This window comes from Ursus maritimus, unplaced genomic scaffold, assembly GCF_017311325.1.
Source record: "Ursus maritimus isolate PB19 unplaced genomic scaffold, ASM1731132v1 scaffold_23, whole genome shotgun sequence".
In the NCBI taxonomy this organism is placed as follows: Eukaryota; Metazoa; Chordata; class Mammalia; order Carnivora; family Ursidae; genus Ursus; species Ursus maritimus.
This window is the reverse complement of record NW_024424786.1, coordinates 21,143,655-21,271,195: the sequence shown is the minus strand read 5'-3', so window position 1 is coordinate 21,271,195 and position 127,541 is coordinate 21,143,655. Positions and strand designations below refer to the sequence as shown.

At 47.5% G+C, this 127,541-nt stretch overlaps 1 protein-coding gene across 3 annotated transcripts; it reads left to right on the top strand.

Moving 5' to 3' along the window:
* The first annotated feature begins 45,437 nt into the window (after window positions 1-45,437).
* On the top strand, window positions 45,438-116,833 carry PAMR1 (peptidase domain containing associated with muscle regeneration 1). 3 transcript variants are annotated; one of them, XM_008686799.2, is made up of 11 exons: window positions 45,438-45,643; window positions 64,375-64,551; window positions 70,056-70,184; window positions 81,764-81,878; window positions 86,373-86,590; window positions 88,981-89,088; window positions 107,319-107,531; window positions 109,287-109,353; window positions 112,778-113,010; window positions 114,212-114,504; window positions 115,742-116,833. In XM_008686799.2, exons 1-11 carry the CDS (start codon window positions 45,571-45,573, stop codon window positions 116,276-116,278), a joined length of 2,163 nt encoding a protein of 720 aa, XP_008685021.1. In that variant the 5' UTR covers window positions 45,438-45,570; the 3' UTR covers window positions 116,279-116,833. The 3 variants fall into 3 exon arrangements, with proteins under 3 accessions (XP_008685021.1, XP_008685023.1, XP_008685022.1); XM_008686800.2 differs by lacking the exon at window positions 45,438-45,643 and adding an exon at window positions 57,772-57,854; XM_008686801.2 differs by lacking the exon at window positions 70,056-70,184.
* The last annotated feature ends 10,708 nt before the right edge of the window (window positions 116,834-127,541 follow it).

Genomic DNA, 127,541 nt, shown 5'->3' with positions numbered 1-127,541 from the left:
ATATCTGCTGTTCAGATCCCAACGGAGCCCGAGATAGAAATGAAGCTGAGTTGTAGGAAGAGTTCTCCTTCACAGGCATTTCTGGACTGACATTTTGTTATGACTGCCACTGTTTTTTAGATGGGAAACCAGACTTTGAGACAGCAAGGCACTTGCCCAAGGTAACATGGCTAAGTGGCTTGGCTGGGACTCAAACACCAGAATCCCAGTTTCTGAACCTGGTGTTGTTAGGTCTCCCAGAAGACTCAGCTCAAGGCCGGAGGGAGTCAGCACCCTGCATGACCAGGGTGGACTTAGAAATGGAACAGTATCTGGTGGCCTGTGCTCTTTTCTAAGACAATGGCATTCTGTATCTTGAAGAGGAAAATGGTGAAATCCTACAGTGAATTCTGTTATGTATGTTTCTGTTGATTTTCCCAAAGACCATGAGAAAAGCCTGTTGGTCATGCCTTGGTTTTTTTAGATGCTGGTGTTGCAAATTACAAGCTTTGAAACCTTGGGAAAGTGATTTAAACTTTTACCTGATTTTTTTTTTTTGTCCTGTAAAATGGGGATCCCGATATTTGTCTCCCTGTTCCTTCAACGTATGTCGTGCGTAGGGACTTCCTTCCAAAGACTATGTATGGGAAGAGGTAAAAAGAGGAATTTTACAGTGGAGAAAACCACCTCAGCCAGGTAATCAAGGCCAACCTCATCAGTGATAAATCAAGTTGATAAAGGAACTCTTGCTGCGTTGTGCTGGGAAGGCACTTGACCTCTCTGGTTTCCTCCCCCAAACTCAGCCCCAGTCTAATCATGATAAAACCACCAGAAAAATCTCAATTTTGATCTACAGAATACATAACTAGTTTTCCTTCAAACTATCATAGGCATCAAAAACAAGGAAAGTCTGAGAAACTTTCACAGTCAAGAGGAGCCTAAGGATATAGGACTCAAAGTGATATGTTATCCTGGATAGGATCTGAGACCACCACCACCAACAAAAAAGGGTACTAGGGAAAACTAAGGAAATCTGGATCAATACCTTAGTACGGACTTCAGTTAATAATAATATATCAATATGAGGCCATTAGCTGTAACCAGTATACCATACTGTGGGGGTATGTGAGCGCTCTCTACACCATCTTTGCAATTCTTTGTGAATCTAAAGCTATTCTAAAGTCCGAAGTTTATATAGAAAAGGAAAAAAGAAAGGCTATTGATATGTAAGTGAGAAAATCATATTGGAGATCACCAGGAAGTATCCCTGAATATGGTTTATTTGGTTTAAAGAAAACTAGAATTCTCAAACTCAGTTTTGTATTATGGTAAAATACACATAACATAAAATTGACCATCTTAACCATTTCCAAGTGTACAGCTCAAAAGTATTAAATGCATTCATAATGTTGTTCCAGCATCACCATCCTCCATGTCCAGAATTCTTTTCGTCTGGTAAAACTGAAACTCTGTACCCACTAAACGTAACTCCCATTCCCTCCTCCCACAGGCCCTGGCAACCACCGTTCTACTTTCTGTCTCTGATTTGACTACCCAAAGTACATCATATTAAGTATTTGTCTTTTTGTGTCTGGCTTATTTCACTTACTATCATGTCCTCAAAGTTCATCCGCGTTGCAGCATATGTTAGAATTTTCTTCCTTTTGCAGGCTGAATAATTCTCCAGTGTATGTATTTATCACATTTAGCCTTTGCATTCATCTGGACATTTGGGGTTGCTTCCATGTGATAGCTATAGTGCATAGTGTTGCTATGAACAGGGGTGTACAAACAACTCTTTGAGGTTCTGCTTTCAGTTCTTTTGAGGTAAATACCCAGAAGTAGAATTGCTGTACCATGTAGTAAATATATTTTTAATTTTTTGAGGAACCACCATAATATTTTCTACACCATTTCCATTCCCACCAGCAGTGCACGAGGGTTCCAATTACTCCACACCCTCACCAACACTTGCTGTTTTCTGGGTCTTTTCCCTCCTTAATTGTAGCAGTCCTAATGGTGATGTCTCATTGTGGTTTGTTTTTCTTTTCCTTAATGTTGAGTGATGTTGGGCATCTTTTCATACATTGGTTGGCCATCTGTACATCTTCCTCAGAGAAATGTCCATTCAAGCCCTTTGCCCATTTTTGATTCGGGTTATTTGTGTTTTCGTTGTCGAGTTTTAGGAGTTGTCCATATATTGTGTATTTGCAAATATTTTCTTCCCTTCTGTTGGTTGCTTTTGTACTCTGTTGAGTGTCTTTTTATGCACAAATTAAAAAATATAAATTTTTAGTCTGCTTTTTATAGTCACCAGGCACCTGCAATTGTGAACCATGCCAGTGATAAAATACTCCTCACAGGAAGACTTTGAAGCACTCAGATTCCTGTGCTCCCCCTCCAGCCCACTAAATTGGGATTCCCCAAGGGGTGGCTCAGGCCTCTGAATGTCTAGGGAGCTACCCAGATACTATGGACTGAATTAGGCTCTCCCTACATTCATGTGTTGAAGCCATAACCCCCAGTGTGATGGGATCTGGAGATGGGGCCTTTGGGCGACTTTTAGGTTTAGATGAGGTCATGAGGGTAAAGACCTCATGATGGGATTTGTGCCCTTCTCAGAAGGGATACCGGAGAGCTTGCCACCTATAAGTCCAGAGAAGACATCTCCGAATGAAACGTACCTGGCCAGCACCTCAATCTGGGACTTCCCAGTCTCCAGAATTGTGAGAGACAAGTGTGCGTTGTTTAAGCCCTCCAGTCAGTGGCATTTTGTTATGGCAGCTTGAGGTGATGAAGAGGCCAGAGAGTCTGAAGTTCATCTAGGTTTGAGAACTCTTGATCTCAGCCAGGAACAACCATTAATTAGAGTTCTTCTGCCATCTTGGTTGGGAAGGACTTTTCCTTGTTGGAAACACATGCTCTATCTAATTGATCAGTGGTGTTTACCAAGGATGGAAGAGTGAAAGGGAGAGGTGAGGGCACAGGGATGGGGGGGCGGCAGTTATTTCCACAAGTGCCAGTATTTGCCATCCCTATATTTCTTTACAGGTTTTTTGTTTTTGTTTTTTTTGTTTTTGTTTTTTTTGTTTTTGTTTTTTTAGAGAGAGGGTGAGTGGGTGGGAGGGGCAGGAGGGGGAGAGAGACTGTTTAAAAAATTTTTTTTTATTTTTAAAGATTTTATTTATTTGTCAGAGAGAGAGCACAAGCAGGGGGAGAGGCAGGCAGAGGGAGAAGGAGGCTCCTCACTGAGCAAGGAGCCCAATGTGGGGCTCGATCCCAGGACCCTGGGATCATGGAGAGAGAGACTCTTAAGCAGGCTCCACACACAGCACAGAGCCCTACATGGGGTTGATCTTATGACCCCGAGATCTTGACGAGCTGAAATCAAGAACGGGACGCTCAACTGACTGAGCCCCAGGCACCTCTATTTCTTTACAGTATTAACAGCTCTGTCCTTATTTCCTCGAGTCCCTTTTACCTTCTTGGCATTGTAGTATTGATAACAACATTAGCAAATCCTCAGAGAACTTTACACTCTTCCCCTTGACTCACTCACACTCCTTGGATTTCAAAACCAGATGCTGAGGAGCCAAGAGTCACTGTCTACATTTACCCATTGGGCTTTCCCTTTTGACTTCTCTTGTTTTTTTCCATTTCTATTCCGAATTCTCAAGCGAGCTTGGGAGTGATTCGTTAGTCATATGTTCTAACTTTAAAACAAAAGAATCTTTGGCATTAGAAATACAAGATAACTAAAATGTAATATTATTGCATTCCTTATCTTTGTCAGCCATCCAGCTGTTATATTTGAGCACCTTCTAGGGGTCAGTCCCTGTACTGCTGGGCCTTTGAGCAACAAAGATAAATAGAAGATAAAATCTCTGCCCTTGGGAAGCTCCAAGTCAAACACGAGGGCTGGATTTCATATCAGATCATTATAATGTGTTAAGTGTTATAGTGGGAGGTGCTAAGGGAGCACAGAGGAGAGCCCATTGCTATCTGGAGGGGATGATTGAGGGTTTTTTGGAATGCTCATCATGCTCCTTTCCTCTGTGGATTCATTAATTCATTAAACAAACATGGAGCCCCTCCTATGTGCCAAACTCTGATCCAGGCATTTGGGATACATCAGTGAACAAGATAAAATTCCTGCTCTGGTAGAGCTTGTGTTGTAACAGGGGGACCAAATAGACTAAGGCCTCATCTAGGGACCAGCACATCAGATCTATGAGCTGATGACATGGTGTGAGAGACTGTGGTTTGGACTTGTGGCTGGGGTCAGTTGCTCTTCCTTCCCTCCCACCGTCTTCAGGGGAGGCAAAGGTGGCCTCATCTTGCCCAGTCTCAGGACTGATTTTAAGAAGGGAGGCCCTGGGCCCTGACTCAGATGTGCTTACCTCAGGGAAGGAGGAAGGGTCAGGTTAGCATGAAAGAGAGAGGCTTTTATAATCTCGATATTCAGGTGAGCTACCTCTTCACGCTAGAAGAGTATAGGAATTGGTGGTGGTGCTGGTGATGGGGCAAGGGAAGGAGAGAAGGACAGAAGTGGCTTTCAGGAACCTAGAGGAAGGCGAGGAGAGGAGAAGGGAGCCTCCCTTACTTTAGATCTGGAAAAAGTGCAGAGATAAGGAATTCGATGATGAGGAATTGCTCACCAGGCAGAGAAGGAGAGAGGGGGTTTTAGTTCAAGGAGTAGCAGATGTTGAAGCATAGGCTCTGCCAATGAAGCCCCTGTAATTTTTTTTAACCCCCATTATCTAGATGAGGAAACTGCATTGAACCCCTCTTGTGTTTGTATCCTCTGGGCCCACCATTGATTCCAGTCATTGCTGGACTGACCTGACATAGGTGTAACCTACTTGACCACACCTTGTCCAGACGATACCTCACTTCTCTTGCTTTCTGCTGTTGGGGAGGAAGAACTTTCCCACTGCCCTCCTAGGTTCTTGGGGGGGGGTGCTGTGAATTAAACTGATAAAGACAGATTAACAGAAGAAAAGGTGTTATTTGCATGTGGAAGTTAACAAAAGAAGTAGCTAGCTCATTAAATGGTTAAAGTTAGAGAATTACATACCTAACTTAGTAGGGGAAAGGGAAGGGGGGAGAAGAGGTCTTCAATGGGAAGAATAAATAGATTTCTTTAGAAAAGACAAATAGGTTTTTAGGAGAATGAGTGGGAGATAAGAAAGTGTGATAACGTTTGTTTATGCAGGTGTAAGTGGTCTTTCTGTTTTCTTTATGGCCATGACACTACCCTGAGAGGGAACTCACGGCAGCCTCATTTCCCAGAAGTTGCTGCATTTAGTTAGATAAGGGAAATCCTGACAAGGTTTCTTTCTGCCTCTTTTGATTCTCAATTGCTTTCGGCTTAAAATAATCCTCATGCCAAAATAGTCTCTTTTAAGGTGGCATTCGGATCCCCTTCACTGCCTCAGGACCTCTCTGACACAGCTGCTTGGGAAGTCTGCAGGAACCCATCTGACACTCATGCATGCAGGATCTGTGAGAGGATGGTGGAGGGATGGACAGTGGAGCCCATTGAGAACTCTCCCCTCTTTTGTCCCTTGAGCTTTCAACATGGCCCCCAGAAGGTCCCTGTACTATGGGACCCAATTGGCCACAGTGGTGGCTAATTCTAGAATACCCCTAGTGATGGCTTTCCCTCTTTTCCTGCTGTACTTCTTCCAGTTTCCAATCCTTTTCCTTGGTCATTACCCAGAATACCTGCATGCTTGCATAAAAGCCCTTGCCCATGCTTTCCTATGTGGCAGAACCCGAACTGAGACAGAAATTGCAGTTCAAAACTGGGTATGGATGGTGCCAAGATACCACAGATAATAGATGGTAGAATAGGAATCCGAATCTGGGCTTCACTCAAAAACAGGTCCCTTCTTCTTCCCGCTATGGTACCTTTCTTCTTTGCATGTTTTTAGTTGTTTAACTACACTCATATTCACTGTTTTGAGTCTTCTAGGCCAATAGCTAAAATAAACTAATAGTGGAAGAGAATAAGACATTTTGTAAAGTTTGCAAATATGAAAGTTACATCTGGTTTCTCTGGAATTTTGAGAGTCATTGCCATCAACAGTTAAATTTGGAAAGTTTGTCAAAATACTGGCTTTGGAATGGTTTCCTTAAAATTATTTGATTTGGGATCCATTTCATGTGGTTTTCATAACATATAAGTGGTTTTTTAAGACAGGGAAAGGCTGTTTGGTTTCAAACTTGTTTTTTAAAACCAGTCCACTTAGGCAAAATATTTTTGTAACATTTTTATACTATCTAAAAATTAAAGCGTTTTTAATCCAAACAACTTAAAACTCTTTAGAAACCTATTTATCTGAGTGCTAAGATTTCTGGGTAAGTTTCACACTATTTAACTTCAAAACATTTAGTCAAAATAGCTTGGATCTGGGGCAGATTTCAAAGCTGGATACTTTCAAATGGCTCATCTAGATAACATGCAACGATATATGGACCATTTTATTGTCTCAAAACATTGGTTTCCCATCATATAAATAAAGCCTAAGCAATAGCTTCACATTATTGCAAAATCAGCTACATATTTGAAAAATTAAAACATCTGTGCAATGTGCAAATGGATTGAAATGTTTTCTTTATCAATAATACGGAAACTATTTTGCAAAACTTTTAACGCAGCCTCCTCTTTCCCTCCCATAGGACTGCCACTCCATGGGTTGTACATCACTGGAGAGAGCCAGGACCATGTGGCCTTGCCTTTTGTTTACTCTTTCACTGGTGTTGTCACTTGTAATTTTCTAGAGCAATGCTTTGAGGCACATATGATTATTATCCCTTTCTCAAAAAGAGCACCCAGGGTCAAAAATGTTTTTCATCTTCTCTAAAGTCATAAAGTTCCTCAAGTACAGGTTTCAGACCTCCTCTGTTTGGCTGTGTTTCTCAGACTCTTAGCCATGCTACTTCCTGTCTCGTGCCCATTTTTCATCACTTGGACTCACTGAACCTCTTGCTCTGGTCTGTGTGCTTCCCCTCTTTCTAGTCTGTTTCAGTAGATCTCAACCAAAGAATTGCCATGTACCTGCATTAAGTGGCCGGATACATTCCAAGTAATTTGCCATCAATCACAAATGTGGTTATGAGCTAATACTGATTTAGGTGGAGACATGAGAGTGGGTTCAGGACTGTCTGTAAAGTAACGTCATTCTTGCACATTCCTCCTCATCTATGATTCTTGAGCAGGGACAAGAGGGAAAAGATGCAGTTAGAGCACAAGACATTCCAGAATCCAGATGAAAATAGCACCTTTAACCATCCTTCAGGATGAGAAAGGCCCTGGGCCAGGAATTGAACATTCTCTTCACATGTGGTTACTGTAAGCTCAGGCTGGAGCCAAGGGGAAGGTCACTTAGGGGCATATTGCTACCAGAGGGACAGGATTTGAAAGAGTGGAAGTTGGAAGTAGTGGGGACAGGAAGTGACATTCTGCATAGTAACAGAAAGGACTCATAAATAGAGAATTGTAGGGAAAAAGAAAATATTTCTCCTTCTACTTATAGGATGACTGTACCGCCTCTGAAGTTGATGTTTGTCTTTGGAAAGCTTAGTGGGTGTGTTTGATTTCAGTGGTTCAGAGTTGGACAATAAGGAGAAATATGAAATATGTCTCTATTCTGGAATATTTTGTGGGCCCTAATTAAAATAATTTGTCATGGGCAGATATATCCTTACTGCTGGTTAGGGCTCATCTACCAGAATTAAATCATTTTGCCTCTGAGTTGGTATAAACCTGTTAAGTGAAGAATCAAGACGATTGTGCAAATAATGTAGTCCTTGTGAAAATTAATAATAGGAGACCTCACTCAATGGAGTCAGGAGGCCAGCAGGGGGGTTGCTCATGCCCTCCCACTCCTCACTAACTACCAGGCCCACCAGGAAGATAGGGACCTTGCCCTGGGTACTCCTTTACCACCCAACCGCAGCACTTCCTCCCAGGAGGAAAGTTTCTCCTCCTCCGCTGGCAACAGCCCAGCCAATGAGAGACAGTCACTGCGCAGCCAATGAAAAGCCACAATACTTCCAACTTCCAGTTTACTCCAGTGGATTTTTTGTTTACAACAACCACCCTCCCGCGCTCCCCCTTTCCTCTATAAAGAAGTTTCTGTGCTTTGTTCTGCAGACTTGCCCATGCTTTTCCCATAACTTGTTTGTCTTGGACTGCACTTTTCTGTTATCCTGAATGAACCCGTTGTTTGCTGGTAAAATAACTGGCAGTTTTATTTTTAAGGTTAACATTTTCAAATACAGTTTTCTCTGAAAAAGTCTTCAAATTAAGGCAAAGGATATATTTTTTAACATGAATTTTCTCCAAACTGCTTTTGGGCTATGTTAATAAAGCCATTGTCTGTGGGAGGAAATGCCACAGTGAGGGGCCGGTGAGTGGAGGGGATGGGGGGGTGAGTGGGGATTCTTGTGTAGTGGGGAAAAAGTATAATCTAACAAATAAAATCGCCTGGCTGCCTTTCTGTTTTCTAGGGGGGGCTCTTAGTCCCTGTTTTTAATTTCACTTAATTTAAATTCCCCTTTAGAAGTGGGTAACATTTTTGAAAGAATTCACCTAGATGAGTCTTGTTGGACTCTTCGGATTGAGAAGGTAAGACTCTCCCCTCCACCCCTCTTCCTGGCTGAATTTGGATGGGCAAGTGTGAATTGCTCTGGAGATCAAGACATAAGAATTAGGGTTTGGGAAGCTGAAGCAGAGTGACGAAGGTCTCCAGAGAGAGAAGGATCCCCAAAGACGAAGGAGACAGGCGCACACCCTAAAGGAATTTGCCACAAGAGAGAACGATTGATAGGTTTTAGGTGAGAAATGCCAAATATTTGTTTTTGACAATGTGTGATTGTGTAGGAAATAGAGAGAACAAAGTCAAACAATATAAAAGGACCTATGATAAATCTAAAACGTTGATTCAGGAGCCAGACTGCCTTTGTGTAAATCTCAGCTCTGACTCTTCCTGGCTGCAAGATCCTGCGAGTTCCCTAACACCCCCAAACTTCCATTTCCCTAACTACAGACCCCGGATGATGACCCACTCCCAGGGTTGTTGAGGGGAAGAACTGATTTTCAGCCAACCACGGTCTGTGTCAAGGGTCAAGGACAGTGTTTGGCCTCTAAAAAGCAAATTATAAGCACCACATGTATGTTATCATTATTAAATATTTCAGAGGTACTTCCGTTAACCCCACTTTGGCCACCCATGCTCTCCCATTTCTGTGACCCCTTTTGTGGCAAAACTCATTGGAATATTGTTTATCTTCTCTGCCTCTGAGGCTTTTCCTCACATTTCCTCCTGAACCACTGTTTCTCACGCTTGCTTTTTTCATTATTGTCCTCCCCTTCAATGAGTCTTTCTGGACGTTTTTTAAACCGCCTCCTGTCACCCATGACTTGTTATTACCACAGTCGTCCTGTGTAGTTGTTTATGTACTGTGTTTTTATCTGTGCTCTGGACATGACAAGAACAAGGCTTTTTCCATCTCCCAAGAATCGATTTTCCCTCCCTGGGGAATGATATCACCCCACTGACAATGCATGTCTTAAATCTACCCCAGTCCTTCTTTTGTCTCCGCTACACAACAATTCTTGTTCAAGGTCAGATCACTGACCTCCATGTTGCAGACTCCATGGTCAGTTCTCAGTTCCCATCTTAATAGACCCATCCCTGGCATCTGTGCTGCTGATCCCTCCCTCCTCCTTGATACACTTTCTTCAGTGGGATGCTGGAGCCTACCATTCTTGTGGTTTGTCTCCTGTTCCCTGCTTGTTGCTTCTCAGTTCCTTGTGATTCCTCTCTTCTTGTCTTCTTCTTGATATGGATGGCGGGCCCAAGGGCTCAGTCCTTGATATTCTCCTGTGTACTCACTTCCTTGGTGATAACGTCTGATATTCTGGCTTTAAGTTAATCTCCGTACTGATGACTCCCCACTTTATGTCCCAATCAAAAGTCTCTCGCAGACTTCAGGCTGTTTAATAGCTGGTTACTTGTTTTTTCCACTTTGGTATTTAATGACCCTCCTCCGTTAACATGTTCAAGATTTAACATTTGGATACTTCCTCCAAACTGCTTTATCCAAGGTCTTTCCCCTTCTTTATTTTTCTCACACGCCCTAATCCATTAGGAAATTCTGATACCAAAATAAATCCAGAATGCTCCTTAGTGTTTACCTAAATGAATTTTAAAAATCTTGTGTTCACACACAAATGAGCACATGAATGCTTATAGCTGTTTTATTCATAATGGCGAAACTTGGAAGCAACCAAGATGTCCTTCGGTAGGTGAATGGATAAATAAACTGTGGTCCATCCAGACAGTGGAACATTATTCAGCACTAAAAATAAATGAGCTATCAAACCATGAAAAGACATGGAGGGAACATAATGAATATTACTAAGTGAGAGAAACCAATCTGGAAAGGCTACATACTGTATGATTCCAATTATACAACATTCTGGAAATTCAAAACTATAGAGACAGTGAAAAGATCACTGATGCCAGGGGTTAGGGGAGAGGGAGGGATGAGTAGGCAGAGCACAGAGGGTTTTTAGGGCAGTGAAACTGTGATGTGCGACCCTATAATGGTGGATATGTGTTGTTATGTATTTGTCAAAATGTACGCCATGAAATGCGCAAGACCAAGAATGAACCCTAATGTAGACTACGGGCTTCGAGTGATACTGTTGGGTAAGTGCAGGTTCATCAGTTCTAACCAACGTACCCGTGGGGTACAGGATGTCGACAGAGAAGTCGGTTGTACGTGTGTGGGGGCAGAGGGTTGATGGGCACGCTCTGTTTCCACTCAGTTTTGCTGTGAACCTAAAACTACTCTAAAAAATAAAATATGTCTAAAAAAAAAAAAATCCAGAATCTACTACCAGCTTGCTGGGAGCCAGCATCTCCCTCTTTCCTCAATGGCCATAATCGCCTTCTAACTGGGTTCCATGCTATGACTTGTCTCCCTTTAGTCTGTGCCCATCCCAGGCCCCCCATCCTACTCAGAGAAAACCCAAAGTCCTGATCATGGCCTTTTAGGCCCTTCTTTCTTTCTTTCTTTCTTTCTTTTTTTTTTAAGATTTTATTTATTTATTTGACAGAGATAGAGATAGCCAGCGAGAGAGGGAACACAAGCAGGGGGAGTGGGAGAGGAAGAAGCAGGCTCATAGCGGAGGAGCCTGATGTGGGGCTCGATCCCACAACGCCGGGATCACGCCCTGAGCCGGAGGCAGACGCTTAACCGCTGTGCCACCCAGGTGCCCCTAGGCCCTTCTTTCTGACCGCTGACCTCTTTCTCCCCCTTGTTCACTCTGCTGCAGCTGCACTGGCCCCTTGTTATTTCTCTAACACACCAGGCGTGCTCCTGCCTCATGACCTTTGCAGTGGCTGTTCCCTGTCCCCAGCATGCTCTTGCTTGGATCCTCATGACTCTCTCACCTCCTGCAAGCCTTTGCTCAAATGCTACCTTCTCACTGAGGCCTTCTTGTCAGCTGGTTTAAAGCTGTAGCTCTCCTGCCCTACACTCTGAGCTCCCCTACTTGCTCTATTTGCTCTGTTTTTCATTGTTCATCATTTTTTTTAGTGGGGGGGGGGGAAGAGGGAGAGGAAGAGAGAGAATCCCAAGCAGGCTCCACGCCCAGTGTGGAGTCCAATGTGGGACCTGATCCCATGACCCTGAGATCATGACCCGAGCTGAAATCAAGAGTCAGACATTTAACTGACTGAGCCACCCAGATGCCCCAACACATCTTTTTTATTATACTAAATAATTGAGGTTTGTGTGTGTGTGTGTGTGTGTGTGTGTGTGTGTGTGTGTTTTCTTTGTCTTCCTTGACCAAATAAAAAATCCATAAGGACGGTGATTTCTGTCTTTTTGTTCACTGATGTATCTCACGTACCTAGAACAATGCTTCGCGCATATTAGTTGCTTAATCAGAATTTGTGGGATGAGCGGGAGTCTCCTTACCACCCCTGACTCCAGGTCCTCTGTGTAACGTACCTTCCCAGGGGTGTTCCGTGAACATAGCCTATGAGATTAAAATAACCCAGTTCTTATATTTTTCTCTGCTGTAATTCTGTTGCTCACAACCTTCAGTAAAAGTCTTCTACGCACAACATTAGCACTACTTGGAGGGGCTGACAGAATGGGGTGTTCAGTGTGTGGTAAGTGGGACAGAGAGGAGACAAGAATCAAAAGAGATGAGTCATAGATTGGAGATAAATAATTCAACAAAAACAAAATCAGGGTAAGGTGGTCAGTAGACACACACAGCCCCAAAGAATCCTTGGTGTAGTACGCATGCTGGCTGCCTGTTTATTTACTATTCTTTTTTTTTTTTTTTAAAGATTTTATTTATTTATTCGACAGAGATAGAGACAGCCAGCGAGAGAGGGAACACAAGCAGGGGGAGCGGGAGAGGAAGAAGCAGGCTCATAGCAGAAGAGCCTGATGTGGGGCTCGATCCCAGATCACTGGGATCACGCCCTGAGCCGAAGGCAGACGCTTAACCGCTGTGCCACCCAGGCGCCCCTATTTACTATTCTTTTTGAACGATAAATGAGAGAGCCACTGTCCACGAGGTTGGGAGGCTTGGTGATATTCACACAGCAGAGTTCTTCGATGAGGATTGAAGGATTGTCCTGATTCTGTGTGTCCCGGTGCCCATGTCAGTCTCACGAGGGGCAGACTCTCAAAGAACTGGTCTGCAGTTTCTGGTTTCTTCTTTCTGTGGCTTTTATGAGATGGGGGTCTGTTCTGCTGGCTGGGACCAAAGGAGTGGATGGGGGACGATGGGAGATTGTGAGATTGGCTTAAGTTCCTCAGGATCCCGTCCTGTTGGTCTAAAGGCAGGCTCCGCTCTCCCCCCATCACGGATGCAGTGGTCGAAAACCCTGGGACGCAGACTCCCGAGCAGGGCTGGCCTCCTTGGTGGATTTTGCAGCAGCATGAGTCCGTTTCCTTCTGGCCCCAATGCTTGGGATTGCAGGTCTGGAACATGTATTAGTGGTGTCACGTCTGGGGAGCACAAGGCGGTGACATGGAAACACTGCCTGCTATGGCAACAGCTGGAATAATAAACAACCCCCCCCCCCCCGCCGGGAAAATCATGGAGCCAGGCCTTGTGGCAACATCAGGAAGGGAAATAAGTAATACCCAAGTTAGAGCTCGTGTTTGGCCTGATTTTTAACTCCCGGGTCGGAGAGATTCACTGAGTGCCTTATTGGGCAAATGGAGGCAATTATATGTCATTCAAAACCTCGTACGCCTTTCTAGAAACTGTTTTGAACAAAAGTGACTCAGAATGTTGGAATTGGAAAGTCAAAATCTCCCCTCCTCCGTGTCATCCATCCTCTTCTGGGGTAACTGCTACTCTGTGTTGCTAATGGGTGGGGGTTTGGGGTGGCGTCGTTATTGAGTGGGTGAGGCTTGGTGGGCTGCAATCAGTGGGATCCCCCCCCCATTTCTTACTTCAAGTGTATTCTAATGTGATCCCTTCTCAATCCCTTGAAGACATCTCAGATGGCCTCTTAGCTTTCAGACTGCTGGCAGGTGTTAAAAAGTCCAGCCCAGTAGAAAGGAAAACTTGAATCTCATCTCATTCGGTTTCTGTCCCCACCACCCCCACCATGACACCCGACCCCATGTTGTGCTGACCTGTTGGGGAAGGAGGGGTGGCAGTGATATGATCTGTTCTTTCAAAGTTCTTACTCCCTGCTGTGCTCCTTGGCTTTGGGCTCCCCCAGTGTGGGGAAGAGGGCATTAGAGAGGCACCATATGATTTGATTGGCACTGTTGTAATCTTTTTGGCAGATGTCCAAATGCTGGCTCTTCAGAGACTCTGTGACCCTCACTGCACAGGGAATCCAATCTCCTTTGTACCATTTGATGAGTTTATTGCTCCCCAGATTTGGGTCCTACCTCTGGGGTACACCCTGGGGTCTACTTGCTTCCTAGCCCCTTTCTCTTTCATAGAGTTCTTTTGGCCCAGTGCTGCCCCGAGACTTGGGTAAAAAGGGCACCATCCTGGCACCCCACCCTTTTGGGGACACCCCCTCCGATTGCTGTTCTTTCTCTGTAGCTCTTCAGCTGGGTGGGAAATCAGCAGATCCATGAGGATGTTCCTACCTGGAGCTCAGGCAGTTCTTCTAGTCCTCTTTTGGGTGATGGGACCCTGAAATTCCCTGCCTGCATGGCCTCAGACCTGCTTCCAAGGCCTTTGCGAGTTTCCTTTCCAGGTTCACCTGGGCTTTACTGCAGGCATGTACATCTCAAGGCCCGAGGAATGGCCAAGAGGAATGGCCATTCCTTTTGCTGGGAATGTGGATGGCACTCGTGTGCGTGTGCTGGAGTGGGAACGTGGTGGCAGGAAATAAGGGAGTGAACTCCAAGGATCATGAGAGTCCTCTCTTTAAATCCAGCTCCCCAGGTCATCATGGAATTCCAGTTATCAAGATAGGATGATAGAGCATGTTTTATTTAGCTCGATTCATACTTTAAAAAGATTCAGACATAAGGTATGTGGGCCTCCATTTGTTCTCTTGGTGTGGGCCCTGGTAATATTAGGGGTGGCTGTGACTCAGCCCGTAGGAAAATTCATGCCTCCATGACATGCTTGGAGATACAGGGGGTTTTGCTGCTGCCCTCTCACAACTCCCCAACATCACAGGTAGCTCTGGCCAGCCTCCCACCTTCGTACTTCTACATTTCAGATTCTTCCAGAACTCTTTGGATCTCTACTTATGTAGTGGCATCTGGTGGTGGGCTTGTGAGTTGATCCCTAGACACACTAGCTGGAGGCTGAGGGGTAACCTTTCCTCCCAGCAGACAAACCAAGATTGCATGAGTAGTTCTCTTGGGGAGCATCTCCCTCTGTCTGAAGGGGAAAGGAGGAGAAACAGAACTGTTCTCTACTCCTGTGAATTCCCTCCAAGAGATTTTTTCTCTGGCATCTCAGCCTCTTCCTATATGACCTGGAGGCGGGTGAGTGGGACTGAAAACAGAGGACCTCTTTGGCTACCTCATGGTAAGACCTGCATGGATGTGTCTAGAACTTCTTCGAACATGTGGGGACTTTTCCACTAGTTGTTTTCAGCTTTGGGCCTTAGTGGAATTCAAAGGCAATTGGAAAGTTCCATCTGGTAATCTGTTACACATACACATCTCCTCATTTATAGTCTTAAACTGGGCTTTTTCATTTGGATGACAGTTTACACATTTCTTGAATAGCTGCATGACATTTTGTATGCTACGTGGGGCCCTCCATAATTTGTGTAACCATTCTTCTACAGATAGTTATTTAGGTGGGTTTTTGATACCATAAGTGATGTTGAAATGAATAATCCTTTGACATATATCCTTGTGTCCTTAGGTAAGTATTCCTAGAAGTGTGATTGCTGGTCCAGAAGACCCACACACTTTACATTTTAATAGGAGTCCCATTCTGTATTTTAATAGGTGGAGACAATTTGTAGTCGTACTGAAAATATCTGGGAGTGCCCTTTTCTCCAAACCCTTGCCTGCACTGAATATTGCCAGACTCATCTAATTGGTGAAAGATTATATCTCATTGTTACCTTAATTTGCATTTCTCAGATCACTAATGAGGTTCGACATCTTCTCATACATTTTCTAGTCATTTGTAATTCTGTGAATTATGTTTATATCCTTTGATAATTTCTTTTTTATATTTAGATGAGTATAAAATATGTTGCAAATATCTTTCCCTGGCTGTTATTCTCAAGATGGTTTATCATAAATAGATTCTTGAGACTAAAGAATTATTCTGTCTCGAATTGACTTAGGTTGGTGTCTGTGGAAAATAGAGTAATGAATTAGTCAAAGGAGTCTAGCTGCTGTAATAGATTATCCCCAAGTTTCTGTAGCTTAATTCAGCAAAAGGTTATTTTTCACTTTTGCACAGTCCAACATGGGTGTCTCTGGTCTGTTCTTTTCCAAGGTGACTCATGGACCCAGGATCCTTCCATCTTGTGGCTCTGCTCTCCTCTGGCTTCTTGGAGTCTTCCATTCAGCAGGCAGATGAGGAAGGAGAGAGCAGAGTGTATCACAGGATGTTTTATGCACCAGGCTTGGAAGGGACTCATGAGTCCCTCGGCCAGAGCGTAATCATATGGCAAGGGACACTGGAAATGAGGTCTAGCTGTGAGCCTGCTGGAGTCTCTGCTCTAGTAGGTGGAGCAGACTGACATCTCTGCAAATATATGTCTTCAAATGTCATTGTGTTGTTGAAGGAAGTCTAGTGGCTCTTGGATAGAATGCATAGGATGATCTCCGCCAAAGGATTTTCAAAACACAGAGGGCTGTCTGAATGCCAAGAATCAGGATTCCTTTGGTTTGAAGTCTTGAATGTCTCTTCCTTGTAGAACAATATTTAAAGTCTTCTTCAAAGAGACAAGGGCTTCTTCTGAATTCTTTTTACAAGAGGAAAAGATAATCTCTCAATTCTAAAACATTTCTGGAGGTTTTCCTGCCATCCTCAGGCTCAGAGGATTTGAGTGTGGTGACTGGGTGGAGGGGCTGGGCTCAGGCAGCCCCTGTGAGGGTTGGAGCTAGGAGCAATGCAGGTTGGGGGGTGGCTGGTTGACAGCCCACGGGCCAAGGTAGAGCTGAGGCAGAGTTCAAAGAAACAAGTGTCAGAGTTGGGGAATCACTGGGGGAGGTTGGGGGGGTGACCTTCTGGTCAGGAGTGACCTTAATAACAGGCAGATTAGAGCAGAGGGAGGAGAAAGACAAGGACAGACAGGAGCTTGGACTTCTGACCCATGTCCAAAATGGGAGGGAGAGGGCGAAAGCCAAGGCTGGTGATGGAATTGCTCCCCGAAAGTGACATGTGAATTTCGAGACAAATAGAATGCTTTGTTATCTTCCTCAGGCTTGACCCTGTGGTAGCACTTTCACACCTTGGCCATTGCTATGCTCTCAAAGCCCATGTCTCTTTGTCATTAGGAAGTTGTGCTTTACCATCTGGTTGGTCAGCCACCTACAGGAGTTGTCCTGGGGCTGCTGTGTGGTGCTGGGGCCCTGAAAGGATTTGGCTAGCTGGAGAAGTGGTGGATAGATGTTCATAACTAGAATGATGGTGAGGTGAAACAGTCTCTATTTCCCCACTCGTGAAATCAAAGGACTGGTCTGAATGACCTTTGACATCAGCCAACATTCATATTGCATTAGATGGGATGTTGAGGCCAGCGAGAGTTATGACCTGCTCTTTTGGGAGGGGTAATCAGTCCCAGGACGAAGCAAAGGAAGAGAGCATCTTCTCCCCAAATTCCTCAGGCTCCCATGATGTCCCTGACCTTGGGCAGGTTACTTTCTCTCCCTGGGACTCTTCCCATCTGAAAAATGGGGTGGAGTCTGTGGGGATGATTTGCTCTTCCTGCTCTGACTTTCTGTGACAATTACAATATGTGAAAATCTGAGTTTGCATTAAAAGAGGGGTTCTGTTGCAGTGCAGTCAGGGTGGCACTGAGTTCAGGGATAATCAAGTACCCTTTATGCTGCCGTATATTGCTCACAGACCTTAATGTCTTCCTTGTCATTCCCATGGGAAGATAAGGATGTCCAACGGTGGGGGGTGGCTTCCCTGCCTGGAACCCCTCCATACCCCAGTCCTAGCACATCTCTGATCTCTCTCTGGTGGCCTCTCCCTGTTTGCATCACCCTTTCAAATAAATCCGTGCTGATCCCTTAGCATTAAAATTCAGCTTTGCTCTCTATCACAGAGTCCCCCGTTCTTTCTGAAACCACACACCGAAGCTCATGGATAAGTCCTAGCCGGTCAGGCACAGGCTCAGAGTCCCGGGTGTCCCATGGGAAGAAATACTGGATGGTTACTGCCACAGCAAAGCACTTCATTTTGCTGTTTGACCAAAGTTTGGAGGGTGGCAGATGATGGTCAAATGACCGTTAGCTCCGAGGGGCTGAGAATTCCGTGAGAAGGTCATGTGAGTAGTGGCGTTCCCGGTGGCTGGGGTTTGGTAGAGGTCCTGGGCCATCTTGGAGAATTCATTTGCCACATATTTTACTAAGATGGGAGGAGTTAGGCAATCAAATATACATTGTTAGCGGCCAGTGGGGTCTTGGAGCTGGACACGGGCTGGAAGAGGTCGTGGCTGATGTTCTGGTCCAGTCTTGGACTGTTTTTCCTTCAAGTTCTCCCAGTGTTTGCAGATCTAGGATATTCTTATCATTACAAAAAAAAAAAAAAAAAAAGGTTGCACTGTTCAGGGCCTTATATGGCAGGTGGGGGCAGTCAGGATGATGGAACGGAACCCAGAGCCTATTCTTCCTCATGCCAGCAGCCCCTCCTAATTCAGCAGTCGGGAATGGATGGGAGTTATTGAGACAAGGGTTGTGTTGGCTAACGAGCTTCTTCAGAATGGCTAGCACAGTGCCCAGCGGATACCACTGTCCACGCTGATCAGGCCTGTATCGCCGGTTTTAGGAGCGCACATCTGGGAGAGAAAAATCAATCTGCCAACCCAGAGAGACGGTTGTGGGAGAGAAGCTTCTGTGCCACAGAGAGAATTTTCTAGCAGAGCTTTCTCATTCATGGAAACCACCGTGGGCAGGGCCATGTTTTAGTCACTGTTGCTTCCAGGGCATGTTGGGTGGCCGCATCTGGAATGCACAGGTGAACCCAGGGCTTCCCCCAACATCCAGGGCCCGAATGTCTTCTCTGATGAGTGAACGCCTACAGTGACTGCCCCACAGGTTGGCACATACTATCCTATGCTACTGTGTTCTAAATCCCATCCTGTTTCTTACTTTTTTCATTTAACGTGGTTTTTGAGACCTAGCCCCATTCCTACCTGTAAACTATGATTTTTTTGACCGCTATATGGTATTTCAATATATATTTATACCAAATTCTCTATAGAGGGTTATGTGGGTTGCCTCCAACAACGAACTCCCAGTTCCTAGCCACCGCCTTGTTCAGAATACATCCTTGTACTTCTTTTCTTCTGAAATGCAGTCTGTTTTGTTTTGTGTTTACTCAGATAGTCTCAAGCATTAATTCATTGCTTTCTTTTTTTTTTTTTAAGATTATTTATTTATTTATTTGACAGAGATAGAGACAGCCAGCGAGAGAGGGAACACAAGCAGGGGGAGTGGGAGAGGAAGAAGCAGGCTCATAGTGGAGGAGCCTGACGTGGGGCTCGATCCCAGAACGCTGGGATCACGCTTAACCACTGTGCCACTCAGGCGCCCCTAATTCATTGCTTTCTTAACTAGTATGTAAGTTCCCCTTGATCAGATAATCATGGTATCCACCATTTAGAGTGGTTGTGGGTATAGATGAAAACAGGTGTATGACGTGCTTAGCACATATCTGGCAAGCAGAAAATTCTCAATAGATGGTACAAGCCCTCCAGAGCCTAGAACACATTAGGACTTTAATAAATACCAATTACAATAATGAATGTTTAATTACCTCTGGTGATCTGGGGGTCTCCTTCCTCATAAAACTAGGTCTCAGAACATTGAAACATGAGTTATTCAGGAGATAGTCATTACGGTAGTCCCCATTAATCCTCCCAAAGTATTCCCCTTTTACAGACGATAAAACTGAAACTGGGAGAGGTTATGCATCTTGCTTATGGTCACTCAGCATCATTAGCCACGGAATTGGGGCTCAAACCCTGGCCAAGCTCCAAAGCTCTTATTTTTAGCTACTCTGCTATATTGCCACCCCTGGGAAAGTGTGCTTAGAATATTACTATTTTAGTAACGATGGCTTTTATTTTCTCCCTGTGTGCATAGCCAAGAATTTAAGATTCAGGTCGTGTTTACTGAGACTTAAGTGTGCCAGGCCCTGCCACGACCATTTTTAGGGTCCATTCATGTAAATTCCTCAAAGATGCTCCCTCTGGGCAGACACAGCTGTGGGCCCATGGCGTGGCCAGTAGAAGCTGGGCTGGATTCTGGCCCCTGGATCATCTGGCCATGACATTGAACCTGCCTCCCCATGCCAGTCGTATGGGGCAAGTGCAGTTCCACAGGACAGACGGAGAGAGCGAGCTTCGCAGTTGTGACGTTTCCAAGGCCGCATGGTCTCAAGGTACAGATCCCATGTTCAAATCGGAGTCCTTTGCCTTCAGATCCAGAGACTGATTACATATAGAGCAGAGCGATCCAGGAGGGTCGCACTGTAGGAGGGGGAAAGACGCGCAGGAATCACTGGGCAGAACCTGCCAGGTTTGACCACTGGCGCTCAGAAGACCCTCGTGCTTTGCTGTGGCTGCATCTCCATGAGTGATGGGTGTGGTCCCCGGCAGAAGCCCGGAGGAGACAAGGCTCCGGGGNGGGGGGGGGGGGGGGGGGGGGGGGCGAAGCCCTCAGGTGCAGGATCGCCAGCCAGCTGGGGGCTGTGGAATGTGAGGGCCTGGAGGAGGACGTTAAGGGCTCCTGGAACAGGCCTTAAGCTTCAGTGCACGCTGCTTCTTCTGCACAGCAGAGCAGGAAATGTACCTGCCTTCCCACAGTGGCCCATGCTTAGCCAAGGCTGGAGAGAGCCTTCCAGTGGCCGAGTGGAGCGGGGTAGGCTGTTGGGGAGCGGGGTCAAGAGGCTGGCCCGTGAGGGAACCGGAGGTCTCCTCATCTCCCTTGTCCTTCTGTGATTTTTCGAGTCCTTTGAAGACCGCGTTTATGATCTCTCTGAAGCTACTTCCATGTCCCCAAGTCAAATCAGGACCTCTAATTTTAGAATGTTCTACAAAATCATTACCTCAAGGAGATAGCTGCACTCCCACATTCACAGGAGCGTTATTCACAGTAGCCGAGGTTTGGAAACAACCCGAGTGTCCTCTGACAGATGAATGGGTAAAGAAGAGGTGAGATATATAATGGAATATTTATTAGGCAACCTCAGAAAGGAAGGAAATTCTGTCATTTGCGACAACGTGGGTGAACCTGGAAGGCATTATCCTAAGTGAAATAAGCCAGACGGAAAGACGAATAATACATGGTATCATTTCTATATGGAATCTAAAAAACAAAATTGCCGAACCCATAGAAAGGGGCCAGGGGTGGGAGGAGGAGGGAGGAGTTGGTAGAAGGGGACAAACTTTCAGTTACAAGATGAATAAGGTCTGAGGGTCTGACGTGTAACATGGTGACCGTAGTTAATAACGCTGTGTTATATAATTGAAAAATGCTAAGAGAGTAGAACTTAAGTGTTCTCGCTCTCACACAAAGGTAAGATGCGACATGATAGGTGTGTGAATTAACTCTGCGGGAGTCCTTTCACAATGTATATGTCTATCAAATCATCGTGTCGTACACTTCAAATATCTCACAATTTTGTTTGTCAGTTATGCCTCAGTAAAGCTGGGGGTGGGGGACAAAGATTGTTCTAAAGGACAAAAGGAATTTTCTGCCAGTGAAGGAGATGTATATTTGGGGGATAGTGGTGGCATTCTCAAGTTATTCTTTGTCGGTGTTCTTTCCCCCCAATGCTGTGGACATTTTTCCCTGCGTCAGGCGCTGGAAATACCATAGTAATATTTCCTGCTTTGATGGAGTTTACATCCAAAGGGAGGCAGATTAATAAGCAAGCATTTATAATCCAGTATAAGAGCTAAAAGAGGCACAGTAGTGGGAGAATCAGAGAGGGCTTCCTGGAGGAAGCGATATCTCACCTGTACCCTGCAGGATGAGTAAAAAGCAGAATGGGAAGAGGGTTTCAGGGAGAAGATACAGTCTGTGCAAAGGCCCAGACCAAGTCAGAGCCAGCGAGTTTGAAAGGAAAGGTTGGGAAACAAAAGATCCCTCCGGTTTTTTTTGTTTCTTGTTTTTGTTTTGTTTTTAGCCACATTCCTGCATTTGCACTTCTTCTGGGGCAGTAGGGGGTCTGCAAGGAATTTAAACAAGGATTAATCTGCTCTGAAGTTGAGAAAGACCACGTTAGCCCCCTGAGAAGGGAATGGGGGTGGAGCAGAGGCTTCATGCCAGGAGGGCCGGTAGGAGGCTGTCCAGATGTGGGATTACTTAAGGAAACCTAGACATATAAGTCTCACTGCCCATGAAGAGAGAAGCCTTCTGCCCCGGGGTGTTACCTCTGGAATCTCTGAGGCCTGGGAGGCTGGGAGAGACCACGGTTCTCCTGGTGCTCCTGGCTCCCAGACAAATGCCCTGTTCCAAAGCTTCTCCCATCCCCTTCCCTTCCAGGAACCAGCGCTACCCACCCCCTGCAGCTGATCCCTCCTCCTCGCATCCCCATGGCCTCCAGACCCGTCATGCATATTTCTTCCTATGCCCTTTTGTTTCCCTTCTGACTCTCCTCTGATCTTGTCTTGACCTCCTGGGGCCCACATTGAGATAAATCTGTTGGCTTCTTGGCAGGGGAGCCCAGTCCCTTTCCAGCGCTGGCCTGACACTTTCCCTTAGCTCAGCACAGCCAAGGCAGCCACTCCTCTCTGGCCTGGGACCGGGCATCGAAGGAGCTCCGGTTGCTGGAAGATCTTGCTGTGGACTTTGAAGAAAGGAAGAGGACCTAATTCGGGTCTCCTCCCTGAGCAGTGGCATGTCCTGTCTCAGTGGTTCTCAACCATGGCCGCAAGATTGAATCACCTTCTGGGGACTTTTTAAAGAGACGCCTGGTTTCCTACCTCTGAGATTCTGATTGTATTGTCACGGGAAGAATCCAGACATCTGTAGTTTTAAAACTGCCCAGGCGGATATCAGAGAAGACAGCTCTCTTAGCAAAACGTCTCAGAGATACCAGGCAGAATGTCAGCTCTGAAAGCTTTTTTGCTGGGCTTACCTTGGACAAATCATAGCCTCTCTGAGCCTTAGCAGTTTCCTCCTTGTAGGGGGAATAGAACCTACCCTGAAGATTGTATGAATCTGCCCAAGTCAAGCACTTAACGATGCTTGGCACAGAGTTAGTGCCCACCTATGAGCACTGACTGGTTATTTTTCTTATCATTATGCCTTCCAGTTCTTTCTTCGTGCTCATCCGCTTCAGTGTGTGTTCGGTGATCCAATGTCTAACACTCGTTAGGAGAAAGGTTCAGGGTTAAACTTCTTGCAAAATGACTCAATAGAAAAGTTTATCTCCAGGGCCCCCACCCCCATTTCCTCTCCCTGTGCCTTCAGATTTTGGACGGGCTTTGAGGCCAATGGAGGTCCAAGTACCAAGTAGGAAGTACTTCAGCACCGAAGGACCAAGCATGCGACCCCAAGGAAGATGGAGAAAGAATTCTTCTAGAAGCTTTTCCTTTAATACGAGGTTTCAATGCCATTATAAAATAAGGGTTTCCATAGCTTTCCTACCAAAGTATGTTCCATTGGTCTCTAGATGATTACGTACCTTCTGGTGGCCTGTGTGATCTTTTCCTGTGGGTGGACATTCAGTCCCTTCCCACTTCCATCTTCCTTTGGGTGTGATCAAGGCAGCTCATGCCATCTAGCATGGTTGGGGGGAGGAGGGAGCCCTCCCGGGCAAGGTAGCTCTGCAAAGAACTCTGTCCCCTTACTCCAGTATCACGGATGTGTTTTGCTGGGCACAGCAGAAACGTCAGTGGTGGAGAGAAAGGTCGGTAAAACTCATCACCCCTCCAGGAAAAAGAACTCACAACACACTTTTCCTAATGAGGAGAGCGATATGTCGCGCTCAAAATATTTGAGCCTCGAGGGTAGGCAGTGGTTTTCTGGAACAGCTGAAACTGAGCTCCAGAGACTGGCTCAGAGAGCCGAGTGACAGCTGACGGGAGAAGCCCACGCGTCCCAGCAGTCGTGATAGAACTCTAACCCAGAGCATATCGGGTTGCCTTTCCATAGAGACCGGGCTCTCCATGAAGACAGAAAACAAACAGTGCTTTCCAATATGAGTCCTAAATGGATTAAGCTGAAGAGTCTAACAGCAGCTCAGTTTCTGAAAGTGAAGCTATTTCAAGAAGCAGTATATTATCCCAAAGAATTTTTAACTGCTGACACCGCACCTGGATGTCCTATGCATCGAATCACTAGAATTCAGCAAATAGGAGTTGTCCCAGGGAGTGTCTGTGTCTCCTGTTTTACCCTAAATGCCTCACAGGGGCAGGCCTTCCAGACTGCAGGCATGGATTTAATGGTGTGGCCTGGAGAACGGAATGACCAGCTCACCACATAAAGAAGCTTTAATGCAAAATTAGAAACTATCATAGCTTGGTATTAATCATTAGCAATTATAAAAAAATTATTATGCCTTCAACATTAATTTTTATTGTCTCCATTAAACTTTATTTAACAATGGTTAATTATTTCTGCTGAGCCAACCTGGCAATACAGTTAGTGAAATAAAACAAGTCAAGTGCACAGTGTCAGACATTTAAATATGGAGACAGGAGGGGCGCCTGGCTGGCTGAGGCGGGAGGGCGTGCAGCTCTTGATCTCAGGGTCGTGGGTTCCAGCCCCATGTTAGGTGTCATTACTAGAAATAATAATAAAATAAACCTTGAAAAAATGAATGAATACATACATACATAGACAAGAAATGATGGTTTTCACTTTATCATGGGAAAATTATTATTTTTCCAAAAGATTAAAAGAAGCATTTTGGAAAAAAAACTTTCAAAAAAGGAATAGGGGCACGTGGGTGACACAGTTAAGCGTCTGACTCTTGGTTTCGGCTCAGGTTGTCATCTCAGGGTCCTGGGATCGAGCCCCGCGCTGGACTCCTCGCTCAGCATGGAGTCTGCTTGAGATTCTCTCTCTCTCTCTGTCTCTCTGTCTGCCCTTCCTGCTCATGCTCTCTCTCTCTCTAAAAAAATAAAATCTTTGAAAACAACAAAAAAAAACTCAAAAAGGAATAAAAACGGAACTAACCTAATAGCTAGTCTGTCAGGAATACAGTGTCCGTGAGTTCAGATCTGGATAAGTGCGGATATCATCATTTTGATTGGTTTTGCCACGTCTTGCTTGAGTGATCATTAGCAGCAATTACCACAACTGTTATTACAAATATTAATATTAGTAGTAATAGTGGTCACAGTGGGAGTCAGCCTCATTTGTTTCTGCTTGCCCAGGATCCCAGCCTCACACTTTTGATACTATCTGGATTTTTCCTTTGGATAATTACCCCTCCCCACTGGAGTTGGTCTTGGATGGGACGTGAACATGTGAACCCTCCTTTGGAGGGTGACTCTAAGGTGATAAGGCTGACTCACCCTGACAGCAACACTTTGAAGGTACCGTCATTCGTCCCTAGCACTTCCCTGGGGGCTCCCCTGACACCTGCTTCCCGCTTCCTTCCGAAGCTTGATCATTCTATCTGTCCTTCGTTCCATCCGCTATCTACGAGCTACCCATTATGTGTTCTGTTCTTTTTCCCCGGAGGTGATTTGCTTTGCTTAGTGATCAAAGAACTCTGCACACCACGCGGGAAGTAATATTAGTAAAAGTAGCTCTGATTGTCACTGTGATCATTTTCAGTCCTGGTAGCACTGACCCCCATTTACTTACTAAGTACGTGTTGTGGGCACTACTCTAGGTAGTATTTCGTTATGCCCTCATGACAACCCTAGGAGGGAGCAGATATACACCATTGTCACCCCCTTTCGCACACAAAGAACCTGGTTTGAAGAGATCCTAGGAGGTTGCCCCTAGCAAGCCAACGATGCTAGTAAATGTGGCCTCTCCAGCTCTGGCACTGACACCCTTGATCACTAGACTGCTTTGCTCTGAAAGGACTCGGACAGAAGTGCCCGGCAACGTGCTAATCGCCTTATTGATATCAATCATCTCTTGAATTTTCACAGAAATAATCCTGATGTGTCTGCGTGAGTTTTGAATGCAGTTCTACAGGCGAAGAAACAGGGGCTCGGGTGGGTTACGTGCTTTGGTCAGGGTCCTTCAGCTACTCCCATTCCAGAGCAAAACCACTGAGCGAGAAAGGTCTGAGCCCATCTGGGAGAAGGATGAAGAAAAGGGCCAGGTCTGCCCAGACCTAACCTCACTCCCTATTAGCAGAACAAAAGAACCTTTAAAAGACCCGGAGAACCAGGCTGCCTTTGCAGGAGTCCCAGCAGGCTTCATCGGAAAGGGAAAACTTCCTTGTACTGAGATAACTTTGAAACCCTCGTTTCTAGGCCAGTTTTTTTTTTCTTTCTTTTTCTTCTTCTTTTTTTTTTTTGTGTGTGTGTTTGTTTCCTTGCTTCTTTGAGAATTCCAGGCCCGATTAGATCATGCTCTGGACTCAAGTCAGCCAAGGGCCATGGTTTCAATCACTGTGATCCTGATGACCTTACAAGAACATCTTAAAAGGATAAACGTATTTGTTTTACACTGAGATAATGGAAAATAAAGCAACCCCTGCCCTCTCCAGGAGCCCTTGCTTGCCAAGTTGGTTTTCATAACATGCTTTTACCGTTGATTTATCTCCTCTGAAAAATGAGACTTAAAAACTAAAACATAAAGAAGCCTTTGGTAGGGCTTGTGCCAAAAACAATGGTGAGAGCCAGGAGCGTCTTCATAGAGCCTGTTACCGGAATTGGCAGGTTGATGTGCTTCTAGACATGGGAACAAAGCCCCCAAATTCCGTGGAGTCTGGGGAAACTTTCAGCGGCTGTATTTCCAGGGGAGGAATGACGTGGGGAGCGGCTGTGTGGCTGCTGGTTGCCTTCTACCTCCGACACCAAATCTCACGGGCGTTCTCGGCCCTCCACCCCCAGACTCCTAGGGCAGGTGGGGTTGGAAACTTGACGCTGGTACCCAGGAGGTAGGTAGGGTCATTTTGAGAGGATTGTCTGGCTGGGATGATTTTCGAGGCGATGAGGATGGGGGTGGTCTGGGGAGTAATCCAGGTGATGGCAAAGGGACGAACGATTTCTGACTTGCCTTTTATAGAAGCTATTTCCAGGTCCAGACTTCTCACGACTTTCAGAAGCATGAAAGGATGGGATTGCTATTGACTTCATGTCTCTGTGCCTCACTTTCTTTTCTGTAAAATGGGGGTAATCAGCACCCCACCCAGGCTAGATAGGAGGATTACATGAGATAACAATGCATGCATAGGGTGAGTGCCCAATGGATGGTAGGTTCTTACGGTTGCCCCCTCCCACCTGCTTCTGAGCTGAGTCACTCTGCGTTCTCACTACGGCCACTGGTGTGCCTTTACTCAGGGGCTGTGGCCTACTTTGATCACCTCCGCACCTCCTCCTGTGCTAATACTTTATTGGTCAAGGCCACTGCCCCCATTTTATAGGTGGAGAAAGAAACTTATGCCCAGAGAGGTTGAGTGACTTGTTCAAAGTCACGCAATTAGTCGATCTAACCCTATTGCTATGCTTATGTATTAGTTATCTGTTGCTGCGTAACAAATGACCCCAAAACATAGCCTCTTACGGCAATGAGCGTGTTGCTTGTGCATGACACATTTTCTGAGGATTAGGGATCTGAGAGGAGCTGAGGTGTATGGTTGTGGCTCAGGGGCTCCCATGAGGTTACAGTTGTGGTGTAGACCAGGCCTGCCGTCCACCAAAGGCTTGGATGGCCTGGGGAATCTGCCTGCCCCTCACCTATGTGACTGTTGGCCAGAGGCCTCTGAGTTCCTTGGCCTGTGAGGTTCCCCACGGGGTGGCTCATGACTTTCCCCAGAACAGGGGATCCAAGAGAGAATGCAGACAGCAGTGTCTTTTATAACCTGATCTCAGAAGTGAAATAGCATCCCTCCTCCTGTGTGCTGTTGGTCACATAAAGCCAAGGCAGGTGCACGGTAAGAAGGGACTACGTTGTACATGCACGTGACTGCCAGGGGCCGGTGGTCCGTGGGCACCATGTTGAAACCTGGCCACCGCCTCCCACTGGCTATGATCTACAATGAGGACAGAAGTCCCAAGGACGTGGTCCACTGAGAGCTGTGTACCTCCCTGGCCTCACTGGCTCTTGCTCCCTGGGATCCAGTTCCCACTGGCCTCACTCCTCACACATCCCATGTCCCTGCCCAGCCTGCCCTGGAAAGTGTTGCCCTTTCCACCTAGAACCCCGCTATGACACTCTGTCTCAGCGGTCCTCTCCCTCCTTTACAGCTCAGCTCAGCCAGCCTGCCTCCAGGAAGCCCTCCCAGATACCCCAGACTAGGTCTGATCTTCTGGTCCCGTGCACTGTATTGGTAGTAATCAAGTCATACATCGAGTCATTCATTAATTGATACCTACTGGGGCAGATGCTCTGCCGGGCCCTCCGTGGGTGGCCAGCAGGGACCAGAGACCACAAAGTCAGGCCGACATTCCAGGTTTCTTCACTCAGAATCCTGGGCCCATAGTCTTCAGAACCACTTTTTAATCCCTCTTCTAGCAGGAGAAAAAGAGCCGTTTTGTACCTTGTCTTCATACAAGGCTCTTTTCATTAGTTCTAAAAATAGGATCATGCTGATTTTCGAGGCTTCCAGGCCCCCTACGTGAACCACAAGAAAGCCCTTTCTTTACAGGATGCTATTTTATTCCCTCACCAATTTGATTCTTATTTGTCAGCAAGTACAGAGTTTTAGAAGTCACCTGTGCTTTTCTTTGTCACAGGTTTTCTTCAGAGATCAAGTCCTGCTTCTAGAATACATTCGGGGGAGAGTTGAAGAGAATTCTCTGTTTTTAGCCAGTCTTGTGGTTTGGCCTACTGGACGAGCCACTTGGAGCAGAGCTTTTAGTCCCTTCCTCTCTAACTCAGAACATGCACGCTCACACACACACTAACTCAACACACACTGTTATACTCACGCATGCTCCCTTACACACATGCTTACACATACTTTCAGTGACCACTCAAACTCACAAACTCACTCTCACCCAGACATGCTCATACACACTCACGGACTCACGCATAGCCACATGCACACCCATACATATACACCTACACACTCACTTTTACTCACACACACTCACACAACCAGTTGCATACACTGTCACTGACCACTCACTCGCAGACTCATGGTGGCCACACACTCTCACCCATACTCACATATACACACCCATACCCACATACACACCTACATATATTCACTCATTATGCTCACACACTCACGCTCACACACACTCTCACACTCATACTGCTACCCATACACTCATTTACTCTCACACTCATACACATGTAGGCACACCTACCCACACACTTTTACTCACACCCATACACTTTCACTCATACACACTCACACACTCATATACACACTCACACATATACACCCATACACTGCCTTTTACTCACACATACACACTCACATTCTTACACACTCACTCTCACCCACACCCTTACACTTATGCACATTCACACTGCTTTGATTTATTTGCTAGGATGGTATAAATGGAAATCACAGAATCAGAGATATATGAGTACACGTGCGTTTGGGGGGGCAATGGGAATGTCTCAGCCGAGCCTAACACGGATTTCAAACCCGTCTATAGATGTGCTGGGGAGACTACGAGGAGGTGATCTGCAGAAAGGCGCTTCCACCCCTCACTGGAGGAAAAGGAGATGAGTGGGAGGACGCCATGCAGTCAGAGACAGACCGTGTCTGGGTCCTGTAGAAAGGAAGTGTCTAAGGAAAAGAATGAGGAACTGTTTGTACAATAGATTCTGTGACCCTCAGGGGAGCCAGCAGGGCCTTTTTGGAGGTCTGGCTGACCCCATGTAACGCTGAGTGGGGGAGGGACCCATCACCTCCCTTCAGGGAGGTCCGGAACATGTGGGCACTTGGCGGGCTGGCAGCTGTGGGCATAGTGGCAGATTGCCACCTTGTGTGGACATTGGCATTGAACTAGTATCCACAGCAGCTCAGAGGCCACCTCGTGTGCTCTCGGGGGGCTTTTGATGCAGGCAGCATAGGTAAGTGGTGGGGGGAGGAAGGAAGAACCCAGCGTCTGTGACTGGATGCATTGTGTGTTTGCGCTTACGCTCGGTGTGGGAACCCCTGGGAGACACGTCCAGGGGCACGGGGGACACGAGGCTGTGATCTCATGGGCCGATGTCCTTCCTCTAGGGTCCTGCGGAGCAAAGAGCCAGGGATGGGGGGAAATGGCTGTAATAGGTGATCTGTTTCTAGCCCCAGAGCAGAGAGACTTGAGAAACTCAGATTTGGGGGCACCTGGGTGGCTCAGTCATTAAGCGTCTGCCTTTGGCTCAGGGTGTGATCCCAGCATTCTGGGATCGAGCCCCACATCAGGTTCCTCCGCTGGGAGCCTGCTTCTTCCTCTCCCACTCCCCCTGCTTGTGTTTCCTTTCTCGCTGGCTGTCTCTCTCTCTGTGTCAAATAAATAAATTTAAAAATCTTAAAAAAAAAAAAAGAAACTCAGATTTGTGTAGAATAAGCCCCCAAAGCTAGAGGCTAAAAGAGATGTAGAGGTCATCGAGTCCCACCCCTCACTAACCAATGAGGAAGCGGAGCCCCAGAGCCCGAGGGTGGATAGCTGCGATGGAGGTCTGGGTTCAAGCCTCACTGTCTCTTGCTGCCTGAGGGAGTGTGGGGAGCTTCTGTTTATCGCTGTTACTTCCTCAAAACCACTGACACTGGGAGGGGTGGGCTGATGCCAGGAGGCAAGCAGGCCTCTAGACTGAGTGGCTCCGTGTCATGTGACTGGACGGACAGAAGAAAGCCAGCACGCCCGAGACGTCTCCCCTGATGCCATGCACTGGACTCAGGAAGGCCTTCCCTCAAGGTCACTCCTGTGGTCTCAAGGCTTGTGCTGACTTAGAGGAAGTGGGCACTGGGAGGCAGCACGAGAGAGGGGTCAGAGAAGGGAGTAAAAGGTCTGCAGTAGCAGCGGAGATGGCAGGCCTGGGGGAGGCCAGGGAGGGGACGTCCATGGAGAAAGGTGAGCAGATGCTGAAACGGCAATGGGGTGGAAGTGGAGGACTGTGACAACAATGGGCCATGTCCCGTGCCCCTCCAGACAGGAGTCCCTGAGTCTCAAAGGGCCTGCTGTACATCAGCCACATGCTGAAAAATCCCCTTTGCCTAGATCAGTGACCTCCCAGTCCAGCCTCACGCTTAGGTTCCCGAGTCTTGCTCTGCTGCACATAAAGTGGGAGAGGGAACGTGAGGAGAGGGGACAAAAAAAGGGAAGAAAGGGAGAAGAGAGATGGAGAGGAAGGGGAGGAGGAGCACACAGGAAGGGAAGATGTACAGGGAGACACACAGAGAAAGGGCAGGCATGAGCCATAAATTGCTTCCAGGGTGTAAGGAACCACAGACACCAACTTTCAAGACCTTTGGAGGCCACTGTTTAACAGTATCCAGCCGCCTGGCTGCAGGTGGGCCTCTCACCTGACTCCCATTACCGCTCCTGGCCTCTGGAAACCGGCATGATTTATGGGTCCCTCTGGGCTTGTGGCCAGACAGCCGCCCCTCACCCATCACGTCCTGGCTGACCCCAAGTTGCCCTTCTTGTTGCACGTGGCCCAGCAGGTGGATTTGAATTTCTAATGACTGCAGACACCTGTGTTTCCCTGAGGCGCCTGCCCTAGTGATGGAGACCAGACCCGGGCTATACCCAGGAGGAAGAACACAGTGGAGGAAATAGGAAAGACAGACCTGTTGGAGGCATGAAATATCACGGAAAGAGTGGACCCTGTTCGATTTCATTAACTGTTTACATTTCCCTGGTGGCATTCCACTGGTCACCTGCCCAGACACACAACTGGAAACACAAACCTTAAATGAGATCAGATTTTCCAATGAAATATGATAAGAAAAAAAAAAGAGGGGGCCTGGAGCCAAATCACAGGTAATGGGCTCAGTCCACCAGGGGAACATTCTAGAGGAGCTCAGTGTCCATGTAGCCCTGGTCCAGCCTGACTTATGGCTATCCTGAGGCTCCGGGAGGCCCACTGTGAAGGAGAAGGGGTAAAGCAGGTTTGCAGAGCCCCCGGGAGGCATGTGTGGTCTTGGATTTATGGTGAGCCCCTGCCAGGTCCCTCCTAGCCTCTAACTCCCTTGGAGAGTAGCACACTTCCCGATTATAATTCTGCCCATGCTAGGTATGGGTGGCTGATGACAAGAACCGGTTAATGTGAACTGGCTGAGTCATTTTTGTCTACTTGGTTATTTAATGCCTTTTCCATGGTGGCTGCTTTCTTGTCCACCATGATCACATTTTCTGGTCCTACTTGGTGCCTGCTCCCATATGCCCATCCACAGGCCTCTGTTCCATACCTGCTGGGATCCAGTCATTCAGTCCTTTGATTTCAGGCTCCTCATTAGCCAGCCAAGCCATTTGCCACTGTCCGCGAGTCTGTATACGTTCTCACTTCCAGCCACTTCTTCGTCACTCAAAGCTCCTTCTATTGGAAACATTTTCCCTCAGTCCCATTGTTCAAGTCCACACCATGGTGGCTGTGACATACCCCCCGTTTATTTTCAGCTTGTACTCACATTCCAAGATGTCCCATCTGTAAAACAAGCTTGGACATTGGGAACCCCCCTTAACCATCTGACCATAAGGCAACCATGAGGGTGGCACAGCAGTCTGGAATCCCTGGTCGTGAAACTCGATTGTGCCCTCTGGCCCTGCTTAGGATCCATTCTGGATGTACTGGGCCTGTGTAACTTTATGATGTGGACGGTCCGACAGAACTCAGCTTATGATGGGGAGTTCCATACTCCTGGTCCCCAGAGTCACATATCTCCTATCCACCAGGGCTCAGTAACACTCTTGGATCTGTGCCTCAAAACGTAAATTCTATAGATGAAATGGCCTCGGTCCAGAACCCTGGGGGCCTATGTTGTGATTCTCCCACGGGGGCTTGATGTGAGATCCCTACTGCATTTTTTCCCACCGGCGATACCTCCAACACCAGATGGTCTGGCTGATCACATGCTCCAAGTGACAGAGCTACTTCTATCATGGCCTTCAGATCCCCTTCTTGCTCCAGGCCCCATGCAAAGCTGGCTACCTTTCAGATTTCCTGGCAGATGGACTGGTGGAGTATTGCTGGATGTGGAATGCGCTGCCTCCAGGACCCAACCCAAAGAAGCCTGGTGAACACTGTACCTCGTTCTGGGTGGTAGGGGATGAAAATTGCAGCAATTTGCCTTTTGCTTTGAGCAGTGTCTTTCGGCATGCCCCTGATCTCTGGACCCCTGAAATTTTTGCCCTGTGCTATACCCCTGCGTCTTCATAGGGCTTCTCCCTCACCACCGGAAGTGAGTTCCTTTATCAAGGCCTCCATTGTGCTAGCCATCTCGGACTCTCTCTGCTCTGTCATTAATGTAATGGATCAGCGTGATAGTTCTGCGGGATGTCCAGATGATCCAGACTTCTGACCATGTTGTGACAGCAGGAAATTAGCATAAACCCAGGACAGTACTGTAAATGTGTATTATTGTCCATTTTGCACAAATGTAAATTGTGCCTGATTCTCTTCTCTGATCGAGACAGAAAAGAACTCATTGGCTGCATACCATTTACCCAAGTCTGTGTTCATTGGCTCTAGTAAAGACATCTTGACTAACAAGACAACCATTGCTGGAATTACTTCTTGGCCGAGTATGTGGTCATCTGTAGTCATTCTACAGTGTCCACCTTCACTTCTGCAGGGACCTGACTGGCAAATTAAATTGAGATAGGGAGATATGAGAAAGAGTGCCACTATTGTAATCATTAAGATCTTTAAGGCTGGCACTAATCTCCGACATCCCTCTTCCCCCCACCCCCAGAATGTGATACTGTTTTTGATTCACCATGTTGGGGAGAAGGCAGTTTCAGAGGCTTTTACTTGGCTTGTCTATTACGATGGGCCAGTGATCCCATGTAGTTGTTTAATAGCTGAGTATGTCAATCCCAATTATATATTTGGAGACCAGGAAAATGATCACTGGCTGGGTCCATGGGCCTACTGGACCCACTGCAAGCTGGCTTTTGGCCAGAATTCACTCTATTAACTTGCTTCCATGTGCCCCAGACAGGTGGCAATGATGACATTTCAGGTTTCTAGGTATTGATGTCATCTCAGACTCTGTCCAGTAATCCTCAAAATGTATGGATATTTCCCTTTCCTCAGTCCACAGTCAGCTGAGTAAATGGTTGTATGGCTTTTTAGGGAAAGATCAAGGCGATCATTATAGTATCTACTTGCCATGGTGCTGCTGATGTACTTCCCTTTCTTCTTCTTTTTTTTTTTAAAGATTAATTATTCATTTATTTGAGAGAGAGAGAGAGAGGGAGGGGCAGAGGGAGAAGGAGAAGCAGGCTCCCCACTGAGCAGGGAGCCCAATGTGGGGTTCAATCCCAGGACCCTGGGGGATCATGACCTGAGCTGAAGGCAGATGCTTAACCGACTGAGCCACCCAGGCGCCCCTGATGTGCTTCCTTTTAGGGAACCATCCATCCCTGTAGGGGGTTCTGGGCATGAAAACTGGCTTAGGTCCAGGATTTGAGCAAGGTTCATGACTTCCTGTTGGGGCGACCATCCTCAACTTCCTGCTCATCCATTTTTTTTAAAAAGATTTATTTATTTATTAGAGGGGGGAGAGGGAAAGAGAGACTCTCAAGCAGACTCCCCACTGAGCGTGGAGCGAGATGCAGGGCTCCATCCCACACCCCTGAGATCATGACCTGAGCCAAAATCAAGAGTCAGATGCTTAACCAACTGAGCCACCCAGGAGCCCCTCCATTTCTGCTTTTTTGATTGTGTATATCAAGTAGCAGCCTTGTCTGCCTGTCTATTCTGTCCCCAGGGATACCATGTTCTACATCTCCACAACTTCTTGTGGGCCAAGCCCCCTTGGCTGCCCCTTCAGTTTTGTTAGTTGTGATGGTATTTTGGGGGCTCCCTCCTTTCTGGCGATTCAACACCATCACCTGGACTCTCTTGCTTTGGGGCCTCATCATTCTCACTGCTATTAGTAAGCCAGGTTCTGTGACTATTTCCTCGTGTCAACCCTAGATTATAGAGGAGAGCCACCACTGCATGTCTAGTGCCACCAGTACCTGTCCCATCAGCCCATTCCTAGCGGTCTTGGTGAACAGTGTGTTCCCTTAGTCCCTCCATTGAACAAAATCTCTAATGGGTCTTTTCTCTTCATCTAATATATCCGATCCAACATGCCTCATACCCTGAGCAGTTTAATTCCACTATCTTCCCGTGGCATCTCAGGCATTACTACTTGGGTCAGCATGGGCTCATTTTTTCTCCAGGTTTCTAAGAGTTACCTAGCAGCAGGTTTGCCCATAGCCAGGGGTTCTTGCCAGCGCATTAAATCCCATGGTCCTGAAGAGTACCCTCAAGTAAATGAATTTTGGCATATCTTTTCCTATGTTTTCTACTTCTCCATCAAGCACCCTCAAAATCCAGTCCCGCGTGTACTCCCCTGACTCCTGTGGCTACATGCTAAACTAATTCTTGCAGCTCCACTGGGATTTGCCTTTTTCTTTCTTTATCAGACCCATCACTTTCTAAACTGGAATTTAAACCTAGTTATTGATCTGGCAGTCAGGACAGGTCTGGGGGCAAAGTCTTGAGGAAGACACATGTTCTCTTGCAGTGGGGAGGCCTATGTTGTATCTTCTCGCAGGAGGGAGTTCTAGCTGTTATTTGGGACAGGTGGGCCATCTCTGTAGGCCTGGAGGATTCAGAGGAGTCAATGGAACCTCAGTCTTTGGGAGCGTCCATCCAGATGACTCAGTCTCATGTTTAGAAGTTCATGTTTTTCCAGCCAGGGCTCCGATTTTAGCACAGTAGATCAGCTTTGACTAAGCATTCAGCTGTCTTTGAAGCTTGATGACTATAAATATCAGAACGTGAGTCTGCCCTTCAGCTGTGTCCACTCTCCTGCAGGAGCTACCGAAGGGGACCACTATCTTTCATATATAGTTTTTAAGTCTGTTAATTGTCCTTCGTTTCTCCTTATCCCTCTGCAGGGCATCCATTCAGCTCAGTAACCAGCTATTCCCATTGTCCTTAAATGTGTTACTCCCCCATAATGTTCAAAGGCCTGAATCATCATCCCAGCCAAGGCATTCTCCTCCACCAGGGGGTTCTTTTAAGTAACCGCCTGTGAATTTTTAGCACTTGGACTGCCACCTATGCCAGGAATTGTCTGTGCCCCAAATACCATCTGGAGTGGGGTCTTCCTTGCCGGCTATGTGGTGAGTGATCCAGAACCCACACCCTACCTTACCGCCTCTTCTTTTTGATCATTCCTGGTACCAGTTGTGTTGGTTGGTTCTCTAAGAAGCAGAAACCAGGCAGAATTAGAAGAGCAAGACAAATTATTGGTGGTAAGGCCTGTGAAAAATAAGAGGGCGGGGAGCACAGAGTAGGCAGGGAGAGCCTTAGCCCGCTCTGCAGGTCTGACACTGAAAGGCAAGGGGAAACGAAGATGGAGTAGGATACAGCTTACTCGGGTAGGACCTGGATGAGAGCCCCAGTCTGACACTGCTCTCGGGACTTTTTGGCCAGCCCAGTAGGGAGCAATAGTACAAATTTTACCTACAGAGAAATCCTGCATTGGGTAGAAATGGCTAGATCCCATACCTTCATGGACTGAAGGCTGCCTGGGAATAGCATGGCTTCAATTCAAATGTAAGAATCGGGTCATTTTGGGGTAGGCTGCAGAGGGACTATACATATCCCCAAATTAAACAAGAATCAATGTGTATATTTTCCTCAGACCTATAGCCTTTCACTAAATTCTCGAAGGAATTTTGATGCCTGGAAGGTAATATGACATCATGAATCCAGGTTCACTTGATCATACCAACATTTCCCCCTCGCCCCTTTCCTGCCCTGTCTTGTTTAAAGAGTTGGTTCTGTCCGTGTGTACCAGCTACCCTGGCTTTCCTTGTGTTCCTCGAGCGCACTAAGCTCACTCCCACTCAGGGCCTTTGCACTGGCTGTTGCCTCCACCGGACCTGCCCTTTCCTCAGATGCTCCCACGGCACTGTACTTTGGGATCAGTTGAAATGTCACCTTCTCAGGGAGGCTTGCTCTGATTCCACAAAGTTCCTTCCGCCGTCACTGTACCATACTTCTCCATTTCATTTCTAGCATGGCCCTCTGGCCCTCTGATCTTTCCTTCTCTGTTGGTTATGTCTTTGCCTAGGTGTATGGAAGTCCTATGGAAACGGGATCGTTCTGTCTTGCTTACCAAGCTATCCTTGTTGCCTAGAATGTGCCCGACACATAGGAGACACTCACCATGTTTTCCTAGATTAAAGAATAAATGTTTGTTTTCTCTGTCCATCAGAAAATATTTTCCCGGTTCCCCCCATACATCTATCTCCCTGTCGCTCCTTTTTCATAGCGCTATAAGATAGAGATACACGTATCAACAATTCAAACATATGAAAAAACTTTCAGAAAATAACGGATACCTATGGATTCTCCCCAAAGATAAACCGATGTTACCATTTGGCTTCAATTGCTTCAGATTTGTCTTTGCTTCCTTTATTTTTCAGCTAAAATCACACACTCCATATTTTGTGATGCCGTTCATTTTCAGCTATTTTGAAGGTGGAGTATGTCATTTCTTTGTATGTTCTAATGGTTTACTGATACGCATTTGTATTCCTAAACAATACATGCTATTTTTATGTGTTCTGGGATTTTATATAAATGCTTGCATGCCGTACTCACCGTCTCGTAATTCAGCCCTGGGTATTAAACATTGTTGTTGAGTCACAGAATTAAATAACACTGAAGCCACCGCACCCGTGGGACGTACGGCTAGACAAGGTCATGAAATGCCTTCGTGCTTAAACTGCGTGTGTTGGGTTTGCTGTTCTGTGCAGCCGAGAGCCTCTGTGATGGTCTCATTCTCTGGACATCTCTCGCTGAAGCTCGGGCTGGCTAGAAGTTTCCTTTTGGCTGCAGGTGTACCGGGATACAGGTGGATTGCCTAATTCAGAAACCTCCTGTATTCGTAATTGACGCCTGTGCAACAAATTGAGCAGCGTAAGACTACACGATTGATTATCTCACCCAGTGCCTGAGGCTCACGAGGCTGGGAGCTGCTCTGCTGGATGCTTCTGGCGTGGAGGGCCCTGCTGAGGTTGCCATCGGGTTGCCGGCTGGGGCTCCGGCCACCAGGAGGGCTGCAGAGTCGGCTTCCAAGCTCATTCACACCACTGTTGCCAGGAAGTTGGGGTTCCTTTCCGTGTGAGACTCTCCGGAGGGCTGCTCACCCAGCATGGCAGCTGGTTTCTCCTAGAGCAAGTGGTCTGAGAGCGAGAATGAGGGGAGCCCCTGCTGCACATCCCCATGCATACCCCCCACACCCACAGGGTCATCAGCTGCAAGTCATCTCTGATGCTCTCCCGCCATTATGCTCCCGTACCTCACAACCATGGGTCCCATCCGGTTAACTTCCGCGGTGCCTCTCCCGTCTCCCACTGGTGCAGGATGTGGGCAGAGAGCCGAGTCTGACGTACAAATCTGATCCAGTCACTGGTCCTCAAACTAGTTCCCATTTCCAGGAGAATAAAGTTCATGGTTTTCAAGGCCGGGCTGCATCTCTAGCCTCTGTGTTACATGGTCCTCTTCAGCCCTTGGCCTCTCCTTTTCCTACCCTCTATTTTGCTTGAGGTCTGAAGCTCAGTGTCATGTCCTCAGGGAATCTTTTCTGACCCTCAGACAAGATCCCCCTCTGCCCCTGCCAGTTACATGCTTCTAGAATGCTCCGTCTTCACACATGTTGCTCTTCACATTTGCTCAGTGTCTCATTGCTTTCTGGTCTATAAATCCACAAGGTGAGGGACCACACAGGTTTTATTCAGAGTCATTATCCAAGGACCCAAAATGAGGATGGGGACATAGCAGATATGCAATCAATTGAACTGAATAAGTGAGCAAATGATTTTTATCTGGTATTTGTGCTTTCTCCTTGGCTTCCTTCCGTGGAAGAAGTCAAGTTCCTTTACATACAAATCCTATTTATCCCAGTGAACAATGTAGCAAGATTGAACCAGACATTCAATGCAAGGGACCCCCGCCCCCGCCCGCCCCCAGGGGTTTTTCTTGGTCCCCTGACAAAGACTCTCTCCTTAACCAAACTTGAGTCAGGTTTCTCTAAGCCTTTTTTTTTTTTTTTTAAACTAGACCCCGTCTTGGGCCTTATCCTCAAGAGTAAGAATCCCAGTTTCTTGTGAATCTCCCATCATCAATATCTGATCAGCCTGGCCTGCTTTCAGCAAGAATCCTGTCAAATCGTTTTGCCAGAATCCTCCCCTTCCCCCTGAGTTTCCTCTTGGTAATTCTCCATCCACTGATCCCTACCCTGTTCCTTGGCTATAAATCCAAACTTTTCCTTGTTGTATTCAGAGTTGAGCCCGGTCTCTCCCCGAGTGCAAGACTTCACTGCAGTGGTCTCTTGAGTAAAGTCTTCCTCACCGTCTTTAACAAGTGTCAGGATGAATTTTCCTTTAACACCTGCAGAGGGGCCATTCAGGACAAGCCTCTCAACTTGTCTTCAAGCAAGAGCATACTCTGTCCCTAGACCTCCACCTAGCAGCATAAATATACAAGGCAATCTCTTTTTCAGATGTGAATTTGTTTCAAATTAATTTAGGGACATAACCTGACTACATCACGAGACCTGAGGAAAATGGAAGCTGTTTAATTTCAGTTGAACATCTGAAGGGAGGATTTTTTGAAAACTCTTAAGATTAGATGTCCATACATAGTTACAATAGTCCACAGTGATTGAGCTACCGTTATGAACGCCAGCCTCATTCTACTCTTCTCACCAAAATGATAAGGGAACTATTACCTCCTTTTTCACAGATGAGAGAAAACTGCAGCTCCGAGGGGCTGGAGAACTTGCCCAAGTTCCCCTAGCCGGTGGTAGTAGAGTCTTGATCCATCCAGGGGTCTGGCGACTACACTGCCTTTTTATGCTGCGGTACCCTGCCCTGGGGCCTTCCCTTGGAGTTATTCTACTTTTGTTCCCTTCCCCACTCAAAATGACTCAACTTTACATAATTCTTAAGCCAGCCATTGGAGTGTGGTCAGAATTTTTTTTTTAAACATTTATTTATTTAGTTAGTTAGTTATTTTTAGAGATAGAGCGTGAGTGGGGGGAAGGGGCAGAGGGAGAGATTCCTGAAGCAGACTCCCCTCTGAGTGCAGAGCCAGATGCAGGGGGCTCGATCCCAGGACCCTGGAGATCATGACCTGAGCCGAAACCAAGAGTCGGCCGCTTAACCGACTGAGCCACCTGGCGCCCCCATGGTCAGAATTTGTGCCAGTGTTCTTTATAAAGCTTTGCCGTCCAGGTGCATAGGAGACAACAGTTTTTTAAAAATTGGTTTATAAATACACACGTGGGAGTCAAGAACAGGTTTCCCCAAGTGATTCAGGAGCACTTTGTGAAGGAGGGAAGCTCCCTGGCTTTCAGCAGTGTGCATGCAGAATGACAGAGAGCAGGAAGAATGTGGCCAGAGAAGGAGCCTCAGATGCCCCTATGCCCTAGCCCGGCTCCCCCTCCCATCCCAAATCAGAGTGGAGCCGGGCCAGACCTGGAGACAGAACATTATTGCTCCTGGTGTAGGTGAACAGCCGGGCTTCATTAGGCCTGGAGACTTCCGTGGTGGGCAAGTTCTAGCAGGTTCTCGGTGCAAGGGCCCTTTGTCTTTCCCACAGACCTCCCCCTCTCCGTCTCTGGCCCTGGTTGACTTGAACTTTGTGTTTTGTGCAGCTGATGAAAACCAAACTTAATTACCCGTTAGGCTGAGATGTTTCGCTCAGGTCCGCAGACCATTCAGCCTAGCGGTCTTTCCTCTGCCTTCCCAGCTGTGGTTACTGCGCGGCCGCTGATCTGAAGTTAGAGCTTGGAGACTGGGGAGCTGTTGGCATTCACCAGACAGCCTTCGCTGCCATTTCTTCCTGTGCATTCGCAGGCAACCAGCCTCCCCGGTGGCACAGGAAAAGGGACAGGTTTTGCTAGAGTGCCTCATCCTTTCAAGAATTCGTGTGTATTGTGACTGGTAATTAAATGGATGGCTTGACTCCATCTACGACAGGCAATTGTTGATTTCCGAGTGCTGATTATAAGTAGATAATTCTTAATTCCAGGTATCATTCCCTACTTCCTAGCATGGCACTTGGCCTTTTCGCCCACGCCTTTCTGGTGATTTATTTCTGCCAGAAGTGGGTGTCCAAGATAAGGGCAGGAGGGGGAGCTAACGGTAATAAAAACAGCTAACATTTACTGAGAGCTTGGTGTATTTTAGGCACTATTCTGCACGCTTGACTCCAACCCTCTGGGAGCAGGCTGCATTATTCTTTCCACTTAACAGATGAGAAAACTGAGACCATCATGGATGAGACAACCTGCCCAGGTGTACGTGGGTAGTGAGTGCTGGAGCTCCAGTCACCAGGAGGCACTGTCATCCAAAGCAAGTACATTTAAGGCAGAAATGGGGGGGGGGTCAGGGGAAGGCCGGTCCTTCAGATATCCACTGTGCAGTTTGTAGCCGAGACACAACAGTTGTGCATACGAAACCGCTTTCCCTAAATCCAACAAATATTTCATCAACTTTGCAATGTCAACTTATGAATATCAGTGATTCTAAAATAAGTTGGGAGTTTGCAGATCCTCTTGAGATTTTGAAGAAGGCTATGGCTCCAAAAAAATGCATATGCAGAATTTCGCATATAATTTGGGGAGGTCTGAAGGCCCTCCGAAAACTCTCCCAAGAGACCCCATGGGATCTAGGTTAAGAACCCCTGATTTAGAACAACACTGAACTCTATTGATACGAAAAGTTGAGTTGACCATAATCGGAAGAGAGGAAACTAAATTTGTATAGAAAAATCGAAATTTGAGTAGGGCTGTATGGCCTTAGGCAAACTACAGACTTTCCTGTATCCTGGTCATGGCTTCCCCCTCCCTCTGTGAACCTGGGTTTATTGTGAAGTTCAACAAGGTAATATTGGATAAAGGCTTTGAGTTCCCCAGAGAAATATGTCTTGCTTCTTTTTGAGAATTCCTTTCCAGACTCTGTAGCCCTAGGAAATTCACAATCCCAAATTAGACAACAAATTAGCAGGGAACAATTACTGCTGTGGGAATTCCAGAAAGAGGAGTGAGGGCCTGATTCCAGGTTCCTAAGCCTGGAGGAGCAAAGACCTGGCACTAGCGACTTCTTTAGGCTCATCACCCAGCGTCCCGCCCTGCTGGGGTCCAGTTTCTATAGGGGCGAGGCTGCTGGGTGATCTGTGTTGATAAGTGGTTGAATGTGGGGGGGGGGCGGGGAGGAGAAGGAAGTGGTAATGTCAGCTGATGGTAGAAACAGACTCCTGAGAGTCTCTAATACCTGTAGTATTTGGAAATTAAGTCACCTCCTCCCCAGTCCCATCACCAAAGAACCAGGGCTGATTGACCAGCAACAAAGTGAGCCTCCCGTCTTCTCGCCTCTGCCCTCCACCCCTTAGATAGGCTGCCCTTTCGTATTTCCCTGCCTTTTAGAGGCAATTCTTGGAGCTTATTTTAATCAAATTTCACCTGGATAGGGAAGTTGAGGGTGAGGAGGAAGGCCCATAGCATAGGATTTCCTTGGTGTCAGACTCAGGCCCATAATACAGATAATACTTAATATTTATTGAGCATTTAGTATGAGCTAGGCAATGTGCTAAGGGCCCTATTATGTACATAGTCTCCTTAAATTCTCCTGTCTCAAAGTTTGATGATTATTCCCATTTTACAGATGAGAAAACTGAGATTCAGAGAGTTACTTAGCTTGGTTTAGGTCATTGTATTGGAAAAAACAAAACAAAACAAACCCAGGCCCCTGCCCTTCCTTCTCCTGGGTGTATCCCATACTCTCATGCTTCTGCTACACTCACTTTGGACACTTCTGATACCAGGTTATGTGTGGGTTTTTCCCCCCCATCAAGCAAGTCTTTAATACCAGCTGGTGTCCTACAATTGTACTCAATTCTGACAGTACCTGGGGAGAGCCTCACATCCCACAAGTCAAGGGCTCAGTCCCATGAGACTGTCCCCCCACTTCAGACACCAAGTGCAATCATTAGGTCCCCAAGTTACCCAAACTCCTATCCCACTTGGCTACAGTAGGAGGGCCCCGTGACTTCCTCCCCCTTGGATTCAGTGACTTGCTTGAGGGGCTCACAGAGCTCAGGGAATCTCTTACATTTACCAGTTACTAAAGGATATGATGAAGGATATGAATGAACAGCCCAATGAAGAGATACCTAGGGGAGGTCTGAGAGAGTCCCAAGCTTCTGCCCCCGTGGAGTTGGGGCGCATCAGCCCACTGGTACATGGATGTGTTCCCCAACCTGGAAGCTCTCCAAACCTTATACTATTGGGATTTTTATGGAAGTTTCCTCATTGCAGGCATGACTCACCATTAATTCCATTTTCAGTCCTTCTCCCTTCTCAAGAAAAGGAAGGGGTGGGGCTGAAAATTCCAAGCTTCTAATGGCTTGGATTTCTAATGAGCAGCGCCTTCCAGGAGCCCACCCAGAGTCACCTCATTAGGACAAAAGACACTCACTCGGATCACCCAGGAAATACAAGGGTGTCAGGAGCTCTGGGCCAGGACCTGGAGGCAGAGACCAGCATGTATTCTGTATGATCTCACAGTCGTAGAGTCGGAAAGTGGTGAGTCAAGGTGTTGAACACGGGTCTCTGACTGCCGAGGTCTTGCTCACAGTCGCTTGGCTGCGGTGGGCCGCAGAGGCATGGCTGGGATTTAAGAGTTTCTCTCTGAGAGGTGCACCTGGACCAGGCCCCTGCCTATGCAGTCTGCCCTGAGCCCTGGCGGTTCTGCCTTTCCCTAAGTTTCTGCCCTCATTTTCCCCTTCCACTCCATTGCTTACTGTTGACTCCAGGCCTCCATCATAGGTCTCAGGTGTGCTCTTGGTGGCACCCTTGGCCTCCTCCATCCCTCGGTCTGGATGCCAGCGTGACTTTTCTTCCTAGAACTTGGCTTTGGGCCCAGCACCCCCTGCTCCTAAACAACCAGAGCCCCTCATGTGCTACAGAATAAAATCCGAACGCGCCAACCACTTGCTTCCTCTTCTCCTGCTCTCTGCCACATCCAAACTACACATACTGTCTACCCTCTTGTGTTGGGTTTTGTTCTGATACTGACATTTTCATCAAAACTGTTTAAAATGCATTTCAATGGTGTACATTGCCATGGTTCCTTTGGGGACAAGAATCAATATAAAATTGTAATCTACACAGGTCAATATTCATCATTTCCCAGTGGCACTGGCCACATTCAGTCCTTCCTCCTAGAAAGGCCTCCTCACACCCCTCCTGGATTGAGATGCTGCCTCTCTCTCAGGCTCCAGGTGCGGCTTCCCCAGGTTAGGTAAACCTCCCACTGCCCTGGGCCTGAATATCAGCCACTTCTCCCAACTTTTGTTCTCCATCGGACAGTACAAGCTGGGACCAAGCATGGCCTGAAGCCCCAGCACTTCCCTGAGTTAGACCCAGGTGTGAATTCTGCTCTGCCACTTCCTGCTGAGAGACCTTGAGCAAGTCACTTCATCTCGGAGTCTGTTTCTGCATTCACACTATGTGGGTAGTACCATCTGTTGTACGTGTACCTGTGGTTAAATGCCATATTCACAACATCCTAAGGGGTGGTAGAGACTGGTGGCTAGGATGATAGCCCTTGAAGCTGGGTTCAAACCCCGGCTCTACTACTTACTCACATTGTGACCTTGGATGAACTATTGAATGCTCAGTGACTCAGCTTCCCTATCATAAAATGGAGATGATAGGTTTATTATGAGGAATAAATGAGTTGATATACGTAAGATACTTAGATGCCTGGCACGGAGAAATTGATTTAAAAAAATGGGCTATTATCTCGTAAAGCATTCTTTCTCCTTATTCAAGATTCCATTCGCTATCCCTGTGCCTAGACTGCCACGGTCACAACAGAGGCGGTGTCTTGCATTTTATCCCTGAGCCCAATACCCTGCCTGGCATGTGCGCGGGATCTGTTTATGCTGCTGAACACACCCTGAGGGGCATCATGGGAAGATGCCTATAGATGCAAAGGATAGGGTTTCCAACTTGTGATCACCTGGCAGAGATGCTGAGGGGGAAGGGGAACTTGGGGATAGAAGTGGAAGGGGAGGAGGGTTGGCTCCCTTCCCCTCTCCGCTCTCCCAAGCCGTGCTCTTAATCAGACTCAGAGTGTGTCATCCCGCCATCCCGTCAGGAGTCAGGACTCCTCTGCGGGGGTGGGGTGGGGGTAGGTTTCAGGCCTCACCTGAGCCGTGCTACAGCCCCGCCTACCTCTGCCCCCATCCAGGGTGCTGCCCGCTCCGCGCCTCCCACCGGGCCGGCCTCCAGCCCCGCCGCGTCCCTTCCAGCCAAAGCCCGGGGCCTCCCCGCGTGGCCACACCTCCCTCCCTCCCTCCCTCTCTCCCGGGCCCCGCAAGGGTTAAGGCAGCGGAGAGGAAAGGGTTGGGCTGACGTCGCTCAGGCTGAAGGTGGTTCCCCTCGGATGAGGATGGGAGAGCCTGGCGAGCTGAAACCCGAGCTCCCGCTCAGCTGGGGCTTGGGGAGGTCGCTGTAAGAGCCGCCTGCCCCGGCCTCCCGCGGTCCCTCGGCAGCCGTCGCTGAGCGGGCACCGGCGCGGGACAATGGAGCTGGGCTGCTGGACGCAGTTGGGGCTCACTTTTCTGCAGCTCCTCCTCATCTCATCCCTGCCTAGAGGTACCGTGAGTAGCGTTTAGGGTCCCCCCCGCCCGGGGCATTTCCCTCCTGGGTATGGTGGGGAGCATGCCCGCCCGGGGAGCCCCAGGGGATGGTGCTGGGAGAGAGGGGGTTGGGGGGGCGGCCAGCGCTGTTTCTCGTCTAATCTTGGGGGCTTGGCTGGTGGTGCCGGAGTGTCTGTCTTCCCTGAGAATGTGACACTGTTTTACCATCCCAACTTGTGGGACCGCACTGCCTCAGGAAGGGGTACCAGCTCCAGTTTACTTTGCCGGTTTTCATCTTTGTAAAGCGCCGACCTACCTCCGGGAATCTATCCAGTCAGACTCACCCACTCTTGACTGGCAAAAGGGAGACGTTTCCCCTGGAAAGAGCCCCCCTCGGAGGTGAAGCGGGAAGGAGAGAAACCAATCAAGAGCAAGACTTGCAGCAAGGGTGTCCCTCCCGCGAATGTTGCTTGTCACACCCTTCAGCACAGAGCCCCAGCTGGGGAGATTGACTGGCTCAGCACAGATGCACTTCCTCCCTGATAAGAATGGGAAAGAAGAGAAAGCGAGGTGAAAAGTGCAAGCCCTTTCTGGGGACACACAGCGTTTGTTTAGAAAGAGCTCCGGCTTGTGTGTTTTTCACTATCATTTTCTGAGCCGCAAACCCCATGTTAAATGGGCTCCCCGGGGCAAGTGAGGCTGAAATGCGACCCAGAGCTCTTGGGGGCCTCTGGGCCCGGTGAGGGGGTGGCAGGCTCGCTGGCAGCCAAGGAAGCAGGGACTTCTTAAAGCATCTGTCCTTAGGCGGCTCCAGTGGGGCAAGGTGTCAGGAGGTAGGTGGGACCTCATGAGGAAAGGACAGGCTGACATGTGCAGATGGGACAAAACAGGGCAGCTTTGGTCGGAGCAGGGAGTGTGTGATGGCCACTCGCCTTCTGTGCTTGTTACCTGTCACCTTGCAGGTTACTTGTCACCTGTGTTCTAGAGAGGTGCGTGCTTTGTGGCCGCAAGTAGCTGGTGAGTGTCCCAGAATGAAGCAGGGCAAGTGGGGTGGTGATGGCATAAATCAGTAGCCTCCTGTATGGATGGGGGACTTGACCTTAGGCACAGCCCTTCATGATGAACAAAAAGCCAAGATACACGCGCAGGGGGCTGGGTGGGAAACAACACCACCATTTTGGTCAATACGTGCCATCTACCTGTAGCCTGGTGGTCCCAGGTGAAGTCTCTCTCTCAAGCTGGAGTGTTTCATTTGAGTTTTGCCTGAATGGCATCTGGAGCAGCCCAAAGACAAATAACGAAGGAAGAAGGACCCCCCCGCAAGGGGCCTGATAATCCATAAACACAGATGCTCACCTGGGGGTAGTCAAGGACTTCGCATTAGGATTCCTCCCTGCTCCATCTCTGCCTTCTGGAGCCGAACCTCCGGGGCATGGTGGCCTAGCCCCACTCCAGGGGACGCGGGTGCCGGTTACTTCCCAGAGCACCAGGGCTCCGAGGACTAGCTTCCTCCTGGCTGCCTCACTGCTCCCCTGCTTCCTTTTTTTTTTTTTTTTTTTTGGAACGTGGCAGGTGAGATAGCTCAAACCCATACAAGTTAGAGAACGAAGCTCTCAAGTGCCCCTTTCTTCTTGCCCAGGATCTGGAGAAAACCATTTACTCCTGACCTGAGAAGCTCTTTTACCTTTTGCTATGCAAAAGCTTCAGGAAGGGTGCTTGGTTTCTTGGCAGTCAAGCTGCTGACCGAACCGGGGAGCAACTTCCAGCAACTTCACGTGTCGAGTGAGGATATTTTGGTTGTGGAAAGGTCACTTGCAGAGGGGGAGATGGAAGAATAGAAGGGAGATGGAGGAATAGAGTGGAGAAGGAAAATATTTCTTCAAGTAACGAGTGAGTCCACTCCCGGCTGGAATGCCGAGTCTGGCTGGGTCTAGAGAAGCCCGAAAGCAGATTTCGTCTCATGACTTTTGTACAAAGAGGGTTTGCCGAAACGTAAACATGCACTGGGGGGGCATGGGAGGTGGTTGCTCATCAGCACGGGACTCATGCTGGAGGATGAGAATGCAAACATTAGGCCAAGTGATAACCCAACATAAACAGCATGTGGGGGAGAAACCCGACTCCACTGACTTCACCAAATAGCAGGAGCTCTGCCAGCAGGATCCTGCCCGAGAGGAAAAACTCACTTAAAATATGTGGCTCTGGGGAATGAAACCTTAATATGGATAATTTTGCAAGTGTTGCTTCCAACAGACATGACTTTGAGGGGAACAAACATAAAGGCAACTGCGGGAAGATAATGTGAAGCCCAGATACTCAGTGGGCAGGCACAACCAGCTGAGAAAGGGAATGTGGAAAGAAAGCGAGGGGGAAGGAGAGGAGTGGCAAGAAAAAATTCAATGTTGGTTGATAATGGGATGTGTTAGCAAATTCCAAGGAGAGAGCTATGAAAATTGGGCCATCTCGGCTAGGGTGCATTTTTGTGGGGACCATGAAGACAGTGTTCCCCTGATCTATACTCTGAGAGCTCTGACTTCTGTACCAGAGATGGTGGGATCATGGGTTTTTGGAGCTGGGAGTGATTCTGGAGATCGTTTAGTTTGAGTACATTAATTTCAGAGGACAATGAGATGGAACATCTCTGAACATGGGTGATGTGCCCAGTCTGTGCGCCGAATGCTGTACTCGGACATGCATGAATTCTCAGCCCACGCCGATAAGGTAGGACTATTATTATCCTCATTTTTACAACTGAGGTTTAGAGAGGTTCTGTGACCTGTTCAAGGATACACAGGCATGGTTTCTCAAAAAATTAAACATTTGACCTAGCAATTCCACTTCTGGGTATATACACAAAAGAAGTGAAAGCAGGAACTTGAGCAGATATTGTGTATACCAATGTCCTTTGCAGCGTTATTCCCAGTAGCCAAAAAGTGGAAACAACCCAAAATGTCCATCAGTGGATAAACAAAATGTGGTGTATACATGTAACGGAATCTTAATCAGCCTTAAAAAGGAATAAAGTTCAGGCTACAATAGGGATGAACTTTGAAGACATTATGCTAAGTGAAAGAAACCAGACACAAAGGACAAATAAATACCGTATGATTTTACTTATATAAGGTACGCAGAGCAGTCAGATTCATCGAGAAAGTAGAACAGTGGCCAGCAGGGGCTAGGGGGAGGCGGGATGGGGGAGTGAGGGCTCGGTGGGTGTAGAGTTTCACTATGAGATGATGACAAAGGTCTGGAGATGAATACTGGGGTTGGTTGCAAGAGCTACTGAATGGAACACTTAGAAGTGATTAAAATGGTAAATTTTACATTACTTATATTTTGCTGCAATAATGGTTTAAAAAGAGAGAGAGAGAGAGAGAGAGAGAATACACAGGCAGATGAGCCTGGGGGAGCCCAGACTGTCTAATTGCTGAGCCCAGGCTCACCTGGAACCCGGCTGACTTCAACTCACGCATCAAACGGGCAGATCGATCTTGCTGATGCACGTGTCCGCATGGCACAACTTCACGACATGTGTGGTGGGGGACAGTTCTTGCTAGCTCCAGTTTCGGTGGCACCGTTGCTCTGTCTGGGGTGGCTGTGGCAAAGAGGGAGACTGTAGAGCTGAAGGTCTGGCAGCCTTTGGGTCAAAGTGCCTGCAAAAGTATGTAGTAGGACACAGTGCTTAAAATGTCTTGAACCTGAGGGCTTTGAGGTAGGCTGGCCCTCTCTGTGGCCAGACACCCCACCTTTCCAACCCCCACTTGTGTCACCAGCCACTCCCTACTGGCATTTGAGATTTTGACTGCCATTCTTGAGAGGGCTGGAGCAGAAAAGGCAAGTGAAAGCCAGAAGGTGGGGGACTGAGTGCTGGATGGGGAGAAAGGCGACAGAGGATTGAGTAGCTTGACAGGACTTTTAAAAGAAGGAACGTAAATATATTTAAACATGTGGGTTTTGTAGAACACATGGAACCCTCTGTGACCACCCACTCTTTCCATAAAATGTCTTATTCCCGTAAGAGTCCTCGAGCATGAGCTTTTGGTGGAAACAGGATGAGGCTGGGTATTGTGTCTGGATCAGTAAGCTGGGGAAAAAGCACCTTTGGGCATGGGAGTGTCTCCGAAATATTCCGAAGTCTTAGGGAGGGCTTTGGAATACCACTGGCGTGGACTGAAGGTTTGATTTAAAACTCACCTACATCTGGGTTACACTGGCTAGACAGAAATGGCCTAGAGAATGGTGTCTGGGGGATCTAATGACTGGTCTTAAGTCAGAAATTATTTCCACCTGCCCCGCTAGGGGCGGCCAATCCCCACGCAAGAGAAACTTCTCTACCTGCCTCTCCTGAGACCAGCTCTAGAAGCTGCGATCAATTTGGGGTATATGCAGGTTGGGGGAGGTACCACTGCAGTGATAAATGAGGGAAATTTGTACCCCCCTTCCCCCACATGGAGGAGGACCTGTCACCCTCACTCAGGGATATGTGAGAGTCACAAGAACCCAGGTCCCTCCCTCCCTCTTTTTTTTTTTTTTATTTAAAGGGGAGGGAAATGCAGTGTTTACGTTTTCCAGTTCCTGAATTCCGGGAGAGAGGACCCCGAGGCCAGCTGGAGCTTTGAAAGCTACCAGATCAGTGGCAGAAAGTCCATTGGATTCCAAGCCTGGTCTGCGTTGAAGGAATGCTGTTTGTCAGCCATCATAAGATCTGGGCTGAAGCATTAGGTTTATGGTGGAGAGAAAGAAGTGAAAATGTAGGAAAAAGCAAACGTGCCACTTATAAACAAAACCACTCAAGGAAAGCAGAGAATTAGAGTTAGCTGGAGATACTCTACTCTCTTAATCAAAGGCACATCTACTACTCCCCACTCAGCCCCACTCCTCTCATTTTTTCTTGGGTACAATTATATGTGAGTTGAAGCAGAGTGGGTAGGGGTTGTACCTCAAATTCTTCATCCTTGATGGTGGAAGCACCAAACGGCCTCCCATCTTATCATAGATAAGGGATCTAACTGTAAGTTTGGCCACCCGAATAATTTATGGAGTTTGTGGTAAATAGCAGGCACTGTCCTAGATGCTTTACGTTTGATTTATTTAATCACACATGGTGGAACTTGGTAGAGAGTGCTTACCCAGGTCACAAGGCTGGATATCTGTATCTTGAACCCAGACAGTCTGACTCCATAACGTACACCCTGAAACACTCGTAACCCTGCTACGCTAAGCACTGAGTCCAACTCTGGTGGATCTGCTGGCCTTATTTTGGCTGAATCCTAACGGAGCATGGTGTTACTAGGGAAATCTGGTTATCCCTCCGACGCTCTAAATGTCCTAAAGGAAACTGTGGCACTGAGCAGACCAAAACTCTAACCAGTTTTTGGGATAGCTGTCCCCAGGATCATGTGTCTTACTCTGATTCAGCGTAGGAAGTGAGAATTTCTCTGTCTCATGGTCAACTTTTATAATTAGACTCATGTGTCTGCAAAGCGACAGAATTAAGTATGAGCCATGTTTCACGTCCAGCCCTGACACTTTGTAGCTTAGCTCCTTTATGGATTTATTCTGTCAAGATCATCAATGTGTAAACTCTTAGGCTGTGGAATGGGAGAAGCAGGCCTGGAATGAATAAAGGAAAGCATTTTTTCCCTTCTTTTTTGGCATAATGCAGTTGATGGCTATAGCAGGGGATGGAGACACGATCCCCTTCCAGTTAAATTAAGATGGGTTTTAACCAATTCATTTCAACTTTGAATGAGGACCTACTGTCTACCTGAAACTAATGTCAAGCAGGTAATAGAAGTGCCCCCGTCGGGTGGGCAGCGAATGAGGGCACCTATTTCTGTCACTCTCCCGCCTCTGGAGTTGGGCAAACGCCCTTCTTCCTGCAGGGCGGGCGTCTTTAGCACCGTCCTCTCTGTGGTCCGGGCTGTTTCAGAGGGCAAAGTTAGTGGTTTGGCAGCTAGTATCTGTGTGAGTAGAAGTCTGGTCAGTTGGTTTGGTGATTGGAAAACCGGGGCTGCTGCCAGAACAGAGTGAGGACCACATTCAGGCAACGTTAGCTCATGGGGAGACACAGCAATTGTCCTCATAAGCTGAATTCACGCTTGGTTAAAAAAAAAAAGAAATTCCAGCCCGTTTAATGGAAAACCACAAAATGGAGGGGATGTTGGCCCAGTTTGCTTCAAATCAAATGAATCATTTGAAGAATCTGGAGAACTCAAGTGTCTGTGTTTTTCAGAGTCCCCCCTCTCCTTCATAGGATCCGTTTGCGGGTGATCACTGAATCCCCCTTCTGTGGGGATCTTACCTCAGGATCCATAGTGAAGGTGGAGCGCACCAGAGACGTCCCCGGATGAGTTGCCTGAGCTTGGCTTCTAGCTGGTCACATCTACTCCCCTGGTTCCCCACACGCCCCTGGCCCACCTGGATGGGAGCAGAAGGGGGGGCTTGGCTGTCAGTAAGGAAGCTTTGTTGCAGGGCTTCTTGGTCTGGCTTCCTGCCTCCCAGTGGGTGGCTGACTGCCTGCCTCTCAAGGTGCTCAGCCTCCCTTCTGGGCGAGCCCAGCTCCCCTGGACCAGCCCACCGGTGGAACAGAACAAGCGAGCATCCCAAGTCGTCGTGGAAGCGAGCTACAAACTGCAAGAAACCAAAATATTCACCAGGAATGGACCAAATGGATTCCTCATACCGCAAAATCGAGAGACTCCCACAGTGTCCCAGCAAGAAATGTTTCTTTCTTTTTTTTTTTTAAAGATTTTATTTATTTATTCGACAGAGTTAGAGACAGCCAGAGAGAGAGGGAACACAAGCAGGGGGAGTGGGAGAGGAAGAAGCAGGCTCCTAGTGGAGGAGCCTGATGTGGGGCTCGATCCCATAATGCCGGGATCACGCCCTGAGCGTGAAGGCAGACGCTTAACCACTGTGCCACCCAGGCGCCCCAGCAAGAGACGTTTCTAACATCCCTCTCGGTCAGCACTCACCTTTCCCTGGGAAGCGCACGTGCTTCCCGTGCAATGCTCAGGTATTTACTCAGCAGACATGCTCGTGCACTGACCAGGTGCCAGGTGCGTTCCTCGTGCTTGCCCTGGTCGGTAAGACAGAGCCCTTTCCCTTGAGGCACTGGCAGTCCGTAGAAAGGGCTGATGGTCCAGTCTGGCGTTTTCCGAAGTGGGTTTCATGGCATTCTAATGCTGGAAGATCTTCAGCAAAAATAAACAGCCAAAACCCAGGGCGTTAGGACGAACAGAGTCTGGGGGGTGTGGAGACTGGCTATGCACAGAGCATTTACAGACGTTGCAAAGCCCTGTAATAAAGAAAGCTGTGATTAGCATTTTATAAGGTTAAGCACAGAACCTCTTTTCACATCATACCTTCTACAATCCCGGAGCATTAGGGCTCCCTGGAATATAGTTTGGAAAACTCTGCTCTCTTGCCCCTAATGAATGCAACATTGAAGACCGCCTCACCATTAAGGAGGATTGGAAAGTCCGTGAAACACCGGCTTCTCTTCAGACTTCTGCTGAGGGCCTGGCAGGAAGTCTGACGCCCTAGCCCCTTACCGCTCCCCGAGAGGGCAAAAGAGCCGTGGAGATGGCCCCATTCGTGTTGAGAAACGTCCTCGCCAGCACTGACCTGCATGGTTCGTTGAGAAAACTCATTTCTCGTCTTCAGGTTGCCGACAGTAACGCGGCGGGTCTGGGATCAGTGGGCAAACAGCATCCGATGAATGTGCACCCACGGTGGTGTGGCAGGACCGGGGAGCCGTAGGGCTGCGGCCCAACTTCCTGGCTAGATGCTATCTTTGGCGACAGTCACATGGTCTCTCCTTCCCAAATGAGGGGGCTGTCTGAGCATCCTTCTAATCCCCAGGGGCACCGAGTCCCGGGACCCTTCATCACCAACTCCCGTCTCTTCTCCGCCCCACCTGCCCCACCGCACACCCAGAGGCTTGTCCCCAAGTCCCCCGTTATTTGCCCTGGTGTTTGCCGGCTCCGGTATAACCCAGTCACCGGGACCCTGATTTGCACACCCTGAAGTGATCGGGGCTCTTTATGCTGGGGCCCTACCCCACAGAGACAGCACGTGACTTTGAGCTTTGAGCTGCTCCTCAACCCATTGTTTGCTGTTTCTGGGAACTTCTTTGTTCCTGCCTTTGCTAAATATTGTTCTCGTTGTCATGCAACGCAGCTTCTCCCTTGGCGGTAGCCTTGCCTGCCTCCTGTCTCTGCCCTGACTTGTTTCAGACTGGGTAACTGCAGTGGCAACGGGTGGGGAATAAAACCAGTTGTTCCTTCAAGGGGTATCCTGCCGAAGTGGACTCGAGTCACCCATGACCTCAGCGAAGATGCAGCCCTCACTCGCCTTAACTGTGGGCTTCATCTTTGGTATGGATGTGTCGGTGTTTGAATACACACGTACGCAGAGGAGTAGAGACGTGGATGTGAAGATGTGTATATGTGGGGTGTACGCTATTGTGGTTTAAATATGGGCCAGGGTTTGACTCTGTCGTTTATGGCTGCTTTTCTTGGGCAAGTTCCTGAACTTCTTTCATGTGGCCTTCCCACCTTCCAACCTGTAGACTGAGGATAATAGTGTCTTTTGGGTTTATTGCAGGGGTTAAATGACAATCGGCTTAAAATGCTTAGTGAAGCGTCTTGCAAAATGGAGTGTTCTGGAAATTAGAGTTGTCTCCTTCTCTGCCTTCTCCTGTTCTTCCCACTAGCACATGTTTGGAAACGAAAAGAAATCCTAGGTGTTCTGTCTGTAGTAAGATGGGAGTGACAAGGTCCTCTTGAGGTCCTCTTTGCCTCAGGCCACAGTCCTATGCTGTTCATCCGTGGCTCTGTCAGAAAAAACTTCCCGAATGAGTCAACATTTGCTTCCTTCCCTTGGCTTTATCATGCATCCACTGTACAGCCTTAGGGGAAATGTCTTCTCCCTGCGGTGCCTTAGTTTCTCCATGCTTGAAACAGGGCGAGCGGTAGTTTCTTGCAGGGGCTGAGAGGTCGAGAGGTCGGGGGTTTTTCAGGGTAGGTGATTCTGGGTCAGTGGCCTTGCATCCCTAACAGAAGATGTTGTCCTGAGCCCCTGTCGTGATTCAGGGGTGCAGCCAGGCGGGAATTGGCTCCAGCCTGCAGAGCTGGGGGAGGTAACTCTAATGAGGGCGAGCCTGCCCAAGCTGCTGTCAGCTTAGCGTTTAGCGAGCCGGACATACCATCATAGACGCATCATCCTCGCTCAGCATCCGTCCACACTCGACCTGTGCAGTTGGCCAGCTGGCTTTGGTAGAAGGAAAATGTGCCTTCTGCCTGGCATCAGTGACCATGGATATGAAGTCAGTAACACTAACTCTAGAAGCTATTGGCAAGGAGGTAGATGGGGCCGACCAAGACTCCTGTGTGGCCTTGACATGCTCTGATTCAGAAGGAAGGCTTTGGAAGTGTGGAAGACTGGGGGCTGGTGGCGGGGGGGAGGGGGCAGATAGTTTGTAGAATTCTCGGATCCAGGGAAATCCACTTTGGATTTTTAGGGGATGGCTTGAGTTTTATTGTTTTTAACTTAGCCATTCTAAATGCTTCGGCTGATGTCATATTTGCTGAATTCTATTGCCAAGTACTTTTAGACGCATTATTAAATTTTTTTCGTAGTGGCCAATTCTGCTAAAAAAATAAGATCCAGTCAGCTCATATTCCAACGATGGAAATAACCCAGAAGCAGCTGTCCTTCAAGGATTTCCAGCACCACAGTTGTTGAGGGTCATGGCAACTGGGGGCGCTGCCAGATGCCAGAGTTTAGGTTTTGTTCCCTTTGTCTCTGGATGTAGAATTTCTATTTCTAGAAGAGAAGCAGCAGGAGGTAAACTATGTCCTATTTAAATAGGTGTCTGAAGAGGGGGTATTAGAGATCTAGAAGCAAGGGGAGGAGCTCAGAATGCCATGATTTCAATATGAGCATACTGCCTGAAAACGCCATGTGTGTGTGGGCCTCAGGAGAAGACAGCATCCCTCAGCCCCTTCACTCCCTTAGCCACCTGTGCCTCAGCCCAAGACGGGATGGCTTCATGTCCTGCAGAGAAGAACGGTAACGTCTGGATAAATCTGCAAAGCCCTTTCTGCTCATTGCCTTTTTCAGTCATGATGATGTCAACAACCCCATCGACCTACATCCACCCCCTTGAGGCTTCGGGCTAAGGCGTCTTGTCCACGATTGCCCAGCGGTGCACAAGAGGGACAGACTCAGGATTAACATCTGGGTGGTCTGATTCCCAAACGGGTCCATCTCATCAGTGCTGCATTCCCAAGGCTGCCAAGTCAGAGGTGTGAACTCTCTAGAATCAAGGTAGCGTGTTGGGAGGAATGAGATTCTGGAAGAGGTGGGTTCTGATCTTTCTTCTTTCACCTGAAAACCGCGCCACCTGGGGCAGTGTGTTTACTCTGTCTATTCCTCAGTTTCCTCATCTGTTAAATGAAGACAATCGGACTGACTTTGAAGGCTGGCTGTGAGGATTCAGTGAGCGGGTATGGGCCCAGGGCCGGGAAGCATTCCCTGGGGTGCCGGGGCCCAGGGTGCCTAGGAGGATGAACAGAGAGCCACAGTGGAGAGCAGCGTGCTTAATAAAGGGTGAGCAGGGAAATCAAGTGGCAAACTGATTTTTGCCTCCTTGTCCCTCTGCATTGTACGCATGCCTAAAATCCAGATTTCTATGTACTCCGTTAAAAGTTTGATCACTCCTGGTACCCAAAGGGGGTGATGAAAACCTTGACTCCACAGCTGTCATTATCTCATTAACGAGAGGGGCTGTGGGAGGGGCAGCCCCAGGTCACCGAGGTGGGGAATCCAGCCAGGCTGGGACTGAGGGTCTCTGGCCGACAGCGTGGTCCTCAAAGGCTCAGGAGGAGACACGGAGTCAGCAAGCATTCCCTGTCCCCTGACTCACAGTCCTGCCTGCCTGGGGTTTGCTTGTCATCGATCCTGATCCTGTGAGCAGGTGGCCTGACCCTGGGGCAGTCAGGAAAGTGGTGGGCTGCAGAGCCGTCCTCAGCCTGGGGAGTAATCTCACCAGAGGAGGCGGGCTGGGCGTGAGGGGCCCAAGCTGTCTAATCGGATCTCCCGCCGAGGCAAACGTCTTTTTTCCTCCCTCTGATCTCAGAAGGTTTATAGAACGCAGCAAGGTAAAGACTCGGTAGAAATGTTGATTACCCGCGGTTAGCTGGGAGGACTTGGAGGTTTTGGTGGACAGAAAGGAGGGTTCAAATATCAAGGAGGAGCGGGCATAGCACCAAAGTGCCTTTCTTTGCCACCTTCTGGGGTGGTTTTAGCCTGGGCCTTTAATCTGACAACTGATGTTTCAATCATGTGAGGAACAGGTCCACCCTTGTTTTCCTGAAGAATCTTCTGAGGTTTCTCAGATGGACCTTAACGGCCGTCAGGGTCAACAGATTTCCTTAAAATCTGGTGTTGAGCACCTGGCGCTTGGAGGCTACGTTTCGGAGGACACAGTTGGCGCCCCCTGCCATTCTGTGGGATTCCCTGTTCTCCACCTTGTCAGCAGGAGAGAGAGGCTCGGTGCTGGAGAGCCTCCAGGCAGAGACTATCAGGCCACTGAGGGACCCTGCAACATGATGACGGCGACGACGATGACGTCAGCCGGCTTGCTTTGCCCCATTCATTTATTCAGTCTCCACTCTGTGAAAGCCGAGCTGGCACCAGCTCGTCAGCGTGGCCGTCATTGTCTCGGCATTCCCATTGTTACAGCAGGACCGGGAGGTGGAGTGCATTCCGTTTTCCAAAATGAGTTCTGGAAGAAGCAAAGCTGGACCAAGATTACTGGGCTCTCCACCGTGCATGGGAGACACTGGGATGGCCGCTGAGAGGGGCCCTTGGGCCAAGCTCGGGCTACCGACGTCCTTTGCGACTCTCTTGCTTTCATTTGCCCTGATTTAAAAAAGAGGGGAGGGGGCACCTGCACACACGGGAAAATGATGCAGCAATTTGAAACCACTTTTGAAGACTACTCAGTGTTAAGAGAAGACGTCCATGATCTGAGAAAAAAAAAGTTTCTAACACAGACCATTATATGTTCCCAGTTTGGAGAAGAAGCCTGTGTCCACATGCGTCAGTATCTACGTGTGGACATATGTAGAAGACAGCATCCCTCAGCCCCTTCACTCCCTTAGCCACCCGTGCCTCCGCCCAAGACGGGGTGGCTTCGTGTCCTGCAGAGAAGAACGGTAATTCTTAGCATTAGTCCCGAATATTTTTTATTCCTTTATGATTTTATTTTTGAAGCTTTCATAAGAAATCTTTTATGTTAAAATGTGTCATGTTTCATTAAAGAAAAAAAAAATATTTTATCCAATGGAAGAGCTCGGGATGAGTCAATGTGCACGTGCTCGGAACTCTCTGAGCTCGATTTTGTCCTGGGGCTCTGTTCATCCCAGGGCCCTGCCCTGTGAGCTCTTTGCACTTTCTTTGTGCTTCTTTCCCGGGAAGCACTGACAGGACAAAACGCCTCCGTAACTTTTATAGGCTTTGTTCCTAAATGTGGAAGGCAAAGTAAAATGTGCTCACCTCCAGTAGCTGGTCACACTGGGGGTTGTCCTGGCCTGTTTCCCCCTGAGCAGCACGTTCGTTTCCCCGAGGCCCCCAATCCTACTGGCCTCCCTTCTTCCCAGAATTAACTCCCTAGGAAAGCTTTGACGTTTCTCTCTACTTCTTCTCCTACTTAGTGCTTTTCCTCATTTTCCCCGCTTGTAAAGTGAAGAAGTAGGGCTACATCCTTTTAACTTAAAAGAAAATATATTACCGATCTCCCTGGGTCCTGCTGAAGATTCAGTTGCATGAACAATATAAAAGCACTTTAGTTACACGAATGCTCACGTGCTTTAGTGTACACACATTACAACGTTCAGCAACTTCTGCTCTCGGGGCTTCTCTCAATGCTAGTTTCTGGAACTGGCCTTGGGCGCCATATTGAAATTCCCTGAAATCTGTACAGGTAAAGCCAAATGACCAATACGCCCTTTCTGCAAAGATAATTCTAATAAATGGAGGGAAAAAAAAGTCTAGGAGATCGCTTTTGTCTGCTTACTGCATTTTTAAATCTCGGCAGCTGGTCAACTTTAAATATTTCTTACAGAACATTTCACTTATCTATTTATTTCTTACACATATATTTTGGGAGCACTTTCTTGTCTCTGTTAAGGCTGGGGAGAAAGAAGGTTGATGGACTTGCCAGACCAGAGGCTCGAGTACAAAACCATTAAAACCATTGCCTCTGGGGCGCCTGGGTGGTTCAGTCGGTGAAGCCTCTGCCTTGGGCTCAGGTCATGATCCCAGGGACCTGGGATTGAGTCCCACATTTGGCTCCCTGCTCAGCGGAGAGCCTGCTTCTCCCTCGCCCTCTGCCCCTCATCCCTGCTCGTTCTCTCTCTCTCTCAAATAAAAAATAAATGAAATCTTTAAAAAAAACAAAAAACAAAAACAAAAAACCATTGCCTCCTCTGGCACTTCTACAGATGTCTACCTGTGATTTGATTTAACCCCCTGACCCCGTGAGTCCTGTAGATTTGGTGCCAATGTCTGTTCATGACGATCCATTTGTTCTCAGAATCCTACATTTTCCTTACCACGGTTGGCGATTGTGTGTTTGCATGGTCCGTTTGCCCAAAGCCGCCTCCTCTGTGAAACCGTGACTTCCATGAGGCTGGGACGGTGTCTGTTTTTCCTCTCCATCATAGCTCAGCACCCAGCCGCCTACGGGGGCACAGGGCACACTGGTAGATCCTTGTGCAATGAGAGAATGGATTCGTCAGTTCACCCATACTCTCGGCACTGTGCTCAGTGGGGAAACTCAGTGATTAAATGACCGGCTGTGGGTCAAGGGTCAACCTTTTTTTTTTTTTTTGAGAAGACACAAGTCCCCAGTGGGTGCTGTAATAAATTACCACAGACTTACTAGAAACTTAAAACAGCACATATTTATTTCTTATAGTGCTGGAGGTCAGAAGTTTGACGTGTTTTGAGTCTTTTGAGCCTAAAATCAAGGTGTTGGCAGGCCTGCGTTCCTCCCGGAGGCCCCAGGAGGGAATGTGTTTCCTTGTCCCGTCCGTCTGTCTTCTAGACACTGTCTGCGTTCCTTGGCTCATGGTCCCTCCTCCGTCTTCAGAGCGCATCAATCCTGTCTCTGCTTCTGCTGTTACTTCTCCTTTTCTGACTCTGACCGTCCTGCCTGCCTCTTACAAGAGTCCTTGCGATGACATAGGGCCCACCTGGACGGTCCAGCATACTCTTCCCATCTCAACATCCTGAAATTGGCTACATCTGCAAACTCCCTTTTGCCATGTCCGGCAACATTTTCACAGTTTGGGGGGTTAGGATGTGGGCGTCTTTGGGAGGGCCGTTATTCTGTATGCCACACACAGAGTCCTTGAAAAGGAGCCAGCTGGCCGAACTGACAGACAGAATGGGCTTCCGGGGATCATTCCCTTTGGCTAAGATGATACAATGCCCTGGACCTTACCTATAAAGTTAATGTAATGGGCTTGGGAGGGCAGAGGGGAGCTTGCTCATCGAAGTTAAAAGAAATGCCAATGAAAGCATTTTAAGGAATTAATTCCTGGGTAAAAAGGAGGCCCAGAATATTCCACGGCTGTGCCAGAGGTGAGCAAGCCTGCTGCTTAGGGGGAAATAGGCTTCGCTCTCTGTTGGAGTAGAGCAGACCTTACTTGGCCTTCTACATTTAAGTATAAAGTCTTATAAAAGTTGTGAATTACATTTATCCTGTCATTGCCCTCCCGGGAGTTATTAGTGTTTCTAAATTCTTAGAAAACCTAGAAGGATGTAGTGCTTGCCCTAAGGTGAACAGAGGGAGGGGATAAGACATGAACCATACCCCACAGGCATATTTGCTGGACAAGCTGGGGGCTGGAGACAAGGGATTTGGACCCAAGGCAGGCAACCTGGACCGACCATTCCAGGCACCTCTTTACAGATGGAAAGTGTGCCAGCTCTGATATTAGGAAATTATGGGGTGAAGCCAGCTCGCCTGGCTTGTCGTTCCAAGCCAGACCTACTGAGTGGAAATATTTGACTATTGAAGAGAGGGTAGGGTAGCTGTAACGTTAAGGCGGGTTCATTCACACACATTCACATCAAGCACCTTGTGTGTGCCAGACCCTTCCCTACAGCCATGAACTTGTCAGATGTGGTTCCGATGAGCTTATGGTCCTGGAAGGGACACAGACAATAAGCAAGTAAGTGAATACGTGGAAAGTGAGTATAAGTTGTGGTAGGGGCTGTGCAAGGAAGCGACTGGGTTGCTGTGGTAGAAATTACCATGGAGGGGTGGGCCGAGGTATGTACTTCGGTGAGAAAGTCAGCGAGGACCTCTCCGAGCAGGTGTCAATTATAATAAGCCCTCACGGTTGAAACAGAGGCAGTGCGAAAAGCAAATGTGAAGGCCTTGAGGTGGGCAAGAGCTTGGTGGTTTTGAGAAACTTGTAGAAGGTGGGAGACAGTAGCCAAGGAAAGGGTTGGAGGGATAAGGAGTGAGCGGTTCTCAGCGGAGCCACAATGGAGCATTTGGACTTTGTTCCAAATACAGTGTGAAACAACACCAACATTTTAAGTAAGAAACTGATGTGCTATACATTTAAGAAATAAGATCCTTGAAAAATGTGGGTGTTCTGTGCTCTTTTCCTTTTTAAGCTACTAGTTATTGAATGCTTATTACACACTGGGCACTGTGTTAAGCTCTTCTATACACAGATTTAGTCCTTAAAGCCGGCCCCTGAGTTGGAGAAAATGGACTCATTTTACTGGATGATAAACAGAGGCTGAGTGGGGAAAGTAACTGGGCCAAGGTCTTAGCCTCAGTAAGTAGCAGGAGTGGCATTCCAAACCCAAGTCTGTCTGACCTCAATGCCTGAGCCTCTAAGAGGCATTTTGTTTTCTCTTGCTTTTCTTTATGTTAAAAAAATTGTGGCAAAATATATGTAATGTGAAATTTGCTGTATGAACCATTTTAAGTATACAGCTCAGTGGCATTAATTATATTCCCAGTATTGTGTTTCCAAAACTTTTTCAAGACAACCTTTGTCCTGTTGTGACTGGCTCCTTTCACTTAGCGTAGGACGTGGCGTATTTTCACCGTTCATCTGTACTGTAGCAAGTAGCAGCGTCTCATTCCTTTTCATGGCTGAGTAATATCCCACACTCTTAACATTGTATCATAGGCCACGTTTTGTTTATTCACTTATCTTTTGATGGACACTTGGGCTCTTTCCACCTTTTGGCTGTTAGGAATAATGCTGCTGTGGACACTGGCATACACGTATCCGTTTGAGTCCCTGTTTTTGATTTTTGGCATATATACACAGGAGTAGAATTGCTGGGACATATATTTCTATGTTTATCTTCCTCTCTTTGTAAAGATTTATGTATTTTAGAGAGTGAGAGCATGCAGGCATGTGTGAGTTGGGGAGGGACAAGGGGTGAGGGAGAGAGAGAATCCTCAAGCAGACTCGCCACTCCCTGAGCGCGCTGCCCAATGCGGGGCTTGATCTCATGACCCTGAGATCATGACCTGAGTCGAAACCAAGAGTCAGATGGATGCTCAGCTGAATGAGCCCCCCGGGCGCCCCTATGTTTCCTTTTGAAGGAACCACAGCACTGGTTTCCACAGCACCTATCCCCATTTCCATTCCCACCAGCCATGCAGGAGGGTTCCATGTGCTCTACATCTTTGCCAACTCTTGTTATTTCCCTTTCTTATAGCCATCCAAGTCCTGTGAGGTCTTCATGGCTTTGATGTGCATTTCCCCAGTGGCTTGTGACATCAACGATCTTCTTATGAGCTTATCGGCCATTTGTTTATCTTCTTTGGAGAAATACCCATTCGTGCTACTTGCCTACTTAAAAACTTGGGTTGTTTGTCTATTTGTGGTTGAATTGTAAGAGCTCTCTATGTATTTTTGATATTCAGCCCATATCAAATATTTAATTTGCAAACTTTTCTCCCATTTTGTAGACTTTTCACTTCCTTGACAATGTCCTTTGCTGCACAACATTTTTAAGTTGTGATAAAGTCCAGCTTACCTGTTTTTCGTGTGTTGTTCATGTGGAAGTGTCATTTCTAAGGATTGATTGCCAAATACGATGGAGATTTCCTTTGTGTTTGCTCCTGCTCTTTCTCACTTTTAACCAGGACGTTCTTGTGTACATTTTAGACGTCATTCGTGTCAGCCAGCTGACATCAGAAACATGGGAAACTCAGCTAAGTCTGTCCTGGTGTCTGTCCTGGAGAGACCCACAGAGTAGTGGGGGAGACAAAACTTCACTTAGTGACACTGTCATGGTAATCTCTCCCAATCATTCCCAAATACCAGTGTGAGGATCTTTACTGGTCTGCCAAAGTTTGTGGGAAGAGAAATAAGAGCATTTTTCATAAATCTAGATTTATTCCATTTAAGGAACTCTCCCTTATTATGCAAGTGGTTCCTTTCTATGATGCTAGAATGTTCTTATGAACTGAGTCTGAACAGGAGATGGTGATAGTTTCTCTAGATGGTTCTCCTTGGCAGAGTAAGGATGATCAACTCAGTGTCAGATTTCCAAATTTAGGGGAGGAAAATGGAAAGCTAAACTGTGAAATTCGAGAGGTTAGAAGCCACCGCAGATGCTAGCGTGGGTTTATGTGGGCCTGCAAAGCATGCTGGGGGATCCCTGCCCAGGGTTTTAAGGGAAGGCTCCACAGAGGAGCCAGATTCACTTTCTCCCTCAAATATCTGACCTATTTCTTCTTCAATCATCGTCTTTGTGCAAAACTTTTAGACATGGAGAGTGGGGAGGAAAGAAGAGCAAATCAAAGCTCAGTCTGTTTCTTGGACTGGGTTCCTCTGGGCAGCCGCCGACTGATTCCTCTTATAGAATTTACCAGATGGTTTTTCTTTTTCATTTACTTAAGGTATGTTTTAAAAAAGAAAGAAAGACAGAAGTCCTACCCAGAAAGGAATACTTTTTTTTTTTTTTCTCATGGGAAAGAACACTCAGTTGTATTTGGGGACTGAATGAAGTTCTGCCAATGAGTTCACCGTGGTAAAGCACTGAAATTCTCCCAAACATACTAATTAAGATAGTTTTTGTCTTTTCTGTTGGTTTTAGCTTTGAAGATACGATAAAAATGGCATGCTGCGAAATTGAGGAGCCAAGTTTGGAGGAAATGACGTGGTCTCTATTTGGCAATTGGCCTTGAACTTGAACGGCCTAGTCTAGAGAGTGTTCTCCAAACTTGTTTGATGGCCCAAGTGCCTGGGCTGTGCTGTACAGCTGTTCGGTTGAATGGTTCCTCCTGGAGTTGTGCAGTGCACAACGTATATAGCTGTAAGCAGTAGCCTGATATACCCCAGCAAAAATAGAAATGAGCACAGACACTCAAGAACTGTTTGCTCGGCTATAAATTATTTATGTGCATATCCACTTAGATTATACATTGATAAAACATGAGTTCTTTTCCTTTTTTTTTTTAAATTTAAGAAATAAAAGTGAATACTGTTTTTAACAGAATTTCACCTGAGCCCCAGTGGATGGTCTTGAACACCCTTCAGGTTAGGCCACCGTACATGGCCTTCTCTATCATTCGGGCAGGGCGATGCGTTTGTGGGGCAAGGTTGCTTTGTGGCTATAGAGTATTTATGGGTCTCACCCCTTCCTACTGGAACCCCTGTGCTCAGCTGCTGGTTCCCATTTCAGAGTACACGGTCATCAACGAAGCCTGCCCCGGAGCCGAGTGGAATATCATGTGTCGGGAGTGCTGCGAGTACGATCAGATCGAGTGCGTCTGCCCCGGAAAGAAGGAAGTGGTGGGTTACACCATCCCTTGCTGCAGGAACGAGGAGAATGAGTGTGACTCCTGCCTCATTCACCCAGGTGAGTGTGGAACGGGGGCCTCAGGCTGCCTGCATGTTGTCTGAGGTCGTGAATGGGAAGAGGCTGCACACTTCACTTTGGGCGGGCAGATACCAGAGGCTAAGATGCCATGATATTGAAAGTGGCCTAATCCTGTCTGTTCTAACTTCAGGCAAAGGAAATGGAAGAATTAGGACACTTTTCATTGTTAACATGATAAACCTACGAATTCATCCACTCATTCATTCCTTTAACAAAAGACTCAGCAGCAACTATGGACCATATCAGATACGGGGAATACGATGATTTTTAAACAAGACACATTCTCTGCATTCCCCAAGCTTGCAGCCTGGCAGGGGAGATGGAGAAGTAAGCAGGCAACTGCAGTACAGTGTGGTGAGTGCTGTGAGAGAGAAGCATGAGGCACCATGGGAGCGTGAATGGGGGCAGGGGAGACTTCCTGGAGGAGGCGATATGTGTGCCGAAGAGGGAAGCAGCAAACTGAACAGGGTGGAGGGCATCTGGTAGAGAGATCAAGCCATAGAGGAGAGCATGTGCTAAGGCCCTGTGGTGAGAGAAAGCATGGGGTTTTGGGTATTGCAAGTTCCTTGGTCTGGCCGAAGGTGTGTGTGAGTGTGTGAGTGTGTGTGCGTGTGTGTGTGTGTGTGAAAGAGAGAGAGAGAGAGAGAGAGAGATGAGAAACATGGAGAGTGATAGAGAGACAAAGGGAAAAGATTATAAGAGAACAATCTGAGGATCTGAGGGAGAGAACAGGGCCAGACCCTGAAAGGCTTTGCAAGCTGTGCTCTGACTTTAGGCTGTATCCTGAAGCTCTTTTAGCAACATCAGAGATCTTTGAGTAAAGACATGAAAGTTGATTTTCTCTGTGGCTGCAGTATGGAGAGAGGATTGGAGGAAGGGCAGGACAGGAGGCAGGGGAGGAATAACGGGGACCTTTAATGAATGTAGAAGCCTTGTGGCTGGTGAGAGGTGGAGGGATTTCAGAGATATGCAAGAGAGTGGACTTGACGACAATTTGAGATGGGCTGCGTGGGGAGGGGAAGGGAAGAGCGGAACTCAAGCGTGATGCTCGGCTCCGAGCTGGACATTTAGGAGGTGGTCCCAGTAATAGGAGAGCATATGAGGGTGAGGTGGGACCTTCCCAGGCCACAGTGTGCATTCCTGCGCCCTCTGTCCCCACCATCCCGGGGACAGTGATTGTCCTTTTTCACTGAAGTGCGTATCTGCCTGGAGGCCTGTGTGGACACTGAGCCGCAGACTGAAGATGTTTCCAGCGTGATTAGCAAGTCATTGAACAATTTCTAGGTGCTTTCCCACCTGCTGCCTGGTACATCTGACTTTTCCCAGAGGAGTCTAACCTTTCCCTTTTAGGCCGGGTCAAAAGGAGGACATAGAGAGTTTCCTACACGCTTTCCTTAGGCTGAAGACTGAAAGGATGTCAAAAGTGTATTTGGGGGAATTTCTCTCATTTCTGACTTTCCCCTTCTTTTACAAGCACACAGAATGACGCAGGTAACTGCCAGGAACTTTCTTTTGTGGGAAGCTGTAGAAGTGGAGAGCAAATGGACTCAAGTAAACAAATGATACTTTTAAACCATCTTCCTTCTTAGAAGAGAGTAATGCTGGGGCGCCTGGGTGGCACAGCGGTTAAGCGTCTGCCTTCGGCTCAGGGCGTGATCCCGGCGTTGTGGGATCGAGCCCCACATCAGGCTCCTCTGCTAGGAGCCTGCTTCTTCCTCTCCCACTCCCCCTGCTTGTGTTCCCTCTCTCGCTGGCTGTCTCTATCTCTGTCGAATAAATAAATAAAATCTTTAAAAAAAAAAAAAGAGAAGAGAGCAATGCTGAATTTTAAAATTGGAGTGACCTCAGTATAGCCTTTGTACATTTGATTTAGAAAAGAAACCCACTGCCCCAGTTCCCTGATGGTGACTGTGTTTCATAGGGAAATAGTGGAGTAAGGCTTCCAGATTTTCTAAGGTCATTTTGAGAGCTCAACCAGGATTTCCCGACTAAGGGTCCTTGGCAGTTGTATTGAAGTCTTTGAACGATTTTCAATATTTTCATAAGCCTAGCGGTCAGCATTGGGGTGGGGGTGGGGCTTTAGTTGCATGATAGCGTAGGTAAGAGAACTCCAAACGTGGTGTTTGTGCCTCTTACTGGGCATTTGACAGCTGACAGTCAACACCTGCCTTTACTACACCCAACAGCTTCCTGTGACGTCATACAGGAGACACCCAATATCACCCCTTGAACGGTGCTGGGAATGATCTTCGGATCTAAGAGGTGAAGAGCTGGTTACTTGGAAGGGGAAGGCTACCTAAAGGCTTTTTTTCTTTTTCTAATTTTTTAAAATAGTGAGTTGATACCCTAGCAGTCCCTATCGGTGATCAGAAGTGTGTGTGTGTGTGTGTGTATAATTATGAATTTAGGTACTTTTATTTATGTGGTTTAATCCATTGCAATCATGACTCATTTTCACGCATGCATCCCCCCACCTCAGGACACTGGGGACCCCTCTGTGTCCCATGTTTTTCGGACAAGACCACTCTAGTGTTTGAAAAGATGATTTCAGGCTCTTCTTGTGTATTTTCTGCCCCAGATCTGAAATCGGCCATTTCTCCAAGGAATTCTGGCCAAGGCCACACTCAGGGCTCCTCACGGGTTCCTTGTTACTGGACTGCCACTGTTTTACTAGGGCTATTATTCATTTATTTAAAGTGGATGGGGAGAGGAAATAGGTATTTTTTTTAAAAAAGAAAAAAATGAGTCTATGCTGATACTCAAGTTCAAATGTAGTGTTCCAAGGTTGTTTAATTAACTTCGTTGAGTTCGTATTTGTATGTCTTTTCTGTCGTGGTGGACAGCCCGTTTCCTAGGGATATTCACCTGATCACTTATTGTTCTGACTTACAGCAATAATATCATTGTACAAACAGCAGCGGCACTGATTTCGTTTACAACAGCACCATTAACACTGACAAGACCACTCACGGTTATGGTTTTTATTGACCTCAGAATGTATCCCACTCAATATGTATAGTCAAAATTCTGTGTTTTAAAGCGAACTGATATTGTCCTCTTGTCTGTGGTGTTCTACCACCTACTTGACATATAGACAGGTTTATTGTTTCCATCTGTTTTCTATATTTGACAATATCAGCAAATATATGTTTGCATGTGCATATATATATCTTCCCCCTTCTTGCAGAAAAGATAGCCTACAATGAGCACTGCTAACTACCTTGCTTTTTTCTCTTCACAATATCTGCTGGAAATCCTTCACTGACAGTATAAAAGCCATTTTTTTTTCATTTATTTTTACAGTTGCGTAGAACTGCTTTGTGTGGATGGCTATAGTTTATGAGTCTTTGGGTTGTTTCCAGCCTGTTGCTATTATAAATAACACTACAGTGAATAGCCTTAGGTATACATCATTTCATATTTTTGCAGTGTTCTTTGGGGTAGGTGCCTGGGAGAGGGATTGCCGAGTCAAAGAGAGGTGCGTATGTCATGTTGGCAAACCTTTGCGTTGTCCCCCTTGCACTTGGCATTCGCAGCGGCCGCATATGAGGGCGCTGTCTTCCCAAAGCCTTGCAACACAAATCGTTGCGGATTTTTTGCCAAACTTAAGGGTGAGAAGTGGGATCTCGGCATGGCTTTAGAATTTCTATGACTTCTCTCATCATGGTAGACAGCCAATCGTCTTTTCCGGTGGTGGTGGTTGCAGGCAGACCAACATCCAGAGGCGCGGTGGTGGGGATGTCAGTAGCGACGTCAGTGGTGTCCAGCAGGACTGGGGCCCTCTCTGGACCAAGTTTGCTGTGTTCATGTGGTTCTAGGCTGTGGAGCTCTGAACTCAGTCCTCTGGCTCTTGTGGCAAGGCTGTGAGCTCCTGAGTGTCCTTTTGTGATAGCCTTGTTCACCTTCATCACCTGGCTGGTTTTTGTGGGTTGGGACCTAAAGGCCTTAAAGTTACCGTGCTGAGAGAGAGAGGTGGCAGGGTCACTGGGGGCACACTGTTTGCCTCCTCCGTAGCACAGACTGGATAGGGAACCGAAGAGGGGAAAGTGGCACGTGAGTGAAGCTGGCCTTGGAAAGAACAGCGACTCCACTGGGACCCAGTTGTGGGCCACACGACCTACTGGAATTTGGTGAATCATATTAGCAGCTCTTCTCTGGTGGGAGGGAGCACTGGGGTAGGGAAGCCACGTCAGGGTGGTGTGCACGGAGAGGACTACGGGCCTCTGTCCTCCAGAAACCACACAGATATACGCTTGAGCTCTACACTATGGGCCAAGGAAAACCTAATTTCAGCCAAAATCAAACAAGTGTGCTATCAGCTCAAGGAAACCCCGGTTATCTCAAACAGTCGAGAAGCCCGGATTAGCAGTTCATCCATCCGTTCATTTGTCCATTTATTCATTCACTCAAACAGTATTTATTGAACACTCGCTATGTTGCAGATATTATATTAAGTGCCAGGGATATATCGTTGAACAAGATGAAGTTCCTGGCTTCAGTCTGTTACAGGAAAACAGATAATAGGCAGTTAAGATTGAGCATGACATATGCAATGGTAGGGATAAGCCAAGGAGAGGTATGGGAATGCAAAATAAGAATCAGAGTTCATATTTGGGGCATACATACTATGTGCTAGGCCCTTTATACATGTCAATTTAATTTTTAAAACAATCTTAAGAGGCAGCTACAATTTTTAACCCTTGTTTTATAGATGATGACGTTGGGGGCACAGAGACCTTAAGCAATTTGCTCAAGGAAACACAGCTGGACAATGGCAGAGCCAGAATGTAGCTCTCCATTTTGATAAGTGGGATTGGATTATCTGTTTCATCACTGTCCACCACCCCTCAAGAGACCATGTTATAAAAATGACCCTTCCCTGGGGACAGCTGAACCCTCTCCAGTGTGGCCTGCTGGTGGGGGCAGCCAGGGACCTTCCGGGGTGAGCCCATTATTAGGCATTAAGGTTGTTTCCAATGGCATATTTTGGGTATAGAAGTATAGGACATGGAAGAATATTTAATGGCACAGGAACATACTCTATTTTGACCTGAAAAAGTAAGTTACAAAAACAGAATGCACAGTATATAGCGGAAGCCTTATTTTTTAAAAAATTGTTTTTCTATATACACAGAGAGAGTGTGTTACCAGTAGTTGTTCCCAGGTGATGGACCTTTAGGTGTTTATGATTTCATTCTCTTTGCTCGTCTGAATTTTCTCAACATTCCACGATAAGCATGTGGAGAGTCAGACACTGACTCGGAAGACGGTTCAGACCACCCTCCTCGACTCCTTGCTGCGAATTCTGGTGACGCTGGCCTTTTCCTGGGAATGAGCATCTCCCCCCAAGGGCTCTGGCACCTTTCCCGGTGCAGAGACCCTCGGTGGAGGTGAGGCCCTGAGAAAGCCCGGTTGCTCTCGCGAGCTGCCCGTCACAACCTTCCGTGCATCATCTAACACCCTTGTGCTGGGACGCGTTTCAGGTTGTACCATCTTTGAAAACTGCAAGAGCTGCCGAAACGGCTCGTGGGGGGGCACGCTGGACGACTTCTACGTGAAGGGGATCTACTGCGCCGAGTGCCGCGCGGGCTGGTACGGAGGAGACTGCATGCGTGAGTAGACCCCGAGACGGCTCCCCCCTCGGGGGCGTGCTGCTTGCAAAGCCCAGCTTGCCGCAGACTGAGGTTTAGCTGGTTGGAATCTGAGTTCTGGAAAGCTTTGGCCAGAGGGCTTTCTAGGTAAGACTAAAAAAACAAAGACGTGTTTCCATCTGCTGGGTGTGGATTGTGGACATCTGTTTGGAATTGGCGACAGGAGGTTTATGTCTGCTCTTAAATCTTCTCCTTTCTCCTAAAGGCAGCCAAGCCATCCTGCACACAGCATGCCTCGTGTCCCTTCCAGAAGCAGTTGTGTGTCAGCAGTGGTCAGCAAGCCGTGAATAAGGCTTCAAATATGCGCAGTCCTGGAGTGTGTTTTAAATATGAACTTCTATTGGTAAATTTCTGGACTCCTGAGTTCAGTTCCTGGAACCCACATCAAATTGTCAGCATGCCACTTATCCCAAGAAAGGGATTCTTTCTGGGTTCTCCTTCGTCTCTAAGAATTACTTAATCTTTATTAGGGTTCCCCTCTGAGTTTCAGTAATCCTTTGAAAATGGAGTGGAAATCTAACCTCTCAGTTTCAAACTCGCCTGTGCAGTGCCCCGACGGTGAATATCCCTCTGAGAGTCTGGATCTGGAGCAATGTACACACTGTTACTTTGTTAAGCCTGTGTTACATGCTCCCTATTTGTTTTTTGTTTTGTTTTGTTTTGTTTTTTTTTTTAAAGATTTTATTTATTTATTCGACAGAGATAGAGACAGCCAGCGAGAGAGGGAACACAAGCAGCAAGCAGGGGGAGTGGGAGAGGAAGAAGCAGGCTCATAGCGGAAGAGCCTGATGTGGGGCTCGATCCCGGATCGCCAGGATCACGCCCTGAGCCGAAGGCAGACGCTTAACCGCTGTGCCACCCAGGCGCCCCTACATGCTCCCTATTTGAATCAGAAGCAGCCAGGGGTGCCTGGGTGGCACAGCGGTTAAGTGTCTGCCTTCGGCTCAGGGCATGATCCCGGTGATCTGGGATTGAGCCCCACATCAGGCTCTTCTGCTATGAGCCTGCTTCTTCCTCTCCCACTCCCCCTGCTTGTGTTCCCTCTCTCGCTGGCTGTCTCTATCTCTGTCGAATAAATAAATAAAATCTTTTAAAAAAATGAATCAGAAGCAGCCAAGGATAAGCAGGGAGTCTAATCAGTCTTCCTCTTATGAATGATGTTCCCAGTTCATAGAGATGGAGGATAGAGAGCTATTGGTATTCTTCTGAGCCAACCTGTAGCAAAATGCCATGAGTTTCGAGAGTCTCGGGCCACGGACGAGCTGTGTGGTCTGCAGCCGGGGGACCCGAGCTCTACCTGGAGGAGAAGGGGTGTGCTGGTATTTTCGGATGAACCTGGGAGTTACATTATCCAGAATACAGATAATTTTTGAAAGTGCTGGTCTTGGTTGCAGATCTAAAACGCCAATGTCCTTTTTGGCGGGTTCTGGGAAACTTAATTTAGTAGTTGTTAGACGATCTTGTAGGTAGGTTAGCTGTGGGATTTAGCCCTGGTCTTCCTTTGGCTGCTGTTCTCGGAAGACGGTGTAGCATAATGAGCAAGAGTACAAAGCTCTGGAATGATGGAGGCCTGGGTTTAATAATTTTGCCAGTCACTAGCACTGTGGCCTTGGCCAAGTCATTTCACCTTGCTAAGCTTAGTTTCCTTGTCTTTACAGTGGGAGTAATGCTACCTCGTAGGGTTGTCTCAAGAAGTCGGTGAGATAATGCCTGTGAAGCTCTTAATGCCTGGTCTGGCACTAATGCAATAAATATGTCATTAGTGTTCTATACGCTCCTTAACTGCCAAGCTGGGGGTGGTCCAGAAGTAAAACTACTTTCAATGAAAGTTTAAGAAAGACATGATTAGAGGTATAAGGCACAGTTTTAGATTTCACATTGACCTTTGCGGTATAGGAGACAACTTTAGGGTTTTCTCCCCTTTGGATGTGGGAGGACGCTCTTTTTTCTGTGTGAGCAAATGAAGGAGTGGTGTGTGATGGGATGGAGCCATCTCATCGGCTCACCCTTTTTTTTTAAATTTAATAATATTTTTTATTATATTATGTAAGTCACCATACAGTACATCCCAAGTTTTTGATATAAAGTTCCATGATTCATCACTTGCGTGTAACACCCAGTGCACCATGCAGTACGGGCCCTCCTTAATACCCATCACTCACCCTTGACCTTAGAGGCAGGGAAAGTCACTGAAGAGTTTAGATGTTATTCTAAGTGCCCTGGGAAGCCAAGGAAGAGCCGTGAACCAGGCTATGGCTGAGTGCTCTGAGAACATAGATAAGAGGACAGCTAATCTCGGGGAGTCAGGGACAGGAGAGGTTGCAGAAGGGGCTGATGGTGCAGCTCTGTCTTTGCTCATCTGTGGGTAAAACAGGAAGATGCCGAAGTCTGTGTGATTCCAGAGCCCTTGTTCTTATCCACAGTACCATCCTCCCTCCACTGGCGGGGCCCCCTCCCACAGCTCTGTTTTCCCTGAGAAGTGGGAAGCGAAATCTCTGCTGAGAGCAGAGGGGACGTACGACTGCTGCTTGAGAATACCACAGGCTCGGGACAGCCCCAGGAGGACCAAGGAGGGGCGTCAGCCCGTGGTAAATGAAAGCTTGTCCAGGCAAGACTAAGGACCCAGTGGAAGCTGGGTTTCCTGTAGAGACGATCTGTCTGGCCAGTTGGGCAATGCTCTCCTGCAGCGTGGGAGCAGAGGTGAATAAGACCAGTCATTTGGTGGAGCCCGGAGTTGGCTGAGACATGGTTGTCTCAACTGGGGAGGACATGACGCCAGAAAGGGCCTGGAGAAAGGGTAGGACTAGCGGTGTCAGTGGGATGGAAAAGCAGGCACAGTGGTAATGCAGTAGTCCAGCACGGAGGCAGGAGGGCTCTTGTGGTCAGAGAACAGAATTTCCAAATGGCAGCCTTCAGGAGTGGCGGTGATAATGTGTTCATCTACATTAGCCATTTTTCTCCTGTGTAACAAACCATCGCAAAAGGACAGATGTTTATTTTCCTTTATCTGGGGTCTGTGGGTTGGCTGGGGTTCAACTGATTTCAGCTGGGTCGGCCTGGGGTGCCCTCCAGCTTCAAGGCCCAGCCCAAAGGAGCAGCAGCTCCTTGGGACATATTCTCCTCGGGGTGGGTTGCAAAGACACCAGAGGCCAAGCCAAACACACAGGCACGTTTAAGGCCTCTGCTCACGTCATATCCACGAACTTTCCCAAAAGAAGTCACAGGACCAAGCCCCAGAGCAGTCAAGCAGGGAAGTAGACACTGTCCCAAGGAGGAGTATAGATATTTCCTAAACAGTACTCCGATTGCTCTGTATGAATAAATGAGTTTGTTTAGGGGGCAGGGCAGAGAGGAGGAAGGATATTCGCCTATAGGAGAGGGCTAAAGCAAGAAGTAACGAGACAGAGGATAGCAGTAGCCCAGAGAAATCTTGTACATGTGCCTTTCTCAGTAACACCCATCGGTTGAGTCTTGGGTTTTGGCTTTTGTGTAAAAGTTGGCTGTATATGGAGTCTGACTGGTTGGAGAGTGATGGTGTCCGTGTGTAGGATCAAGGCTTTCTTGAGGAGAGCAGAACTGGCTCAGGAAAAATGGTCATCGTCCCTAGGAAAGAGAGCAGAGAGCATTATCCTGTATCCTACCCATCCAGTCGCAACATATTTCTTGAATGGATGCTCCCAGATGCTGAGTGTACGTGATGGGCAAGACGGACGTGGTCCCTGCGATTCTGGAGCTTGCAATTTAGAGAGGAGAGACCAAAAAAAAAAAAAAATTGGAATGCGGTCAGTGCTATGAAACAAACAGAATAATGGTCAGATTCCTCTCTCGTTCTGCATTGGTTCGGTTATGCTTGTTCAATTTCATTAGGCTTGTTCTGAAAGCCTCTTCGCACACACTGTGTGTTATGTGATCCCAGCCATAAGCATTTATGGAGCATTTCTTATGGGTTGGTCACCAGGGAGAGCACTGAGCCCTCGCTGAGTTTACAGTCCATCTATGGAAACAGGGCTTGACCATACGAAGATACCAACATGATAGTATTAGGTTCTTATCACCTACATCTCATCTTGGCATTAAATAAACGTGAGGGGAATTCAGAGGAGGAAGTAATTCTTTTCACCCTTTGTTGAATGCCTGCCTGGGGCTGGGCACTGTGCTGCCTGCCTCTGTTAAGAGGGGGCTGAGCTCTTGGTGGCCTGTTCCTGGCTGGGGCAGTGCAAGCATTTACCCAGTAGATGGCACCCAAGCGATCCTTTCAGGCTGCTTAATCCGGAAGGAGGGCTTCCTGCCGAGTAGAGCCCTGGCATTCTTTTCTTGAGTGCCATATAGACCCTGGGAAGGAGAAGTGACAGGCAAATACCAAAGACGATCAGACTATTTTATATTTAATTGTAGAGCATTCGGTACTGAGCAGACGTTATAGCACCTATATTTGCCCACTGTCCTTCACAATCTTTGCAATAATTAGTATTAGCCTAACTCACAACAGTCTTAGAACCCATTGTGTGATTGATTCATTTATAACCATTGACAGGTTATATTAACCAAGATAAGAGGAGAAGGGCCTGAGGTCACTGAGCCCAGGAGAGGACTTTATTCACGTCCTCTTGCCCAGGAAAGATTGGTTTAGTAAGCTCAGACTATCCAGGCTACAGAAAGGAGCCGATTCTTTCTTCGTTCCCCCAACTTTTTATTTTGAAAAATTTTGTATTTACAAAGAGTTGAAGGAACAGTACATTCATATGCCCTTCACCTGGGTCCACCAATAATCATTTTCTCACATCTGACTTTCTCTTTTACGGTACTATGAACTCATGAATTTAAATTTTTGTCCCACAGTTTGTAATGTTATCATCATTTTTCTTTTTGATGCTCAAATGGTCCCAGAATCGGCCAGCGAAGACCCTTCCAGCAAGCTCTACGGCACCATTCTTTAGGCAATTGCTTGCTCTCCCTCTTCTCCCTCCACTCCCCAGATGTTTCAACTTCACCTTGACTGTTTATGTCCAGGTCCTAGGACCAGCCATTTCTCTACGAATCCTGGTTCCTTTTGTGCAGAATGCTGTTTAAGAACTGGGATCTGGATACTGGCTATGAGAGGCGCTGATACTTAAAGTCAAAATCAAGGCTTCCTCCCAAAGCTTCGTAAATGGAAAGTTAACATCTTACGTGGAACCAGTCCACTGAGCTTCAGAGTGGAGCTTATTCAACGTGGCCCTCAGGCTGAGTGTTTTAGCCACCAAATGAGCTGAGCAACGAGAGGGCCTAAGAGCCAGCAGGGGTACCGCACTTCTAGTGTGCGTTACAGGGACCCAGACTTCCAGGCTGTGGAGAATCTAGGGGATGGAAGGTTAGCAAGTCAACTCAGATGAGAGAGGATTTATGGGGAGAGATTATAGACCCTTAATACATTTTATCTTCTTAGCCATATTTTGGATAGAGCAGAGGGGCTGGCCGTGAGCCATGCCTAAAAATGTGGGGCTAGAATATCAGAGAGGATGATTTGTGTAGGCTGGTCCTTGAGCCATAATGCGGGAATGATCAAGAGCAAATTTTAAAGCGAGAGAGAGCAAGCAAGCGGAAGGCCCACAAAGCTGTGTGTTACTGATACATGGAACTGTCTTCCTAGGGAATCACAGCGTCATCTGGGAGGGGTCACTGAAAACCGGCTCATCGTGTCCTGGACTTAGGTGTCCTGACACTTCCAGGAAAGAACCAAGGCCCATTTGGATCCAAATTAGGGAGTGTGTCATGTGGTGGTTAACCGCTGGGTTTGGAACCAGTAGGATCTGGATTTGAATCTCTTACTCCCTCTGTGACTTTGGGCAAAATGACTCAATCTTTGCAAATCTCACTTTCCTCATTTACAAAACGGGATCATAATGGTGGCCCTCTGTGGATTTTTGTGAGGGTTAAATGAAGTACTGTCTGTAAATCCCTTAATAGGGAGCCTGGTTCATAGTAAATGCTCAATGAATGGTGGCTGCTATTCTTATGACTACTAACCCAGAACCATGAAGTGAGCTCTGCTTTTTCTCTTTCTTGTTTGAGAAGAGTATCAACGTAGGACCAGAGAGGAAAAACAATAAAGTAGAATTCTGTAGGGACAAGACAATATATATTGGACATGGGGAGGTAATCTTCCCAGTACAAGATTGTATGGTCAATAAAATTTTACGTTTCATATAAAATTATATGAGAATTATACACACACTATATATGCATACTATATATATATTATGTATGTATAAAATACTTTATATAGCTGAAGCTGTGCGGGGAATTCATGTCTGAACCTTTGCAGAAGATTTTATGCTGTCAAAGAACTCACCGATCCTTGCTCAATTTCTGGCTAAGGTGTAGGAGAACATGAAAAAGACCTTCCTTGCTGCTCAAACAGCAAGAAATCACTTGATAAACCAAAGAAAATTCAGTTTAGATAAGGTCTCTGCTCTCACGTCATGGGGGAGGCAAACAATTACATAAACCATCATTGTAAAGTATCCAATTAATTGGGATTATAGGCCATATCACAGGGTGAGCCATGGAGTTATTCCTGGACATCTGACTGTTCCGGGTTAAGACCTGCGCCCCCGATAAAAGCTATCCCTTAGCACTTGTTGTGAACTGGGCATTGTTCTAAGTGTCTTCACATACAAAGTCATCGATCCTCATCAGACGCATTTTATAGGTGAGGACGATTTGGCACAGAAGAGTTCAGTAACTTCCCTGCTGTCATGCAGCTTGTAAGTAGCAGAGAGAAGATGCCCCTTCAGAAGCCAGGCCCCAGAACCCCATCTCTCATCCCCTGTCCTAAATCATTGCTCCATGTGAGAGGCGTTTGAGGTCCTCACTCTGAGTCCCTGTCTGGGGGCTTGGCAAGTCATGGTAGGATGAACCAAGTCATGTGGACGGTGTGAGGTCCCTTCCAGCTCCCAGCCTGGGTCGTGGGTCATCCCCGTGTCCTCATCCAGGCCTTTGTTCTGCCATCCGTGTGCGGGCTCCTGCGTCTGATGGGTTTAGGGATGTAGCCAGTGCTGTAGGGAGGCTCCCAGGAGCCCTGGAGCAGTGGGTCAGAACCTGGGATGTCCCCCGTGAGTCTTGTGCCAACATAGTGTCTCAGATCCAGACAAGACTCAAGAGAAGTGACCTCATTAGTTGCCATTTATTGAGCGTTTTATGTATCCGGTACTGTGCTAATTGCTTTACATAAATATCTATCTCATTTACTCCTTACAACAAATAAGAAAACACCAACGTGGTGGAAAGTACTAGTATTATTCTCCTTTCCAATGAGGAAGGCTGGGTCTAGAGAATCTGAAGAGCTTGTCTGAGATCACACAGCTCAGGAAAAGGCTGAGCGACTGTGAGGACCCAGCCTGGCTTCACAAGTTGCCCCTTAATCATCGGGAGTCCTGCCTCCAAGTCATCTCTGAAGGAGGAAAGGAAATCCAAATGTCTCTCTGTTTCTGAATGCTTGCTTTCTTTAGTCCTCCCCCCACCACCCCAAGAGGAAAGATTAACAAAACAAAACAAAACCCCAACCAGGGCTCCAAAGTGTGTTGTGTCTGTCTCTTGCTCCTCCCTCCCCACCCCCCATGCTGGAGATAGCGAGACTTTTGTCTGAATGCTAGGGTGTTCATTTTTGTTGGGAACCTTCCAGCTCTTTTGCCAGTTTAGAAATTAATAGAGATTTCCCTTCGGCTCTGCAGAAGCAGGGTCTGTCTAGCTGTCTTTCCTATGTTGGCTTGTAGCAACAGAGCAGGGTCAGGGGGTGGTGGGGTTGGAGATGAGTCCAGGATTTGAACACCCAGGGGAGAGTCTGGCTTCACTGGCAAACCCCCCTACACACATACACAGGCGCCCCACTTCCCCCGCTGCAAGACACTGTCAGGGAATCTGAGCACGTTTCTGGGCGCGTTGCCTGCTCCGGTCTTTCAGACTCAGGACCACCTGCTTGGTTGGCCACCAGTACTTCCTTGGCGGGGACACTCGGCTGTGTTCACTGTTCTGCCCTAGACAGAGAGGTGCACTTAGTCTGCCCTGCATCCAGAGATGCATCTTGCCGAGAAGAGGCAAGAGTGGAAAGGGAGCTGAAGGAGCCCCTTGATGCGGGAAGGGAGTAGGGCTCCTTCCTCCTCTTCCCGGTGCCTAGATACCCTTCCCCCAAGCACATTTCTGAGAAGTGGCCTCTTTGTGTGTGGTTAGTTGGAACTTGTCCACCATCTTGGGGCCAATTGCTCCCATCCCCCCTGGAATGAGAAGGAGAACATCGTGAAGAACTGAGCTGTGGCACGTGCTTTGGAATCCTGGCTACTTCTGGAGGACAGCTCTGGGCCTGCAGGAACAAGTGGTCTAGCATCTCACATGGCCAGGGGCCAGCACCTGGATGGGAATGGTGCCCCTAACCGCTCCAGAGGCCACATGAGATCCTGGGTCTGGCTAAAGCTTGAATGGCTCTGCCAAGGACACCTGACAGGGATGGGCACCAGTACCCCCACCCCCACCCCTGGACACGAGGAGAGGTCCAGTTTCCCTGCTGTCAGAGACCAGTTTCCATTTGCAGGGAAACGGACTGGCAGCATTTGCGGCTGGTTCTAACTCGGCGTCCCTGCCGGAGGTTTGCAGTGGGAGCTGGGATTTAACACCTTGCAGGCTGGGAAGCTGCCAGTTCCCCAAGGGTGGAGGCTGTGCAGGAAGATTTCTTTTTTTGTCTCTCACACCCAAAGATCACTTCCGTAGCCAGCAGATGGGCGGATGGGGGCGATGGTGTGTGAGGTGTGCGGGAAGAAGGAACGTGCGCTTCAGAAAATGGGACCAGGAGGGGGGTAGGGGGGAGGGATTCCATGTATCTTTCCGGTGGAGTGCAAGAATCCTGCTGCTTAAAATGGTACAGGACAGGGCTGGGTCAGGAAGCCCCCAAGACGGTTGAACGTACCAGCCAAGACCCAGCATTGGTACTAGACAGATCCAAGTTCAAATCCCTGCTCTGTCACCAGCGAGCAAGGGTGAACATTTACTGATGTCTCTGCTAAGGACTTTCCACCCGTAATCTGATTCAAGCCTCACGAAATATAGGAAGTAGGTGTCCGCTTTATTCCATTTGACTCAGGTTTCCTGCTGTTCCTAGAGAGGAAGTAGCTTGCCCAAAGCCGCACAGCTGGTGCAGATGAAGCTGTGTCTCAAACCAAGGGCAGCGGGGCTCTGAAGTCTCCATTCTTAACCGGTGCTTTACAGTTAAAACAGTCACTTACAGTCTTTGGACCTCCCGGCCGTCTGGCCTCGAGGAAGTCACTAACTTCCTACATCCTTAGTGTCCCATCTCTGCGAAACGGGGAGATGAACGTTGTTGTCCTAGGTTTCTCGTGAGCATTCAATGAGAGGAGGTTTGTAAATCTTTGAGCCAGTGCCTGGCCTGTGATGATTTCGTCGTTCACTCATTCAGTAGCTATTTCTGGAGCACCTACTATGTGCCAGGTTCCATTCTAGGTGTACAAGCTAGAAAAGGTCCCAGCTCCTCTAAAGAGAGCATGCAAATAAGCTAGACAATTTCAATTAGTGGTATGTGTTATGGAGGAAAGAAAAATAGAGTAAGGACAGTCACTATAGAGACGTGAAGTTCCCCTGTAGCTGGGTGGCCAAGGGAGGCCTCTTTGAAGAAGGGGCAGTCGAACTTAATTCCCAAAGAAAGGAGATGTGGAAGAAGAGAAACCTTCCAGGGTAAGGGAACAGCAAGGGCACGGCCCAGAGGTGGGAACAGAAAGAAGACTGGTGTGGCTGGGGCCGTGTGAGGAGGGAGATGAGTGGGAGTGGAGACTGGGCAGAGGTTGGGTCTGTGCCCTCAATGAGGCAGGGCCATGAATGTCACAGAAAGGTGTTTGCATAGCGGGAAGCCTTTGTAGGGTTGAATCAAGAGACTAATGTGATCTGATTGATTTATTTAAGAGGTGGCTTTGGCTGCTGTGTGGAGAATCAAATATGGGGGAAATGGATGACAGAGAAAGATGGCAGAGACCAGGCAAGACGACAACCCCAGTGGCAAGTGGTGGATGGTGCTTCCCATTGGCGGACCAGGACGGCAGCAGTAAAAATCCGAATGAAGACAGGACTTGGGCAGCCCACCCAGCAGTGGTTTCCACAAAAGTAACAAGCCTCAGACCTCACAGCTTGTCAAAAGCAGAGTTTGCGCTCTTTTCCTAACATCGTAGAAAGATCACCACCATCATCCTGCTATGAAGCAGTAGCCACGGATATTAGTATTTTTCTTTTAAACGTGGAGGATTTAGACTTTTGGGGGGTTATTGGTTGTAACTGCATATCTAAACCTCATGAGGTCAGACTGGATTTCTGTACAGGGCAGGGTTAGGTAAACTTTTTCTGTGAAGGAGCAGATAGTAAATATTTTCATGGGTCAGAACCGTTCAACTCTGCCACGATAACTGGCGAGCAACCACGGACAAGGCATTAAAAATGGGCGTGGCTCTGCTGCAATAAAACTTCATGTACAGAACCAGGCAATGAGCCACGTTCAGCCCCTGGATTATAGTTTGACCGTGCTGGTAGGAGATATCCTTTATTTATATGACCCAGATAAGTTTTTTTCTATAAAACCAATTCAAGACGTGTCCTCCAAACCCTTTTGTAAAACTAGGGTGCCTCTTAGACACCTGCGCTTATCTTAGCACTAAGAAATATGCTGTAAGTTAGTGATGACTCAGTCCAGTAGTTTTCTTGAGGATTCTTTGGCGGTAACTTGGGGGAACTAAGGGGATAGTGAGGGTAGAGGGCTTTGGACCCCGGTACCTCAAAAAGGAGAACTTCTTGGATGCGTGTTTTTTTAATTAGTGGCTTTCAAAAGGATTTGTTTGGAAAAAAGGGTAAGGAGCTAGAAGAAAAAAAAAAATCCAGGAAACCAGTAATCCAGTCCAAATGGTTGGAGATCACATCCCCCTTCTGGTGTCATGCGTTACGGACACATTTATTACACAATTACGTATAGAACAAATTGACACATACATTTTCTAACTGGATGGAAAGGGGTCAGGAAAGAGCTGCTTTGGGGTCATTTGTGGGGTAGAGGATGTTTAGGGGACACAGACCAAGGGTCTTATGCAGTTTGAAGCTTCAGACAAAGACCACAGTATCTACTTTCAAAGCCTTTAGGGTGGAGTCAGCAGGTTGGCGTATGGCCATCTTGGAGGGGCAGGACGCCACAGTGGCTTGGACTTTACATGCAGACACAGGTTTGAATCTCTGCTCTGTTGACACTTAGTGCTAGACAAGCTGTTTCTTTAACTCTCTTATTATACATTTTCCCAGCTGGAAAACTGGAATGATATTACTTCCCTTTTCAAGCTGTTGGGTGGATTAAGTGAATTAACCTATGCAAATTGCCTAGCACATTGCCAGGTGCTTGAGAAAGTAATTTCCTTCTCCACTCTGTTCTCAGGGGTATGGGGTGAGCTCAAAGGCTCTCTGAGACCTTCTACCATCTCTTTCCTGTTGACTCCAATTTCCATGTCCCAATCTTCTCTTCCCAGGATGTGGCCAGGTTCTGCGAGCCTCAAAGGGTCAGATTTTGTTGGAGAGCTACCCCCTAAATTCTCACTGCGAATGGACCATTCATGCCAAACCTGGGTTCATCATCCAGCTAAGGTAAGGGGCTGGAGTCAGAATTAGGGAGTTTGGGGTTATCAGGAAACACAGTAAGAGGACTGAGGGCCCTGGATCCTAATGACCACAGGCTAACCATGAGCACTTTATTCTTAAAAGCAGGAAGTACGGGACGCCTGGGTGGCACCATTGGTTAAAGTGTCTGACTCTTGGTTTCGCCTCAGGTCTGATCTCAGGGTTGTGAGATGGAGCCCCACGTTGAGCTCCCTGCTCACTCAGTGCAGAGAGTCTGCTTGAATTTCTCTCTGTGCCCCTCCCCTGCTTGTGCTCACGCACTCGCACGTGCGTGCTCTCTCTCTCTCAAATAAATGGATATATCTTTTAAAAAAATGCAGGAAATGTACACTGGAGCCTTTCTTCTTTTTTTTTTCCTTCCTTCCTTCCTTCCTTCCTTCCTTCCTTCCTTCCTTCCTTCCTTCCCTTCCCTTCCCTTCCCTTCCCTTCCCCTCCCCTCCCCTCCCCCTCCCTCCCTCCCTCCCCTCCCCTCCCCTCCCTCCTCTCTCCCCTCCTCCCTTCCCTTCCCTTCCTTCCTTCCTTCCTTCCCTTCCCTTCCTTCCCTTCCCTTCCCTTCCCTTCCCTTCCCTTCCCTTCCCTTCCCTTTCCCCTCTTGGCGATTCCATGGGATAGGCCTGGTCAAAACTAGAGCCAATTACATGTTTGTCATTCACTGCCCTAGAATGGTGGAGGGGGGTGTGTTTAGGTAATTTTGACCCAAAGATAATGACAACAAAGCAAAATACTAATCTTTACCAATTCTTCCTATTCACCCAGTACTGGACTGGATTCTGCAGGAGGAAAGGGAAGAGATAAAAGGCACAGATCTAATCTTCAAGGAATTTGTACTCCAGATTGGGGTTTCTGTTCATCAGCTCCTTTCACTGATGTTCTCAGAAAACAACTACCACCCCATAACAAACAAACCCATTTTCTCCCTGGTGTGGAGGATAAGCCATTTCTTCTTATGGAGCTTTGGGGTCCTCATAAATATTTAATTTATGCTATGGTGCAAAAAGTACAGGCCCAGTTTTATTGTAACTCTAGATAAACAACACCAGAGAGTCCTGTTCTGTGAGAACTGTTCACTGCTGCATCCTAGTGCCCAGAACAACCGAAATGTCAACGTGCTGAGATGTCTGACGGTGCGGTACACACCACAGGAGCTTGAGAGATACTTGTTGCATGAACGAATGTTGAAAGAACTTCTCCCTGCCTCCAGTATATCTCCTCTCTCCTGGCAAATACCTCTCCTTTTCCTCTCTAGGGAAGCGGAGTGGCCCACTCACCTCTGGGATTTTTAGGGACATTGTCCACTTAGTTCTTTCCTTTCTACCCAGTAAGGAGGTTGGCAGTGATGGAAATCTCGAATATTCAGGGGCATAGGTTTTCAATAAGTATATTCTGGATGGATCAATGGAGGTTTCCACATTCCACCTGGATCCTCAGATGGCTCTCTCTCCTCCAGGCGGGGCAACATAAGGCCCTCTGCCTTGGAAAGATCCAGTAAAACAGGATCAATTCTCAATTCTCTTCACCAAAGCTGACCCTCAGTGGCTGGTATCCCCATTCCTTGAGGATCTGGGTTGGGAGTGAGGCTCATTAATTGGACTTTTCTAGAGGAAGGTTAGCATAAGGAACAACTGAGGGGCCACACTGTTCTGCTTAAGGGACTTCAGGTCGGGTCTGCCAGGGATGATAAGGGCAGGTGTTAAATGCCTCATATTATTATTATTATTATTATTATTATTAAATGGAGGAGCCTGATGTGGGGCTCGATCCCAGAATGCTGGGATCATGCCCTGAGCCGAAGGCAGACGCTTCACGACTGCGCCACCCAGGCGCCCCAAATGCCTCATATTATATCAGCCCCGCAGGGACCAGGCCAGTGGGCTCCTTATTCTTCAAGATCCAGGATGCAAAGGAAATCTCTCCCAAAACAAAAATCCAAAATGGTGGAGGGATTGGACAAGCACATCACATGCCTAGGAGAGGCCCCTAGGAAAGATTGGAAATATATAGATTTCTTTTCCTCCAGTCAAACCTGGACCTACTGGCCAGTGATGATGATGATGATGATGATAATAATAATAATAATAGAAACACTAATGCACATGTATAATGTTCAGAACAAAAACTGAGTTGTCATCCCTGGTGTACCCCCCCCCCACCCTGCTTTCTAGCACCACAGCCAGGACACCACAAAATCTATCTTCTTATCTGTAAAATAATCTCAAGTCCATCACTTCTGACTCTGATGCCATTATTCTCCTTTTATCACCATCATCTCTCACTTTGACTCTCTCATGGCCTCCTAACTGGCTCCCCTGTTTCCACTCTTGCCAACTCTTCTGTCTTCTCTCCTCCGTGACAAGAGTGATCCTTTAAAATCCTAAATCCAATCATTATTCTGTTGTTGAAACCTTCTAGCTCATTCCTATGAGGCTTGGAATAAAATCTAGACTCCTTACCATGCAGGATCTGACTCCTGCTTTCCTTGCTGACCTCAGTTCATACCACTCTCCCCTTTACGCTCCACCTTCCAGCATCCCTGACCTTCTTTCAGGTCCTCAACTATGCCAAACTCATTACTGCCACAGGGTCTTTGCACTTACAGAGTCCCCTGCCTGGACCTCTCTTCCCCATGACCTTCACATGGCTGGCTCTATTTTATCATGTAAACATCTGCCCAGATATCAAGTTCACAGAGAGGTCTTCCTTGACCACATGGTATAAAAAGCTTACCCTCCCCAGTCACTTTTTAATGCTCTTATCTGGCTTATTTTCTTCACAGGACTTAATACTCTATGAAATTACCTTGTTTTCTTGTTTCCTTACTTACTGTTTGTCCCCCAGATCAGAACTGCTCTCTCTGTTAGGGCTGGCACTAATTGGATGGATCTAGTTGGGTCACCACTGTGCTTTCAGCACCTAGAACAGCGCCTGCCACAGATACACAGAGCTGTTAAGTACATGAACCAATGAATGTACAAATAGAAATACAGCTTGCAGTATCTCATATTTTGGTTTCAGAAGAAAGCTGTGATCTCTGTTGGGTAGTGGCCTTGTCCCCGCTCCTTCGCTTTTCAGACAGAGATACTAAAGTCCAGAGAAAGAACAGATCCGTCAAGGCCCCCAGTGAGCTAGCAGTGGCATCTGGATGAGAAGTCAGGTCCTTAGATGTTAGACCACGTTTCACAGAGCATGACTAACGGGCCTTATACTCCCTTACAAAAGGTTTTATGATAAAAAATTTGTAAAATAAATACTAGTTATAAGGTGGCTTTTTAGGAAGACCTTTAAGTGTATTCAAAATATATTGATTGTCACTGTGGTCCTGTGTTCTCTGGCACTTGAACTTTTTACCGAAAGTGGTAGAAATAGGCCCTCGTCCCAGCATTTCAGGTGGCAGTTGTGAGCTCTTCTGTCTATTCTTACCTTTTCTCCAAAACTTGAGGGAGAAGATACAGATGTACATTCTGTGACCTTGATACCCAGGCATTCCCTTTGGAAATTATCTGAAAAGTAGCTTTTCCTCTCTTTGGGGATGCCTCCTATCCTGTCTCTTGGAATTGGAAGCTTGGGGTCATCTTCTGCTTTTTGGATCTGATGCAGTCAAGTATTTCCAAACCCAAAACCCTTTTAGGCAATCACAGATTTATCAGATCTCCCCCAGTTCTGAAATTCTGATATAATGCTACCTTTTCTACTCTTTGGGCTAAGAATTATGGCTACCCAGAAGATCATTGCCTTCTCATCCTCCCATCAAACAGAGGAATCTGCAGAGATTTTGTTCTTTTATTGATTTTGCAAGATAATGTGTTCTTTTTCCATCCTCCAATCATAAAGTTATACTATCGTATCCATTCAGCCATCTGTTCACCAATATTTGCTTGGCATCTCTGTATCCCAGGCACCGTGTTAGGCACTCTGCAAACAATGCTGGAAGAAGACAGCTGTTCTCTCCTACACTCAAGAAATTTACAGCTTAGTGGAGAAAATAGGCATGTACGCATGTGCCTGCACACACACACACTCAAAAAATCAAGACGCTAAAGAAGAGAAATTAAAATTTATATACCCATTATGAAGAGAACAGGGGATCGCTTTTAGAAAGAATTGTAAAGGAAACCTGTTTGAGGAGAGAACATTTCACGTGAGGCCTGAGGATAGGAAGGAACCAGCCATGCAGCCTGGGAGGAAAGTGCCCCTGGAAGAGAGGCCAGCATGTGCAGAGATGATCTGGATGGAATAGGGCCTCTCTCTGCCTGGGCACGTATGCACACATGCATCCAGCACACACATACATGCCCCTATGCTAAAAGAAATTCATCTGACCTCACACTGTCCAGGACCCTTTTTCTATCAGGCCAGTGGCACCGCTCTTCCGAGACCTGTTCATCATCTGGCCTTGAACTTGCTCAGGGATCACAGGAGGGTCCAGGGCCCACCTGTTTCCTGCCGCCCCCTCTCTACCCACAGGTTCGTCATGTTGAGCCTGGAATTCGACTACATGTGCCAGTACGACTACGTGGAGGTCCGCGACGGGGACAGCATCAACAGCCAGATCATCAGGCGCTTCTGCGGCAATGAGCGGCCAGCTCCCATCCGGAGCACGGGCTCTTCACTCCACATCCTCTTCCATTCCGATGGCTCCAAGAACTTCGATGGCTTCCATGCCATCTTTGAGGAGATCACAGGTAAAGACCATGGAGACAGAAGGAGCACTTTATGGCTGTGCTCCAGACAGAACTCTCCTTGCTGTGCTCCTCTCCTTCTTCCTGCTCAGCCTGATTCAAATCCACAGTGCTGGGTTCTTGGAAGCAACCTACACACTGAGCAGGAAGAAAGAGATGGCAAGGTGTTCAGAACTGTTCACCAGAAGCTTAGCTGGTTATTGCTGATGTCCTTGTACAGATGCTGGAGCAGAGGGAGGCCGGGTGGTTTGTCCAAGGTCACAAAGCAGTTGGTTGTACGGCTCACCCTGGGCGGGGGAGGTCTCTCATGGTTAACAGCATTAGCTTCGGAGCTCTGGCAGATGAAGCCATGTGACTGGGGTAAATTCTTCTACTTCTCTGGGCCTTAGTTTCCTAATCAGTGAATAAGGAAGAAAGCATAGATCCTGTTCCATTAAGAAGGTTCTGGGAGACGAAACAGATGAAGAGCTTAGCACAGTGTCTGGTACAAAGGACGTATTCAGTAGCTGCCCAACCACAGGTGTGCCCTGGGTCTCCCTCTGTCATCTGCAAAATAGACATTAAAAGTGTTTCACTCAGTGGGAAATGCCACTTACTTTGTGAGTGACTCTAAGCCTAAATTGAACTCCTGCCCTGTTCATATCAGGAAGTAGGATTGGATCATAATAAGCAAAACGTGCAATGCTAGGGATGGACCCTCAGTGCTCGTTGTTCTGAGACTGGACTGCATCCAGCTTTCCAAACCAAGCTCAGGCTTGAAGTTTTTTTTTTAAATACCCAATTAGGCATTGTAGTGGCATTTTGATCGCTATGGCTTCCTATGGAAGGTATGATACAAAAGCCTCAGGAAAGGCACTGGTGGCGGGTGGGGGGGGGTCATCCTTCGGCAGCCTTGTCCTTCCGGCAAGACTGGCAGACGCCCCCACCCCCCTGCCCTTCCCTTGGACTGTTCGCCTACTGCCTTCCAAGGATGTCCGCTGTGGGGCTCCTGGAGGCTGTGTTGTTGTGCTGTGGTCAGTCTGTGGCTGATCCTTGCCTTTGGTCATATAGGGCCAGCCAAGACTGGTCGGGTCACACTTGAGACAGGTGTGTGGGCGTCTTCATGGCAGTCAGCAGGGCTGGCTGTCAGGGAAGCCCGGGAGAAGCAGCAGTGGCTCGCTAGCCCGTGACCCTGGGACTGAGGGGAGGGGCAGGGGGGTCTCTTCCTCCTCGGAAGCGGGCTCCTCAACCCCCACCGGAGAACTTCGGGAAACGCTGGTCTGTGTTGTCAAGTAGACAGTAGCACTTCCGGTTCCTCAGACACCCTGTTTGTGTGCTTGTACTCAGTTTTCTCCCTCAGGCTAAGGTCACCTCCTGCACACCTGCGCAGCCAATCCCAGCCCTCAGGGTTTGTATCCCATTTGTCTTCCTCTGCTAGACCTTTTCTCTTGTTCCAATGGGTTGTGACTTTGGCTCAGTCAGTGCATCTTAGAACACTTTCTCCTCTTTCCTGACACTAAATCTAGTATGCTTCGGGCGATAGTCATCGTGTATTTTTTGCCAGAAAGCTCTGATTTGGTAAGCATAATGTCCGACTCCAGTGCTTCTCATGGGGCGAACACTCAGGACGGGCTTGTGGACCTGGGCCCGGTGGTATCTTTCCACATCATGTTAAATGAATGTGGGGCTAGTGGTTAGCTCGCAGACCACTGTTTCCCAAAGTGTTCTCTGTAGAAAAAGAGTCTTCTGTAAAGACACAGGTCCTGAGGTCAGATGAGCTTGGGAAGGCTAGACATTGTGTGCATTCTGAGAAATGTGCAGTGCGCATTAGAGTGTGGAATGTTCTGAGAAGTTCTACAGTAAAGAAATCTGGCTAGTTATCATTTACTACCAGCAGCGCTTCCCCACCATATTTGAGCCCACAACGCTTTCTTAGTTGAACACATCAGCATCTTGAGGGACTCATGTTTACAGAAAGCGTGTTAGGAAATGCTCAAGTTCATTTTCGGCAGTGTCGTGAAGATCTTCCAGTTCCTTTCCCTCTGTACCCAGGATGCTTTCTTGAAAAAAGATGATCGAAAGCTCCCGGAGGCTGCCTCCTTCCCGCGGAGTCCCTATGGGAGGGGTAAAGGCTTGCTTCTGTTCTAATGACATGGTGTACTTATTTTTGTTGGCTTTAGGCTTCTCAGACCATAGGAGCATACTTCTGGGGCCTTCGAAAATATCAAATAACATCAGATACGTACCTGTTTTAGGCATTCTCAAACAATAGTAGCAGGAATCCAAAAAAAGAAGTGAAAGTATTGTAAGAAGAAGACTTGAGTAGGCAAGCGAGGGTCTGGTCAAGGCCCCAGGCTTGAAGAAATTGACTCACCGCGCAGTGACACTGAGGGAAATTGCCTTTTCTCTTACAGCATGTTCCTCTTCGCCCTGTTTCCATGATGGCACTTGCCTCCTTGACAAAACCGGATCTTACAAATGTGCCTGCCTGGCAGGCTACACGGGGCAGCGCTGTGAAAATCGTGAGTATGCCTCTGGAGCGGGAGCTAGGGCGTCCGTGGGGCTGGCGTGGAGTTTGTTGTTTCTTGGTGTATAGGATGGTCTGTCCAGGGTGGCACATAATGTGGACAATCCCATCGAGTGGTTTTCGGGGCGGGGCAGCCTCTGACTCAGGATATCTGGAACCACCCAGGTCTTCCCGTTGACATTTACAGACCTCACCTGCTGCATATACCCCTCAAAAAGATATGCCTTTGGTGGCCTCAAATAATATTCAGAGCTCAAAAACATGGAAGAAGGGCCAACAGTAGAAAGCCACCATCATAGAGTCTCCTGTGGCTCTCGGTGTGAACTCTCTGTCTGGTAAGATCTGAAATTGGGGTCTGCCCCAGGGTAGCATCCATAGACTCCAGGATGTTTGCATGGTCTGGAGCCACTGGCATAGAGGAATTCAACACCGGGAGCAGAAGTCATTTCTCAGGGGTCTCTGGCAAACAAGCCTGTGTGTGACATGTGTCCTAACAGAAGTTTGAGACCAAAAACAGGTGTCATGAACTGCAACTATCAGCACGGAATGAGATGTGTGGAAGAATGCAAAGATTCTAAATTTGGGGGAAAAGGCAAAGGAGGACCGATAAGAGCCTAGGTGGGGTTTCCCCGCAGCAGACCCTGAGTGGCGAGTGTGGGTGCAGGTGATGTATTAGGACATGGTCCCAGAGAGGCGGGCAAGGGAGTGGGGAAGCCGGGCTGGGAAGGGAGGGAAGCCAAGCAAAGGTGTGATTTCAGGCAAAATCCAGCTTCAGTGGAATCTGGCACGTAAATTACATCTCCAAGCGGATCGTGGCTTTATAGCAAGGGGGGTGGGCTTTCATAGCACCCCCTACCACCAGCCATTGGCCAAGGGCTTCCCTGGGCAAGTAGGAGAACATGCCTGACTTTCTATGCATGTTCCAGTAGCCCTTGAATGGTCAAAGAGATCTCAGGTGCAGGCCATTGGAAGCAAAACAATGGAGACTGGGGGATGGGGAAGGCAAGGTGCCCACAGAAGCGGTGAAAAGGCATCTGAGCAGCGTCCGCTACAACCACTTGTAACACACGTACTCTGGGGTCATCCTGTAAGGGACCCTGGTCTGATAGCATTCTATAAAGTTTGTCCATTTGTCAATCAATTTCATGAGTTTTCCTTGTAAACAAGGCAGACAGAAGCCATGGGGTCAACAGCGTGTCCTCGAGTGTGTCACGGCATTCTGCCAAAAGCATCCCTTGCTTTGCCGTGGCGAGGCTGACCTGAGTGTGGTTATGCCGGCTGCTTAGAAAAAGATGTTCTGCTTCATGGTTCCTGCCTCGTTTGAACCTGCTGTGTTGTGTGCAAGGCAGAGAAGAGAAATGCTGCTTTCTCTTTGTTTTAAAAATGTGTGCATAGAGTGAACCTGGAATCTTGCCCATGGCAAATCCTGAGCTTTACCCTTTAAATTCAGAGGGAAAAAGATAAAGGGGGGGGGCTTAATATCTTGATGAGCTAACCGATTGCATAATACCTAGAACTTTGAAAAAGAAGGTGAAATTGGAGAGAAGTGAAATATCACCAAATAAGCCAAAGTGGTTTATGAAGCTGGGTCAAATCGGAGCAGGGGTGGGGATGGGGGGAGGGAGAGAAATTGACCAAAAGTTGTGACTAAAATATTAATGAGTTGCTTACAAGCCAAGCATTGTCTTTTCAGCATTGTCATTCTATCCAGAAAACAAAGCAAAGCAAAACAAACACATAGAATGAAAAAGAAGGTAAAATATGTCGTTATGAACTGATTCATAACTTGAGTGACAAACTGTCTCAGATCACTTCTGGTCTCAGAACACCAGCCTAGACGGACAAGAGAATTCTCTTTAGAAATGTCTCTTTGAAATGTCATTCAAAAACCTAAATTCCCATCGTATCTTGTAGTCATGACTGGGTGAAGGTGCTGGTGATAGATACCTGATACATCATTCGCTGGCATTCACGTGGGGGACCAAATGTTTTATTATTTTTTATAAGATTTAGATTTGTTTTTCCTTCTAGAAAATTCAGCAGGAGTTCCAACTAACTCAATGAGGGAAGCATCACAAAAATTGGCTGTGGCAGTTTACCTTGTAATTTCTGAACAAACCTTAGTGGTTTTCTAGAGTACCCTATTAGCTAGAAAAACAAACAGGGGGAAGAAAAAAGATTTACTTCATTGATTTCCTCACGAGTATACCCCTGAACTGGAAAAATATCCCTGGAGGAAATTGCTTCAAAATGAACAAGAAACTCAGGTACTCTGGGAGTCTCTAAACTTTGAAATGCCCAAATTGAACTAGGCATTTGTTTTCCAAAATCACGTTAAAAGCAGCAAATCAAATATGAATGAGAATTCCATCTTTTATTTAAGTAGTACCAGATCTGATGAGGGGAAACTACTTCATAGATGCTGCTTTAATGGTCTGCCCTCCCGAAGTCTTGTGAGACGTGGGTGGATGTTCCTTTCAGTAGATAAAGGATTGCAGAGAGCGCGAGACACTGGTCCCCATCAACTTCAGAACTCCAGACACAATTCTCGCCAGATGAACAATTGATAACCTCTGGTCATGTCATCATGTCCCATTGTCCCATTATCTACCTAGTCCTCTCAAAGGGCTTTCCTTCCCAGGTAAAAGCTGCCTGTCGCTCTTTTCCAAAGAGAATCCCGATTCCCTGTTTCTTGATAAAAGCTATTCTCATTCTTTTCTTGGTGTATTTTTAAGAATGTGAGTGGGGCTGGAATAGAAGTAGATTTTCTGCTTACTTACAGAAGAAAGATATACTTGTAAAAATAATCAAATTGTCCAGCGGTGTGTAAAATAAAAAGAGAACATTATTTTCCCAGACCCATCCTGGTTCCCAGTGGAATCACTGTTACTGTGGTCCTTCTGGACTTTTTTCCTATGATGTGCAAAGCTAAGTTGTTGGTAAATCAGTATTTTAAACCAGTGATTCTCGGTTGGGGGTGATTTTGGCTCCCACTCCCGCCCTCAGGGGCCTTTGGCAACATCTGGAAACATTGTCGATTGTCCTCATTGCAGGGGGGAGGCTGCCCCTGGCATCTAGTGGGTGGAGGCCAGCGAGGCTGCTCAGTGGCGTGCGAGGCACCGGGCAGAGCCAGACCAGAGAGTGACCTGGCCCAACTGTCAGCCGTGCCCAAGATGAGAAACCCGGTTTCAAACAAAAGTTGATCAAAGTCTACATGCAATTTTTCCACTTGTTGTTTTCAGTGGCTGCATCATGGACGTTTTCCCCAGGCCAGTCCACGTGGGTCTACCTCATGAAAACAAGTGATTTTCTGAGTATTCCCTCGTAGGGATGTATATACCATCATATATGTTCATCTAATCCCTTACGGTGGACTTGCTACCACACTTAGTTTATTATTGTAAGGAGAGCGGCAATGAATATCCTAACACCGATTTCTTGGTTCATATGTTACGGGTGTTTTTGTAAGAGAAATCCCTAGATGTTGAACTGTTAGTTCAAAGCGTCCACAGATTTAAGCTTTGGAGAGGTATTGCCAAAATGGTCCCCAGAAGGTTTCACTGGTTTACAAGATAAGCCGTTATAATCACCAGTCCTCAAAATAAGAATCAGAACTCACATTTGAGAGACGAGGGTCTGTTCTTGTCAAGTTGAAACTGGATTTATTTTCAAAGGAAGACGCATGGGTCTGAGGGAATGGGTCTGACGAATGGGTCTGGCGCCAGCACTTCCTGGGGTCATAAAGGAAGAGGAAGAAGCAATCCAAACAGGTTGGGCTCCATCAGGCGTCAAGAGCCCGAGGGTCTCCAGGGCAGTCCGTATTGCTGCTACCCCAGATCTCTCCTCCCGTGGTTTCCCAAGGAGGAGCAACTTTCCCCTGCTCCCAGGTGACCTCCTCTGAGAGCAGAACATGGGGAGTGGCCCCCTCTTCAGCTCTGGGGCCAAGCTAGCCTCCTGCCAGTACCCTCAGTGAACTCAACCTCCCTGAGCCACTGTGTAAGAAACCACGCCCCCCCCCATTTTTTTTTCCCTCTGAAGTTTCCTGTTTCTTTGTATGGACACAAGGACAAAATAAGTTCTTGAGTAAATGGTGGGAATCTTGTTTTGTACAACTGGAGAGCGAGGGATTCATTGCCCCGCTCCAGTTTCCATGTTGCCTTTGTTCGCCTGGCCCAGTTATCGATGCCCGGGCCTTCTCCTGCATCCTAATGAAGGACGATGAAACAGGCTAAAGCTTGGGGCACAATGCTCACACTGCGGGCTCTGACGCGCTTTGAACAAAACAAATCGGCTTCCACCAATTAAAGAACACTGGGGACTCCGGACTCGTTTGGGGTTCGGAGCATCAGAAGGTTCCCCACTAGCCTGTCCCAAGGACTGGGAAGAAAGAGCCCCAGATGAGAGGCACGCTTTATACTTTAGCTTCAAAGGGGCAACCACATTTCTCGTCAGAATAAGTGATTAGGAACTTTGGGGTTTTCATGGAAACGGTCACACTGCCACAGTGGGAATGTGCCGAGGCCGCCAGGGGGTCACGCTCACCTCTCCCGTCGCAGACAGAAGGTGCCGGGCTGTGGTGGGATGCGTGCAGACTGTCCCCAGATCTCTCCGGGGAGCCACTGTAAACATGGAATTGTGTACTGGCTTCTACACAGTTCTAAGGGCCGGTCTTGGCCTTAGTTTATGGAAGACAGGGGCCCCTTTGTCCGTAGTGAGATGGTATGTCCCGGGGTGAAGAGCTGGGGCTCTCTGGGCAGAAAGACCTCGGTTTGACCCTTAGTCTGCCATTGACCAGCCAGATGACCTTGAGCAGCCCCTTTCACTCCAGTGAGCCTCAGTTTCCCCGTTTCTAAAGTTCAAAAAATAATCCACATATTTCTCAGAGTGTTTGTGGGAATGGGATGAAATGATCCACATAAGACGCTGAGCTGAGTCACAGGAGCCATTATTGTTTTTTTTTTTTAATTTTCTTATTTGAGTATGGTTGACACACAATGCGCCCCCCCCCCCCCCCACTGTAGCTGCCATCTGTCTGGGTACAACGCTATTATGGTATCCTGGGCTGTATTTCCTCCGCTGTGCCTTTCATCCCTGTGACCTGTTCCTTCCAGTCCCCTAACTGGAAGCCTGTGTCTCCCCCTCCCCTTCGCCCATTTAGCCCACCCCCACCTCGTTCCCTCTGGCCCCCACCTGTTTGTTCTCTGTCTTTATAGGTCTGTTTCTGCTTTTTGTTTGTTTGTTTGTTTGTTTTTTGTTTAGTCATTTGTTTTGTTTTTTAGATTCCACATATGGGTGAAACCCTATGGTATTTGTCTTTCTCAGTCTCATTTCACTTCGCATAATACCCTCCTTTGCCTCCCCTGCTATGCCCGTTTAAAAGTTTGGCAGAAAGTAGGGGATTCTCCAGATAAGGGGTTAGGGGAACAGTGCCAGTTTCTACAAACCAGATGATTATGACGTACCATTCTTGGGTTCCAGGGTTTAGGAAAATTCTCCCCTCACCTTTCTAAGTTTCCTCTGTGAGCTGCTTTTTGCAATTCATTGCCAGATACTAAGTATTATTTACCGCTGCTTTTGCATACAGGCAAGAAGGATCTGGTTTTAACAGGGCAAGTAGACACTGCTAACGTCATTGTCATAGAGGAATCCTAGATCCCAGGAGAAGACACCCACACTGGGCATGATGGATGGGGAGCCTTTGTAACCAGGGCAGCTCAGAGATGGGACTGTGAGAAATGATGAATGGAGTAATGCCCGGGAGGAACTGGTTTTGGAAGCTCCAGGGTGGGCTGCCCGAGCATCGTGTTATCTGGTCAGTCTCCCTTTATCTCACGGGGTTTTTCGGAAGTCACTCATTTAACATGGGGTGGGCTGCATGTCAGTCCCTTGGTGGTCATGTGGGAGACCGGTGCTCCAGACCATCACTTAGACGCTTTATTAGATGGCAATGAAGAGAATGAGCATGGCATGAGAGGTACAGGGATAATTCCATGGAAGAGTCCTTGGGAATCCCTAGTTGGTATCCACAAGTACTTGACAGCCCAGAGCCTTCAGACGTTGGAGAAGCCCCAAGAAGACCAGGAGCTAATGGACTGCTACCTTCTCATAGACTCCTTACACCTGAGCCTCCCCTCTACTTCCCTCCCTGACATGGAGATGAATCTCTGACGTCCTTCTTGGTGTATTTAGAGGGATGCCATCCCCTTTAGATTAAACTCTGAAAAGCCAAAGCTATTACTGAACACAGTAGAAGCTGCCTTTATATAGTTATGAAGGTATTCGTGTGTTTGTTTTATAATTCAGGGGAAACGTTTCCTTTTGGTTTGGATCATTCCTTGTTGGGCGAACCTGAGCCTATGTCGATGAAGTCACATTTTAGCATTAACCCTGATGGGCTCCATGGGCCTGTGGGCCCTTCACCAAAGCGTTGCTATACCCCATTCAAGGTCAGAGGCTTGGTGCTTGGCAAATAAAGGGTGCATTGTGCGAGTCAGCAATCCTTTTCATTATGGACATCATTCCAGCAGATACTAAGAGGACAGGTGAGGCCGCACAGTCAACTTTCCAGCCTGACTGTCTCCAAGAGCTCGGGATGGAGCACCCATTAGGGTGGAGAGGGCCAGACCCACCATCGTTTCCCTGCCCCTGACAGGGCCCTCCTGGCTTTTGCTTTGGCAGATGAGGTCACTGAGGCAGGACTTAATGCAGGAGGCAGATTTTATTTTGGTTCTGGGTTAAGAGGTAATCCATTAGAGCAGGGGTGGGCTGTCTGCCCCCGGAGGGAAGAGGCTGGAGGGTGCAAAGAGTGGGAGAACATGAGAGCAAAGCAGTATTTACTTCTGGTAGGAACAAACATCGCTGCCTTCATGGACCCGGAGACTGATACCAGCCCCTTGACAGAAGCTAGAGGGCCCCCCAATTTTCTCTAAAGGCTCCTGCCTTGTGGGGCATTCACTCCCTGTCCCTCACCCTGCTTCAGAAGATGAAACTTCTTCTCTATGAAACATAGGAACTTTCCACTGGCATCCAGGTATTAAAAACAACAAGAGTAGTTTCTACCATCTCTGTTCTCAACATAGGCCAGGCCGTGCACTTTATGTGACATTGTCTCATTTCACTGTCTTAGTGTCCCCACGGGGTAGGTACTGTGGTCCTCGCCACTTTACTGATCTGTCTAGCCCTAACCAAACATTTTTGAGTGTCTGGTAGGTACGAGGCACTGGGGAAATAAGGCAGGGCTATACAGTATATTTGTTTTCCTTCTATTTGGCAGAACCATAAAACAACTCCAGTCTTAGCATTTCTCAAGTGCAGAGGAGAGCATCGAATACCACAGGGTCCTGGCCATAACTCCCTCTAGAAAAGCCTTTGGTGATGGTGATGGTGGCAATGAGCATTACCGAGTGGGCAGAGTCTCTTAGGACTCGAATGTGCTCAGCAGCTCATTGTCTTCATCCCCGAGGCTAAATTTAGAACAGAATTGCCTGGTTTGGGTGATTTCCATACTGAGTAGTTCTTGTATTTTGAAAAATTGACTATAAACACTGCTTGGGGACATTTTCCCCAGTAGTGTAGCATTATTATCTGCCTCCCACCTCATCCCCGGTAGCTGACTCAGAAACCTGAGATTTGGGGAAGCTTCGAGAAGACTGTCACCGAGCAGGTCCACTAGGTGGAGGGCAGCTAAGCGTCTGCCCGTTACGTAGGTTACTCACTTACTCCACCAAATGAGCATGTGTCAGGTGGATTTTGAACAAAAGTAAAATGGCCAGTACTTTCTGAACATTTTTCAAAGTTGACCTGTCTCTTAGACACAGGCAGTGTCTGCTGTCTAAGTAAGTAGGCCATCCAAACCCCGGAAAAGTGGTACCCGAAAGACACAGTGTACCGGGGCCAGGGACAATACTGATTAAGATCAAATAGCTAATTGTAAGCCTCAGCCTCCAAATTGCTGCTGGATGAATAAATAGCAGTGTGTGTTATCCAAGCATAATTTCGCATGGGTACTGTCTCGTTCGCACCCACAGAGGGTTGGAAAACCGCAGGGGGACAGAATTCCATTGGCTGGAAAGAGATAAAAAGGGTTTGTAGTGGGGACTCCAGTTGGTGTCATTATGCCTGGTTGGGGGAGACCTTTGTGGAGGTAAAAGATAATTGGTTTGGCCCAAAGGCACTACACTCAAATATAAGCTGAACCAGAGAAGTGAAGAGAGGAGGGTCCATCCAGTGGTTGTCTCTGGGTGGTGCTCTCATGTTCATTCAGGTTTCCAGAATGAACAAAGCCCCAGTGGGAAAGTTAATGCCTTTTCCAAACAGAACGGAAATTCTGTCACAAACTGTTTCCTTGATTTTGGTGACAAGTGAGAATGGGTGGATACCAAGAGTATGCTAAGAATTGAGACCAGCATGCCACCATCACCCAGCCCCCAAGACCAGCTAGGCAACGGGGTCACAAATCGTGTTGACTGCGGATCTGTTTTCTTTGCTGAAATTCTCAGATAATCTTACAGCTCCGAAATTCAGCTCTTATTAAAGAGGCCAAGTAGTACCCGGGTTTAGTTTTTTTAATCAGGGGGCTGTCTGGCTACCACGAATAGTTCATTCATAGGCATTTCGAGAGAAGAAATGTATGCTTTTTGGTGTGCAGTTTTGTAAATTACATCAAACCATTTCTGAAAGCAAGCAGGGTCTAAATAATAGTGATTCCATGGAATCAACATGATTTAGAAGCAGGGCAAGAACGAGTGAAAGAGAACATTAGAGGGGATGAGGGAGTGAAATGGAGCCTCCCCTTTCGCATCCGGTGAAATGACCAGCCTCAACTGTCTCTGAGTCTGAGTTTTCTGGCAGCAAAGGCAAACAGAGAAATGCCTTAGATGGTGTGGCTCTAATTGTATATTAAGTGAAAGTGAACACAAGTTCACTTGGAGATGCAAATATTACCCATTTTATGACAACCCCTACTCCTTTTTTTTTCCTTATCTAAAGATGGGTGCTGGGGAAATGTTTCCCATGTCTGTCTTGTAAATAACAAATTTAATCTCTTTTTATACCAACTATTTCTAAAAACTAGATCCTTCCACCTCTCTGGAAAAGAAAATGTAGCTGGGTTTTATTATGCTTCCACCATTAATATGTATGCTGACCCACTGGCTTCCAAACCCACACTCCTGCAGCTCTGCTTCACGGTTTTCTTGGGCTCGCAAAGCCCACTGGCTCATATATGTGGGCAGGCTGCAGGTGCTAACGAATTAATGTTACTCCCATCATCTTTCAACAAATGATTGATTGCATTTGGTAGGTAATAACTCACACCCCTTGATCCTGGGGTAGGAGAAGGCGGAGACCTCAGGTTCTGCACTGTCTCTGAGCGTTTCCCAATGGCACTGAGCCTCAGTGGCCCCCAGTGGTAACTTTTTTGATAACATAGACTTCCCTGTCTCACTAATGTTTGTCCTTCCTGGGACCACCACCTAAATAAACGACTTTCATTCAAATCTCCATCTCACAGCCTGCTTCTGGGGGAACTCAGCTTTTAAGGTACCTCATGAAAAGATTTCTTGGAGAGTCTAACTTAAGAGAGGGCTGGAGCTCAGGTCAGCTAGATCAGCATTGGGTTGTTTCTTTACAATATTAGGTAAGCCTTTGATCAATGCTGAATAACATATATTTCGGGATTGCGTTGTCTGAAGGATGCTGAAAATATAACTGTATTGTTGATTCTAAAAGATCCAGTGTTAGACCCAAGAATTGAGATCTCCTTCTTTCTCTCATGAATGCTCTCTCTCTCTCTCTCTCACAGACACACACATAAATGTGTGTGCATAGGAACCTGTCCACCTCTTTATTGGGTGGGGTCATGGAAGTGAGTGGAGACTCTAGTGGTATTTGTGGAGAGAGCCTATAATATTTCCCAAAAGACTTGGAATCTTCTGAAGGGTTTGAGCAAACTCTGCCACCTAGCATTTTTCAGACAGGGGTTAGAAAGTGTGTGGTCCCAACCTGAGGAAATATCCCTGGGCCTTCACTAATGGTCTCATCTTTCATAATCATGCCCTTGACCAACTGGTCATATGGCATTAACTTCAACATGGGTCCTGGTTAAAGTACCACAGGGAGAACACAAATGTGGTAAGACGTCCCAACAAATGCCCAGTGGTTATTCTTAGCAGAAGCATCTTAATTAGTATCTGGTTCTATTTCACTCAGCTTCCCCCCTCCAGATGGGCAAGTTTTCTTTCCGATAACACAGGAGGCTAGGTGTTTCGACCCAGTTCAATCAACTACCCAAGGAGGTCTTTGTTGCATCTCAGACCACAGTCAGCTGCTGGGGTTGGCTGGTGTGTGCGGAGACCCCATTCCCCATTCAGATTCATTCAAGGCCCCCATGACTACCTTTGCTTTTATTCCTTGGTTAGGGTCCTGTGTTCTGATGTAATTTTAGAAACAAAGTTAAGAAAAGCACTGGTTGGGGCGCCTGGGTGGCTCAGTCGTTAAGTGTCTGTCTTCGGCTCAGGGCGTGATCCTGGCGTTCTGGGATCGAGCCCCACATCAGGCTCCTCCACTGGGAGCCTGCTTCTTCCTCTCCCACTCCCCTTGCTTGTGTTCCCTCTCTCGCTGGCTGTCTCTCTCTCTGTCAAATAAATAAATAAAATCTTAAAAAAAAAACAAAAACTGTTCTTTAAAAAAAAAAAAAAGAAAAGCACTGGTCACTTAAGATAAATTGTTAATAGTAAAAAAACAAAAAAGAAAATATATAACACAACAATATATATAATATAATATATATATATATATATATTCCTCTGAATATTTTGTTTGATAAAAATCTGACCTGAGGAATAGGTACTTGGAAGGAAGTCCCCAAACCATCTATCTATCTTCCTCCCTCCCCTCCCTTGCTCCCTCCCTCCCTGCTTCTTTCTTTCTTTCTTTCTTTCTTTCTTTCTTTCTTTCTTTCTTTCTCTCTCTTTCTCTCTCTCCCTCTCTCTTTCTCTCTTCCTATGTTCAGTTAGCCACCATATAGTACAGCATTAGTTTTTGATGTAGTGTTCAATGATTCAATAGTTGTGAGGCTTGGGGGAGCCTTGGGGTATCTCAAGTACTTTAGTACAGTAAGCCTTAACTGACATCACTTCTGTTTCTGGGTTTAAATCAAAACATGGCTATGTGAAAGCTGCAGGAAAATATCTTCCGGTGCCTTATTCTGGGCACAGAGGAAGCACTCAGTCAGTATATGGTGCAAGAAAATCCGGCCATGAAATGAGTAGTGCATGGCCCTCCCCCAGCCTTTCTCTCCAGAGAGGCACACAGGCCTTGCGAAAGGCAAAGCTGTGATTGGTTCTCCACCTCCTAGGGGCTCTTTCCAGATCTTGTCTTCAAATCTGAACTTGTAGCTTCGAGACCAAAGCAAAAGGAAAAGACAGATATTCGTGGGTATTTGGTATATCCTATTGAAATTCTACATTTATTCATAGAAAGATATTTTTGTGAGCAAGGATACATTGGTGGATAGTAATGCGGTGGAAGAAGGGGTCTATTTTCTTGCCACAGCTGGGATCTGCCCCCCTCCTGGGTTTTGTGATTACTAAGGGGATGGGGAGGTGGGTCCGCTTCCTAAATTAGGGATGAAGAGTGTGGACTTCCTTTTGTCATAGTCAATATAATTGAGTGACCAGAGGGCACAAAAAAGCGGTGTCATTTGTGTGCACTGAAGAACCACATTTCCTAGACAAGTCTCCACGTTACCTTGACGTCCTCTCTGATGTCTCCATCATCATGTCCGTTTCCTGTAGACCTTCTGGGCCTGGTCACCTCACCTACCTTCCAGCCAGCATGAATCTTAGTGTACCCATCAGGGGAGAGAAAGATGTAACTTATTTGCCTTAAGTCAGCTTCAATCCAAGTCTAAGACCCATAATTCAGACTTGTGAGAAGTTCCGTCTGTCGTTGGGGCCTCCTCTGTACCTTCGGGGTGCAAAACGGTTGCTGGCTCTACACAGCACCGAATCTTCACATGGTGGATCCTGGGTCCACGCTGTTTAGCTTCGAGAAGCCCATTGTCTCAGAGCACCTGATCCCTTAAGGTAAAACAGCTCTGCTGGCGTGGGGCTGACCTGTAGCCAGAGCATCTGTGGAGGCCAGAGGCCCTTCTGATGAGATCCGGCCTCTCCAGATGCCCCACTAGCCATCCCCCCCAAGATCTGCCCGGAGCTGAGAGGCATGCAGAGCTTCATGTCCAAGGCTGAGATGACCCCCGTTCTGGGGTCTTGTCACCTCCCAGGAGTGCCACCATGGGGAGGCCTGAGGGGCCCTGAAGCCCAGGGCTAAGAAAATAGAGCTGTCCTTGGTTAGTTTTTCCCCCAGACCAGTCACTGAGCCAAGCATTTGGACCCAAAGGATTTATTAAAGGAGGTACTCCCAAGATCAACCAGTAAGGAAGTTGGGGAAGCAAGATGGGAAAGAGGAGGAAACCAAGCAGGAGTGATTTCAGCTCAGCTCTCAGACTCAGCCCGATCCCGTGGGGTGCCTGGGAAAGGAAATGATGCCTTGAGGAGCAGGAGTTGAGCTTTTGTATTTACACACCTTGTAGTCATTGTCTACAGGCAACCCTGGGGTGGGCACGAGGGGACAAAACTCCTAGGAGTTTTCAGCTCTTCATATGGACAAGATGGTGCCCTTGTCCAAGGGCAGTCCTCCGAAGGTGGCAGGTGCCAGCTTCACGAGTAGAAGTTGAGCTGGTAAAAGGATACGAGGGGACCTGGGGGGGCACCAGTAGCATTCAGTCCAAGGGCCATCTCAAAGCCACCTTCTCTCCTTCAGTGAAGGGGCATCACAGCGAACCACCCCGTCCTGCTGCCTTGAAAAAAAAAAAAAGAAGAAGACAAGGCTAGAGAGTCTTTCTTTCCATGTTTATCTGAATCAAAAATGCACCCCCAAGGACGGTTTCTGTTCATGAAACGGCATGTAAGGGCATGCTACACTCAATGTGTACACGTGCCCAGGCTGAGCCCGGTAAGTGCCGGGGCCATGTGCTATTTGTGATTAATCCTGGACTGCTTTACTCGGCAAAGCAGGAGCCTGAGACACCTTCAGGCCGGCGACGAGCGTATGGCTTACATTCTCACTTGGCTTTGTGTGAAAACATCCATCCCACTGAGGAGAGAGGAAGCACGAAGCCCTTGAAAAATCAAATAGAAAAGAATCAAGGATCTGTTCAATGGGGAGATACAAAGGATTCTAACAAGAGAACCCAGAGGGGAAATAAAGAGATGGTTTTTGAAACGCAACCCTGGGGAGCTTGCTCTGATGCCATGCAGATGGTCTGTGGGCCCAACAGGTAGATGTCTAAACTGGGAGAGAAAGAGACGGGTGGAGGAAGTCTTAGAATTCTCTTCAAAAGCGTCCTAGAACGTACAGCTTCGGAAAGTACAGGAAATAAATGAGAGGGAAGGGGGAATGATGCCCTGTGGATGTTTGATACAAGAACACAATTTTAAGGCTTCATTTTGCAGGATTAAAAGAGATGAGTGTACAGAGACCACGGCTGATACCCAGAAGTCTGAGTCAACACGCTGGACCCAGGTCTGGAAGCCCGTCATGCATAGACGTTACCAAGAGGCCAGAAAATAGAGTAGAATATTTGTTTTATAGCCAAATAAACCCAATGATAGGACTTTAGATTTCCTTGTGGGTTTTTCTTTAAGGTGTATGAATTTGGGGAATTGATTTTTTTCAAGGTTTATTTATTTTTATTTTAGAGAGTGTGTGTGTGAGCTGGGGCAAGGTGGGGGAGCAGAGGGAGAGGGAAAGAGAGAATCCTCAAGCAGACTCAGTGCTGAGCTGGGAGTCCAATGTGGGACTCGATTCCAGGACTCTGAGATCGTGACCTGAGCTGAAATCAAGAGGTGGACACCTAACACTGAGCCACCCAGGTGCCCTGAGGAATTGATGTTGGGTGCTTTGTAAATAAAGGCAAACAGAAAAAGGAAACTACGTGTTATGTAAAGTATTCCTCAAAACTAGCCCAGCCAGGGAAGTGTTATTATCCCGTTTTACAGACCAGAAAAGCAACGTTTGGAGAATTATGTAATTTTCCCACGCTCCGGTTCGTTAAGTGGAAGAATGAATAGATTTTACCCTTTATCCCTTGCATCTGCTAACAAATATTTATTGAGGACCTACTGTGCACTTACTCTGGACACTGGGGAACCAAATAATTATTTGAACCTGTATCTTCTGATTCTGGAAGCCGTTCTTTCTCCCCCAGAATCTACTGGCGAAGCTCGTTTCCATCTGAGCTCGAGGGAAGTTGGATTACTCTATGATTATGCAAGACGGTAATGAGATGGACGTGGAGAAGAGGTGTGGGAACATCGAACAGTGCGCGGCACGCTGAATGCGAGGTTTATAGGCTGAGCAGGGAGGACCCAAACCAATTTGCCTGCTGCTTAAAAAAATGAAAATAACGAACAACCACAAGAAGAATCAACCACAAAATTTTATGGTTACATTTTCTGATTATCAAACATGGGGGGAAAAGTATAAAGAAGCAAAAATCATTTTTGATGTTACAAGCCAGAGATAATGACTATAATTATCTTAAAGTATGTTTTTTCCTGTCCATTTTTCTCTGCTTTGGCTGCTTAAAATTTTTTTTCTGATTTTGGTTTTTAGCAGTTTTGCATAATGGGTCTGTGTGTGGTTTTCTTCACATTTATCTGTCTTGGGACTTTGTGAATCTGTGGGTAGATGGAAGGACTTTTTCAGCCATTATCTCTATATGCTGGTTTTACTCCATTCCTTTTCTCCTGGGACGTCAGGAACATGCCTTTATTAAGTTTCTCACTGTTTCTTTACATTTTTCTGTACATTTTCCACTTTTTTGACCCTTGGGCTTTATTCTGAATTCTTTCTTGTAAATTATCTGTCAGGTTATTAGTACACATGAGCTGTATCTGATTTGCTATTAAACTTACCCACTGAACTTTGTATTTCTGTTACTGTCACTTTTCAGTCCTAGATTGCTCCTTTGGTTAGTTTCTAAGGTTTCCAGTCAACCGCTGAAGTTCTCAACCTTCTGTTTTATTTCTTGAGTATATTCAGCATATATATTTTCAAGTAGTGTCTGACAACCACAGCCTCTGGATCCTTCCTACATCTGTTTCTATTGCCTGTATTTCTCTTGAATTTTAGCCATATAGTTTTTCTTTAAGATTTTGTTTTTAAGTAACTTCTACACTTAATGCGGGTCTCAAATTAAAACCCTGAGCTCAGGAGTCGCGTGCTCTGGCGACTGAGCCAGCCAGGCGCCCCCACCATGTACTCTGACGTTCCACTGGACCCTAACTTGGAAGCATCACTTGGCACTAGGGAGCTCTCTCCTGGTGACCGTCCATGAGCGTAACTTCAAACCAAATAACAGGTCTCCATTCTAAGGTCGCATCAAATTTAAGGTGCACTGTTGATTTAATCATAGCTCCTCTGAGAGTTGGAAGGAAAGACGTACTACATGAAATGTACACATGCCACCTAATTTCAGACATGTCCCATTATAAAAGAGTAGGCGTCTACGAATTCTAGAAATATGGTAGATTTCCTCAGCCTTGGGCAGACTTGTTTGTACATCCTGACTCAGTTTATCTTTAAGTTTCCTTCTAAAGCTTCCTCAGGGAGAAAAACAGATAACCTGAATTGTCCCAAGGCTTTGTTACCTCCAGAGGCTCAAGGACTCTCCGGCATTCCCGCTGGTTAAACCCACATTACATGTAGTTAGAAAAAGGATCCATGAGAATCCTGCACTTAGGAAATCACGGGGCAGGAGCCTGGTGGACCACGGAAGTCCTTACCTCCAAAAGGAGGAAAACCCACCTTTCAGGCTCTCAGTAGGAGGGATTGCTTACCTTTTGCTGAGGCTGATGGAGTGTAGTTCACTTTCTTTCATTATTCCAGGACTGGTCTTAAGTATCACCAGAATTTTTCTTGGCCATGAGCTCTAGCAAGCAGAACTCAAAATGAAGGAGGAACTGTGCTTGCATTGCACAAAGCATAGCTCTTTGATGGACTAACTGACCACGGAGTCCAGCCCTACCAGGGCGAGGCAGTGGGCAGGGTCTGTGGCCAAGGGAAGCATGCAGTCTCCACCTAAGGAGACAGCCTCTTCTCGATGCCAGCTGATTGGTGCTGTGTGGCAATACTGGCCCAGGGTTTCCAGATCTGAATCTTGTCAGAAGCTGGTAACATGGATTTTTGTGAGCAACCTCCTGATTTTTATGTAGGCAGTGAATTCCATTTTCTAAAACTTGCAGGTATGACACACCTTGTTTTTGAGATGATTGCAACTGTGGGCTCCTGCTGGTTGTTTCTGGGCCACGTGTTTAGCGTTAAGTGAGTCTCTATTATAAGAAGGTAGTCCCGGGGCGCCTGGGTGGGGCATAGTCAAGCAACTGACTCTTGGTTTTGCCACAGGTCATGATCTCGGGGTCATGAGATCGAGCCCCATGTGGGGCTCCGCACTCATCACGCGGAGACTGCTTGAGATTCTCTCCCTCTCTCTCTGCCCCTCCTCCTGCTCACTTGTTCTCTCTCTCTCTCTCTCAAATGAAATAAATAAATAAAATCTTTTTCTTAAGAAGAATGTAGTCCCATCACTAAAGCAATATGGAATGCTTTCTCTTTTATCTGCCTCTTCCCCCCGCATCATAGAGGCATTCCTGGAAATACAAACACTGGGGCTTTCTCAGTACACTTGAAGTTTCAAAAACTGCATTGCCCTCCCTGTGCCACGTTGGTATTTTGGAAGACTCCCTCAGTGAGGTCCAGTTTTTATAACTAAAATGGGGTTTTGGAGTCCCCCGCCATGGAAACTGCTCATAGTAAGTAGCCCAAAAGCACACAGACTATCATTGAAATCATCTGCCGCATGGTCTGTGGGCAATCTTAGAGTAGACAAACCAGTAATTTGGTTAATATTAACAACCTTGCCAAATCGCACATAGGGAAATTTACTAATTTTCAGTTCTCCAACATTTTAGAAGTGTTATATGAATGGAGATTCTTTTCTTGCCTGGAGGCGAGCATGCAAGTTGCTTAAAAGGTAATTGGGACAGTTATGGGAGGAAAAGCATGTCAGATGTGTGATCACACTGCTTGGAGACTGTTTCACAGGGATGAGACTGTATCTTAGAAGAAATGATTAAAAAGAGACCAGGGAGGCTGACAGAGCGATTGGTATCCAAACACAGTAATTAAAGGTTGAATATCAGGGGTCCTACTTTGTGTCCTTAGGTGAGTAATGTTCACCATTGTGCCATAATCCATTTGAGAAAAATATGTTATCTGATAGACTCTTTCCAGGATTTGTCTAATATCCTGTTCAGTGCTCAGAATAGCTGGTGTTGCCACTTCTACTTTGCGTAGCTGTCGGACTTGAGTCAGAGAATAGAAATACCTTTGTGGGGTGCCTGGGTGGCTCAGTTGGTTAAGCGTCTGAGTCTTGATTTCAGTTCAGGTCATGATCTCAGGTCATGATCTCAGGGTCATGGGATTGAGCCCTGGATCAGGCTCCATGCTCATGGATATTGTTAAATGTTTAGATGGAAAGCATCTATTTGGAGATCAGGGGCTCTTCTTCATATCTCTGAATTTGTATCATCTAGTATTTTTCAGCTATACCTTTCCGCACACTTGTGTCCCTGAAGATGAAATCTTAAAATCTAAATTCATTTCATATATGCAGCCTTGTTTCCAATAAGTTCTGCTTTCTGGGTACAGCACAAATAGGAAACTGAAGACTCTTGTTTAATTGCCCAAGCTGTAGGGAATGACGGAGATAATTCGACGGCACTGGAAAACAATCACCCCTCTGTACCGATCATCAAATCTAGGTGCAATGTTTGTGTTGTCCAGGCCTGCCCAGCTCCCACAGCTTGAGAAAGAAATGAACAAGGTCACAGGAGAGCCAGTTGTGGTGTCAGATTTATTTATATAGGGAATGAAATACTTCTCGATTTAAGAATAGATCATTAAAACAAGGGGAAGACATGTCTAACACATGCATTTTCTGTTACACGTTTCCTCTTGCTGATTCCTCTGGGCATCATCGTTAGCAGGCTCCACACCGCTGCATTTTTAATTCAGTGAAACATGAAAAGATCCGGTTCTAAAATGCAATGCTTCACACTTTTCATAGCTCTTTTTTAACCCCTCTTTTATTTTCTCTTTTAGTCCTTGAAGAAAGTAACTGCTCAGACCCTGGGGGCCCAGTCAATGGGTACAAGAAGGTAACAGGAGGCCCTGGGCTTATCAACGGGCGCTATGCAAAAATTGGCACCGTCGTGTCCTTCTTTTGTAATAACTCATACGTTCTTAGCGGCAATGAGAGGAGAACTTGCCAGCAGAATGGAGAGTGGTCGGGGAAACAGCCCATCTGCATAAAAGGTAACTGACGAGTGTTTGTGAAGTTCGCGGAAAGGGATGGAGTTGCTGGACTTTCTGGTAGCTCCCTACATGTGTGTGAGCCCCTGAAAATATGCCTTTCCCTCTTCGGTTCTCACCGGAACCATCTATAACTCCTAGGTTGAAAGCCACCCCCTGAAAACATATGCTTCGTTTTTGGAACTCCAGAGGACCTGCTTATCCTAATCACAGCTTCTCGCCGTGATCAGGAAGACTTATACAGTTATCAGAGCACTTAGGAAAGACGACAGGGCTGAATTTTATATATGTAAACCGAAGAACAAAATTGAGGCAATCGATGGGTTCCACTATAGCTATATTTATCTACTCTTTATGAAGTAGGAAGTTGGTGCAGGAAATAAAAGAACAAAATGGACACATTAGCCCTGCCAGCCTGTGGTGGGAGGTTTCAGGTGTTAACATAATGGAAAACATCTTAACAAGATGGCAAGACCTCCAGCGTTCAAGGCAGAGTTAGAGGAAATGCACGAGCAGTGTATGGTGAGAGAAAGGAACGATCAGTATTGCTTGAAATAGGGACAGTTGTACGCAGCAGGTGGGAGGCGAGCCAATCTGGGAGGCTGGGAAGGTTGGCAAGAGGTGCAGAGCAGTTGGGACAGTATTCCCATCATAAGACAAAGGAAAACAGGACAAGGAGGTATAGGCAGAAGTGAAAGGATCATGGTAAACTCAAAGTGGGGCCGACTGGGAATCTGGGAAGTAGATTGAAAAGGTTGGTTTGGGACCAGAAAACATGGAACGTTGTATAGAGAAGCTTGAAACTTACCCCTTGGCAAGTGGGGATGCGTAGTTTCTTACTGAACCAGGTCAACCGCCCCTGTATTTTAGGGGCAGGTCACAATTATCCGGCTGTTTCCTAGGAAGAAAAGCATGTCCTTGGCCTAGATTATCCAGATAATTGCCTTAATCCTCCACTTTCCCTCCTGGGTGTTTGTCAACAACCCAACTCATGGGAAAAGAAATAAAAGAGAATGGTTTGTGAAAGGAATAAATCACTTTAGACTTTAGCCAGGAGCGACCTTCAGCCCCAACCAGCACAGACTCTGATTCTCGATTTCATTAAGTATGGGCACGGTGTTTCATATGTCCTTGGAGATTTTTGTCAACTCTTCTCTTACAAATTAATAACAACCAAAGTTCTCTGGTTTGCTAATTAGATGAATGTTGGCCGCTTGATTGGGAAAGTGAAGAAAGAGACACTTCAGCAAAATTAAGCCTGGGCTTTGAGGTGCCCTCAAACGATCATTAGGAGCCTTGATTTCAGAGGAAGGAAATAGAGGAATCAGCTTCCCAAGACTTCCCCACGGTTGACACCGCCATCTGGTCTTAAATGAGAGCCTTGTAGTTCCCTGTGTCCAGCTGTATTTTAGAATACATTTTTGACTGTGGCTCCACGTTCCATCAAGTTCACCAGTGCTATCTGTGGGAACAGGTAGCCCCAGTCTCATGACCGCCTGCGTGTCACGTCACCCCGGTGGTGCGGGTTTTCAGAGGTGCGCCCCCCCCCCACCGTGGGGACTCTTCAGAGGGGGCGGTCAGTTTCGATGAAAGGCAGTGTGCTCTTTTTCTGGGGAGCTGTCCAAAGTCGGGGGGCACACCTCCCCTCTGAGACCTCTGGGGGTGTCCAGAAAGGGCGGTCAGGGATGGACCCGAGCTGAATGGATGTGGGCAGCTCATACGGGAGATGCTAATGCCCCCTTGTTTCCTTCCTTCTAGCCTGCCGAGAACCAAAGACCTCCGACCTGGTGAGACGCAGGGTTCTTCCCATGCAGGTTCAGTCAAGGTGAGGTCGGAACACCTGGGCTCTGCATTCAGGGCCAGTGCATGTGTCCCCTCCTGCCCCTTTTCCCCCACTTGTGTTTGGCCAAAGACAGTCCGGGGTTTCTTCGGGACACTCAGTGCTGACCGCTCATGAAAGAATAGGGCCTGTGTGAGGGAGGCGGGGGAGCCAGCTGCCTTTGGCCAAGAGGTAGCAACTGCTGGAACATGGACACGGTTCACGGGGTTGTGGGAAAGTAGGTGGTTGGTGGGACTCGAGACTTGAAGATGCTCTTTGAGGAACTGGATTTTAATACTTGAGTCTTCCTGAAATTGCTGTGTGTTTACTAGGACAGCTTCTAGGGAGATGGCTTTTGTGCCCCATGCCACCAGCTATGGCTCAGGACGATGCTCTTGGTGGTAATCAACCAGACGAGGCAGGCCACTGGCACCCGGGAACTAGAGATAAATGACCAGCCCCGATGAGGGATGGGAGCCCTCAGATAGGCCTGCCCGGCCTTTCTCCTGGGAAAACAGAGGTGGGGACCACCGGTGGGCAGAGAATCGGCCCATTTCTGCTTCTTCTCTCCTCATTTTGTAGGAGAAACTGTTCTCACCTCATCTCCTATTGTTCTCCTCCTCACCCTCCACTCGGGGCCCACAGCCCGGCTGGTCCCCTCCCCCCACAGGGCTGCTTCAGGGCCTCGGCCCTTCTGTGTGGACCCTGCTTCCGCTGCATTCCGTGAGGTTTAACGCCTCGCTTCCGTCCGCTCCCTGCTCAGGTTTTACCCGGCAGAGAGACCTTCCCTGAGCGTCCTTCGGAAAATAAGAACCACCCCCATCTTCTTTATCCATCCATCCACCGAAGGACGCAGCCAATGAGTTGTTGAACACTACATCGAAAACTAACGGTGTGCTATGTGCTGGCTAACCAGACATAAAAAGAAAGAACCCCCCCAATGTTATAGTGCTGGTTAATGATTTCTTTTACACTTTATATAAAAACAAAGCCATCATCAACCTCAAAGAATCAATTAATAATAAGAAGAATATCCCCACCTTGACCCTGACCGCAGAGCTGACTTCTTTGCTCTCCAGCATTTGCTGTGCCTCAGGTCTCAGCTTGGCTCCCGGCCCTACCTGTCATCTTACCTACGGTTTTGTGGTTGTTGTTATTCAATTTCTGTCTCTACCTAACCCCACAAAAACAAGTACGTAAAAGTTGCAAGTGCAGGAACGTTTCCTGTTTTGTTCATGTTCAAGTTCTGGGGCCAAGAGCAATGTTAGCTGCAGAGAAGGCCCCTCCAGAACATAACTACCCCAAACAGTGAATGAATGAATGAATGAATGAATGGACAGGATTGACAAATAATGGTTTGAGACTGGGTTTGGTCTCTCTTAAGCGCCGTATTTAGTATTTTGGGGCAAGTTCTTAAATTCGCTAAGCCTTTAGTCTCCTCTTTTGCAAACTAAGGGCAATCCGCATAATGCCTGTCTCTGGGGTCGCTGTGCACATTAGATGCAGCCCGCGGAGCTAGCTAGCGTTCACGGAGTGTTCGCGGCGGGCTGGTTACTCTACTGAGTGCTTTCCACGTGTTAGCTCCTTTAATCTTTCCTACACCCTCTGAGGTAGGTAGGTATTCCTATTGCTACCATTCTCTGATCAGTTTTGTTACCCATTTTATCACGGATGGGTAAAGCGAGGCTCGGAGAAATTAATTAACTCTCCCCTGGTCACATTGCAAAATGTGGGTCCAGGACGCGAATCCAGGATCTTCAGGGTCTTCCGGGTCTGCTCCCTTACACACTAAGCTGCGGCCAAGCCTGACGTGGAGGCTTTAGCAGAATGCTCGCACGAGTGAACCGCTGGCAGTGGAAGCCACTGCTTTCAGGATGGTAACACCGAACACCGAGTCCCAGTGATGAGAACTCACCCCAGCCAAGTGACCTGAAATACTCACGAAGCAGGGTATTCATCAGTCTCTCACCTTGCTCTGGATGCTTCCTTCTGTCTCTGGCTTTTCTGTATCAGGCAAGGCATTTCCCTGGGAACAGAGGCAGTGGAGTACAAATGCCATCCTTTCCTGATCTCTATGATTTGCCTGGAGCTGGACTCTCCACTAAGTGGGGTGAACGTGTTCTTTCCAACGACACATCTTGTAGAGGAGCCCCGGAACTACGAAAAAAGACCACCGGGCTTTGTATTTTTTAGGCAGTTATAATGGGAGGTTAGGTGACAAGGTGCCAGGGGGCTCATGGAAATGAAAAAGGAAGCCTCAAACTTGGTTTTAAGGATCTTTCTGGAAGATAGGCTGCTGGAATATGGATATACTTGTCTCCAGCAGCCTGGTCACCCGAGGAGCCCAGAAGGCAGTGTAGCGTTTCAACAGATGGACCAAAAGAGGAGCTGGTTTGCCAGTTCGGAAGCTCCTTGAACTGCAGACCTTGTTCTAAGCACGAGCTAAAGATTCATTGAATGCAATCAATGTGCATGGAACATTTGCTCTGAGAAGAGCACCGTACAGACCCGTGAAATAGATTTCTTACGCTGACATCAGATGGCACCGTAGAGACACAGGGCTGGAATCGTAATTGCTAAGTGCTGCCTCGGGAACTATCTCGGCTTCCTGTGTGCCCTTCTCTACTCCCACTTCCCCCTCTGGGCTTCCTTTCCCCATTCATTAGACAGAGAGGAACACATTGTTTCCTCCAGAAATTCTAACTTGTCGGTGAGTGGTCATTATCCTCTGATGTAAAACGAATGCAGGCTGTCCGACGTGTGTACATCTCCCCCAAGAATCCCCGGGTGGTCTCTGGGGGCCTCAGCTTCGAGGGCTCATTTAAAAGGCCTTTTCACGTTGACACACAATGCTCTGTATTTCTGCCAATCAATGTGCCCTGAGAAAGTCCTGTTCTCTGAGGTGTACTAATTACAGACGCTGATTGCTAAAGCAGGCTACTGTATCCACACAGTTTAGTTCAAGTCAATTCCTGATATTGCGCCATGATCATAATGTTTGGAGAAAAAAGACGCCGGGCTTCAAGTGAACTTCCTTTCGAGTTTAATTTCACAGTTAATTTTTCTCTGTGCGCATGTGTCGTGTACCCTTGGAGAGCAGCTCTTAGGCCAGATGTCATCCTCTGGTTCAAATCCTAGGCAGCTGGAGGCATGCCAGAAATGCGAATGGAGGAACTGAATGACGGTTGAGGTGTGCAAGGGCATTTGCTCGGAGGTAGCGGGGAAGTGTGTGTGTGTGTGTGTGTATGCACGCGCTGAGAGAGAGGACCGGGGCGAGAGGGGCAGGAGGGAGAGAGACATGCAGAGGATGAGATGGCCTTATTTTTTTCTGCTGTGACCGCACGTCTACGTGGGGGTTGGCACGTAGACCCCAGGGGCCGCAGTGACGGGCTCTGGGCCTGCTCTCTCCGGGCCCGTGGGCCCCATGCAGGGAGACGCCACTGCACCAGCTCTACTCGGCATCCTTCAGCAAGCAGAAACTGCAGGGCGCCCCCACCAAGAAGCCTGCCCTTCCCTTTGGAGAGCTGCCCCCCGGGTTCCAGCATCTGCACACCCAGCTGCAGTACGAGTGCATCTCGCCCTTCTACCGCCGCCTGGGCAGCAGCCGCCGGACGTGCCTGAGGACCGGGAAGTGGAGCGGCCGAGCCCCGTCCTGCGTCCCCAGTGAGTCGGGCGTTGTCCGGGGGTGGGCGCAGCCTCCGTCTTCCGTGGCTGCTTGGGAAAAGCCATCAACCCTGTTGAAGACTTCTTGGGGAATCTTCCTTGTGCGGTGGTCCTCCGGTTAACTCCCTAGCTTGGTCACGTCTGAGATTCCAGTTGGAGCTTTCTTTTGGCTTAAACTTCTAACTTGGGAGAAACTAACTCATTAGGTCTTCGATGACCTTTTTTGGAGCAGGCAACTTCCTTGTGGAGAATATTTATTTATTTATTTATTTATTTATTTATTTATTTCTTAGATTTTATGTATTTATTTGAGAGACAGAGCCCGCACATATGCAGGGGAGGGGCAGAGGGAGAGGGAGAAGCAGACTCCCCACTGAGCAGGGAGCCCGATGCGGGGCTCCATCCCGCGACCCTGGGATCATGACCCGAGCCAAAGGCAGACTGAAGGCTTACCGGACTGAGCCACCCAGGCGCCCCTCTCTGTGGAGAACTCCATCATGTTCACTTGGAGGAAAGGGAGAGAACCGTCATTAAGCATCAAGTGGGGGAGGGGTTAACAATACCAGAAGGCTCCTACTTATGCCATCTTGGATATCCTGTCTGAGCCCGTTTTCATGCTTATCATTCAATGGTATCAAATAGGTTGTTATTGATTAGGTGATGAGGTATTGAGTACCCATAAGATTATGGTGATGATTACTGAGGTAATATGTGGAAGTATCTGGAAAAGGGGCTTGCACATACTAAATTCTACCTTCCCCACCCTCTTTGTCAAAGGAGAACAGTATGGTTTAATTCTTTGTGGTCGAGTTTATAACGATAGCCATGATATTTTGAGTCTGACTGTTTACATAGATCATCCTGCAGTCTCCTCAAGAACCCTATGAGACAAGTGTGATTACTAGACCCATTTTGCGGGCAAGAAGACTAAGGCTTTAAGAGATCTGGCAATTTGCCCAAAGTCCTATTGGTAGTAAGAGCCGGGGATCCCAACCCTTCCGTCGTAACCCCAGACTTCGTAGCCAACCATGTCAAGGTGGTGGATTACTACGTAGTGGGAAGAGGAAAACAGTGTAGATGCTTACTGGTCACACCCAGGGGGCCCACCTTTCCAGATCTATGTTCTCTTGGTTGAGCCACACATTCCTCTTTGGAATGGAAGGTCTGAATTTATCTTACTGAGCTGGTGCTTTCTCCACAGTCTGTGGGAAAACCGAGAACATCACTGCTCCGAAGACCCAGGGGCTGCGCTGGCCGTGGCAGGCGGCCATCTACAGGAGGGCCAGCGGGATGCATGGTGGCAGCCTGCACAAGGACACGTGGTTCCTGGTCTGCAGCGGGGCCCTGGTGAATGAGCGCACCGTGGTGGTGGCTGCCCACTGTGTGACTGACCTCGGGAAGGTCACCATGATCAAGACAGCAGACCTCAAAGTTGTCCTGGGGAAATTCTACCGGGATGATGACCGAGATGAGAAGACCGTCCAGAGTTTGCGGGTGAGACAGGGCTGCAACCTGGAAACCAGGTGTTGGCTCAGCGAACTCCAGGCACTTGGAGGGCAGTGGCTGCATCAGGCCTGGCACCTTGGCACGTCAGCACCCAGCCCAGGGCCTGGCAGGGAGCAGGCGCCCAAAAGTTCACATAGATTCTAGAAAGGGATATCTAGAAAGACTATGGAGTCCTTTTTCCCTTTAGTTTTCAAAATAAGCTTGTAACAAATATCATCTATCATTGTGGTCATCAAAGTTAATCACCTCGTATGTTTAGGGCATTTTACGAGGGAGGCTTCGAGGACTTAGAAAGGTTTTATCCAAGATACTCCTAATCAATCTACAATATTCTTCTGTCTTTCTCTGCCTGTCCCCCTCCCTTCCTCTCTTCCATCCACCTACCCGCCTACCTCTCTATCTATCCATCCATCTGTCCATCTATCCATTCATTGTTGAGCTCCCACAGTACGCCATTCTCAGGGAATAGACACAGAACTGAATAAGGCATGAAGCATCCACAGGCTAGTGGAAGAGACAGACCAGTCTATCATGATTACTTTGACACAAGAGAAGCCCCGAAGAAAGGTGCCCAAGTACAGTTGAAGTAACAGAATGCGTACATAAAAATGTTAGAATGTATCACACATGTAAGCTCCGAGAGGCCCCCATCACAGAGAACCATCAGTAAGGGTTAGGACAATCAGTGAAGACTGTGGAAAAGTCTTGGGGCACATTCTGGGTGTGGCTCTGTCTTACTGGCTCCCAGATGAATGAAATGTTCACAGCGAGCCAGAGGTTGCAAGCTGGTAGCCTTTTAGGGGTTTGTGTTTGCATAGTGCTAACATACATTTTTTTAACCAGTTATTTGCCAACATTTAAAAGTCAGAAGGATTCAGGTGAAGATCTGGAGTCCGTTCTCTGACAAAGGGAGAAAGCTGGCCCCCTCTTGGCCTGGCAGTGGTCAGCTGGAGCCCCTGTAGATGTGGCATGTACCACTGTTCTCTGCGGCCCCATCTGCCACCCCTCCTACTTAACACCACCTGCCGGGCAGAAGTGGGCAGTTCACCTCGCGACCCCCCAAATAAAGCAGTTGTTGTCTATGATCCCTTAAGCAAAGTATCTCCAAATCACTGCAGCTGTCTCCAGGACACTGTCTCTGGATAATTGAGCCCCGGGGCTTGCCTGTTCTTACCCCCTGTGCAGTCAGTGGCTCACCGCTGCTGTCCGTCTCTTGCATTTGTAGATCTCAGCAGTCATTCTGCACCCCAACTACGACCCCATCCTCCTGGACACGGACATCGCCATCCTGAAGCTCCTGGACAAGGCTCGCGTCAGCACCCGCGTCCAGCCCATCTGCCTTGCAGCCCCACGGGACCTGAGCACCTCCTTCCAGGAGTCCCGCATCACTGTGGCCGGCTGGAACGTGCTGGCGGACGTGAGAAGCCCTGGCTTCAAGAACGACACGCTGCGCTCAGGGGGGGTCAGGGTGGTGGACTCGCTGCTGTGCGAGGAGCAGCATGAAGAGCACGGCATCCCTGTGAGTGTCACGGACAACATGTTCTGTGCCGGCCGGGACCCTGCGGCCCCCTCTGATATCTGCACGGCGGAGACGGGAGGCATCGCTGCTGTGTCCTTCCCGGGACGGGCGTCCCCCGAGCCACGCTGGCATCTGGTGGGGCTGGTCAGCTGGAGCTATGACAAGGTCTGCAGCCACAGCCTGTACACGGCCTTCAGCAAGGTCCTGCCTTTTAAAGACTGGATCGAGAGGAACATGAAGTGAGCCGCAGGCCCGTTGAGACGCTGTTTGGCATCCATCCGTAGGTGTGTTGCACGAGGCAGCGTGGGCCCAAAGCTTGATTCTGCCTATGAACTTGGCTGGGCCAGGGCTCCTGACTTCAGGATCGAAACTCAGTGGAGAGTGAGTCGAGCTCACCTTCTGGTAGGCCACTGCCTCCCTGGCTGCTGAGACCATTCGGAAGACACCAGGGCTGCCAGCAGGAACTGAGTTCCCTCAAAAGAGACTATGCAAATAGCAAAGCAGTGGCCCCCGTTCCACCAGCCCGGTGGCCTTGCCCACCTGCCCTTCGGTGGTGTCAGTGTCATGGCCAACCCTGGTGAGAGAGGGTTGGCCAAGAAGTCTGAGACTCATGAGGTCTCTTCCAAGACTCCAGCCAGACCACGTTCCAAAGAGCCGCCCATGGGACAGCCCGGACAGCAGTCGGTTGTGGCCTTGGCCTTTGTGAATATTGCCACAGTAAATTGTGGTCCTTTTCTGTCTCAGTCCCCTGTACATATTTTAATTAAACGAGGGTTAGCTTCTGACCTACAGAACAAACGGGCTGTGCCTCTGATTGTTCTGCGCCTCTTCTCAGGGCCATGGCGTGGTGACAGCCCTTTAGAATAGATCCTCAAGTTATTTCCAAACAGTGCGTATGGCAAAGTTGATGCCATGTTTTCGATACCAGCCCCTGAACTGGCAGGGTTATGGGCTGGAGGAGGAGCGGCATGGGCGGCCATCAGATAAGGCACAGAGGAAAATATGAAGGATGAGATGATTTCCGGTGTCCGCTCTGGTTCTCATGTTCTTGATCTAGCCCAAAACTCAGCTTTGAACCTCCGTCAATCTTGGTGACCTATTTTCACAGCATCTGAAGTGTCATCACCTATTTACTCAAACTAGATTCAGATAGGCCAACACAGGGAAGCTTCCCTGCTTTCTATAACTGATGGGATTTTCCTTTCAAGCCCCGCCTGGCTCCTACTGGATAGCGGAGGGGAAAAAATGAATTCAATCCAGTGCCCGAATTGATCTTTTCAGTAACATTCACTTTTTTGAGGTTGGGGGGGACTCACTCTTTTATCCTTTCTTCCCTGCTCTCCTGGCCAGTCTCCTGCCCTCCAAGATGGTGCTGGAGAGGCTGGGGGACTTCAAGCATGGGGACACAATAGGACTCCCAACTGCTTGCTGGCTTCTTGGGTGTGTGTGGTGGGTCTTTCCCATTCCTGGTCGTTCGCTGACGTTGACCTCGGATGTTATGGCTGTAACCACTGAAACTTGCGGTCTGTTCTGTCTGCTTCCCGGGGGCCCAGCAGTCCTCCCTACTGACATGGCTCCTCCTCACCCCTGGCTGACACTGGTATTCCTGAGATGTGGGGGTGACTCCCTTTTGACCCTGGTGTGGAGTCTCACTGCCCCAGGGAGAGCCTTCTCCGGCAGCCACCCAGCCAGTGGGTGGATCAGAGCGGACACTGGAGATCATCTCAGTGACCTCCCCTTCTTTCTTCGGGGGCTTCGCAGGAACATCTCAGTCTTTTCTGTACTATTTGAGGGCTGAGAGCCCAGGGTTGGGACAGGGAACCCTGGAAGACATTCATCTCCTGTATACCCAAACAGGAACATTACTCCTTCTCAACCTATTGGAGAGAACTTTGACCTCTGGGCCTTTAACCCCAGCACAGGAGATTAGGGCACATTTGTCTTCCAACCTGCCCTACCACCTCTGTGTCTTTACATAGTCGCTGGAGCCAGAAGATAGTTTCTGGTGCTTTATCTTTTTGTTAGGCTTTCTCGGGGCTTTCCATAATCCCTACCCACCTCCTTTCCCATAGCTTAATCTAAGAGCAATGTATCAGTTATCGACTCTGAGTAACAAACACCTAATGCTCGTGGGTTAGAACAGGCAATATTTATTTTCTCCTAGCTTTAGTGGGTCAGGAATTAGGGAGCTGAGGTCAGCATGGGGTCGGAGTCATCTGAGGCCTGAACTGGAGCTGGAGCATTGGGTTCGACAAATATTGGGTTCGACAAATATTGGGTTCGACTCAAAGGTTTTTTTCCATCTTTTTTTTTTAAACCTAGAAAACTTAGATCTTGAGAGGTATAGTGGAAATCTGAGCAAAGAGATCTAAATTCAAATTTCTGCTTTGTTTTTTAATTTTATCTATTTATTTTGACAGAGAGGGAGAGCACAAGCAGAGGGAGCAGCAGAGGCAGAGGGAGAAGCAGGCTCCCCACTGAGCTGGGAACCCAGCGCTGGGCTTGATCCCAGGACCCTGAGATCATGACCTGAGACGAAGGCAGAGGCTTAACTGACAGAGCCATCCAGGTGCCCCTAAATTTCTGCTTTCCAACTTCTTTTCTAAGTGACCTTGGGCAAGTCACCTAACATCACTACCTCAGTTTCACCAGCTGTTAGGTTGACATAATAAAATCTGTCTTTTGTGGCGGCTGTGCTGGTCCAGTGAGACAGCACGTAAAGCGCTGAGCGTAGCACGAGGCTTATAGCGGGTGCCTGGGCTGCCCGGCGGGGGCAGGGCTGTGCAGCTGGCCACAGATCCACAGAGCCTGCACCTGCGCCTCTGTGTCTCTTGTGCCTGCTCTCCCCTGCAGTCATACAAGGAAGGGAGTTCTGCAGAGTTCCAGCTTCCCCTAAGCTGACCTAGAACAAAAGCCATTGCAAGTCGTGGAGTATGAATGCTGGACAAGTGTTTTGTCAACTCAGAACGCGTCTGGGGGGAGCCTGAGAAGACTCCTGCTTCATCCAGAATAGTTTGGTTCTAATTCCTTTTATAGTAATTCTTTTTTTTTTTAAGATTTTATTTATTTATTTGACTGAGAGGGACAGTGAGAGAGGGAACACGAGCAAAGGGAGTGGGAGAGGGAGAAGCAGGCTTTCTGTGGGGCAGGGAGCCCGATGTGGGACTCCATCCCAGGACGCTGGGATCATGACCTGAGCCGAAAGCAGACGCCCAACCGCTGAGCCACCCAGGCGCCCCCCTTTTTATAGTAATTCTTTTGTCTTTTACGCACATATAGCCCCCAACATCGAACGTTCTACTGGCGAGGCCTTGGGGAGCTGGACTGGCACTCACGGCCAGGCCGCGGTGTTCTGTTGAAGGTCGCTAATTTCACAAAATGCCAATATCGGTCAAGATCATTCTGACTGCGGTGGATCAAGACACCAACAAGACCACATCGTCTTGTCTACGAACAGACAAAAGCAAGGTCACCATACAAACCACAAAAATACAAGTATTCCCTCCAGTTAATACGTGTGACCTGCTGCTTCTACCTATTACAGTTTTAGCCTTGAGCTGGTCTTCCTTCCTTTTAGATAAGATTTATTAAGGTAGCGGTTATAGAATTGCCTCCACTTACTGATAGGACCCAATCCAGAACAAAGCCCCGCTTCCTTGAAACCTCCCCCAGATCATCTAACAGAAACTCAAATCCTATACATGCTTTCTATTTTGGTGAGATACTCCACAGTTCCCCATGATCTATGTTCTCTTATCACTCAAAGAACAAGTAAGTCCGACTTGTTTAACTGTTGGTGTGTTTCTGGTGGTCCTTGGCTGGAGGTCATTGAAAAAAATGTATATACACACATATATACTTCTTTTTTTAAAAAAAAAGATTTTATTCATTTATTAGAGAGAGAGAGAGACAGAGAGAGACAGAGCATGAGCAGGGGGCAGGGGCAGAAGCAGTCTTCCCAATGAGCAGGGAGCCTGATGCCAGGCTCCATCCCAGGACCCTGGGATCATGACCTGAGCCGAAGGCAGATGCTTAACAGACTGAGCCACCTGGGTGCCTCCACACACACACACATACTTCTGTGTATATAACTAAGAGTCCTGCCAAAGTCATAGAGATCTTACTTAGGTTTTGTATATCATATGATGACATCTACATGATACATGAAACGTAAGTAAAGTCTGTATGACATAGGCAAGACTCTTACCTTTGCTAGGAGTGGCCAGGCTTACAGGTCAAGTGGACTTTTGCAAGAGTAACTGACTAGTCAACTCGCCCTGCATTCTCTCACATACACTCCAACGGGAATTGAGATGAAGGGGCAATCCACGCAGGGCAGCGTTTCCAGTTAACTTGTCATTCACAGGGTCGTTAGCACTTCAGCTAAGTCTTTGGAGTGGTGGATGGGAAGGAAGTAGGATATTAAAAGTACAGAAGGAACTTGGCAAGTACATAAGTTTAAGCATGGAGAGCGATGGCCTGGAGTAGGGCCAATTATTTCCCAACATGAGCCCTTTATGACAAAGACGGGTGAGGTTAGCCAGCCAAGGCAAGAGCAGTCAAGGCGACGTCTGTGGGTGGTGGATCTCAATGCGAGTGTTAATGATTTGGCCTCTTATTGCCCCTTGGCAAATATCAAGCTCACGGTGATGTCTCCAGGAGGGAAAGGATAGAAGTGGAATCCTAGAAAGTCCCATCAGGGTTGCTTTACATACAGACTCAGTGGTTAGAAGATGTAGCCTGAGCTCAAATTCCCGCTCCGTCAAGTTGCACGCTGTGACTTTGAGCGTGGCGCACCATCTCTATCCTGCATCTGCCTCCTCTGTAAATGGGAGTGACACGATATGAGGATAATGCGTACTTGAATTCAACATGTAGGACGGTGTCTGACCCATTGCACTCTGTCAATATCGGCCGATGTTATGGTTGTTGTTATGTTCTTCAGGAGAAGGAGATTGGAGATCTAGGCACCAGTAGGGGAAAAACTTACAGCGGTTAGAGAGGAGAAGAGAAGTCTTAGAATCCCAGCATGTGGAAATAAGTTTAATAATCTGCGGAGTGGGGTTGATCGCAGGAAAGGGTGGGCAGAAATAAATGGGGCCATGGGTTAGGAGAACCGAAAAGGCTGAGAGCAAGGAGGGATGGGATTGTGTAAGTGGGAGGTGTCTGGATACATTTCTGAGAAGAAGTGCTAGGGCTTACGGTGGCTTTTTTATACACTTCCCATCTGCATATATGTATGCGTGTGTGCGTGTCGGGACAGAGTGGGATAGGGAGGCTGGATTTATCAAAAGGGACCAGGCTCAGCTGGACAGGTAGGAAATGTGCAGCTACCCACCCACCCCTCTTCCAGCATCAGACATATTGTCCTCTGACGTTATGGGTATGCGGTTTGACTATCGATCTGTATCGTTCTATGGGATTTCAGAATTTTCACGGGATTTCAGAATTTTCATGCTGTCAAATTTGTCACCTACTCAAAACTTAATGGACCTTCCACATTGACCTCCTACATCAGAATATTAGTTGATGAAATCTCTTCCATCTGAATTCAATCAAAAACTGTGAGTTCATTGATTTTCTGTCTGTCATTCATTCATCCACAAAAATCCTTCGCTTACTATGTGCGAAGGACCGAGGTACTAAAGGTGGGCAAAACAGGCTCAGTGTTCGCCCTCAGTCGTGTGATCCCAGAAATGAGAAATCATGATAAGGACTAGGAAGGAAAGTACAGCGTACTGTAAGGCCGTATAACAAGGGTGGCCGATCTCATCTGGAGGGTAGGGTCAAAACTTGCCTCCCCGAGTTGGCTACCAGCTGGAGAGTGGGGCCATAGAGAAGAGCATTCCAGATAGGGAGAAGAGCATGTGCAAAGGTGTTGAGAAGCAGGCCTCCTGGCATGTTTGAGGCACTTCTAGAAACCAGGAGCGCTGCAGAGGAAAGCATGAGGAGGACAATGGTATGGTGTGAAGCTGGAGATGGAGTTGGGGGCCGAGGTGAGCCGGCACGGCCGGGATCCCCCGTGTCTGTATCAAACCCCGTGAATCCCTACATGTGCACCAGGAACTATTAGTGAGGTCATCAACCCATCAAGTGTAGCCTTTGGCTTTGACTTGGGGTTTTTCCATTGCACTTCGAACCTGGACAGGAAGCCCTCGAGCGCCATTGCTCCGACACAATCACAGACTGTTCTAGAGAATGATCGTAAATGGAGAGGAAGTAAAAGAAGGCTGACGGTCAATGCAAGATGGAAAGAAGGGACACACTTAGATTTGGGATTTCGCTCCTGCCTGCCTTATATTTTTCTCCTTCTTTAGTATCCCGTGAAAATTTTGAGTGAAATAGTTTGGATCCCTAGGGCTTGGGGAAGTTTATCTTTTCAGGGCTGTTGGAAAGACGAGAACATTTTGGAGTGGTTTGGTAGCAATTTGTGGTTTCTCTTTGCTTTTCTTGGCAGCAGAGCTTGCTTTCCCTGGCAGGGCTCTGCCGGATGTGCTGAGGAGGCCCAGCATTTTAAGAAGACCGTCTCAATGGCTGAGTTTTTAGGGCTCACTTCACGTTTGTATTCCAATTTGCTGAGTGTGTATGGGGAGGCTTGTGGACTAGGTTTGAGAGAGAGTGTTGTCAACAAAGAAAAAAAAAGTCAGTAGATAAAATTAGGGAATAGCTTTCTCGAGTGAAGAATAATATTAGAAATTGAAATCTCAGAGGGAAAAAAAAGAACAGTGTACTGTTCCTGATTTTATGGTTTCTAGGAAGAGGTAATTCCAGACAAAAAAGAAAGAAAGGATGTTATTAAATCCCTATTTGCAAAGGGGAACAGGGTGTTAGAAATAAAACAACATCCACGTGCCAATAAATGAAACCTCCAAGTGAACTGGGACGCTTCTAACGTACGCATCTTATGCAAAAGCATAATTCAGCCTTTGATTTAGAAAAAAAAAAAAAAGAACTCTGAATCTATAATCTCAATTTAGAAGTAAATTACCTGGTTGCTATCTCTTGTTCTCTTAATAAGGAAAATAACATTATAAGAAAGATACTTTGGGGATTTGGTACGAAGCCTCTCTCAGAATAATCATGTAATTTCGTAAGGAAGTGAATAGAGAAAATAGAACAAATCCCATCACTGGATTTTCTGAGGTCATGAGAGCCTGACTTGGGTTCTTGATTCAGTCCTTTAGCCAAATCATTGAGCGTTTAACCACAGTGAGCTGGTGTCAAGCAGAGAAATCACCCCAAAGATAAACAGTTTTTTCTCCACTCTTTGCCTAGCAGAAAGATGTCACTATGGAATGTTGTAACGTCCCAGCAGAACAAATGGAAAGATGCACAACTGGCATTAGAACAAACTGGGGGGTAGAAATCAAAACACCAGTAGTCACTCTCAAAAAGTCCTTCCGCTTTACACAGGATCAAGCTACTAAAACAGAGACAGTCACTCTAATTCAGATTTTTATGGTTTTTACGGTGGGCGTAAAGAATCTGTGCCAACGCTGACATTTAGCCTCAAGCCATGTCGTTGTGGAAGATGCTGACACGCGGGAATGATACACCAAGAACTCATTTCTCCCATTGTCTCCTTTCCTCTTTCATCTGTACTAAGTACGTGGAATGAACTCACGCTCTTCCCGTCAGAATTCATCAGGAAATAAGTGTAGCTAACAAACATTTTTGCCTTCCCGAGCTCTCTACTTAATGAGATGGTTTCTGCCTCAAGAATGGATTATATTTAGACCAAATCCTCAGTCTGAATTGAGATTTCTATGAAGTAACATCTCTTTCTCATCAGCGTAGAGAGTGAGTAAAAATAGAACTCCCTCCGCTTCTGCTAATGTGTGTTAACAAGAAAAGAGTGAATGAACTCGACGTGTGTCTTACTGCTCCAAACACCGGGGAGATGGGTGGTTTCCTTTATCCTCCCCTCGGTGACCACAGCGGGACAACCAGAACCGCAGGCAAGGCTCATCTGTCGCTGTACTGTGTCCCTGGATCCAAAGGGCCACCACAATTAACCCCCTTGAGGGATGAGAGCGGCCGCAGCAGGGGGCCGGCGTTAAAGGTGAGAGTAGCTCTCACCTTGGGCCAGGACTATGCAAAGTGCTTTATGTGACCTTAGCTCCTGGAGTTCTCATCCCAGCCCAGTGGGGGGCGGGGGTCGTTACCACCCCATTGATGTCCAGAGGGTTAAGTGAGTCACTCAAGGTGATTCAAGAGAAATGATGAACTCAACTTGAAACTCACTGCTCCAAATTGTTCCCAGGTCCGTCTAATTCTGAAGCCTATGCTCTAGCTTGTGACCCCCTCAGCATTTTTTTAGAGACAGAGAGAGAAAGAGAGAGAGAGAGCGCGCAAGCAGGGGGAGGGGCAGAAGGAGAAGGAGAGAGAGAATCTTAAGCAGGCTCTGAGTTCAGCACAGAACCTGACATGGGGTTCGATCTCATGACCCTTAGATCATGACATGCGTCCACACATCAAGAGTCGGATGCTTAACGGACTGAGCCACCCAGGCGCCCTCACCTCAGCATTCTTAATACACTGATCGGGGCGGGGGGGGGGGCGTTCTTTGCCATGTGAAAATTCTCCTCCTGCCGGTAACCTCCCTAAGCCTCCTTCTCTTTCCAAAACTTTTTCATTTTCAATTTCATGTCAGGCTTCTCCAGTTTCTCTCTCTAATGCTCTTGGCTTCAGGGACAACGCTGTTGAGAATACTCTCATTCCTCTAAAATAAGAACATTATACAATAATTTTCATTCATCGCAAAAATAGCTCATATATTTGAAAAATTATATATAATTATTTTTTTAAACCCTAACCTTTGGGGCTCCTGGGTGGCTCAGTCTGACTCCTGATTTCTCTGACTCTTGGTTTCGCTCAGGTCATGATCTCGGGGGCGTGAGATCGAGCCTGGTGTTGGGCTCTGTGCTGAGCCTGCAGCCTGCTTAGGATTCTCACCCTTTCCCTCTCCCTCCTCCTCTGCCCCCTCTCTGCTACATTCTCACTCTCATTCTGTTTCAAATAAATAAGTAAAATCTTTAAAAAAAAGAAAAAACCACCTAACCTAAAGGTGTCTAGTTTTGCAGTCTTAATTATCAGGCCAAAGCTTTATTTTTTTAACTTTTAAGAAAATATTTATTTATGTATCTATTTGAGAGAGAGAGAGAGAGAGAGAGAGGGAGCACGAGCAGAGGGAGGGGCAGGGGGAGAGGGACAAGCAAACTGCCTGCTGAGCTTGGAGCCCAGAGCCCGATCTGACACGGAGCTTTGTCCCAGGACCCCGAGATCATGATCTGAGCCGAAGTCAGATGCTTAACTGACTGAGACACCCAGGCGCCCCAATTATCAGGCCAAAGTTTTAAAGGACAGATCCAGATGTGCGGCTTAGGATTTCTTGGCTTTTAGGAAGGCATGGGGCAGACGGTGTGTTCATTCAGTGTGTGACGTCTGCTTTTTGCAGCTGCAAGAATGGTTTCCATTTCATAGATGAGGGAGTTTAGTCTCAAAGGGATTAGGTGGCCCCTCAGTGCCATGTGGGGAGGAGCTGGGCTTTGAACACAGGCCTGCTGTACTCAGCACCCACACGTGCTTTACCAGAACAACTGCGTGGGACCTGAAAAGACAACTTTGTTTGCTGGGTGGTTCTGACTTTGCAAAGGACCATAGCAGTGAATGTCTCACCTAATGAGCTGATGGGGGGTGATTTTCTCATTCCTAAATTCTAGGGCACATCAATAATCTTTAAGAGCATGTCTGATGAAATGGTTATTACATTCAGGGGACAAAAGTCGAATTTAGATTTCTCAGACATTACTAAATGGCAGTCCCTTTTAGAGGGGGCAACCCCTGGGTCACTTGGCTGCTATTTCTCTCTCTAGGTCACTTTCTTCTGATAAACTTTGAACGTTGAAACATTTCTCCTCTGTTGTCATCATGAGAGGGAATGGGCTTATTTACAGCCTTTTATGGGAAAATGGTGTAGGACTTTTTTTTTCTTTTCTATATTTGGAGCCTCCCCCCACCCCTCACCCAACGTTGAGATGCAGTAACCAGTCCCAAGCAATCTGAAAGAGAACCAAGACAGGAAATGCATCCCTTGGAAGAGCATAATAGGAGAAGGGAGAGTCTTTATCCCTCTGTTGCAGCTAGGCTCCAATAATGATATAATGATTGCAGAAGAATGTTGAAAATTATGGAAGTTAGGCCTGGAACGTTTGAGGCCATCTGGGGACTTTCCTAGTGAAAGGTGCAGCTGAGTCTTCTTTGCCGGAAGATCCTCCGGGTGGGGAGGTCCCTGCATCTCAATGCGGCAGCCTTTTCCAATAGCGGTGCGTTGTTATTACCCAGATTGCACAGCAGAGAGGTTAACAGTGAGGTTCTGCAGGAAGATTGCCTACACTCACATCCCAGCTCCACCCCAGCTTCATCCATTGGCCCTGGAGATCCATCCTCCACCTTTCTCCATCCTGCTGTGCTCCCCAGGGAGGCTGGGCTACAAGGACTGTCCCTGAGATGCATCTATGTACTTTCTGGCTTCCAGCTTTGGCCAATAGGAAGCCCCAGAGGGGAGAAAACAGGAGGGAAATGGGATCAAGTTAGTTATTCCCAGGTCCCCTTCCAGCAGGTGGCTGTGGCAGCAAGGGTCTCTGGTCCTGTTCTGCATATAAGACCCCCCTCGAGGTTCCAGCAACCTCCCATAAGGATGAGGGCAGATAATAGTGCCCTACTGTTACCAGCCCAGGGGATCTGCACTATCCCTTGGAGCTTTCCTACACCCTTCTCATATCCTTCTAAATAGTCCTTTTATTAAACTCAGCACAATTTACTTAATTGGAATATGCCATCTTTTTCTGGCAAGCACCTTGACTGATGCGACCACTCGCTATCTATGTAACATTGGGCAAATTCCTTAATCTCTGTTGGCCTCAGTTTTCTCCTCTGTAAAATGGGGTTAATAATAATAATATCTTCTGCAGAAGGTCATTTAAAGGATCAAATGAGGTTATACATAGTACAGTACTTTGAACACACACCAAGGACTCAGTAAGTGCTAGGGTAATACCACGAATACTGTGCAGTCCCTAGACACTACCTTGATTCAACTGTGGTAAGTCACTTCTCATAGCTTGGGTTAGACCTTAATAAACAATCAATAATGCAAAAGAAACAAAATCCCTTATGGTAAACATTAACTTTGCAAGTCTTTCAGTCACCTATCAGAGTATGGTACAGTGTATTTGTGTGTGTGTGTGTGTGTGTGTGTGTGTGTGTGTGTGTGTGTGTGTTCAGTCCTGCAGGGTAGTTCTTATTCACGTTAAGTTTGAGAAACCTCAAGCTACATCCGAGAAAGGAAAATCTATGTGCAAACTTCAGAACATCCCATTCCTTCTGCTTTGGCCATAACCATGGAGTCCCTAGAGGAGACAGAGATGCTAGAAAATTCAAAAACGTTCCTGCTAGCTTATAGGGTTGACCCTCTTCTATTCTATCAAGTCTCTGTCAACTTCAT

Bases quoted from the DNA above. Each gene is read 5' to 3' on its own strand.
- PAMR1 (XM_008686799.2), top strand. From the start codon at position 45,571: ATGGAGCTGGGCTGCTGGACGCAGTTGGGGCTCACTTTTCTGCAGCTC. The intron at 81,879-86,372 runs GTAAGGGGCTGG...CTCTACCCACAG, and splicing joins GGGTTCATCATCCAGCTAAG to GTTCGTCATGTTGAGCCTGG. The intron at 114,505-115,741 runs GTGAGACAGGGC...TTGCATTTGTAG, and splicing joins AGACCGTCCAGAGTTTGCGG to ATCTCAGCAGTCATTCTGCA.